The sequence below is a fragment of the Schistocerca nitens genome, chromosome 4 (genome assembly GCF_023898315.1).
Source record: "Schistocerca nitens isolate TAMUIC-IGC-003100 chromosome 4, iqSchNite1.1, whole genome shotgun sequence".
Lineage (NCBI taxonomy): Eukaryota > Metazoa > Arthropoda > Insecta > Orthoptera > Acrididae > Schistocerca > Schistocerca nitens.
Window position 1 is genome coordinate 930522747 of NC_064617.1, and position 144179 is coordinate 930666925.

The window sequence follows — 144179 nt, forward strand, 5'->3', positions numbered from 1 at the left end:
ACATGTACACAATGTGTATTTCCAAGTTCACTCTGACCCAAGTTCATTTTTTGTACCAATCTAGGAAAAACTGTTTTATATAGTTAATCCTATGAATACTGAACACTGGTTAGACAAAGACCAGACTGTGTCAACTTAATTTTGAATACAATCTCATCAAAGGTTATACAAGAAACAATAGAAAATGTGGTGGAATAGCTGTTTTTGTGAGAAATTACTTCAAACTTACAGCACTAGAAAACTATTAAAACTGTCTCAACTCAAAGACTATGTATTGTGTGCAGTTTATTTGGTAGATTTAAATATCTTAGTTGTAACACCTTATATATGTCCATCTGGAGAATGGAAAATGTTCATAGCATTTTTTCAAGGGCTGCTTAATTATATAAAATGTCACAGAAAGACAGTGGTAATCTGTGAAGATGTAAATGCAGCCTTCTTGAAACATTTATTTAATAATTTTGGGGTTTATGTCAACAGTCAACTCTTCAACTAAAATTACTGCTGAAAGTAAATTTGCAGTTGACCAAATATTTAGAAGACTGTGTGACCTAAACAACAACAGCAAAATAACAGAAATAGGCTAAAGTTGCCATGGCGATCTTGACCATTTAAACTAAACATAGAAAGAAAGTGGACACTGAAAACTACAAAATTCTTGAAGTGTTCAGTGACAGCAACATCACAATATTTAATTGTATGCTAACATAGAATGATGGAAAATGGAAATGAGCATTTGGCATCATTGGCCGGGAGGGCACTTACGGGGCAGGTCTGGCCGCCTTGGTGCAGGTCTTATTACATTCGACACCACATTGAGCAACTTGCATGCCAGATAGGGATGAAATGATGATGAAGACAACACAACACCCAGTCCTGAGGGGAGAAAACCCCAACGCAGCCGGGAATCGAACCTAGGCCCGTAGGACGGCAATCCGTCACGCTGACCACTCAGCTATCAGGGCAGACAACATGGAATGATATCTTCAGCAAACCTGAATTAAATAGCATTTTTGACAGCTTCACAATGCATATCTACATTACTTTTTTATAACATTTCCAATGAAAAGGAGGAGGATTAAGATAGTTAAAAATAAATGTTTCATAACAAAACATATTATAACTATCAGTAACAAAGAAAAAATTCTCCATTCATTAAAACCAATAAAACTACACTAGAATTAAAAAATTGTGGTAAAAAATATAACTAAACATTCAACAAGATAGAGAAAGTTGCCAAAATATGTAATAATGACAAGTAGGATGGATTAAGGAAATTAAAGAGGATAAGGGAGAACTAGATATAACCTTGGATGATCAGCAAAATAAGGCAGAAATTCTCAAGAAACTGGAAGACAAGAAAATAAGATTTAAACCAAAAGTAGACAAATGACACACACTGGAAAGGGTATTTACAGATGAGGAAAGAAAGGAAAGATCACAACAAATGAAAAGATACTGGGCAGTTAAGAAAGAATGAAACATGCACTTACTGAAGAAGAGGAACAGGAATGATTGACTAAAGTGGTGCAATGAGGCCGTAAAAGCAAATAATAATAATAATAATATAATGACAACTTAATATCACACAAAAAAAACCTATGCACCAAGTGGCAGCAGAAGAAAACACATCTAAAAGATAAAGGCTTTTGGGACCAGTGCTCCCTTCTTCTGGCAGAAGGGATGAAGAGAAAGGAAGAGGGGTAAAGGAAAAGGATGGGAAAGGTTTAGGAAAGGGGAGAGTTATGGAAAAGTTGCCCGGAACCCAGGTCAGGGGAAAGTTATTGAACAGGATGAGAAGGAAAGACTGAGTGTGTTGACTGTTTTATCTCTCCCTATTATATTACATTTTTAAGCAATTATTTGTTTTATCCATTCCTGTTATATTATATTTTCAAATGTTTATTATTTTTGTTGACAGTCATTGTAACTATATTTCAAACTCAAAAAATAAGACAAAAGCTGTCCAAAAGATTACCAGGTCAGACACTGGCACAGAATGGTCATGACTAAAAAGTATTTATGCAAATAGAAAACGATAGACTCTCAGATCCAACATAAATAGCTGACAACTTAAATGAGGTGTGACTTTCTGGCCTTCCTAGTGGATCTGTTGCAAACACAGTTCTCAGATTTATCACTGGATAACACTGAACAACTCCCACAATATTTGATCAAATCAACATGACATCAAAGTTTGGTAATAGCTGCTGTCATCACTGTTACAATATGCAGGTGGCAATACTCATGTTGTGGCACTAAAACTTATTGGGGCCATGAACAGGAATTACACATGCACAGAGAACTGCTCACATCTGGATAAGAGAATCACTTGTAGTGTCTTCTGCTGGGAGCTGAAGGAAAGCTTTCCATGTATGTGCAGATAGCAATGATGGTACAGTCAAGAGACCATACATGTCTGTACAGTCGACAGTCTTATCTTGAGGGACATGAGATTTCATCTAAGCATAGCCTGGAATCCTGCACTAGCTGTCATTAAATTAAAATGGGAGACACAAAAACATCCAGTTTCTGACCTGGCACAGTGCATTGCAGAGAATTAATTCAACTTTTAACCACAGCAGCATCTTACAGAACCATCACTGCCCCCTGTGCATGCATGGAAAGCCTTTCTTCAGCTCTCAACAGAGGGCCCTACTGAACTATTCTTTCATCCAGCTGTGAGTGGTTCTCCACACATAAGATTGTGGCCACAATGAATTTCAATGCTGTCATGTGGTGTCACCAGTCACATCTTGCGGCAGTGACAATAGCAACTACCAACAAATGATGATGTTGAACAGTTGCTTCATTGAAGTATTGTGGGACTTGCACAATGTTATCTGACAGCAAACCCTAGCAGCGTATTTGAAAATTTAATTTTTAACAACACAGCAAAACCAGTTAATCCTAAATTAGTATGCAGACTGATCTGTAAGTCTTGCAAATTATTAAATGCTATTCTTAAGTCTCTGTTCCTTTGACAAGTAACATACATGGAGATGAAGCTGATACTAATGTCACTCAAAAACAAATGTTTCGATGGACTGGGTGATGTAGAAGGTTATGTACTCAGAATGTCCTCTGATTATGCAATAAAAACACTAACGTATATAGTAAATACATTCTTCTCAACTGGGTGTTTCCCTGGTAGCTTAAAAACAGCTAAAACAACTCCTCTGTTCAAAAAAGGTGGCACAGGCAATGTAAACTCTGGTATCCCAGTCTGACAATTTTGACAGCCCACCAGAAAGTATGGACATGGCCAACAGGTGCTCATGGTGGTCCTATAAAGCCAGCAGTGCAGGGTCTCAGGTTGCAGTCAGGCTCCGACAGCACTTGTGATCATTTATCTATTCCATCATTGCTCTGGCTGTTAATAGTTGCTAAGTCTTAGTATCCAATTTGGTTTTGCTCTCTGGTCCTGGTATTTCACAATGTGGCATGTGTTGCTGCATTGTACTGGCGATTTCCCCTTGACACCGTCAGCCTGTTGATTGGTGCACCCCAGTCTCGGTCATTTCTGGTTACTAGAATTGGAAACGATGTAAAAGGTTAACAATGTATTATGGATGCAAAACTTGTACAGCTTGTGGAACAGCAGGCTGCCCTGGTCACTGGGAGCACTGCACTCATTATGGAGAGGATGGACATCTCCAAACTGTCTGTCATCAGGCATCAGGTCAGTCAAACCCCATTCCTAACTTGCATCATGGGACAGTGCATGAACTTCAGGCCATCATTCCCCAGGGCAATCCTTGCACCCCCAAATTGTTTATTGACCTAATGATGATCATCAAGATGTTTGTTTCCAAGTTGGCACGGGAGCGATGGTTTTCCTGTTTAATCTCCTGACATACACTCATCTGGGTTAACAGATGTTGGTCCCACCCTCTTCTAAGCTGGTTGCATATGGTGACAGCTCTTCTCTCCTCAGAGGTCAGTTCACCACTATGGCAACATACAAGATGGTTATGCAGCCACAAACACTGTATGTTGTCAACAGTCATTCAGCTGGCAATATTTTTGGCCTGGATGCTTCCTTAATGTTTGGGCTCTCCATCATGGAAAAAGTTCAGGTCATCTCAAACTCCAAGAAATTGATGACCTTTCTGCCTCTTTCATGTTTCTATTTGAGCCTCACCTAGGGTGCACCAACAATTTTGAAGCATACATTTCTTTATGTCCAGATGCGGTGCCCCATTTCTGTTGATCACGCCCTATTCCAGTCTCCTTACAGCTGGGCATTAAGCTCTAACTTGATCACCTTGATGATACTGGGGTCATAGAACCAGTCAAAACTAGTTCTTGGGCCAGAAGTCAAATGGCTCCCTCCAGCTTTGTGCAGATCTTAAGTCAACTATCAATGCCCAGGCTCTGGTGGAAACCTACCCCATGCTACATCAAGAGGACTTCCTTTCAGAGCTTGTTGGAGGTGAATCTTTTCCTAAAATAAACCTTGCTGATGCTTATTTATAGATTCCACTAGATGAGGAATCACAACACACAGTTTTCATCAATACACCAATTGGTATACACAAATACGAGCATTTGCCTTTTGGGGTCTCTTCTACTTCAGTGATCTTCCAGAGCTACCTGAAGCAGTTAACCATGTCCATCCCAGCTTGTACAAATTGCCTTGATGACTTAATTGTCATGGGTACTATGCTCCAAGACCACCTGCATAACCTATATACCCTTTTTACTATGTTGCATGATCCAGGACTCAAGTGCCATCAGCACAAATGCTAATTTTTTCAGGAACAAGTTCACTACTTAGGCGAATTGCTCACCAAAAGGGGGATTCAGCCCACTGACTGTAATGTTTCTGATAGTGACTCTCTCCCATGTCCCCAAAACCTCGAGGAGCTGCACGATTTTTTGGGGAAAGTGAATGATTGTATTCTATGTTTCTTCTGCAAGCATCACACATTATGCATCCCCTCAACCAGAAGCGAAAGAAAGGCATTCTATTTCACAGGTCGGCATCCTATGAGCTGGCCTTCACACAGCTGAAGCATATGCTATGTTCTGCTCCCTGCCTTACCTGTGTTCCCCGGCATGCCCCTAATTTTGACTGCGGATGCTTCTCTCTACAGCATTGGTGCAGTGCTGTCACACCGTATTGATGACATTACAGAGCAACTGATCACTTATGGATACAAAATGCTGGTGCCTGCCCAACGCAATTACTCCCAGATCAAGAAAGACGAGATAGGGATCATCTTTGGCATGATGAAATTCCATGTGTACCTATTTGGGACCTGGTTTACCATCGTTACAGACAATAAACTGTTAGTAGCACTCTTTTGGCCACACTCTCAGCTTTCAGAGTGGATGTCCCAAAGGCTCTTTTCCTTAATACCTACAATTACACCATCAAGTACAAGCCTACTGCACAACATGTAAATGCGGATGCTCTCTCGCATTTACCCTCAGGATCAGACCCAGCATTTGTCCAACTGGAGATCTCCTGTTTTCACATGAAAATGGAACAACAACACACCCTGGATGGATTTCCCATTACCACTACTCATACTACAGCGGACATGCACTGTAACCTTATCTTGTTGCGTGTCATACACTGTGTACTCCATGGGTGGCCCATCTATTTTTTGAAGTCAGCTGATCCCAAGCTCCGGACCTGGGCTCACCTCTCTTATCATTTGTCCATGTAGAGGCTATGGTTCATCACTTTTCTACATGTGCTCACCATCAGGCTGCTCCACTTCAGTGTTTCACCCCCTGGCTTACTCCCTGTCACCCTTAAGATCAAATTCACCTCCACTTTGCTGGCCCCTTCCTCGACTCTATGTGGCTCATTGTCATGTATGCTTATTCAAAATACCCCTATGTGGTCAGCATTGGTGTCTACCACCAAGGCTGCTACACTCAATGCCCTTCTGCAGATTGTCAGGAATGAAAGCTTTCCCCACACCATCATAACTGACAATGGGCCCCAATTCACAGCTATGGCCTTTGAATAGTTCTGCACTGCCAATGGCATCAAACACCTGTATAGCCCACCACTTCACCCCTCCTTCAATGATGAAGCGCAGTGGATGGTGCACACATTTAAGCAACAAATGTTGAAGGCTGTGGGTGCATGTAACATGACAGCGGCACTCATGATGTTCCTGAGCACCTACAGGTTCACCCCTGTCTGTGACTGCAGACCACCAGAACTCCTCTATGGTCACCTCCTCCATGTCCTGGCACATCAACCCAAGCAACACCAGACCTGTCTTGCTGGAAATGCCTTCCAGCTTCAGCTGCTTGGGCATGTTCCTATGGGACAAAACCCTCATGGATGCTGGCTACAGTAGTGACCATTCATGGGCACTACTATTGCGTTTGGAGCATTGGCACAAGAACCAACTCCAACGCTGCCTCCTGCCTACACCTACAGTGGTGGGTCACTTTGAGTTGGAGTCCTCACCCTCACACATTCCTCCACCTTATGAGTGTTATTTGTGCTCCAGGACACTGCTGGCATCTCGCTGGAGATTGGGAAATCACCACAACCTCCATCTTCTCCACAGTCATCCCCCACATTGCTGTTCCCCCATGCAGTGCCTGAAATCCCACATTCCTTCTAGTGGTGATCCTATAAAGCTGGCAGTGCAGAGGGTCAGACTGCAGTTCTGTAAGCACTCACGATCATTTACCTATTTATCGTTGCTCTGGTTGCTGATAGTTGCTACGTCTTGGTAGCTAATTTGGATTTGCTCACGGGTCTTGGTATTTTGCCATATGGTCTGTGTTGTCAGTCATCCCTGTTGTATATATCTGCATTGTACCAGTGATTCTCCATTGATGCTGTCAGCGTGCAGGCCGGTGCGCCCCAGTCCCACTAGATTCCAATTAAAGTAGGAAGGCGGCCCCTCCACTATTCACTGGCAGCCAATAATATTCATTCTGTTTCTGAGCGGCTTGCAGTGAGTTACAGCTAGGCAGCAAGAATCTCATTCCTACATGCTGCACTGCTGCTATACTTCACGACAACCGAATTATTCATTGCACTGTCAGTTTTTTCCCTTTTTTATTGTAGCAGTATAGCTGTGAATCGGTATCTGCGCATGTTATATTATGATTATAAAAAAGTCAGGCAATGACAATAAACATCAAGTGCTTCACAAGTAGGTGAGGGGTATTATTTACGGCATTCATAACTTTTTCAAATGTGAATTTGGAAGCAGGTCTCCTACTGTTGACATTTGAAGACACAAGGAAGGACTCCAGAACCATGTGGTGTCATCAAGAGAACTGCAAACAGAATTGTAAATGAAAGTATGAGAGCTGTAGGACCCATATAAAAAGTTGGATTCATGTTGCCTGGAAAGCATCAAAATTGCAAAAAACCTGTAACACAAAGGGATGGTTTTAACAATGAAGTTTTAAAGTGCTCCATGTGAATGATGAATGCCCAACATCACAAAAAGTGTTACAATTATGCAGGAGAAAATTGGCTTCAGTGGTAAATGCTTCATCAATGTTTTAAAAGATGCTAGTTCAAGATATGTTAAGAAGAGAATTTTTAGTTCAAAGAAGTGACATAGGTGCAGCACGAAATACATCCCATATAAAGATTCACGATAAAGAGAAGGAGGTAGTTGAACAGTGTATTACCTTGATGAAACATGTCAATTACAATCACTCCAGGAAGATCTATTGGAAAACGAGTGATGGTACCGGCAGTTTTAAAGTTCTCATAATAGTAGGTTCATGGAGAACTATTCTGTATGCTGACTCTTTTTCTGGTTTTGATTCTGAGAATAAACTTGTATTTAGGTGTAAGAAAAACAGCAGTAATTACTATTTGGAAATGAATGTTGTCAGTTTTGTGACATGATTTACAAGTCTTGTTATACATTGCTTTGAAGTCGGTCATTGCCACTTATAATTGAACTGTTACAGAGAAAACACCAAGTACGATCATCAGAAAAGTGAACATTTTTCCCTGGCTTAAAAATAAAAATATTAAGCACAGTACAAACCAGACTCATGCTGATCTCCTACAGCTCATTAATTTACACAAGTCATGTGACAGAACAAACAAACTTCCTTGCACGTTAATGGGGTCACACAGTTTTGCATTTGCCCACATGCCACTGTCATTGTAGCCCCATGGAATTAATTTGGGCAAAGGGTTAAGGCTATGTGGGAGAAAAAAATAAAACATTCATGATAACATACTCTGAATCTCTTGTGCATGAGGCAACAGAAAACATTCCACCTGTAGCATGGGCACAGCCTGTGCATCATACTGAAAAGCTTCAGAAAGAAGAATTTGACAGGGAAGTGATGATGGATATAAGCCTTGAACCTATCATCCTAAATTTACTATCAGATTGTTCAGAAACAGACTCGGATAGAAGTAATGATGGTATTACGATGTAGACTTTGGAACAAAGTAATAATAGTTCTTAGTTTTAAAGACTTGTGGTTTAAAAAATGTGTTTGTCAACATATCAGTTGCATACATAATACTGAGAACTTCCTAGGCTTTTTGATTAGGGCTTTGTATTCTTTGAATTATGCAGATTATAATGTTCAACATATTGCCCAAGGAGAAGTTAAGCTTCTTCCACCACATTGTATGCTCTTATAACATGCGAGAATGCAGCTGGATAAATTCGTTGGAAGTCTGATATTTCTACCTGTAAACCTCTCTTATTTTCAAGGCACAAACTGGGTAAGGCCCTAAAATGACTGTAACTGATACTTGTCGAGATACCGATGGTTTCTGATGTTATTGGTCAGCATTCCCTGGAGTTATTCACATATGGTTATCTGCTTGTTCAATGGATTATCAATGTGGCCTCTCATTGTAATGTCAAATGAGTTAGTTTACACTCATAATGCCCATTAACGGCAAAAAATTAGACAACTCACTGGTCATTTTTAGGATAGTATTTTACATTAGTCTTTTCTACCACAAATTCTTTTTTACGCACAGTGATTACACTTAATTATAGTCACACACATGTGCGCGTGCACACACACACACACACACACACACACACACACACACACACACACATCTTACACATTTTTAAAAATTCTATTAAGTTGGAGCAGTAGTCAAGCAAATATAATGATTTTGTTTTGTGCTTGAATTTAATTTTTTGTGTATTAAATTTTTTACTTATAATACAGTTCAAATTATAATAAATGATAATTATCTTGTTGTTAGACAATTGTCATTTTGAGAAAAATTGTACTTCATGTCTTCACAAAGCTTGTTGTTAGACAATTGTCATTTTGAGAAAAATTGTACTTCATGTCTTCACAAAGCTGTGTCAACTGTTCTTGCCTCCCGACATCATTCAGGGTAAATCTATGGAGCAGTGGACGCAAAATCATCAAGACGTAAATTAATATTTATCTCATGATGACTGATTGAAATTGGTTTAAATATTTACTATTCCCCTCATAGATCTGAACATATAATATGATGTTCTGAACATAAAATACAATGTACCATAGGGAAATGAGCCTGACAGTTGTCCGCAGCAATGCAGTTCATCAATATGGACTTTGCCTGCTCTCTACTGCTACACATGAGCAGTTCTTATCCCTCCATGCTTTGTTACCGCTCCATCTCTATGTGTGGAAGCACCGTACTACATGACACAAGCTATAGTGGAGAAATAACTATTGTGCAATATCACAAATCAGTTTTCCCACCAATAGTTACATGAATATTTTTTATACGAGGCTTTGAAGCTATGCTAATAAAAAATATTACCACAAAATTAGCATACATAAAAACACCAAGATGCATCACTGAAAAACTGAAGAAATTTTGTGACCTGTTAAAGATAATCATCCCCTAAGAGCACTGGAAATTTATAACATTTCTTGTGAGTGTGGCAAGAGATATGTGGGCCAGTCTATACAGACAGTTGCTGATCAGTGCACCAAGCACCACGGTTGTTGTTGTTGTTGTTGTTGTGGTCTTCAGTCCTGAGACTGGTTTGATGCAGCTCTCCATGCTACTCTATCCTGTGCAAGCCTCTTCATCTCCAAGTATCTACTGCAGCCTACATCCTTCTGAATCTGCTTAGTGTATTCATCTCTTGGTCTCCCTCTACAATTTTTACCCTCCACGCTGCCCTCCAGTACTAAATTGGTGATCCCTTGATGCCTCAGAACATGTCCTACCAACCGATCCCTTCTTCTAGTAAAGTTGTGCCACAAACTCCTCTTCTCCCCAATTCTATTCAATACCTCCTCTTTAGTTATGTGATCTACCCATATAATCTTCAGCATTCTTCTGTAGCACCACATTTTGAAAGCTTCTGTTCTCTTCTTGTCTAAACTATTTATCTTCCATGTTTCACTCCCATACATGGCTACACTCCATATAAATACTCTCAGAAATGACTTCCTGACACTTAAATCTATACTCGATGTTAACAAATTTCTCTTCTTCAGAAACGCTTTCCTTGCCATTGCCAGTCTACATTTTATATCCTCTCTACTTCGACCATCATCAGTTACTTTGCTCCCCAAATAACAAAACTCCTTTACTACTTTAAGTGTCTCATTTCCTAATCTAATTCCCGCAGCATCACCCGACTTAATTCGACTACATTCCATTATCCTCATTTTGCTTTTGTTGATGTTCATCTTATACCCTCCTTTCAAGACACTGTCCATTCCATTCAACTGCTCTATGAAGTCCTTTGCTGTCTCTGACAGAATTACAATGTCATCGACAAACCTCAAAGTTTTTATTTCTTCTCCATGGATTTTAATACCCACTCCAAACTTTTCTTTTGTTTCCTTTACTGCTTGCTCAATATACAGATTGAATAGCATTTGGGAGAGGCTACAATCCTGTCTCACTCCCTTCCCAACCACTGCTTCCCTTTCATGTCCCTCGACTCTTATAACTGCCATCTGCTTTCTGTACAAATTGTAAATAGCCTTTCACTCCCTGTATTTTACCCCTGCAAATGCTAGAAATGTAGGTTTGCCTTTCCTTAATCGATCTTCTAAGATAAGTCGTAAGGTCAGTATTACCTCACATGTTCCAACATTTCTATGAAATCCAAACTGATCTTCCCCGAGATCGACTTCTACCAGTTTTTCCATTCGTCTGTAAAGAATTCGCATTAGTATTTTGCAGCTGTGACTTTTTAAACTGATAGTTCAGTAAGTTTCGCATCTGTCAACACCTGTTTTCTTTGGGATTGGAATTATTATGTTCTTCTTGAAGCCTGAGGGAATTTCGCCTGTCTCATACATCTTGCTCACCAGATGGTAGAGTTTTGTCAGGACTGGCTCTCCCAAGACTGTCAGTAGTTCTAATGGAATGTTGTCTACTTCCGGGGCCTTGTTTCGACTTAGGTCTTTCAGTGCTCAAGCACCACTGTTACCTTAAATACAGGCATTTTGATAAACCAACAGTGGCATAGCACAGCCTGTTAAATAAGCACAAAAATATTTTGAACAAACAAGAATGCTTGCCCATGCTTCAAACAATTGGGCTCTGTGATCAGAGAAGCTACTTTGTGAAAATAACTTCAATAGAGACACACTTAGCAATGCATGGAAGTGTGCGCTTGACAAGGAAAAAACACAGAGGAATACTTCTCGCAGTTCACCACCTGATGCAATGGATGGCGCTGCAAACAACATTAGACAGCGAGCACTAGCAAAATCTATGGACATAGAGCTCACCATCTCTGTCTGTGCCATTCATAACAGAATCCAGCTAATAGGATGCCATTCTGTAGGTATAAAAGAAGGAACCTTGCCAGTTCATGACAGTCAGTTTTAGTCCCTGATGAAGATGAAAAGCTTGGTATCTTATCTGAATCTGACATGGCAAGTGACCCAAGAAATTCTTATGCAATGACTCCATTGTGAAAAACTTTGTAGCCAAAAAGTTAACATGATTTTAGCAAATCAAAGTCTACATCAAGTTCTATGTACAAGTATTTAGAAACTTTCTTTAAAGGATGAGTTTCATTCAGCAGAGACTAATGAGCCTGTCAAGCCTTTACACATATGAATCTGTCCTGTTTGCAAATGAACATCTTTTAAACATAATTGAGAACTATGACATAACAAATGTGTTCATAGCCACAATCCATGAAACTCCTGTAATATCTACATGTCTAAATCTACAACAGTATTTTATGAAACAATTATTTCACAATAACAGTTACATTTTTCAATAGCCTATCTTGTTATTTAAAACAGAAATACCTAAAAATTCCATTAAGCATAAAATTCAGTCATTGCTGATGGAATAGTGCTCTTTTACACAGCAACGGAAGACTTGAATTATAAAAAAAAGCATTTATAAATTAGATTTCTAGCAATGGATAGATTGTACCATTTAAGCTCAGTTGTTTGTTATTTATTTTATGTTTTTCATTTTTCTTTCCCCCCCCCCCTCCCCCCCTTAACCACCCCATGTAATGGATCAGAATGGACCAATAAACAATGTTGATGGTGATGACACTTTCCAACATTTTATCACTTTTCATCAGAAAACATCAGGAACTCTTACTAACATTGAAATTGATTCACTTATATTTCCCCATTATTTCCATGATATTGTGCAAGGCTTCACATTATTGAAATAGCATTTCCCCCATGCCTAAAACACACTGTTTCAGTCTGGGAATAAAAGACATGTTTGAAAGTTTTCTTTCTGGTGCACAGGTAGTACAAAATTCCATTCCTAGTTTTCTAGATTCAGAATGATAGTGCAAAGTGCTGGGATCCACAGGGCACTGGATGGGTCAATGGCAGTAAGAGGGTTTCTATTCAGTCTGCTTCATTTGCCAGCATGTCATGGAATTATAAGAAACAAGATCTTTCCATTGAAACCCATTCTTGCAACAATGAACCTGTTGTCATGATTAAGGATAGTCATTCATTGATTATGACTTATGTATATTCCAATATGAAAGAGGATTTTAAGGAATTTGGGATAAATCAAATATGTTCTGTACTTGCTTGCAAATTTTCTCCAGTTTAGGAATAAAAATGACTATCTAATGAGCTTCACATGTTAGGACAGCTGATTGTGTTGTAAAGAAGTTAAAAGAAGAATGGTGAGTATTCGAACATCTAACAACTTTAATGCAATCAGACTATTGATTTGCAATCTCCAAATCATTCTAGTTCTAAACATGCAGCCAATTTTCAATTGTCTAATTAGATATTACACAAATTTTGCTTTGCAATTCTGAGCCATCAGTGCAAGAACTCCTTGAACATGTTCAGAAAAATCCTTTGAAAACGTGTTTGAAATGTTGCTTCATGACATCATTTGTTACTATATGAGCACCAGCAATATTCATTTTATAAAAGAACTGGTAATGATAAATAATGACACAAACAAGCCATTTCTAGATATGAAAGATACATAAAGAAAAACTCCTAATAAATGCAAAACATATAACTGTAGATATAAGTCACTAAATACATCTTACTGGTGATAGTGTGTATTATTCATGAAGGTTTTAATTTTGGTTAATGTAAGAAAGCAGAAATTATTCTCACTTACCTCAGTAAAATCCTTTCAAATCTTAATTTTTTTTTAATATTATATTTCAACATTATATTTGCATGTTTATTTTTGATAATTCATTTCACTTTTTCAGAGACATGATTGTTTCACCAGTCTTACAAGGGAAACACAAACATCATTCAAATTCCTCCAGGGAAAAAATAATGAAACTAACTTATGAAATTATATGAGAAAATATTAGGTTTAGGTATGGACAGTAAAACTAATGAATTTCTTTCTTTCTTTTTTTTTTTTCAATCTGAATTTATTGGAGCATTATTTCTGTTTTCAAGCCCATATTAGAACTGAGACTCTACTATTACATAACACATTTACATACTAACTTTATCAATTTTTCACTTAATCTCAGGTAGTAATACTTTACAAATAACCACATGCCAAAAACTAACAATCAGTCATGTAACAAAAATTCCAATTAAGGCACTCCTTACACTTTTAAACATGCAACTGACACACAGTACTTTGTTCTGACATGTCTCATCACGTCAGATCTATGTCTTGACTAATGTTTTAAACATGGGCATTTTATTTGTGCTGGCATTCCCATTCAAACCTAATATGCCGTGTATGGTTCCTTTGTTAATGGTACACAATATGACATTGGTGGCATGCGAATAGCTGTGGTTGCTGAGATGACTGAATCTGAAGGATCATGCCTGAAATACATAGAAGTGAGTGAACCATAAAATTCTGCATAAATAGGGAATTGCCACATTAAGCAAACATTTTCTTCTCACATATCAATGCTCCTCACATAACAATGGCACAAATTATACATTAAATAATTATGAAGCTCACTATATTTTGATTAACAATTAGCAATACAAAATTCTTGACTATAACTAAATTACTATAAATGTTAAATATGTAAATGCCTTCAGTTTAAAACATTGTACACTTGTTATCATCCAAAGCAAGATGTCAAACATAACTGAAATAGCTAACATGTCTTGACATTTAATAGAAGCTGACAGGGCAATCAGAATTACATGACTGAGAGTGATGTACTGAGACCTCATTATTCTGTGATTTAGAATATTGTTTTGCCCTTGCTCAATAGGTTAAACTAATGTTATGTATTGTTGCTGACGAATTTCTTAATCATAAAAGTACCATGGAAATAAACAAATTTATTTGTTATCTCTGAGCTTTTAAAGGCCAGTTACAGAGACAATATAAATCTACATAGTGAACATGTGTATTAGCTGTGCTTACAAGACATTAACAGATATACATCTGAGAAAATATGAATAAATTTTTATGGTAAGAAACGTGCTGACAGAATGTAAAATTTTAAAGGATTCATTCATAATCTACCGAGTTTTCAAGGCATTTTTAATTCCTATCAATGATTCAATGCTTCTACCATTCTTTTGGTGTGTAGAATCCTTTACTCGTGTTATTAGTGACTAAATTATTAACTTTCTGAAGCACATATTCTGTTCTCTTGTAAAAGAGAACAAAGGGTTAGCCAGCTGGACTAGGTGAGACAAAAGGCAACAATGACTGTTCTCAAATGAGTTGTCTTTTCATGCTGAAAGTGGGATAGGAGTCAGAAAAGAAAGGCTGACAGTTTGGTCTTTTTTAACAACATACATAAATATAAATAACAATAACTTAGAGTTTCCATAGTCTGAAAAATATATGTAAATGTAATAATGAGACATTTTGAGCTCTTGCCAATTAAGATTATGATGTCATGATACAAGATACAAATCTTGATGTGATATGGATGGATTAAAAAAATTCCTTATCAAATGACAGCAGGAAAAAACACATAGAGGATGTGCAACTGCACAAGAGTTCTGAGCCAGTGGCTCCTCCTTCTTGCAAAAGGTTTTTTTCCCCTTCAAACCTTCTGCCAGAAAAAGGAGCCACAACTATTATACAACATATTGTGAAAATCTCATCTTCTTCAGTTCTAGAAGAAGAAATACCTGCCTCTAGGGATGAAAATGGCTACACACACAATCCTTTTCTTGTTGCTCTCTTCTCTATCTGTTCTCATGCCTCATGATCGTATCTTCTTTTGACAGTTATCATTTTATTTAATAATCCTGCCTCTTGACAATACCATTCTGATCAATTCATTGTTTATTAAGGAGCTCTTCCTTCAGATGCATATTTATTGCCTGTTATTTTTCTTCCGGTGCTTCACTCCTTGCTTATTTTCATTGGTTTGCTTCTTGAGTGGTGTCGAATATTGTTAAAATGGTAGCAGGGCAACCGAGGGCACAGGAAATCTGTATTTCTATCAAGCTCAATGTAAAGTTTTTTAACAAGAAGTCAGAAGTAGAAAACATTTTAACAACCATTTTTAATTGTTGTAGAGAAAATAGGATCCAGCTTTTCATTAGAAAATGCAAGGCAGTATATGGAAGAGGCAATACCTACGCAATTTGATGAAATTGAAATTCAACCGACCTTTCCTATTGAAACTAGGAAAATAATAAATTCACTCAAAAGTATAAGCTCACATGGAATTGATGGCATTTCCAACAGAGTACTAAAAAGCTTGTTCCCAACAAATAAATAGGATTCTCAGCCACATATGTAGTAGTTCACTGAAACAAGACATGTTTTTCAGATATTATTGTTAAACCATTTCATAAAAAAGGGGATAGGTCTGATGCTAACAACTACTGCCCAGTCTCACTTCTGACAGCTTTATCCAAAATTCTTGAAACAGTAATGTATTCAAGAGTAGCATCACATATTTGTGAAAATGAAGTACTAATAAAATGTCAATTTGGTTCTCAGAAAGGCTTTTAGACAGAAAATGCTATGTATTCTTTCACTGATCAAATATTGAATGCACTGAATAACCAAACACCACCCATTGGGATATTTTTTTATTTCTCAATGGCTTTTGATTGCATGAATCATGAGATTCTTCATGATAAGCTTAAGTATTGTGACATGAGTGGGACAGTGCACAAATGGTTGAATTCATATTTAAGTGGAAGAATGCAGAAGGTTGAAATCAACAGTACATATAGTCTGCAGAAACCATCAGAGTCCTCTAACTGGGGAGGTATCAAGAATGGCCCCTCATTGTTCCTAATATATATTTATGACTTGCCACTACATATTCATGAAGAGGCAAAGCTCGTTCTTTTTGCTGATGATACAACTACAGTAATCACACCCAACAAGCAAGAATCAGCTGTGGAAATTGTAAATAATGTCTTTCAGAAAATCATTAAGTGGTTCTCTGCAAACAGACTCTCACTAAATTTTGAGAAAACACAATTTATACAATTCTGTACAGTAAATGGCATAACACCATTGATAAATGTAGACTATGAACAGAGGTGTCCATTGCTAAGGCAGAATATTCAAAATTTCTGGTGCGTGCATTGATGAGAAATTGAACTGGAAGAAACACATTGATGATCTGCTGAAACGGTTAGGTTGGCTACTTATGCTATTAGAGTTACTGACAATTTTTCAGTAAATTAGCCTATTATGCCTATTTTCATTCACTGCTTTCAATGGCATCATATTTTGGGGCAATTTATCATTAAGAGAGAAAGTATTCATTGCACAAAAGTGTGTAATCAGAATAACAGCTGGAACCCACCCAAGATCACCTCGCGATATTTATTTAAGGAACTCAAGATATTCACAGTACCTTCGCAATACATATATTCACTTATGACATTTGTCATTAATAACCCATTCCAGTTTAACAATAACAGCAAAGTGCATAGCTGAAACACTAGAAGGAAGGATGATCATGACTATTCTGGATTGAATCTCACTTTGGCACAGAAAGAGGTGAACTATGTTGCCACAAAAATCTTTGGTCATTTGCCAAATAGCATTAAAAATTTGACAGATAGCGAACCAACATTTTAAAGCAAATTAAAAGAATTTTGAGTGACAACTCCTTCTACTCAATAGATGAATTTTTAGATATGAAGTAGTAACTGTAAAAAAATAAATAAATAAATAAAAATTAATTAATTAATTCATGTAAAGAATATTTATGTTAAAGTGACATGTCTCACAACATTACAAAATGTCGTATTCATGATCTATGGAACAAGGATTAATGTAATGTACCAATTTCACAGATGCAATACAGATGCCTCATCTGAAGGTTATTTCTTGTGGTTTGCATTTTTCTCCCCAGAAAATTTGGTATTAGCTTATTTATTCAACAAAATTCTGTTCACAAACTATTTGTATTCTACAGAGGTTCACAAATTTCAAACTTACAGTATTCTTGCTAGCAGAGGAAGAAACTACTTTTTTAAGTAAACCATAATTAATTAAAAATTCTGTTCTAGTTTTAAAATCAGTTATCTTAAAGAACAAAACTTGGAAGAAATATTTGATACACTACAGCAAGCAGTGGCAGCATGAGCATGGTATATTACATTACCACTAACACAAACGCAGATAACTATACATTAACAATGTATGAAAATAAACTGTCTGACTGCACTGGGCAAACAGTCTCCAAAGAACAATAAGTCAAACGTAGGAAGCTCAAAGTTATGCACCACTCTCTGCATGATAATAGGATAAGTATCTTCAAATATAATGTTTCTCAAGAGGTCTGGGTGTAAAACTTTCAATGGGAAAGGCAATGTGCACAATTTTACTTTCTTCATAAACAGAATTGGATATATTGTCAGGATTACCTGTCATAAGAAAATTAGCTTGTAAAAAAAGGGGGGAAATAAATAGAACACAAGAATCATCACTGAACCAACTAAAAGATAAAATACGCTGTTTAAAATTTAAATACTACCATAATTAATACAAATAAATGTAATATAGAATGGTAAAATATGCAAGGAAAGTGGCTCATGTTATTATCAATGCAGACAAAATCGGCATGGCATTGCGGCAAATCGCAAACATAGAAAGAGGACATTTTACAGTGCAAGCTAGGAAAAATAATACCCAATGTCTGATACCAAAATATTTTATACTGGGAACAGAGAGAGTTATATAAGTAACAGAACTGGCACTAATCAAACATTAAAAAATCACTATAATCAGTATTGCAAAATCAAAAAATCTTCAGAGTGATATCAAAATACTAAGTACAAAGCAAGTATAATTTGGAGCATCATCAGGCATGCAATGAATAAACTTGGAAAGGCAAATGATATTGAACTCCTGGATGACATTATTCACAGTGAGAAAAATAATATTGTTCTTGTTGTTGTCTTCAGTATAAATTTATTTATTTTTAATACTTTATTTCATGTTCTGTTGGTCTCAATTCATGAGCACATGATATGAGATGTGAAATGAGTCAAACAATCGTCATTTACATTATTAATTTCTGTTTTTTTTTAATTAAAAAACACTAGAGAAATTACATGTACCTTACGCTTTCTTAAAATATTTGCAAAAACAAGTGCAGTACTACAATTATAGATGTTATAATTAAGAACAGAGCAAAAATTGATATCCACAAGAAATTTACCTGAAGAAAAGAGTTCATCACAGAAAATAAAGACTCTGCACCTCTGTAAAAGACAACCATCTGATAATAAATGAAGTAAATCATCTATCAAAGTTGAATAACTTATTATAGGATTGTTTGATACAGCTCTCCTGCTACCCTATCATGTGCAAGACTCTTTATCAACTAACACCTACTGTAACCTACATCCATTTCAACCTGCTTACTGTATTCAGCCCTTGGTCAGCTTGTACAATTTTTATGCCTCTCACTTTTCTCCATCACCAAACTGATGATTCCTTGATGCCTCATGGAGTGTCTTATCAAACATCAAAGTATTATTTCCTTTCACTGAACTTCATTTCCTTCTCCAAATATCTCCTTGGTTTCTTTTACTGCTTGCTCAATTTATAGATTGAATAACATTGGGGACAGCCAACAAAACTGTCTCACTTCTCAGCCACTACTTTCCTTTTATGTCCTTCGACTCATATAACTTAGGTTTGGTTTTTGTACATGTTGATATAACCATTCACTGTTAGTATATAAGATTTTGTAAATTTTTGCTGTATCAGTTGTCTCTTCCAAATTGCATTGTTCAACACAATATCAATAATTACTATACATTAGAACACATAGTTTACCACTTTGAAGGCTACACTGTAAACCAACTGTGAAGATTCATGTTTTCATCATTTGTGAGCCATTTTGACAAGAAGTAACTGTACAGTTCAGATAGATTTTAAAACCAGAAGCTATGTCATTAATAGGAATCAAACATGTGAATTACCAAATGAATTAATAAACCTTTTGTAATATACACTGTTCAGCATGAATTAAAAGTCAAGGTTATATGTGAAAAGCTTAAAGTAAACAGACATAAAACTTACATACAACATTGTAGATATGTTTGTGACACGATGATGTACGTAAGATTAAGTAACTCACCAATTTGTAATTGTAAGACCATTTACTCATTCAAGTACATTATTGCTGGCTATATAAGCTGGAGCTGTGAAGCTACCCAGGTTACTGGTCCTGTATTATTTTTTGGTATATAAACTTGTCACCATTTACCCCATTATTTTGTTACATTTTGACATGCAAAACATTTTAATTTGTAATGTCAAGATATGAGGAAAGTTTTTAAATTAACAAATTTAAAACTTACATTCAGAAAATCTAGTCCTGCCATTTGACACTACTAATTATCCAGCCAAGCTATCAGCAGATCAACACCCCAGTTGTGTGGAGGATAGACAAATCTGGTATTATGTAGTCAATTTAAAAACAAATATTGATTAAAAATTTACATGACATACACTTGTTAAAAAAGTTTTTGTCACTTGAAGTACAATTTATATTTGCATTTGATTACTCAACCTCCAATAGCCACAGTATGTCACACTTGGTACTTTCAGTATTTCAAAGAGTGTTCCCCAGTAAATATCGGCTCTAAGTATACAAGCGCTATAAACATAGGTTTTTCTATCTTCAACCTACTGTCGAAGATAAGTCATAAGTTCTGCATTGCCTCACGTGTTTTCACATTTTGTCAGAACCCAAACTGATCTTCTGTGTGGTCTTCTGTTGTGTCAGTACACTGCAGGCATGACTTAATGAAGGAATAATTAAGTAACATTCACACCTGTCAGCACTCAGCACCTGCCTGTTGTGAAACTGGAATTATAACATTCTTTGCAAAGTCTGCGAAATTTCTTCTGTTCCATATATCTTATACACAGGAGGGAATAATTTTTCGTCGCTGGCTCTCCCAAGGTTTTCAATAATCCTGAGTGAATGCCATCTATTCCAGGGCCTTGTTTTCACTTAGACCTATATCTACATCTACACGTGTGCTTCAAAAATCATCTTATCCCACACTTCCCCACTTTCCTGTTCCAGTAACAAATGGTTCACAGGAACAGAGTTTGATAGTAAGCCTCCGTGTGAGCTCAAATCTCTCTAATTTTACCTTCATGGTCTTTTTGTGAGATATACATAGCATGAAGCAATACATAGTAGATTATTCTAGGAATGTATGTCCTCAGTACTTTAACAGTAAACTAAACTGTACTGCGAAAAGCATCTCTTGCACTGTTTGCCACTTGAGTTGGCTGAGCAGCTCTGTGAGGCGTTTGCAGTTACTAAATGAACCTATAATGAAACACACTGTTCTTTTTTGGTCTTCTCTATTTCCTATTTAAATCCTATCCAGTACAGAAGCCAGAGTGATGAGCAGTATTCAAACACTTGTCGAATGAGGATTTTGTAAGCCACCTCCTTTGTGGGTAGCATCTCCCCATTCCCCCCATTTGACATACAAATTCTGTACTACTGTGGTGCATGTTGGCCTCATATCTGTCTTCAGTACAATAAAGTGTTCACCATGGTATGCATGGAAGCTTAACCACATTACTATTTTCTTATTCAATATTAGATCTATTAACTCATTACCTCTACTTGATTTTGTATTTATAATTCTGCATTCACCGGAGTAGACATCCTGTTCTTGCAACCAACACACTTCACTAATGCTCACTATATTGAACTTCAGTGTATCCATTTTCTCTTTAAAACTCTAACATACCTACCCAATTACTCTCTAACAATTAAGTGATCTAACATTCCATGATTCGAGCTGTGGAATACCAGTTTTGTTTTTCCTGATGATGATATCCTCTTATGCAGTCCCCACCAGGAGATCCTAATGAGGGCCTGTTGTACCTCTGGAATATTTTCCTCAAGAGAATGAAATCACCATCCAAACAAGCAGTATAGCTTTGTTCCTACAGGAAAAATATTGGCTGTGTTGCTTTCAGCCACTCTCAATACCAGCTTATCAAGGCCATTTTGACAAGTTTTATAAGGCCAGATCAGTCAAACATCAAGACTGTTGCTCTTGCAACTACTGAAAAGGCTGCTTCCCTTCTTAGGAAAATAGGTTTGTATGTCCTCTCCACAGACATCACTCCATTGTGATTACACCTACAGTATGGCTATCTATATCATACAACCAAGCAAGCAAGCCACACCACCTCAACAAGGTCCTAGGTTCATCGGGGACACAAATGATATGAAATTGAAATCATTGGCTACTAAATTCAATGAATTCTTCCTAACAGTAGCTGACACATAGTGGCACAGACTGGTCCATGGAAAGCAGATCAAATAAACTTACTTGAGAAACTATGTATACTCCATCTCCAGACATCAGTTTTACCAACACAGCTTGTTAGAGCTATCACAAAAAATGATTAGGTGACTAAAAAGTAGTAATTCTTCTGTCCACGATAATCTCTCAGCTAAAGTATTAAAATTTGTTTTCACATTATACTGCCACTCTTAAACAGTACAGAAACAAAGTGAGCATCTGCATTCAAGGGCACTATATGACATAGTTTACTAGTGGCAGCTTAATATTTCGATTCACACTATTTAGATAACATACGTACATTTTTGATGGCTTAATCACACAATAGTTGACTTTTGATAAGTGAACACGAAACATCTGACTGACAATGAGTTGCATGGTCTAAGGTGCCTTTGCCATGGTGCATGCGGCTGCCCCCCCCCCCCCCCCCCCCCATCGCCCCATCAAAGGTCTGAGTCCTCCCTCAGCCATGGGTATGTGTTGTCCTTAGCGTAAGTTAGTTTAAGACAGATTAAGTATTGTGTCTAGGGACTGATGACCTCAGCAGTTTGGTCCCATAGGAACTTACCACAAATTTCCAATCTTCCAAACTGATAACAACAGATAAATGGACTGACTGACTACATGTTGATAATGAAATGATTGATACTCACTGACTACCACATAACACAAAGTTTACATCTTGACAATGAAACATAATCAATTTCTGAAAATAAGATATACTAAAAAATCTACTCAGGTGGTGGCAGGAGAAAAAAATGTAAAACGTACAGAAATTTGCAACATTACATTTCCATAACTTTTACATGTGTTTTCTTCTACTGTTGCATGGCGAATAGACATTTTATCTACCTGTTTACACTGTATCATAATGAATTTTACTGTGGACTGACTCATGGATGCACATATTTTAAAAATCAAAATTTGGTGTTACATTTTTAATACTAAATACAAGACGCAAAATCATATGACACAAAAATACAATAGTCAGAAGAGCAATTCTGTTTAACTCTAAGCCACATAACCAGAAAAAGACCAAAGTATAGGTACTATTATATGTAAATAATTTCTAATTCTGCAGGGATTTCCCAATGCCCACTATAAAGATTCTAGAAGGAAAAATTTTCCAAACTGAATAATAACCAACTAATAAGTTATTCTAGTGAGTGTAGGCATTTTTGGAATAAGAAAAATCTGCATTATGAAAAAGTGGTACTGATACTTTAAAATAATCACTGTTTAATATTTAAACATATAATTTTTCAATATTAATAACTTTTTACATATGAACTTTTTAGAAAAGTAAAACTTTTATTGAAAAGAGGAGACTGAGGGCTTTTAAATGAGCTATATCAGTGTAGAAGTAAAACGTTAGTTGGTCACTGAAAATTTCACTGCTGTATATTTTGTACAAACTATTACTATAATCTTAAATATACTTTTAAATAAAACATTTACAGATGAACTAACTAACAATAGTCTCATTAGCAATTGAGTATAATAAAGTTCAATGAAATAAAGTATGACTGAGAATATAGCAATTTTGTGTAACCATTGTATATCTGCTATCACCAAAATGAGATTAAATAAAGGAGAAATAAATACATTGATGTTAAGAGTGGTATAAGAACAAGTAGGATGACCCCACGATGTTCTGTTTCAAAGTGACTGCTAACTATATACTAAGCTCACTCCTTCCCATGTGCTCAAAAACTTTTTGAGAAAGTAGCTTACAACAATACTGAACCATCTTTCTGAGGAAAACCTTTGGACAACAGCTGAAATTAGCTTTTGTAAATGCTGCTCTGCTGAGAAGGCAATATATGATCTCACAAATTCTAGTACAATTAAACAATAAATGTTACCCTATTGGCATTTTCTGTGATCTTGTCAAGGTAGCTAATATTGTAGATGGTAAAATTCAGCTATGGCCTTTAGTGGATGAAGTCATGTATAATTGGCTTATTCACAGCCTGTGCAAATGTTTCCAGATTCTGCACAGCAGAGTGTAAGTTGATTTGAAATTTTACAAACTCCATAGCAGATTGAAAATTCATTCTGGAAACATTCCCTAAAGCTGTGACTGAGCCATTTCAGTGCAGTGTCCTTTCTTCCGTGCGTGCTACTCCTGAAAGGTATGCAGGATAATTTCTGTTAATTTTGGAAGGTAGGAGAGATGTATTGTTGGAAATAAAGCTGTGACAAGTCATGTGTCATGATGGGATAGCTCAATTGGTAGAGCACTAGCCCACTAAAGGCAAAGCACCCGCATTTGAGTCCTAGTCCAGCATACAGTTTTAACCTGCCAACAAGTTTCAAATCAGTGTACAGTCCACTGCAATCTGAAATTTCATTCTCGAAATAGAAATTACATACAAGTTCCAGAAATAGAGATAAATGATCATACACTGTCAAGGCTCCATGATCAATGTCCCTGGTTAACCATATGGATAATATCAGGTGGCACCAGAATGTGGATAAGCTATTCAAAAACTTAATTTCTATCTGATTTTCACTCAGAAATCTCTCCCACTGAGGTGGACTGCAGACTGGATTTTCAGCATACTTTTACTAAGTTCTGCCCTATGTCAAACTCTTCTGGTGCATTACAGCTAACATAAAAACACTTCTTGGAGTAAAGTGATAATCCATGCAAGGCTAAGCTTGAAATGAGCCTACAAGGCATGTTGGCAGGCTAAATAAAATACAGAAGGAGCATTGTTCGTTACACAAGTGGAGATACAGTTAACTTTAGTGAACTGCCCTGACAGTGCAGGTTTACTGTTATCATTGTTGCACAGATGATTACATGTTTCAACTGCCTGTGGTCAAAAGAGTTCTCAGGAAGGGGTTGCTGATCAAGAAAACTTATGCTAAGCAACTGATTAGTGTGGAGCAAAACTTTTTTTCCAGTAATTTAGTAGTGAATACTTCACATTCACACAAGTACACATGAAATTATCAGAGAACATTATCATTGTGTAGGAACAAAAGAATTTATTTTATTAAAAGCATTGTTCTGACTTGTCGGCTGGGATATGCTATAGAAGAATCCAGGTACTCACACAGCTACATTGTTTTGGGTTTGTAGTGCAACTGGCCACAAACCATTGCAGTGTTTGGACAAAGTAGCATGTATTCATATATGTATGTGTTTCGATTAGTCTGTTAGCTCTGAGGAAGGGCACTATCAAAATGCTTAAGGACATTTTCTATCTTGTTTATGAACCTGACTTCTAAGTGTCTCAACTTTATGGTGAATTGTTATCTTTATTCCTTCCCTTGCAAAAACAGAAAATATGTTATTTACTGGTGAGTAAGACATATTGGTGATGAAAGAAACCTGGTCAACCATATTTCATATTTCCTTCTTTCAAATAAAACTGAAGCTTACTTAAAGTCTCTTAACAGAAACAGTCAGTTTCCTACTGGAAGACTATGTCCACGACAATAATAATCATACACTGCTTACTATTTTCAAAAACTAAGCAGGAAAAAAAATCTCTATTATTTTGTTTAAATTATCAGAAAAATCATGTAATGAAAAATATTAAAAAGTCTTGTTTCAAAATTTCTTCTATCATTAGGTACAACACGAACTCTACAAACACTCAAAATACAGCATAAAAAAATGAATGAGATGCTGACAGTGATACATGGCTGAAGATGAACTAGACCTAACTGCAAGAAAAGCTACAAAGAGGGCTTACACTTTGTTTTTATTATTTTCTCTCCCTTCTGTTATTTCACTTTGAACTATTCCATGACTGAATTACAAATTCATTAGATTATCCAGTTGTGAGGAAGACTGTAGTGTGGATACTTGATGTTTGTTTCGAATATGCTTTATCATATCTGCTTTATGTTTGCACCTGTACTTGCATAGCGGACAAGCTATCTGTGCAGGTTTACCACATTCCAATCTGACATGACGAATAAGACTTCTTCTGTACTGATAGCATTTATGACACTGGGAACATAAGAATAGTGGTGGCTCCTGTACCTGAAATTCAGAAATTTAAATTAGTCTTAATCTTTTTTCCTCCAGAACAAGAACATGAATAGCAAACAATTTTGAAAGAAACACTATTCAGTACAAGCTTTTCTTAATGTATATCAAACTATAGGTTGATTATATTAACAAACACTTCTGAAATAATAGGGAACAAAAATGATCATCAATAATATACTGAATACATTTGGATAGTAACATCTACTTGCAAACAAGTTGACTGTCCAGTTGATGTTCTGTCTAAAATGGTGCCAACAAAGAAATTTGATGGTATGTTTTGAAATGAAATGTAGCAGGTCTCCCATATCCTTAGTGAAAAAACTGCACAGGTGGAAGTGTACAGTAAACTCATAACTTTGCTATAATAATAGTCAGAAATTAATATTTAATTGTTATTGATATAAACAACTGAGACCTTATAGAAATAACTTCATCTAGTTGTGACCATTCAAAAGTTATGTCTATCAGTCTCAGTGCATGGGTTACAATGTATCCATTGACACAACAGAATTCCAGGCTCAGTCTCATTTGGCCCCAGTGTTGGCACATGTTAATGATAGGGGGTAATTATTGCTCTATTAGCACACTCCACATTTCATTGTTAGAAGGGTTCATTACCTTGGCATGTTGATGGGCAGTTATTCATGAATCATCTCTCATATGATTGAAACCAATTTTCTCACAGTCAACTGTGTGAACAGTTATTTTTTGATAACTCTAACGAGCTTTGCCTGGCTCCAACAACTTAGTTTCTCATAAATTTCCATGGCAATAATTTTTTTTCATTTTAGATTATATCTGTTGTAACATATTCTCTGTAATTTGTTTGGTTTCTGCACACTATGCCCTTCTACATCATACCTTAAATGCATGTTTGCAATTAATTCAGTAAATCAGCAACCAATTGTGTACTGTGTACAGTGTCCTATGCACTCAACACTGATGATTGTGTAGTGCTTTCCACAGCAGCACCACTAATACTGTAGTGTCAGGTGGTTGTTTGTTGTAAAATATTACAAATTTACAAGCATGTACATCATACACATTGCCCTTTCAAGACGTCGTATTAACTGAAACATTAATATCTGACCACTGGTTTGGAATCTCCAAATACCCAGTTTAGGGTCCTCTACAGTCAGTATATTTTTGACCCCATAGTTTCAGATGCCCTGTATGCTATGACAAACACTATGTTGTAGCAGACAGTATTTTTTAAACAACCTGTGTACTAAGTATCCTTCAGGTTAAATTCACTGATACAGTGTGGGTGAAGAAAATGCAGAAATGACGATGTGTAAGCAGTTATTAGTCTAACACCAATATATGAAAAAAATTGAGATTTGAGCAGTGGTTAAGTATTTCATAAAGAAAGGTATAAAAGCAAAGGACATTTTGCCAATTTCCAGAATACACTGGGGGACTCTGCTCCTTCATATTCAACTGTTGCCAAGTGGACAAATGAATTCAAACTTGGCTGGGACAGCTTAGATGATGACCCATGCAGTGGTTGGGAAAGATGTTTCACTAATCCAGAAATCATTGCAAAAGTAAACAAAATGGTCATGGAGGTTCGCCGATTGAAAGTGTGTGAAATTGCTCATACCAGCCAGATGTCATCTAAAAGGGTATATCACATTTTAACTGAAGAATTAGAAATGAGAAAATTATCTGCAAGATGGGTGCTGTGATTCTTGATGCTGGATCAAAAACGCATGAGAATGGACATACCGGAACAATGTTTGGCCCATTTTAGGAGAAACAAACTAGATTTTTTGTGACGGTTTGTGATCATAGATGAAACTTGGGTGCACTGCTACACCCCAGAGACAAAACAACAGTCAAAGCAGTGGAAACATGCTGATTATCCGCCACCAAAGGAAGCAAAGGCAATTCCTTCAGTGGGAAAGGTCACAGCATCTGTGTTCTGGGATGCAAAGGGGATTCTGTTTGTAGGTTATCTCCCCATTGGGCATTAAATTACTGGAGAATACTATGCTAACCTCCTGGACAAACTGCAACAAAAGATATGAGAAAAACGGCAAGTTTAGCAAGGAAGAAAGTCATCTTCCATCAAGACAATGCGCACCCGCACACATGCACCATTGCCATGGCAAAATTACATGAACTAAAGGTATGAATTGTTGCCACACCTGCCTTATTCACCTGATATGGCTCTGTCAGACTTCCATCTCTTCCCAAAACTGAAAATTTTTCTCGGTGGACAAAGGTTCACTTCAAACAAAGAATTGACAGCCGGAGTTGACAGCTGTTTTGCATTTCATGTTTTTGGATTCTCCATAATTAACAAGTCAGTCTGGTGTCAGACACAACACGGTTTGACACTTTTGATAATCTGTGTGAGAAAAAATTGCAGAGCTTTTTCAATCTGAATCAAGTTAGAGAGTTGCATTTAAAGTTAACAGCAGTTTATAACCATCGACAGTGTATAATTTTTTCTGCTCCCAACACACCCTTTATATCACTGAGATATTGATGGTGGAATTGGACTGCTTGATATCTATTGGGATCATCAAGCTCATATTGTTCAGTTATTAGGAAACCAAAAAGGACCTTATGAATGTACAATGTACATAATTCATGGACAGTAATCAACTCTTTCCCATTCTGAAGTTAAAACCTGAAGTTGACAGCACTGAGATTTTTGGGGAAAATTTAAATGTATATCAAAAGAACACCATCTCTATTGAGCTCATCACTGATGGGACATTAAACACTAATCTCCTCCTCCTCCTCCCTCGAAAGGACAGGCTAGTGGGGCATGGAGGTGCTGTATTTGTCACAGTAGACAAGAAACTCAAATCCACTGAGATAGAAATTGAGGTTGCATGTGAGATTGTTTGGGCAAGACTCAATACCAGTAGTGAGCATAACGTTGTAATTGGATCCTTCTACTGACTACCAGACTCACCTCCTTGTGTGACTAAAAACTTTAGAGGAAACCTCAGTTCACTTGTGCTTATGTTCCCCACTCACACTGTAACCCCTGGCAGAGATTTTATTCATCCAACAATCAACTGAGAAAATTACAGTTTTGTAAGTGATATGTGTGAGAAGACATCATGTGAAACATTACTACATGCCTTCTCTGAAAACTACTCAGAACAGAAAGTTCAGAACCCCCTTCAGGGTAGAAACATATTATATCCGTTAGCAATAAATATACCTGACCTCTTTGAGGTTGTCCATATTGACACTAGTATCAGTGATCATGAGGCAGTTGTGTCAACAGCGATCACCAAAGTACACAAAGGGCAACCAAATAAAACAAATAGAAAGATATATATTTTCAATAAACTAGATAAAAAGCAATAGTGACATATCTCCGTGAGTCCTTGAAACTGTTAGCACAGGACCGGAGCATGCAGAGGAACTAATTATTATACCACTGCTTCTCAGTATATTTATTCCTTAATGAATTTTTTTGCAAGTTATATGTCTCTTTTCCAACCAAGGAATAAAAACAATCAACATAAAGACCTAAAATCACTTACTTTGTTCCAAAAAGGGGTCCAGTATTCACAACCACACATTTTCAATAAATTGCCAGCAACCACTAAAAACTCGCTTTCAGATAAAGCACAGTTTAAACAGAATTTGAAGAATATCTTACAGGGATCCTTAGAATATCTTAAATAAAAAGGTCTGTTAGATTTCAGTTTTGACATCACTTGGTCACAACAGTCAAGATTAGGTAATTTTTGTATGATAAATTTATTGAAAGAACTATGTTTCATTCTGACAGTGTATTCATTCTATAAATATTAGCAGTTCTGCTTCACTGTAATGTATTCACATGCTTTGACAACCTCCTGAAAAATGATCAGGGTAGTGAGTGTTTTATTCAAATGCAGTCATTTTAAAGAGACTTCTAAAGAAACACAGACAACTGCGAAATAGGTGTAAAACAAAGTATAGGGCCGTAGATAGAGAGATGTTCAATGAAAAGCATTTGGCTGTCAAGAGAGCATGAAGCCTTCAATGACTACCGTAGCACAATACTGTCAAATGATCTTTCATAAAACACAAAGAAATTTTGGTCGAACGAAAGGTTGTTAGTGTTACTGAAGTTAGCGTCCCATCACACAGGGAAGAGGCAGGAACTGAAACAGGAAGTAGCAAACCAAGAGCAGAAATGCTTAACTCTGTTTTCAAATATCGCTTTACAAAGGAAAACCCAGAAGAGTAAGTGTTAGTCAGTGGCATTGAGCAACAGCTGAAATCATTACCACAAATCTCCAGGGCCCAATTGGATACATTTTCGATTCTCTGCTGAATTTTTGGCTGAGTTAGCCCCTCTTTTAACCCTAATCTATCACAGATTCCACAAATGAAAAGTTGTGCCAAATAGCTGGAAGAAAGCACAGATCACACCCATTTAGGAGAAGGGTAGAAGAAGTGATCCACTAATTACCATTCAGTATCCTTGACACTGATTTGTTGTAGAATAATAGAACATATTCTGGGTTCAAACATAATGAGATGTCTCAAACAGAATGACTTTCTTCATGCCAATCAGAATGACTTTTAAAAACAATGATCACGTGAAACCCAACTCCCACTTTTCTCACTGAAAGCTTTGGATCAAGTGTACTAAAGCTTTAACTACACTATTTTATAAATATGGGTGGATATGATTATGAAATTATGGAAATTTATGCTTCAGCTAGCGTGAATTGTAATGGATGTAAAATAAGCTAAAGTATATTCATATATTTGTAATAATTCAGTAATTGAATATATATTTGATTATCAAGCAGAATTTCTTCAACTTAATGTATCCCCAATATTCTTGATGTTTTTTATTTTTAAATATGAGCATGAGATTGGTTATTTTTATTACTTAAATATCACACACAACTATTAGTACATGGATTAATTAGAGGTATCACTTCTAATCATGAACTAAAAGTAAATGAATTAAGTATTTCATACATGCCACTTTTTAGTTTATCCTACTCTTTTTTACCTTTTATTGCTTGAAGTGAAGGTCAGTAAACTAGTAACATGCTGAAAAGCATTTAATCTGTGTTTCTATAATCTCAAGGAAATTTCTAACTAGCTTCTCACCTCGCATGACATTCAGAATGATTTAATTTAATCTCATGAGTATCGCGTCGCCATGGTAAGAAAAAAATGTAATTTTAAAAAATTTACAATTTATAAATTCAGAATTTGTGATTGCTACTACAAAATGAAAATAGAAATGTTAAATTAAAAAATTATTGCTGTTGTTCTTGTGATCTTCAGTCCAGAGGATGGTTGATGCAGTTCTCCATCCTACTCTATCCTATGCAAGTTTCTTCATCTCCAAGTACCTACTGCTACTGCTTAGTGTATTCATCTCTTGGTCTGGTGATCCCTAGATGCCTCAGAATATGCCCTACCAACCAATCCCTTCTTCTAGTCAAGTTGTGCCATAAATTTCTCTTCTCTCCAATTCTATTCAGTACCTCCTCATTAGTTATGTGATCTACCCATTTAATCTTCAGCATTGTTCTGTAGCACCACATTTAGAAACCTTCTATTTTCTTCTTGTCTAAAGTATTTATCATCCACATTTCACTTCCGTACAAGGCTACACTCCATACAAATACTTCCAGAAACAACTTCCTGACAGTTATATCTATACTTGATGTTAACAAATTTCTGTTCTTCAGAAATGCTTTCCTTGCCATTCCCAGTCTACATTTTATATCCTCTCTACTTCAAACAGCATCAGTTATTTTGCTCCCCCAAATAGCAAAACTCCTTTACTACTTTAAGCGCATCATTTCCTAATCTAATCCCCGCAGCATCACCTGATTTAATTCGACTACATTCCATTATCCTCGTTTTGCTTTTGTTGATGTTCATCTTATATCTGCCTTTCAAGACACTGTTCATTCCATGCAGCTGCTCTTCCAGGTCCTTTGCTGTCTCTGACAGAATTACAATGTCATCGGCAAACCTCAAAGTTTTTATTTCTTCTCCATGTATTTTAATTCCTACTCCGAATTTTTCTTTTGTTTCCTTTACTGGTTGCTCAATATACAGACTAAATAACATCAGAGATAGCCTACAACCCTGTCTCACTCCCTTCCCAACCACTGCTTCCCTTTCATGCCCCTTGACTCTTATAACTGCCATCTGATTTCGGTACAAATTGTTAATAGCAGCCTTTCGCTCCCTGTATTTTACCCCTGCCACCTTCAGAATTTGAAAGAGAGTATTCCAATCAACGTTGTCAAAAACTTTCTCTAAGTCTACAAATGCTAGAAATGTAGGTTTGCCTTTCCTTAATCTATTTTCTAAGATAAGTCGTAGGGTCAGTATTGCCTCACGTGTTTCAACATTTCTACGGAATCCAAACTGATCTTTCCTGAGGTTGGCTTCTATTATTCTAAATTATTATTTAACATAATAAGTTTTTTGTACTGAAATCTAACATTTTGTGAATAATTCTCACAGTTTTGAACATAACAAAGAATTGTGCCATATTTTGGCGAAATACTTGGAAATTACAATAATCTTAGCTCAACTCTGGAGCGAAAGAATAAAGCATAAATAATAAGATCCTATCAGTAGTCGCAGTTGGTGATAATAATAGAATGATTAAATAAATTCCTAACAGGAATACAAGTTTAGTTCATTTTAACAAAATGGAAGAAAATAGGAGCCTGACAGTGTAAGATGCTGTCGGAAAGGCGCACGATTAAAGAAGAAGAGGAGAGAAAAAAGACGGGCACACATTCTTATATAGAACAAAACACAGATAATAATGATACACTGCTCACATTATTCTGGGTGTACATATTCGCTGACTTCCAGTGCAGTTCATTGACTTAGTGCTTAAATTATATCATTAAATCTTAATACTTTGACAGAAAAAGAAAATAGTATGTTATTATGTTTTGGGCAGGGCACAATATTATACAAGGCTGTCTTGAAGTTGCAATATTTCTTGATTTCAGAAGAGCATTTGACTAAGTACCACATCTATACTTATTATCGAAGGTTGGATCATATGGGGTATCAAGTGAAATCCACGCTTATTATTGAAGGTTGGATCGTATGAGGTTTCAAGTGAAATTTGTGACTGGATTGAGGACTTTTTGGTAGAGAAAATGTAGCAAGTTATCTTGGATGGGGAACCATAAATTCGTGTAGAAATAACTTCAGGTGTGCCCTTGGAATGTGTGCTGTTCATGGTGTATATTAATGACCATGCAGACAATATTAGTAGTAACCTCAGACATTTTTCAGATGATTCATTATCTGTAATGAAGAACTCTCTGAAAGAAGCAGCATAAATATTTAGTCAGATCCTGGTAAGATTTTAAAGTGGTCCAAAGATTGAAGACTTGCTTTAAATGTTCAGAAATGTGAAATTGTGCACTTTACAAAATGAAATAATGTAGTACACTATGACCATAATATTGGAATTAGTTTATGTATAAACATCATACCAATACCTGGGTGTAACACTTTGTAAGGATATGAAGTGGAACAAGAACAAAGGCTTAGTCAGGAGTAAAACAGTGTAAGACTTCAGTTTATTTATAGAATACTTGGGAAATGCAATCAGTCTACCAAGGGAATTGCTTACACGTCACTTGTGTGACCAATCATAGAATACTGATCAAATAAAACTAACAGGGAATGCTGAACACATACAGAGGTTTCTTGGATCCATGGTTGAGTGTCACAGAGATGCTGAAGAAACTGAACTGGCGGACTCTTGAAGATGGAAGTAAACTATCCTGAGAAAGCCTACTCACAATGTTTCAAGAACTGGCATTAAATGTCACTCCCACAGGTATTGTGATGACAAGATTGGATTAATTACAGCATGCTTGGAGGCATTCAAACAGTTGTTCTCCCCATGCTCCATACGTGAGTGGAACAGGGAAAATTCTAATAACTGTTACAATGGGACATATCCTTTTCCATGAACTTCACAGAGGTATGCAAAATATATATGAAGACATTGATGGAAAGTCTGATGAATTATTTGCCAGGCTACAGAAAGACAAGTGCTGTACTAAAATAGACTTACGAGATTTGAATCTCCAGCTTCATTCAAATGAGGAATCAAGTCACTGTGAGTGATACACCTTTTGGGCTGCATTTATATCAGTCATGCAAGTGTGCTTATGTGATGTTACTGAAACGCCTAACTTGGTCATGAGATTAAACAAGAGGAAAATAACCAAAATGCAGAAATTCCTTGCAGAAAAGGACTGAGCTGGGCAGCATTCTGAAAACTAAGATTTTTACTGACTGACAGTATGTCCCAAATAACCTGAAGCTTAAGATCTATAATATGTGCATTATACAAGTTCGAAGCTACAGTCCAAACCTATGACTCTGACAAAGGCATATGCTCCTACACTACAGAAAACATAACAAGCCGTGGAACAACAAACGCTAGGAATCAGCCTTAGGGATAGGATTCAATCAGGAATCAAAAGCAAAAGTAATGGACATCCTAGACAGAATTGCACGTGTGAAGTTGCAGTGTGTCAGACACATAGCCCATCAAAATTATGGAAGGTGGACCCCCATAATTGGTCACTGGAGACCATGGAACCATAACAGAGACTTTGGAAGACCCCAAAACTGATGTTCTGATGATGTGGTGCTGATGGCTGGAACACAATGGTACCAGTTGGCTCAAAAACGAAGAGGAGACAACAGCAATATATGGAGGAGGCTTATATCCTGCAGTGGACTAAGATTAAGCTAGATTAGATATTAGATTCTGTTTTCCTTCCATAGACCTAGCAATGAGATGATTCTTGTGGGTTCAGAACATGTCAGAAAGCATAACATGAAAAACATTGAACACTTAAATATAGTACTCACTTCTCTGATCATCTGCCAGGAGACTGTCAAGATATGTAAATGTATTACAGTGAAGTGGAACTGCTAATATTTACGGAATGAATATGCTGTCCAAATGAAACATGGTTATACACTTTTAATAAATTTATCACACCATATTTTTCCACTCCGATTGTGAAATGTATATTCAGATGGAGCGAATTTAAATGCTGAAGAAACATAGGTAGAGTATCAAGTCCATGTGGCCACACCACAAATGTATCATCCATGCACTCAAACCCTCTTTTTTTCTGTGTTACATTAGTTCATAGAGCGCGTATGGTATCTGATCCTGAAATCCTGTCGAGTGAATTATAACATTTGAAGACAGTGTTCCGACAAAATGTTTATTATGAGAGACAGATATGTAATGCATTCAGGCCCAAGTGAGTTCAATCTATGGATCAGAATGAAGATATATAGACACCCATCACTTTGACCTTTTTGCCACATCACTTTGACCTTTTTGCCATATTTTATTCCTTGTCATCAAGAACTGGAAGAGTTCTCAGAAGATATGACCAAGTGTATTTTTTGATCACCTGCAAAACTGAGGAACCTGTTGGCTTCAGTTAAGGATGATCTTGGCCTGAGGAAAGGTGGTGTGTACAAGATTCCTTATCAATGTGGGGCAGCATTTATAGGCCAGACATGTTGCACAGTACAAGAACGCTGCGATGAACATCAGCGTCATACACGCCTACACAACCAGAAAAGTCGACAACTGCAGAACACTGTCTGAATACAGGACATTGCATGATTTATGAAAAGATGGAAGTTTTATCCCTGGCATCATCTTTTTGGGATTGCATCATTAAGAAAACAATTCATATTCATAAGCCGATAATCTCATCAACAGGGATTTCAACTGACCACAGCCAGGAATCCTGCATTGGCTGATTTTAAATCACAATGAGAAAATTAAGATTTTTTCAATATCAGACCCATCATAACATTGGTGTAGTATAGTTTTTTAGTCACTGACATCTGGCCACATTGTTAGTAAATGTAGCGTACAGCATATGTGCAGGAGAACCGCTCTGTGATTTTTGGCAGAGGGCGTTTTAGTATGGCGTAATATATCTGCAAATCATTGTGCATGTGTGATTTCTGCATCTGTGCATTCTTCACATGCATGTTCTATATACAGGGCATTGGCATGCTGATACCATCAGTAACACCTAGCTACCAGCATGGTTGAACCACCTGAAGATGTTGGATAGTTTCTGTGAGGAAATATTACTTTATATACATAGTTCTCATTCCTAGTATTGATACTATGCTTTGAGCTACTGGTTGGAAATAGGAACACATTATTTGCAACAAATTTCATTAAGGAATAAGTATAATGACAGGTAGTGGTTAGAATACCCAGTTCCTTGCACAGGTTTCTATATAATATACTTGAATTTACACCATAAATGAGTCTTATTACACAGTTTTGCACACTAAAAACTTTTGCTCAATTCGACAAAGTTACTCCAGTATATGATCCCATATGAGATAATAGAATGAAAGTAAGCAAAGCATGCAAGTTTTTTTTATATTTATATCTCATACCTTTGACATCATTCACATAGCAGCACATAGCACACAGACTTGTTTAGGTGCTTCAGCAGTGCTGTGCTATGCCCTACCCAACTGAATTTGTTATTGAGTTGTAATCCCAGAAATTTAACACTGTCAACCTATACTGTCTGCACACCCTCATATGTTATTCAGGAAGGAAATTTCTTACAGGTTCTGAGCTACATATACTGAGTCTTTTCAAAGTTCAATGACAGTGAAACCCCAATTAGCAGCCATTTCTAAATCTGTACTTGACTTGCTATTTATTACAATTTTGTATCATATACAAACAAAGCAAATTTAGCATCTGGCAATGTAATAGACAAGAGGCATTAATGTATAGGCGGAAAAGCAACAGAACCAAGATGGAACCTTGTGGAACACCACATGTAATTAATTCCCAATCAGATGAAGATTGATTGTTTATTCTACAGGTATTTTGTGACACCCATTGTTCCCTGTTAGTAGGTAATATTCAAACCAGTTTGCAGCACTGCCAGTGTTGTTCTAATTTACTTAAAAGAATTCTGTGATTCCTACAGTCAAAGACTTTTGATAGGTCACAGAAAATGCCAGTAGCCTCTAATTTGTTATCCAATGAATTAAGTACATTCTCACTGGACATGTAAATAGCCTTCTATATATTAGAATCCTTACGGAAACCTGGCTGTGACTTGGACAATATATTATTTGCAGTCAGATGCTCAAGAAGACCATTGAATGCAAACTTTCCAAATATTTTTGAAGAAGCCAGAAGAAAGCAAAATTGGTCAATAGTTTGATACTATCGCTTATCCCTGGAAATGTTCTGCTGATAAGAAATTGATAACACAAATAATTTAAGATAGAACTCAACTCACATGAGCACTCTTAGATTAACTTCCTTGATACATTATATAACCACTAGAATACTTTGATTTTAAGGATTTCATGATGGATGCTACTTTTTTGGGAGAAGTGAATGTCATTTCCATTTTACTTAAGTCATCAGTAGAGATTGGTCTCAGATATCCCATTGCACTGTTTACTGAACCTGATAACACCAAGCTGTCAGTAACAAAGTACTTGTTTAAGAGGATTGCAACACTACATGCACTTGTTACCAATGTCTCATTTATTTTTAGAGCTATCTGTTCTTCTTTCTTTCTGGCACCACCTGTCTCTGTCTTCACTACATCCAATTCAGTTTTTATTTTGTTGCCTGATGTAATTTTCTGTTTCTCTCAATAAAGCTGCTTAGATTTATGGATTACTTGCTTCAGTATTTTATAGTTTTCCTTGTAATGCATTATAGTGCTAACATCAGAGCTGTTCCTAGATGGTAGATACAATTCCCTTTTTTTCCCACATGATACCTTCATTTATTGTATAATCCATTGTTTGATTCTGTCTGGTTTGAGCTACCTTTAGGGGGAAACAATTTTCAAATGAGGATGTAGCTTTATTAATGAAAGCTTTGTATTTTCCATTTGAGTCAGAAGTATTGTAAACATCTATCAAGCTCATGTCTTTGAGCAGTCTCCTAAAAGTCTCAATTTTTGACTGATTTATTACACTCCTGCACTCAGATTTGATAGATTTTATATCCTGACAAGTTTCAACATTTACCATTGCTGCATGTCATGATCAGGAAGTCCACTTACTATTGGTATTGTGATATGACTTTTTTCCCTAGGTTTATCTACAAAGATATTATCAATAACAGTCTCATAGTATTTACATACCCTAGTTTCAAAGTTTACAGTAGGAATTAAATTGAATGAAGACTGTTCGACACTTTCCTTGTCAACTCTTGTTAACTCAGACACTGCTCTGATTGTTAAACGGCGATCTTGTTGAACAAGTTTACCGATTTTTTCAATGTTTGCATCAGTTTTTGCTGACAATGGTCTGCCAGTGCGAGTGTCATCACTGGTGTCTTCGCGGCCATCTTTAAATCGTTTAAACCACTCAAACACTTGTGTTCGCGATAAACAATCATCGCCGTACACTTGTTGTAACATTACAAACGTTTCACTTGCAGATTTTCCTAGTTTGAAACAAAATTTGATGTTAACACGCTGTTCTTTCTGTACACTCAACATTTTCCGACGCACAGACAAAACATCAACTACTTAAAACAGACGCCACGGGCAGACTGAGTGCAGGAGGCAGATGAAACTTGAGCAGTAGGCGGAGCGAGAGTCACATGACAGGCCACGTGACTTTCAGCCTTCTTGCATTCGTTTTATTGTTTCACCAGTACTAGTCCGTTTTTTTTCTAGCCACACCTCGTATATCTTCATAGATTCCTGTCCTCACTGTTACATTCCACATATCAAAGTAAATGGCCCCTCTTACATAAAATGATATCAAACACATCTGGCTTGACATGTCCTCAGCCATCTGGAATTGGTTAGCACTAGTTAGCAGAGTCCTGTTACTTGGCATATAATGCACAGAAAATTGTGTAGTCAACCCTTTTCTCCCACATGCACAGATTCTGCTTCTACTTTATAACTCCTCGGGGTTGAACACGATTATAATCCTGGCCATAGAACAGGGCCGAGATTGAATGCAACACAGTTTGCAACATGGAAGATGAAGCTATACTTTCTTTCTCATTGTGGCCCATCCTGGCATACTAGGGAAGCACCTGAAAATAGACTACACATAGCTACTTTTCATTCTCAAGTGGCTTGTGAAATTGGATTCATTGCTGAAGTTTCACTTTATAATGCAAATAGCTTCATCCACAATGGAGGCTACTATCAGTGTACTGGCAACAAGCATCACGATCAAGGCATTTTCGTGTCTTGTCCAGTTTAGCAATCGGTTTGCACCAACAATGGTACTGTATTGTATGGCTCGCGACTACAGTCCAGCTACCACTCATACAGTCTTGTACAGTATGTGGTCACATTCCTCATCTGCTCACTATGCTACACAGGCTCTGTTGGTCACAGGCAATCAATCAGCCATACATATAAAAATGCAGGATTGTTTTCCCTCTGAGTCTCCAGGAAGTTCCTGGTGGCACAATTCTCGCCAAATGTGGCGCTGCCACTACTTGTACATTGATGACACAGCACATACCTCCATGTGCTGATCCTTATATCCATCTGTGAGCCAGCTATACAGGTCATAACTTGTCTGATCAATGGCACTGCACATCAGGAGATATTCCGTGGCCAAGCACCAACTATCTGTGGTCCCTCAACATGAAGCTCTCTTTACTGAGCACACTACTCACTCCAGGATTAATACCAGTGCACATCATGGTTCCTCTATTCAGAGACTACAACTGATTACTGGAAGAACACTGTACTGCATGTGTATTGAACTGCTGGGCCCTTGCCAAGTGCCTCCTGTACACTGTTTTGCAGGGCATCACCTACATCATAATTTCTGAGGTAGTGCTCATGGGACATCACCAGCTACAGACTTTGTCCACAGCCAAAGATCAAGGAGTGCATCAAAGGCTGGGTATCATAATACAGGGCTATCACTTTGAGTGTCTACTCCGCATTGCTCACAGGAATCCACCCGCATCATCACTTCCGAGCCACTGCCTCTCGGAACACCACCTACTACAGGTGTCATCTACAACAAAAGACCAAGGGGCATGTTGCAGGCTGCATATCAATCCATCTCATCATCACCAAGTGCCTCCTTCACATTGCCTTCTGGGAAATCACTTCCATCATCATCTCCAAGCTCTCTGCCCAGTGAGACTTTATTCTCCCACTGTCTGTGGTCACCTATAACTATTACTAGGAATTCCAATTTATAGTGACGGGCTCTAAGCCTGTGCCAAGTTATTCCCTAAAGACTATTGTTGTGTTGTTCATTGATTTAATAAAGTTCTATTGTTCTGGATACCAGGGCTTATACCTATTAGCATATCATTCCCAATCAGTCACAACCACTAAAAGTGTCATCTACTACGTGATTTAATCTTTCACACTTTCTTGGGTAAAATGATGATTTTGCAAAACCGTGAATTTGCAGCTGAAATAATGTTATAATTTTCTTTGCACAATATTTTGACTACTTCCTAATTGTCTCCATCAAGTATCACACACAGATTCCATCACTCGCAGGTTTGACTCCACTGAAGCTGTGAACATACACACCGCAATGCCCTAGCAATCATTTTCCCATGCTATCAAAAAATAAAATGGTCTCACAGAAATTCAGGATGAAAGAAAGGGCAAATCACAAGAAACGAGTGTGGAAAATTTTGTGGACAATACCCTTCACCACTCTTCTGTGTGCAAAGAGGGAAAGAGCATTAATATGTCTTCTGACATGAATTAAATAAAACATTGGATTTGGTGCTTTATTCAGTTTGATAATATTGGAATTCATAGATGAGTGTCTACTAGGTCATATTTTTGGTGAAGGGAGCTACCTTACCACATTCTCCTCCTGTATATCATTTTACAGTTTGGCATAGTTTTTCAGTTGGTTTTAAATTTCCATTGGACACTTGACTAAGACAACTGGGGAAGTTTCAACTCAAGCTAAATGTCTTCATCCACAATGAAGGCCACTATCAATATATTGACAAAAATCATCACGATTAAGGCCACAAAGTTATAGATAAGTCCCTACTAAGTCATATTCTTGGTGAAGGGCATTATCTTACAACACTCTCCTCAAGTATAACATTTTTACAGCTGATTTTAAATTTCCTTTAGACACTTGACTAAGACAACTGGGGAAGTTGTAAAATTATTGTTAAAACAAAATCACAAAATTAACTCATCTGCAAACCCAAAACCTTGGAAATCATATACTATATGACACTGAGCTCATTTCCCCCTCAGCTAATGAAATGGCAAATGAATAGTGCAAACCTTCAAGAACACATATGCAGGACCTACATGGGTAGATATCAGAGACCACCCTAACACTTTTTTAAGTACATATCAGATTAAAAAATGGAAAATCCACTTTGGAATATCAACAGTATCATGAAAAGGATAGAGTGCAACTCACTGTAAAGAGGACATGTTGAGTTACAGACAGGCACAATGAAAAGACTGTTAAGCATTTGAGCTTTTGTCAAAGCCTTCTTCAGAAATAAAAATACACACACATTCACACAAAGAAGCACATCTCTCACACACAAGACCACTCTATCTCTGGCCACTCCCACCAGAAAGCAACTGTGTCGAAGGGAAGCAGCAATCTGGAGTGAGCTGGGCAGGGGAAGGGACAGCAGGATAAGGAAGAAGGAAGAGGAGTCAGCACTGCCATTGGAATGTGCAGGGGGTAGATGATGGCAGAACAAGGCTCTCAGGTATAGTGCTGGGAGGCTGTGGGAGAGGGAGGTGGAGGAAATGGGGAGAAGGCAGGGAGAGTTGCTGAGGAAGGGAAAAGATGGGCGGGTGCATTGACAAAGGAATGGCGCACAATGAGTGTAAGGGGACATGAACTAGGGGAGAGGTGATAAGACAAGAGGGGCAGAAAGTGTTGGGCAAAGATTGTGGGTACAGTAGGTTACTGTTGGTTGAGGCCAGGATGATTTTGGGAATTGAGAAAACCTGGTGGTGGAGGGCAGGATTCTGATGGGTCATGTTGTGAAGCAGCCATTGAAATCAAGCATTTTATGTTCAGCTGCATGTTGTGCCACAGAGTGGTATACTTTGCTTTTGGCCACAATTTGGCAGTGGCCATTCATCACATAGGGCAACTTGTTGGTAATCCAATGTAAAAAGCTGCACAATGGTTGCTGTAGATCTGGTATATGGCATGTCTCCTTTCACAGGTCACCTTTGATTATGTAGGTTAAGCCTGTGACATGACGTGTCGGAAATGGTGGGTGAGTGGATTGGACAGGTCTTGCACATGGGTCTTCTACAGAGATATGATCCTTGTGGCAAGGTGTGGGACTGGGACTGGCATAGGGATGGATTAGGATGTTGTGCAGGTTGGGTGGATGATGTAACACCACTTCAAGAGGAGTGGAAAGGATCTTGGTAGGATGTTCCTTATTTCAGGGCATGGTGATAGATAATCAAAGCCCTAATGCAGGATGTAGTTCAGATGTACCAGTCTTTGGTGGTATAGCAGTTTTTGATACCAATATTATTTTTCTTCACATTTCAGACAGGTCAATATTATTTCAGTTGCTTTTCTGAAAACTTTCATATAATTTTATACACAGTATATTATATTTCAAGCTAAAATTTATGAAAAGGTATTACTTTATAAAATATTTTAGTTTTGATGTTACAATCAATAAGTACTACTTCTGAATGTATAGTTAAAATTTTTTTTAGAAACATTTGAAATTATCAATTATTCACACACTTAAAATTTCTGTTATTAATTATGCAATCCTGTACTGTTTACTATGTTTATTTCTGGAATCATTTATGAAATAATAGTTGAAATTAATAATGCAATGACAACTAGTAGGAATTCATTTGTTAAGTTGTTAAGAAAAATTGTAAATTCTTTGGAATTTTGTTATTTCCACAGAGTGAGAAAGTCATAAGCTTTCCTCTGATGTGATCAGATGTATGTTTGTATAATAGATGCGAACAATGTAATTTGGGCTTTGTTAATGTGAAAAATCAAAATACAGTATGATATACTAAAATGTGAGAAAATGAGGGGGAAATACATTTACATAAAAAAAAAAAACTTCTGCAACAACAATCTTCCAATTTATTTAGTTCAAACCAACTGTAGGGAAGCAGCCTACTCACGCTGTAGTAAATTCATATCAGTCTTTCCATTGTGTACCAGCCAGTCTGCTGTACCTCAGCAGTTGAGTCCCATAGTGCTCAGAGCCAGCCAGTCTGCTTTAACTAGCTCTGACGTCATAAATGTTGCGCAATACTTTAAAAATCAAGCAAATAACCTAAAACTTTTCTATAATGTCAGAAGTAATACTAAATTAATGTGTGTTGAATGTCAGTTCGATAACTTTAGCCATTTTCGAAATTTGGACGTTTTTCTGTAAAAATCATTGGCGCAACAGAAAAGAGCTAGAGACTTCAAAATTTATATTTAGATTCATCTTTCATAATAATTTAATAAAAACAGTACTTTGGATTTCACAAATTAAGATTTTAGTGGAAATTCATGATTTTCTGGTTTTCGTTTCAAAACTTAAGGAAGCAAGATAGATTAAGTAGGCTAATAAATAAGGCTAGGATGTTTATATTTAAGTAGGTTGGAGATCCGTTATAGCTATGAAGATGTGAAAAGATTCATTTGAATACCTATAAAATTATAGCGATAGCGTATCTCCAAAGAACCAGTTCAGAGCTCATCTACTGCGTGCAGTGTAATTAAATTAATTCTCTCGCCCAAAATATCTAACTTAGCCACGTCAAAATTTTATTATCAATACTTACCTGCGTGCTGAATGTACATTTAAATTAAGAGCTTCATCGGCCATCAGCCAGAGAAGCTATGATTTATTCGGTAACTTAATGTGGTGCATAACTAGCCCAGCGGCTAGTCGGGAGAGCCGATTTGATCAGGCGTTCCCTTAGCGTCCGCACCGCGGCTTTATATATAAGAACGCTGCGCGCCTAAAGAACATTGCGGCCTCTCTACAGGACGGGTCATTCCCATTCGAGCAACCGTACCCCCTCTACTCACCAGGTACTAGCCCACCCCCCCTCCCCCATCGCCCCCACCGCTTTAGCAAGTATGAGCTCCAGTGGCTAAATTTCATGACCAAGGAGGAGTTAACCCTAATTGACAAATACCCCATCTTTACGCCAGACGAATGGCAATTATTCGCAGGGCTAGCAGAAACACACGTGACGGGCCAGGTACCTTCCTACGTCTGGAACCTACGTAGCAAATCATGAAGAGAGCATCATCACAACTCGGCGGGAGTCATCCGAGCGTACCGGCCAGCCATTTAGGCCGTTCGTTTTCAGCGTCTCTTACTGTTCCTCTGACTATCCTTTCACCTTTCTTTCAAAAAAAAAAAAAAAAAAAAAAAAAAAAAAAAAAAAAAAAAAAAAAAAAAAGCACAAAGTGTCAAGCAGCACGATAAAGCCAAGTAATTTTCCTAGCCAAACCGTCATGAAAGAAGGTGAAGTGCCTTGTGCGCTAGTACTTCGCTCCCCAGTCGAGGATATCTTCCTCATTCAATTGTGCAGGTGCAGGAAGGAAGGCCCCAGTTCTCTCCAGACGCTGAATAACACGCCATCTGTGTCGGGAGTCGCGTCGCGCCGGTATCACTGCTACAAACAGCCTCGGATGCCGTATTCAGTTACTCGAGATGCGCGTAACCAGGAAATCATTTTCAAGTGAAGTGTTAATTCTAAGATGATTTTCATTATCTAGCTTCAGTTTGCGTATTGTCGTATTTTCACGTGCCGTCGCGGGACAGACATTCTACCAATTATTTAGCGTGGCGTTTGATGAAATATTTTCATCAAATTATGGCGAGCATTCATTTTAACATTTAATTCGGACATTTATAGTTGCATCAGCGCATTAGACTCTGAACTGCTCTGTTAGTTAGGTTGTATGGATACTTGTGTTTTTCATCTGTGACTTTCAGAATATACTCAACTATTTTGGAATATCGTTTTTGATTATAAATCCTGGACAATCTCCTAATTCCTCAGAGCTATAATCTGCAGCTATAATTGTATTCTCAGATGAAGTGGGCACTAGGAATTCTAATTACAGGCTTCACGTTTTGTTAAATCACTTTCTGGTTGCTAAAGTGTAATTAGAGAGCCAGTGTTGAGAACGGCGAAAGACAGCATAAATAACATTCTAAATAATAGGAACTGATTTTACATTCAAACATATATATAGCAATCATATAAATTATCCGCCGCCCCACACAACCATGAGGACCTGATGTTAGATTTTGAGCTTCAAGAATCAGACCCCTAGACAAGAAGAACTGGAGCCATTCTCAAAATGACAAGCTAAGTAAACTTGAAAGTTTATTGTAATCTTCGCTCCCCTCAAATCTTCATAAATGACTCTGCTTATTAATTAATTGGCCTGGGCATTGTTTAATGTGGATAATAGATGGAAGAAGGAAGGAGGGGGGAGATTACAGGGTGTTAGGTGGTGTGTGGGAATATGGTAATGTAAATCTGTTTGTGTATTAGGTCTGGGAAATAGTGCCTGTCTGTGAAGGCCTTGGTGAGATTGTCAGCATACTGTGTAAGGGAATTCTTGTCACTGCAGATATGCCATCCCATGGAGGCCAGACTGCATGGGAGGGATTTTTTGGTGGGTGGATTGGCAGCTGTCAAAATGCAGGCACTGTTGGTGGTTAGTCGGTTTAATGGGGACAGAGATGTGGGCAGAGGCAACAGAGAGGAAGAGGTCAATATCAAGGAAGGTGGCACACCGTGTTGAAGAGAAACAGGTGAATGGTGGTATGAACTGGGAGAGTCAGAGCTCAATGTTGGGAATAGGTTGGCTTTGATTGGAGGGACTGGTGGCAAATAAGTGTTTCCATTGCACAGATCAGGAGAAGGCGAGTAGGTCTTTGACAAGTCCAACATAGTTAAATTTGCATGTAGGGCTGAAGGGGAGGCCATTGTATAGGCCTGAAACTTCTATGCAGCTGAGGATTTTTGGTGGAAAGTTTAACAACAGTGTTCTGGGATGGTTTCAGCTCAGGGTTTAGAGGAGTCATGGTAGGGAGTTTGGCAAACATGACAAGTTGAAAAGATAAACTAAACTTGGTGTGGGTGCAGTAAGGGTTAACGAGGAGTAACACTGTGGTTAGGGTATTTGCTTGGTAGTGGTGCCATAAGGGGGCAGTAGGATGTCAGCAGGCTAGATAACTTATGGAAGTGGTGTCTGAAACACTCTTCCAGGTGCTGCAGAGCAAGGGATTCAATTTCAGAGATGGGGGGAGATTCCTTGGTTTAGGCAGCATTTAAGTAACAGGATGCAGGACTGGGTTTTAACCAGGGATTTTATTATTTTATTTTATTGCGAGTTCTGTTGATCCTGATAGCAATGGAGTTGCAAGGATATGGGACAAATCAGTATTTTTACAATGTTAACAGTTGTAGTGATTCAAGAATTTCGGTGTAAATTCTAGAACCACTAAGCCTTCTACCATCTCGAACACATGATATTTTAGAAGTGAGTGCGGGATGATAGAAACCTATCTACTGTGTGTCACATGTTTGTGTGTGCAGGTTTGAAATTCAATTGCAAGGAGAATGTAGTCGTGGCAGTCGAACGGCAACAACAAGTATTTGTTGGGCGATCCATGGAAGTTTTAGTGAAAGCATACAGAAGAACCATGGAGCTTCTATGTTATTCTGTGTTAACTGTGTCAGTGACCATTGTTATAATAACGAGAACAGTTGAGAAAAACTCTTGTCTTAGCCTGGTTGAAGGGAAGATATGTATTAAGATCCATGTTGAGAATGGACACGGTGCTTAAGCCAACTTTCTCTTATATGTAAATTGGTTTGTTTCTAATATTTGGAGAACATGAGAGGCTTATGAAGCAGTATATATATTTATATGAAGAGTGGGATTTGTAAAATGTCTGAAGTTCAAATATATGTCATTAGTTGAAGCAAATCTTAAGAAATTCATGTACCTAGCAACATACTTCAGAGAAGAAAGGAAAAGAGAGTTTGCAGCAGCAGGCTGACCAGCAAGGAAAGTCAGCTAAGCATGTCAAGTAAGTCATCTCATAAAAGAAATGGAAGTTATTATATTTACTTTGCACTTAAATTGTCGTTCAAAGCCATTAGACAATACAGCAGCACACAATATGGTTAATTCATGACAAGACTCATAGTAACAACATGGTACACTACAAGACGTAAAAACGTATTACATACATCAGAATTAACACTTATATATACACATTCAAATTAACAATATCGAAGTATTTGAGCAACAATATAACACTACAATAACAAGAAGTTTACATTTATGCTGTCATTGAATGGCTAACTTAGTTGTATAATAAAATCTTGCTCCCATGCACTAAAAAAATTCACTAACTGAATAAAATGACTTTTGTATTAGGTATTCCTTCTGTTTGCTATTGAACTTCAGTGATCAGGTACAAGACTTTTGATGACACTGGGCAGAATATTGTAAATTTTGATGCCCTTATAATTTACTCCTTTCTGTACAAGGGTATAGTTTGACTGGTTACTATGAAAGTCATCTTTTGACCTTGTGTTGTGACCATGATATTCACTATTGGTTTTGAAGAGATAGTGGTTTTTATTAATGAAACATACAAGGCAGTATATGTATTGAGATAGCATTGTAGTTTCCTAAACAGATTCCTGCATGAGTGACTTGGTTGCCCCAAAAGATGATTCAGTAAGACAAAAGTGCATGGAAATGTCCAAAGTATGCAGCTCTTATGGTCTCCTTATGTGTGGTTGATGGAATTATGCATAAGGCAAATGTTGAAAAATGTAGCCTTTTTTCTAGATGTAGGATATGGTTGGAACAATTTAGTTTGCAATCTATGTACACACCCAGGAACTTAGCTGAGTTGACTTGCTTTATTTGTTGTCAACTACATGCTGTATTAATATCCCCTGGTTCTTTATGTGCCATATGAAACAGTACATAATTAGTTTCTTTTATATTCAGAGAGAGTCCATTACAGTTAAACCATTTCAGAATGTCAACAAATGCATTGTTCGCAGATGTTTCCCATCAACTAGAAGAGAAGTATCGTCAGCAAATAGGGTGAATTTGCTCACTGACATGGTGTGGTGTGGCAGGTCATTTATAAATATAAGAAACCTTAAGGGTCCCAGTACCGAGCCTTGAGGCACTCCAGTGTTGACTATGCCCCACTTGGATAAAGCTGGGATTCCATTACTGTCGGTAATTATTACCCTTTGTTTCGCATGTGTAAGGTAGGATCTAATCCATGTTCCCATTATTCCACTTGACCCATAGTAGTCTGCTTTATTTAGGAGAATTTCATGGTTGACACAGTCAAAAGCTTTGGACAGGTCACATAGGATTCCAATTGGTACCAATTTTCTGTTAAGAGATTCAAGAATTTGATCAGTGAAAGAGAAAATAACATCATCAATTGATAGGCCTCGCTGGAAACCAAATTGACACTGACTGAGAATGCTATGGCTGTTCAGGTTCTCCTGTATACCATTTTCTCAAGGATCTTTGAAAAATTCATTAGCAGGGATATTGGGTGAAAGCACAAATACATACAAAAACATGGGAAAAAGGCTGGAACAGATGAGGTACGGAAGTATGTGTGTGTTGGGGTAAGGGAAGAGAAGGGGCAATTGTCTAGGTCTGGGTTCAAAAGTTTGTGTGGCACAAGTAGGTGTGAAAAATAACATGCGAAAATACGCGAAGATTAGGGATGAAGTATGATCAATAGGAATAATTGTAATTCTTGGAGAAAAGAATTTGGGGCATGAGATGCTGCTTCAAAAATTCGCACAATCATCTGGCTGTGTGTTTTGCATAGACGAGACTTTTGATACAGTGTAGCTCAGATGTAAGAGCATGTGTGGTTTGGAAGGTGATGAAAAAGCAATGGGAAACAGAGAAAGAATGGGCACTAAGTAGAGTAATGCTTTAGAGAATAGTAACAAAGGAAAATGTCACTAGGTTGTGGGATGGAAGAAAAGCTGTTAGCCAAAATCAAACAATGGAAAGTCCAGGTTCGAATATCAACATTATAATGAAAACATGACACATTGAGTTGCAGGCAGGCGAAATGAAAAGACAGTTACACATTTGAGTCCTCGGCCAAAATCTTCTTCAGAAAGGAGAACACACACAAATTCACACAAGCAACCACACCTCAGGCACACATGCCAGCTATCTGTGGCCAGAATGCAATTGTGTCAAACAGAGCCATCAATCTGGAGAGAGGTGGGGAAGGGGGGCATAGCAGAGTAGGGATGGGGAGGGGGCAGGAGGAGTCAGCACTGTCTGGCCGGCACTACGTGCAGGGACTAGATGATGGCAGGACTAGTCTGGAGTCGGCAGCAGGGGGGGGATCCCCGAGCAGAGGAGGGGAAAAGACCAGTGGTTGAGTTGGCTGAGAGTGGTGCACAGTTAAGGGTGTTCTGTCATCGTCTAGTTGCTGTACGCTCCACCAGGCTAGTACATACATAAACTATTCAAGGACAGTTTGATATGATTTGTACTTAGAGAAAGAGTTCTCACTGTGTTGACTTGTAGATAAGAATGCTAGAAGAGTTAGCTGGAGTTGCACATACTCATATCCTGTCTTCATATAGGATTTATTTTCTGGGGCTATCTCACTGAAGCAAAAAACTAGCTATTCAGCAAAAGTGAGTAACAAGGATATTGTGTGAGACAGAACCTCAGACAACTTTCAGAGGTGTTTTCAATGATTTTTTGGATTCTTCAGTCACTTCCTAAAACATTTACTTTTTAATGGTATTTATGGCTAATAACAAAATTCAGTTGCACCTTAACTGAAATTTACACAACAATAATTCAAGACAGATATAGAAAAACAGTTCAGAATAGTGCAACTACACATAATATCACAATGCAATCAAAGGAAAATCGTATTCTGTTGTGCAAGTCTTTCTTTTGGCGAGTGTTATGACTGGTTATTAGAGCTTCACTTGATGAAGCCATCATAATTTTCACAAGAAAGTGACTGCTACTGTCAAAAAAGACATCAGTCTGTGATTTACATACATGAGTCATTACTGTAGAAACCAGCACATAACTGAGAATGAAGTAAAATTTCTGGGGAAAGAGGATTGCAGCCCATTATAAGGACTAGCCCTACAGACGATGTTTTCCCAATTTCCAGAAAATTTATTTGCTTAACATGTGTTAGCTTTAAAATTGATTACCAGATTCCAAATGAAGGACAAAGGGAAACATGAACAGTGTCTGCAGAAGGCAGAAGCAGTAAGTGAGAGCTTCAGAAATGCAAAGAATGAAGCTTTTTTGAAACACTACTTTTCATATTCAATTTGAAGAAAGTATCACATTGCTCAGCAAATTTGGCAGTGTACTGCAGAAAAACATCTCAGAATACATGACTTTGGAAGACCTTTGGTGGCAGCCACTTGCTCACTGTGTTACCTGTTTCATAGGTACATGCAGTGCCTTTTCAGGTCTGACAGGCTGCATGCCAGTAACACTTTCCCATAACACTGCTACCTTTGAGTCACAAATTTACTTTAGTCAATATTCATATGCACACATGTTTGAAGGAACATTGCATAGTTCTTCTTAACATCACAAGCACTCCAATATCATATTCATCCACTGATACCAGGCAGTGACTTTCAGTTAAAATATCCTCCTCTGTAAGGGTACTACATAATGTGTGTACAAGTAGAGGTTGTGACATAGGAATGATGACATATAGAGGTTTGGGTCTGGCCACGAGTCATGCACTGATAGCCAAAGCAGTTACGGCAACTATTGACATAAAGTGGTAAATCTGGTTTCGATTCCCAGTTGGGCACAAATTTTCATCGTTATCATTCCCTTATACAGACAAAGGTTGTTTGTATTCACAACTCTGAATACATTTCAAATATTTCAATGCTTGTCACACATTCTTGAATGATTAGCCAAGCATTCTTCATTGATATTGTGACTGATCCACCAGAATTCATGGATGAGCGCACAGGCCGAGGCATTACTGAGGTGAAAAGTTATGGGGTGAGGTATCAGGTCATGTGGTGTATGAGAGTCAGTTGCTCGAGTTCTGACGAAAGATAAAAATACCGGAGAAAGTCAATCCCCAACACACACTGGGTCGCTTATGTTGCTGGCAAGGAAGGTCCATGGGCAGTGAAGATTTTTGTTGAGCTGTAACACATGATCAACCTTTCCATGTACCAAGATCACAGAGTCATTGGCAGTTTGGAGTTTTATTGATGGTGACTCATTACTTTGTGAACATGTCTTTGGGCACCATACTAACATCTTAACAAGTGTCCATGAGAAAGTATGCGCATGAGTTGTGATCAAGGATATAGTCTGCCAAGCGACTGATCTTGCTTTGCCAAAGATGTGCATCTTGTAGTGTATGTAAAGTGGGATACAAAATTGTTAAGGCTTTCGTGGCCACTTGTTGACAAACTGCCTATTGGCTTCTGTCTCGGGTTCTTCGGCCGACGTTCATGTAATGATCTTTCTGACGTTTCGCCAGCACGAGTGGCTGGCATTGTCAAAGCTTCACCCTCCATTGCCGGTGGTGAACTGGAGGCGAGCTCGCGGCCGCAGGCTATATGTACCTGGCGCGCCAACGTCCGAGGGCTTCTCCGCGGTCATTTCCGGTGCGGTTCTCCTCTTGCTACCTGCGACGGTCGTTCGCTGCAGTACGGGAAGCCAGGATCCGTTTACCTTAAGGCTTTCCTCTTTCTTGTTGAAACTGTTCGCGTGTTTTTGGATTTCTACAGCTTCTCTGAACAAGCGCGTGTGATAGTGCTTCTCTACAGCCAGAACTTCCGTGTCGGCGAATTTTATAACGTGGTCGGTCTCATTCAGTGCGTGCTCTGCCACGGCCGATTTCTCCACCTGCCCCAACCTGCAATGTCGCTTATGCTCTTTGATCCTGGTATTAATGGATCGTCCTCCTTCAATGTCGGGAATATACCGCATACCTTGCACTTGCGGAAAAGTTTATGTCGGAATGACTGGACGATCCATTAATACCAGGATCAAAGAGCATAAGCGACACTGCAGGTTGGGGCAGGTGGAGAAATTGGCCGTGGCAGAGCACGCACTGAATGAGACCGACCACGTTATAAAATTCGCCGACACGGAAGTTCTGGCTGTAGAGAAGCACTATCACACGCGCTTGTTCAGAGAAGCTGTAGAAATCCAAAAACACGCGAACAGTTTCAACAAGAAAGAGGAAAGCCTTAAGGTAAACGGATCCTGGCTTCCCGTACTGCAGCGAACGACCGTCGCAGGTAGCAAGAGGAGAACCGCACCGGAAATGACCGCGGAGAAGCCCTCGGACGTTGGCGCGCCAGGTACATATAGCCTGCGGCCGCGAGCTCGCCTCCAGTTCACCACCGGCAATGGAGGGTGAAGCTTTGACAATGCCAGCCACTCGTGCTGGCGAAACGTCAGAAAGATCATTACATGAACGTCGGCCGAAGAACCCGAGACAGAAGCCAATAGGCAGTTTGTAAAGTGGGATACCTGGAAGACCGTAATTTTTTTTTAATTTTTTCTCTCTCTCTCTCTATCATGATTTATTGGAAGATAAACCTAACAATATTATACTACATGTTGTATAGAATCAATGTTATCTCAGTAATTTCAGTTTTTGTAATGTTTATTTGTTAACAGTTTTCTTTTATTAATCACTTCTTTTGTTTCGGAAGCCTCCATGGTATGATGTTTTATGGAGATGCTCCATCTTTTGTGCGAAGCAAAAAGTGTAAATTTGTATCAAGAAGTTTTCAATAGAGTGTTTATTAAAAAGTTTGGAGTGGGGTTTTATTTAGTAGGAGGAAAAACCTACATGTGTTAAGATACCTTATACAAAAATTTTATATCACAAAGATGATGCCTTATCGATGGAGCATTGTCAAAATAAATTTATTTATCTAGTAAGAGGAAGGCCACAAAAGAAGAAGAAATGAGGGAAAATGATATCTTCTGCGGACATTATTCTACAAGACAGTAATGAGCATTGGTAGTGTTAAGATGTACTTAACAATTTCAGTTGTTTGGCCTGCTGCCCTTCCCACATATCTTCAGAGACTTACCATTATTTACACAAATTAAATTTAAAAAATTAATCACACTGCTCCCACTTCATCTGTCTACCAGTGACTGGGCACTACTGCTTGCACATATTAGTGAGTAGATAAAAGTGTTACATTGCATACATTGTCAATGTACTAATTGTACATTGTTTCTGTGTGTCATGTTTGCAACTATTGTGGATGAAAGATATGAGTAGCAAAAGCAAGGATGTAAAGAAAGCTACAGAGGAAAATTATCCTAATAATACACTCGAGGTAAACTGTGAAAAATATGCAGACAATCAGTTTGCAGCAAAGGTATGAACCATCCAATTATTAAGCTGGCATGAAATATAGCACGATGCGTAGCCAAATGACAAATGCTAATGAACCACAATATGTCGGATATCAGCAGAATAGTCATGAATTTTATTTAAACTCAACTCATATAGGGGAGGAAAATGTACTAATAGGTGACATAACATTATTCATAGTAGATGAAATCAACTCACAAACGACCCCAGCAAGCATTTTTTGCCAAGATAATAGCTGAAGATGTGCTAGCATTGATTCTGTTCAATGTCACATGAACAGAACCCGATTACAAGTGAACAAAATCTGAGAGATACACAAGGCACTAGCATGTCATCAATGTCTGAAATGCAAGAAATATTAAAAACTATTTGTGACCTAAATATGTACATGCACAGTTTGTGCACAGACTTTTACAATGACTTAACAGAGAAGTCTGACAATTTGAGCATGAAGTTACATGTGGACCTGTTCAGAGATTTTGTGAGAAATTTATGCACAGTCTTGTCCACAGACTTAAAGAAGCTATATCAGTAGTTCTTTTCCATGATTAAAGATCAGGCTCAACATGATACAAAGTTCAGAATCATTTACAAACTGCACTGACCGAAATTTCAGAAACCATGAAGTTTGTGCAAGACAATGTCATGGAATTGCAGTCAATTTGCAAAGATTTGCCAGATGAAGTACAAAATTACCAGGAGAGGTGGAGCATTTGAAACTAGGAAACAAATACATTTTTTAAAAAACACCAGGAATATATGTACAAGGATATGAAGAAACTAAATGAAAGAGCTAAGGTTGGTTTATTAGATAGTGACACTACACTTGCACAAAAGTTTGTGCAAGAGCATAAAACATATGTAGATGTCATGGAAGAATAATGACACAGAAGGAAAGAAAAATAATTGCTAAAATTGACTCAGATATTACAACAGCAGAAAAGCGAGTACATAAAGAGGTTGTGTATGGTAGCGGTAGCTCAAAGGAGCTGACCACAACCAACAATCAAAGTCAAATAGATATGTCACGAAGCAGGAACGCTTGCACACATAAACCTGTGTCTACACCTGGTGGTGAAGAAAGGTAATATAATTTGCAGCAACCAGTACCAAATACAGCTCTGTCATATGTTGTGTACAACTGAGTGCAGCTGGAGACAGTGCCACAGCCTGTGAGCACACCACCATGTTTGTCCTCTAATTTAGCAGTTGAAGGCCTAATCAGGTATAGCCAATTTCCAATATCTTCAAATGAGTGCATGAAATCAAACCCTGTCATATTCAAAAGGGCGTTCCAGATCATGCTGCCACATAATTGGATGGAAGCACAAGAGATCATAGTAGGCTATACGCAAGGTGAGGCTTTACTTTGGGCTACTGACATGGCTGAGTATTGCCACACATACAAACAATTTGAGCACATATTTGTAGATCAATTCTGGTCAACTGCTATACTACAGACATTGCATTGTGAGATGTTTCAACCTTCAGCCATTTAACAGTAAACAGGGAGGACTGTGTCAATATGTTCAAAAATATATTAATAAGAAGTGTTGCTGGACAAATCCAATCTCATCTGTTAACATCATAAAGATACCCAAGAGTCAGCTGCCACCACATATCAAGGAAAAATTGGTGACAATACCAGAGAATAATCTCGAGTGCTTCCTGTCTATTCTCGACTCGATTGATCTCATTTATGAAGAGGGCAACCTCCAGCTGAGAGCATGATTATAGACTCTGATATATTGTGTAATGGAAACCACTTTAACTATAACAATAACAGTGGAAACAACCAGCATGTTTGGCATTCTTATGTGCTTCAGCAAAGTAACGAAAGTAAGGACAATGGTAATAGAGGAAACTACGGGTACCAAAAAGAGATAGGAGAGAACATGATCCAGATTACCAGGACTCAATACCTATGGAACAACAAGGTCCACACACCGGATTTCAGGGTCCACTGCCAACACAAATAAAAATCAATACGGCAATTGGCCAGGACATACCAACAACAGGAGGCACCCTATCATAAGTAACAATAGTTGCAGACAAGGAAACAAGAGACATATACAGAAGAGAAGACAAGGAGTAAGGGAAACTGATTTGCAATCTGTGTAGGATACAAACTGGAGAAACTTTGATCATACTGTGCATATAGTATAGGAATGCAAAGTGACGAAATTACTCCATCACACCCCCACCCCCCTACCCCTCCACAGGAAAACAGGAGCTGGTTGCAATAAGCTCCCAGTTGCACAATGAAGAAAGGAGTGGGGCCCATGCACTTATTTACAAAATGTTTTATACACTATGACCAGGATAGTGATATTACGGAGGAATTATGTATGGAAGGCGAAAGTGATATTAAAAAAGCAGAATAAATAATGCAGGCCATGATAATGGCTAAAATAGGCATTGTCACAGTACCCATTGTACTATATACATGGGCATCAACTAACATTATTTCACAAAGTTTGTTCAATGAAATTAGAAAAGATATTGGTACACCAACTTTACCAGTACAAAACTGTTGTATATTGACTACAGCTGGGAACTGATCAAAGGGAATAAAATTATAGGCTTGTACACTCTTAATATTCAAAGACTCATTATAGAATGTACCTTTCTGATAGCAGGAAAAAGTGATTGTCAGTTGTTGAATGGGCATGGGTGCTTTCTGACCATTAAAAGTACAAACTGATGTAGGTAATGGTAAGTATTTTTCCATACTGGATGAGCATGAGAAATCAGTAGATTTTTTGAGGGACAACTCATAACAGCCGCAGAGGAGATGGTAATGTAAAAATTCAATTGTTGTATCCTGAGACATTATTACTTTATGAAAGAAAGAACATGAACACTTTAACAGAGAGAACATACATGTATTGGCAATATGGGCAAAGGTCAGTAAGTCTACTTGTTTATCTGGAGCACAAAGGAAGGAGTTAAGTGTACTCATCCAACAACATCCTCATGTGTTTGAGAAAAGACTATGACTACAAGATGGATGTCTGTCACCATGAAACATTTTGTTATTCGTCTTACCTCATACTGTGGTCAAAAGGGAATCAGTAAGGAAGGAAATAAAACTCATGATCAACTAGGGGGTAATGGAACCTTACAAAGCCAGATGGCAGCATTAGGTTAAGACCTAACAGAAGGAGCATAAGTAAAATTATCATCCCAGTGAATATATGACCAGAAACTTCAGAACAACCACTGCTGAAGTTTCATAGCATTTGATATCTTACCACAATCGACCTTAAAGTGTCCTACTGGCAAATAGTCTTGCACCAAGAGAGCAAAAAGTACACAGTATTTGTATGTGGGGGGAGGAGTTATGAATTTTGTGTGTTACCTTTTGGCTTAAACAAGACTGCTAGTATCTTTACTGGAACCCTGGATAAGGTATTCGGATTGGAGCTGTTTTGCCAAGTTACGGTATATGTAGGTGACCATTTGACTGCAAATTCCACCTGGGAAGAGCATCTACATATAACAGCACAGGTATTTACAAATTTTCTAAGTTTGGGGTAACTGCAAACTTGAAAAGTCCAAATTCAGAAAAGAAAGGATTAAATTACATTATTTTGCCTCAAACGATCTTGCCAGATTATGGGAAACTGGATGCCATTAGATACTTTCCACCTCCACAAAACAAGAAACAGCTCAAGGCATATCAATGACAATTGATAGTGTTACAGGTAAACATAACAATAGGAGCAGTTCGGTCTGCCACCCTCCCCACACAGCTTCAAAAATTCAATTATTACCTAAATTTTAAAAAATATATAATTATATCATGTCACATCCACTGACACGGTGCCTGTGAAGGCAGCTTGTCATCTGTGCATGGGCCATGGCACCTATACCAGTCTGCTTTTGGCATTTGGAAACGCACAGGAGTGCTGGCAGTTGAGTGTGGTATCACTGATTTGCACTTGGTACTGGCACAGCTGTGTTGTAGTGCCAATGGTGCAAGGTGTCGTAATGTTGTGTGCTGCAGAAATAGTGTCATGTGCAGCCCACTGGGCCACACCCTGGGTTGTGGCAGTCACATCCCTGTCACCTGTTCTCAGCACCATTTGGGGCAGCTCGGGTCACCGTACTTTGAAGTGCTATGATGGTATGGTGTCATTGAAGTTTATATGGTGCCAATGTTGTAGCACTGTGAACAATATATCCGCTAGGCTGAATTTTCAGTCTAGCAGTTCAGCTTCTTGTGCAGGTGTGGAGGAAGTTTAACAGTCCAGAGGGTCCAGAGTGGGTGTCCAACAAGAGGTCTGTATCTAGTTAAGTTCATAGTCAGCACCACCATTCGTCTTACCTCATACTGTGGTCAAGAGGGAATCAGTAAGGAAGGAAATAAAACTCATGATCAACTAGGGGGTAATGGAACTTTACAAAGCCAGATGACAGCATTAGGTTAAGACCTAACAGAAGGAGCATAAGTAAAATTATCATCCCAGTGAGTATATGACCAGAAACTTCAGAACAACCACTGCTGAAGATTTATCAAATAACTGTTTGTCATATATGACCTGTTGTAACTGTTGTTCTGGTGTGCAGGCCAGGTGTTGCAGTAAGGCAGGCTTATCTATTACGTATTTGTTATGCACAGGGGGCATGGCGATGACATCACAAATGAAGTCATCACGCTAAGCCAGGTGACACATCAATGTGGCAAATCTGCAGATGTTGTCCAGGATTCCAACGATAGAAACACAGATTCTGATGATGCAAACCGGTGGGCCAATTGTTCAACACACAATGAGTTCAGTTTAAGTAGGTTAGAAAGTCTTTGGAGGACAAGTGCAGTGTTTGCTTGCTAAAGTTCATAAAATGCGTAAAGCGGTATGGTAGCAGAAGTCTTCTGAAACACTTATGGTGCAGATGCTGAACACACAATGACACCTGGTAATGACTAGTGTCTTACATCATCTGGGGCAGCATTGTTGGCAGGTGGGATAATGGTGCAGCTGGCGCACTTGATGCAGTCGGCCCAAAGTCGGTCAGAAAAGCTGAACACGAAGTACTGAGGGTGCAACGTATATGATGCTGTCTCTTGTGCAAAGTTTAGTAATAAATCAGACAACGGCAACCATTATTGTGGGATGGCAGTTGCAATCTCGTCAGGCTGTGGTGCTTGCACACACAAACACAGCTCCAGTTTAATTGCTGTTTTTCAATTAAAGTGCTGATAGAACTCACAATGCATGTAGTGAGGCAGAATCCATATAGCATCATCAGTTGAAGCAGTCAACATGTCTGCCATAGCAAAGGATGGATGCACTGCTAATGCATAGTAGAACAAGGTGAGCTAAATTCTGCCCTACGTGTTTTTGCGTAGCTCACAAGTCACCAATTTTGTAGAACTCCACCATGTATGTGGGGAGACACACTAATAACATAGACAAATGAATTATGATTAATAATACTTTATTCTGATCAAATACAATACAGCAGTACTATGCAGCACAATGTTATAAACCAAACTGTCCTCCTATCTTAGTCTTGCAGATATCACACTTCACAGCTGAGGCTCTTTGGTCAGCGATATCAATGGCATTGGGATCCCCACAGAGTACTTGAGTTATGTGAGCCACACAAATGGTACCTATGTAAACATTCTGTACTGCTACAACTTGCCGTCTTTGCATGTGTCAACAAAGAGGTTAGTGCTGCAAATGAACAGCTTTCTACTATATTCCTTAACAAAAAATGGGGAAGCATCCAGAAGGAGAGGGGAAAATGAAATGAAACTTCATAGGTTAAGTGGGTATGTGAACTTGTTTCAGTTATTATGAAATCAAGGGGGAAAAATTTTCAGCATGTGTCCACTTAATAACCACGACACTGCACTCCTCTGGGCCTGGATGCATGCACTGATTTGGTTGGGATGGGTGTCATAAAGCATTCTGTCTTCTCCTGAAGCCATTTGGATAACCATTGTTGTAACTGATCGTTCATATCCTGGCTACTAGCACTCGGATGGAGCTGACATCTGAGGTGGTCACACACGTATTCTACTGGGGCAGACCTGAGGATCTTACTAGTCACAGAAGTACCCAGACCTCATCCACACAGTTCATAGTGACATGTACAAATGTGGACAAGTAATGTCCTGCAGAAAAATAGCAGCATGATACTGTCATGTAGGAAGTGAAACATGAGAATGCAGGATGTCCATAATGTAGCATTGTGACCTCACAGTTTCTTCAATCTACATCTACATCTACGTTTATACTCTGCGAGCCACTCAACGGTGTGTGGCGGAGGGCACTTTACGTACCAAGGGCATTCATTGCTTTACATCTATAGATTCCTGCACAGGAATACATTCACCATCATCTGCCGACAGTCATCAGATGATGGTTGAAGTGATCGCTATAGCAAGCAGAAATCTATTAAAACCAGTATTGCTGGCCTCTCTTTTGAACAGAACCGAGGTGGACTCTTCCTACACGTCTGTCAGGGGCCTGAAGATGGTTTAGTAAATAGCCGAAACTGGTAGCCAAATAAAATAAGTTTGGAAAATAGACGGCTGAAAGGTGTTTAATTTAACATCCTGTATCGAACAGCTGAGTCCTGCAACCATTGCTGAAAAGATGGACACACAGAGACTTGTTTCATGATTGTTCTGCTTGTGGGGATTATTCAGAACCGGACTCAAGCTGTGCACATGTCGTTCCACCTGTGGGTTACATGGAGGACTCTTAGGTCCGAAGAGGTTTCCTCAAACTATTATAGCAAAATTATTTAGTAGTGCATTGTTACAGGTATCTGTGGGTTGCTATACACGAACGATATTATTTGACAGTAGGTTCCTGTATATGTCTCCTATGGGGGCTGTGGGAAATAATGGAGAGCAAGAGCATTGCATTACAAATCACCATGAGCAGTTGCCAAACATCACTTATATTTGGTTTACAGCAAACTCGTACCTTACGATCAGTGTCCCCCCCCCCCCCCTCCCCCACCCACCTTTTTTTTTACTCATTCTTTTGAATGGTTTGAGGGCGCCCTCCACGAATTCTTTTCTGTGCCAACTTATTTGTCTCAAAGTAGCTCCCGTACCCAAAACCCTAAATTACATGTTGGAAATATTCTAATCGCTGTCTTTGCCTATCATTTTCATCTTCTACAGCTCCCATCGCCCTTCTTCTGGTCACTGTTTTCCATCTGTTCCTCTCCTTGGTGGTTCTGCGGAGAACATTCTCATTTCATATCTTACCATTCCACATAGTTCTGTAGCATCACATGGGAAATCCTTCGATTCTCTTCTTTTGTGACTTTCCCGCAATTCATGATGTGCTCACTGCCATGAATGCCCTGAAGTCATAACCGACAGTTCACCATGGGTGGCACATGGAGATGCACTGCTGCATCTCTCCAAAACTGTGTAAGAATGTGACCTCTCACCAGGTCACCGCCATACTCACCAACAACGGTCATCCAGGGTAATTTCAATCACTAAACATAATACGACAGCACTTATCGGCACTCCACGATTTCCCCGTCATGGAACCACTCCAAACACAGCTGTTTGTGTTGTGCTGTTAACAGCAGACATCACTTGAGATGGTAAATCCCTAGTCCAGCTGCTGTTAGTGTCTGACTAATGGTGCAGGATGACACAGAATGTTAGAGGGAGTCCATTACTTGTTCTCAGATGGAAATCGATGGGAATGTTTTACAATGTGCTCAGTGCAAAATACGGCAATCCTTGCTTTTAGTGGTCAGATGTGGTCAACTGGAATACTGATGATGCGTGCTCTCATGTTCCCATGCAGTGATCACCAAGCCACTGTTACACCCAAATCTAGATATTGTACGATTTGACCAGCTAGCCAAACGAAGGCACATAATAAGGCTCCTCCCAATATCTGTCAAGTGCTCACAACACTGCCCAACATGAGTATATGGCATCTCGGTGCTCTTCACAATGATCTGATGCTGTTCATGCCCCTTATATACCCTACCTGAAACTTCAGCCTAAGCACGGGACAGTATTTTCCTAGTCCAGCTCATGCTAGTATCCAACCAATGGTGCAGGATGACAAAGAATGTAGGACAGAGTCCATTCTTGGATTTGCAGTTGAGGATGTGAAGGGGTTACAATATGCTTGGTGCACAATATGGCAATCCTTCCTTGTATGTGTAAGAAGTAACAATTGCATCTGACCATGTCTTCTGGATGCTTCACTTTTTTTTGTCAGGCATTGTATATGCAAACAGTTTCCAAACATGAATGGTATGCATATCTGGATTCCACAGTAAGTAATGTCCTTGTCTAAATGGCCTTGTAAAAAGTTAATAACACAAAGCTATTCTAAATAATCAAATGGAAACGTACTGTGGCAACGGAAACGTATTGCGGCAAATACAGAATATATCACCAACTCTACATCTACATCTACATCTACATTTACACTCCGCAAGCCACCCAACGGTGTGTGGCGGAGGGCACTTTACATGCCACTGTCATTACCTCCCTTTCCTGTTCCAGTCGCATATGGTTCGCGGGAAGAACAACTGTCTGAAAGCCTCCGTGCGCGCTCTAATCTCTCTAATTTTACATTCGTGATCTCCTCGGGAGGTATAAGTAGGGGGAAGCAATATATTCGATACCTCATCCAGAAACGCACCCTCTCGAAACCTGGCGAGCAAGCTACACCGCGATGCAGAGCGCCTCTCTTGCAGAGTCTGCCACTTGAGTTTATTAAACATCTCCATAACGCTATCACGGTTACCAAATAACCCTGTGATGAAACACGCCGCTCTTCTTTGGATCTTCTCTATCTCCTCCGTCAACCCGATCTGGTACGGATCCCACATTGATGAGCAATACTCAAGTATAGGTCGAACGAGTGTTTTGTAAGCCACCTCCTTTGTTGATGGACTACATTTTCTAAGCACTCTCCCAATGAATCTCAACCTGGTACCCACCTTACCAACAATTAATTTTATATGATCATTCCACTTCAAATCGTTCCACACGCATACTCCCAGATATTTTACAGAAGTAACTGCTACCAGTGTTTGTTCCGCTATCATATAATCATACAATAAACGATCCTTCTTTCTATGTATTCGCAATACATTACATTTGTCTATGTTAAGGGACAGTTGCCACTCCCTGCACCAAGTGCCTATCCGCTGCAGATCTTCCTGCATTTCGCTACAATTTTCTAATGCTGCAACTTCTCTGTATACTACAGCATCATCCGCGAAAAGCCGCATGGAACTTCCGACACTATCTACTAGGTCATTTATATATATTGTGAAAATCAATGGTCCCATAACACTCCCCTGTGGCACGCCAGAGGTTACTTTAACGTCTGTAGACGTCTCTCCATTGATAACAACATGCTGTGTTCTGTTTGCTAAAAACTCTTCAATCCAGCCACACAGCTGGTCTGATATTCCGTAGGCTCATACTTTGTTTATCAGGCGACAGTGCGGAACTGTATCGAACGCCTTCCGGAAGTCAAGAAAAATAGCATCTACCTGGGAGCCTGTATCTAATATTTTCTGGGTCTCATGAACAAATAACGCGAGTTGGGTCTCACACGATCGCTGTTTCCGGAATCCATGTTGATTCCTACATAGTAGATTCTGGGTTTCCAAAAACGACATGATACTCGAGCAAAAAACATGTTCTAAAATTCTACAACAGATCGACGTCAGAGATATAGGTCTATAGTTTTGCGCATCTGCTCGACGACCCTTCTTGAAGACTGGGACTACCTGTGCTCTTTTCCAATCATTTGGAACCCTCCGTTCCTCTAGAGACTTGCGGTACATGGCTGTTAGAAGGGGGGCAAGTTCTTTCGCGTACTCTGTGTAGAATCGAATTGGTATCCCGTCAGGTCCAGTGGACTTTCCTCTGTTGAGTGATTCCAGTTGCTTTTCTATTCCTTGGACACTTATTTCGATGTCAGCCATTTTTTCGTTTGTGTGAGGATTTAGAGAAGGAACTGCAGTGCGGTCTTCCGCTGTGAAACAGCTTTGGAAAAAGGTGTTTAGTATTTCAGCTTTACGCGTATCATCCTCTGTTTCAATGCCATCATCATCCCGGAGTGTCTGGATATGCTGTTTCGAGCCACTTACTGATTTAACATAAGAGCAGAACTTCCTAGGATTTTCTGTCAAGTCGGTACATAGAATTTTACTTTCGAATTCACTGAACGCTTCTCGCATAGCCCTCCTTACGCTAACTTTGACATCGTTTAGCTTCTGTTTGTCTGAGAGGTTTTGGCTGCATTTAAACTTTGAGTGAAGCTCTCTTTGCTTTCGCAGTAGTTTCCTAACTTCGTTGTTGTACCACGGTGGGTTTTTCCCGTCCCTCACAGTTTTACTCGGCACGTGCCTGTCTAAAACGCATTTGACGATTGCCTTGAACTTTTTCCATAAACACTCAACATTGTCAGTGTCGGAACAGAAATTTTCGTTTTGATCTGTTAGGTAGTCTGAAATCTGCCTTCTATTACTCTTGCTAAACAGATAAACCTTCCTCCCTTTTTTTATATTCCTATTAACTTCCATATTCAGGGATGCTGCAACGGCCTTATGATCACTGATTCCCTGTTCTGCACTTACAGAGTGAAAAGTTCGGGTCTGTTTGTTATCAGTAGGTCCAAGATGTTATCTCCACGAGTCAGTTCTCTGTTAATTGCTCGAGGTAATTTTCGGATAGTGCACTCAGTATAATGTCACTCGATGCTCTGTCCCTACCACCCATCCTAAACATCTGAGTGTCCCAGTCTATATCTGGTAAATTGAAATCTCCACCTAAGACTATAACATGCTGAGGAAATTTATGTGAAATGTATTCCAAATTTTCTCTCAGTTGTTCTGCCACTAATGCTGCTGAGTCGGGATGTCGGTAAAAGGAGCCAATTATTAACCTAGCTCGGTTGTTGAGTGTAACCTCCACCCATAATAATTCACAGGAACTATCCACTTCTACTTCACTACAGGATAAACTACTACTAACAGCGACGAACACTCCGCCACCGGTTGCATGCAATCTATCCTTCCTAAACACCATCTGTACCTTTGTAAAAATTTCGGCAGAATTTATCTCTGGCTTAAGCCAGCTTTCTGTACCTATAACGATTTCAGCTTCGGTGCTTTCTATCAGCGCTTGAAGTTCCGGTACTTTACCAACGCAGCTTCGACGGTTGACAATTACAATACCGATTGCTGCTTGGTCCCCGCATGTCCTGACTTTGCCCCGCACCCGTTGAGGCTGTTGCCCTTTCTGTACTTGCCCAAGGCCATCTAACCTAAAAAACTGCCCAGCCCACGCCACACAACCCCTGCTACCCGTGTAGCCGCTTGTTGCGTGTAGTGGACTCCTGACCTATCCAGCGGAACCCGAAACCCCACCACCCTATGGCGCAAGTCGAGGAATCTGCAGCCCACATGGTCGCAGAACCATCTCAGCCTCTGATTCAGACCCTCCACTCGGCTCTGTACCAAAGGTCCGCAGTCAGTCCTGTCGACAATGCTGCAGATGGTGAGCTCTGCTTTCATCCCGCTAGCGAGACTGGCAGTCTTCACCAAATCAGATAGCCGCCGGAAGCCAGAGAGGATTTCCTCCGATCCATAGCGACACACATCATTGGTGCCGACATGAGTGACCACCTGCAGATGGGTGCACCCTGTACCCTTCATGGCATCCGGAAGGACCCTTTCCACATCTGGAATGACTCCCCCTGGTATGCACACAGAGTGCACATTGGTTTTCTTCCCCTCTTTTGCTGCCATTTCCCTAAGGGGCCCCATTACGTGCCTGACGTTGGAGCTCCCAACTACCAGTAAGCCCACCCTCTGCGACCGCCCGGATCTTGCAGACTGAGGGGCAACCTCTGGAACAGGACAAGCAGCCATGTCAGACCGAAGATCAGTATCAGCCTGAGACAGAGCCTGAAACCGGTTCGTCAGACAAACTGGAGAGGCCTTCTGTTCAGCCCTCCAGAATGTCTTTCGCCCCCTGCCACACCTTGAGACGACCTCCCACTCTACCACAGGTGAGGTATCAGCCTCAATGTGGGCAGTATCCCGGGCAACCACAGTCTTAGTCCGATCGGGGGATGCGTGGGACGAGCTGGCCGTCCCCGACAAACCCCCATCCGGGCCCCCACAGTGATGCCCATTGGCAACAGCCTCAAGCTGTGTGACCGAAGCCAACACTGCCTGAAGCTGGGAGCGAAGGGATGCCAACTCAGCCTGCATCCGAACACAGCAGTTGCAGTCCCTATCCATGCTAAAAACTGTTTTGCAAAGAACGTCTGAACTAATCTACAGAGAGCGCAAACCAATCGACAAAATTTAAACAGTTATTAAAATACAAGATTGCCTAGTAAATGCAGTAATGCTGCTACTTGCGCACTGCTGACACTGCTCGACAGCGGAAGGAGACTACGCGATTTTACACTGTTCAGGTACTAAAACGCGATGCTACAACTCTCAAATACAATAATACGCCGGAAATTTATGAATTAAACAATGCAAGTACCAAAAACATGCAAAGAAATTAATTAAACTATGTAACAAATGAGTGAGTTAGGAGTATACGACTTGCTGCTGCAGCTGCTTATCCAACGGCGGCAGGGAGCACACTGACTGTGACCAACCGACACTGGCCGTTCAAAACAAAAACAGAAGGCAAACGACTACGCGAATTTACACTATTCAGGTACTAAAACGCGATGCTACAACTCTCAAATACTATAATACGCCCGAAATTTATGTATCAAACAATGCAAGTACCAAAAACACGCAAAGAAATTAAGAATTAAACTATGTAAGAAATGAGTGAGCTAGGAGTATACGACTTGCTGCTGCAGCTGCTTATCCAACGGCGGCAGGGAACTATGCAGCTTCTGATGGCATTGACCAGCCCCGTAACTGCAAGAAAACCTTTTTAAAGAAAATAGGCCAGCAAAAACAGCTATAATTAATTAAAGATATCATCTGCAAATATGTGATGCACTGAGTTAAAACTATTACACCACACTGTATAGCACCTGGAAAACAAATTATCGCAGTTTGAATAAGTGAATCTTGAACTAAATATTAATAGTCTATTGTCTGTTTGTATAAATTTGACTAATTAGTGACAGAATTTTGATCTTTGTTCAGAAAGTCAACCTAGTTCAAGAATTTGCTGTATTGTATAACACTAAAATTGGATCAACTGAATGAAGTTCTGTGTTGATCTGAAATGGCACAAGACACAGTTGCCAACACTGTAAAATTAGCTATCAATAACATTATAATTCCTGGACCACAGAACTCAATCACAGATCATAGATACACAATATATATTACTGAAAATTATGCATTGTGAAGATGGAGGAAAATGAGTGGTAGAAACATCACAATTTTTTTCTAAAAACCACACCAGTCATCCAACTGGGGAAAGGGGATCTTCAGTATAATATTGAAGCAGAACCTAGTGTCATTTTTGGTGGATCTCCACATCACTAAGATATGAATGCTAGGTTCAAAGGCACACTGAAAAATCCTTTGTTTGGCTGGGATTCAATACAGTGACCTTTCAGTTTCTGCACATGCACTTTACACTAGACCACCTGGCCCAAAATAGATTCTGCTCAAACTTCACTGCTTTCTGGAGTTGTTAAGGCTACTTACTCAACTGCTATTGTTGCCAGAAACCACCCCCTCTGTAGCTGATCAACATGTTGTTCTCATCATTACCATGAGATTTTGCTCCAAATGCCAACTGAACATTAAACAGGTAAGAATATCTATACAGGGTCATTACAAAAGATTCATCAGGTTTTGACATCTTATAGCTTCAATACACAATGACCACCTGTTTGCACTAATAACCAATCGATAGACCATACTTCAAAGTTTTGTTTATGTCACTGCAGATTCCATTTGGGTTCACCAGGTGACAGGGTGATAACAATTTGCAAGATGGCAACTAATCAACAGAAAGCATTTTGTGTGTGTTGCAATATGAGAAGACAGACTCTGTCACTCCCCTGCAGTGCATGTTCTGAACACCACAGCCACCAACCCACCAAAGTGTTCTGCAATGGTATCAACAGTTCAAGGACACAGGCTGCCTCTGTAAAGGAAAAAACTCCAGATGATGACCTGTTACAGAGGAAACAGTGGAGAGCATCCGAGATGTGTTCCTTCATAGCCCAAAGTAATCCACACGTCGTGCAAGTTATGAATTGGGCATTCCTCAGACAACTGCGTGGAAGATTCTCTGGAAGCGATTATGTCAGAAGCCAAACAATGGAAAATCCTGGATGGACTGTAACAATATTGTGAAAAAGAAAGTTGCTACTCCCCACATAACAGAGATGCAGAGTCGCAGATAGGCACAACAAAAAGTCTGTCACAAATTTAGCTTTCAACAAGTAAGGCCTTCATCAAAATCAGACGACAAACACACACACATACATACTCATGCAAACACAACTCACACACATACCCTGTTTTTGCTCCTTACTTTTTCCCTGGGGAAACTGTGACAGGTTTGATGTACCTACATATGTTACAAAACTGGTTGTTTCTGAGACTGGCCTGATAACCCACACTTCATATTCCATCGTGACAGAGCTCCACCTTATTGGCAAGATAAGTGTATCACCATCTGAACAAGGAACTTCCAAACAGCTGTGCTGGGCAATTTGCGCAGGATGATTTGGCACTCTTCAGGTGACCCCCAAGGTTTCCAGGCCTTACAGTTTGTGACTTTTTCTAGGGACATGTTCAAACATGTAAGGGTTGAACTTGACTACCACGTAGATGTGTGTTGTGTAATATGAGGAGAGCACATACAACGTTTGTAATGATGTTTAAGAGACTTGAGAATATGCTTTATCATACATTGTAACTATTTTGTATGTATATATGACGGTAGTATCTGTTCCCGAAAGAACACATACCGTGGATGACCATGCAGCTTTGCTAGAAATGAAATGATAATTAAATAGACACCCTAGCTGCAAACAGGCATTGATATACTTCACTGGGGACATGTTGAAAATGTGTGCCCCGACCGGGACTCGAACCCGGGATCTCCTGCTTACATGCCACGAGTAATGAGTATGATGGGCAAACATCTATTAGGCGCACTACGAATGTAGTGGTGTGGACATGTTGGGAATGTGGATCCCACGGGGAGCGTGCAAGGGATAAGTCCCTGCAGACGCACTATCCTCTGTCCCCTCGGTGGCTCAGATGGATAGAGCATCTGCCATGTAAGCAGGAGATCCCGGGTTCGAGTCCCGGTCGGGGCACACATTTTCAACATGTCCCCAGTGAAGTATATCAACGCCTGTTTGCAGCTAGGGTGTCTATTTAATTATCATTTCATTTCTAGCAAAGCTGCATGGTCATCCACGGTATGTGTTCTTTCGGGAACAGATACTACCGTCATATATAGTTAAAATATGGCTTCCTGGCCATTGACCTTCTTGTGTGAACGCACATGCTATGCCCGAACTCGTACGGGACTTGGTAGATTAATCTGCCACGAGTAATGAGTATGATGGGCAAACATCTATTAGGCGCACTACAAATGTAGTGGTGTGGACATGTTGGGAATGTGGATTTCACAGGGAGCGTGCAAGGATAAGTCCCTGCAGACGCACTATCCTTTGTGCCCTCGGTGGCTCAGATGGATAGAGCGTCTGCCATGTAAGCAGGAGATCCCAGGTTCGAGTCCCGGTCGGGGCACACATTTTCAACATGTCCCCAGTGAAGTATATCAACACCTGTTTGCAGCTAGGGTGTCTATTTAATTATCATTTTATTTTGTATGTAATACTTCATGAAATACATTCATCCAAAACCAAATGAATCATTTGTAATCACCCTGTATTACACATTTGTCATAACTGTAATTATAAATTATATACATAAACAGGCATCATGAATCAGTCTATCTATTACTGAAAAACATATCAATATCCCTACAGAACATGACTTTATAATAAATATAGATACCATAAAGGTTACTTTGTTTGGGGACTAATAATTCATGGCCACCTCACATCAATTGTCAGGTCACTGATTTCACTGTGAATGCAAATTGTGGATGATATTTGCATCATGTCATGGTTTCAAGAGTTTGTGGAACATGAAGCAAACATACACATTACAGAGAATTGGTCATGGATTTAGGTGACTTTCTGTTTGGACAAAAGCCTCATTAGTTCATAGGTTCTACACTCAACACTCAAGAAATTATCGATGCTGAGAGTGGCAAAGGTACATACTTGTCTTTTCTGTTTAGGTTGAGTTGTCAACCCAAAGCTTGGTTTGACCACCACAATGATTTACTAAGCAAGGTTATTTTGGAGGCGCTGGACCCTCATCTTTCTAGACATTTGAACAGACTGACCCATTCACAAACTTGGAGATCAACATTTTAATGTGGATTCAAAAACACATGACAGTCCTGGGACAGATCTGGAATGGAAGACCAGAACTTGTAAACCATAGTCCATCATGTAACAACTGAGGCACTAAGAGACAACATCCGGTAGTAATACTTTCCTGATTGACTTATGTTCTTACAGTTTTCATTTATCAATGAGTATGCGGTTGTCATAGTACTTTTAGCACTTCTTTGGTGGTTTAAAATTTAATGTGAATTGTGTAGATACTGTTATTGAAGACTAGAGATCATTTTTGTAACAGATGTTTAACCATTATTGGTTACTATTGAACTGCATATAAGTAACTATTCACTTCTACTTGTTCATTTTTCCTTTCTGCTGCTAAGTATCTATGAAATATCTTTAAGTTTTTTCACAATAATTATGAGTTTCCTCTTTTTTACCTATAATCATTACTTACACCTTGGATAATCTTCTTAACATTAACCTGTATATTGAAAAAAATATATTAAGCGTCTGCACTGTGTGAATGTTAACAAAAACTTCTTTATTAGCTACCCACTTTTTAACAAGTATTTGTGCAACATGAAATCTGTTCTTCAGTAGTAACATTAGGTTGTGAACATATGAATGCAATTGAACCACTTGACTGTTAAAATTTTGTAGTCAACATTGATCTTAGAGCACGGCAAAATAATCTGAGATTTACTCAACATGGGTTTCTGAGTTCAGTTTGAACTGAGTTCCTTTTTTGTACTAATCTAAGATCAGCTGCTTTATGCAGTCAACCCTAAGTGTAACTGAATATTGATTAGTCAAAGAACAGATTATGTCAACTGGATAGTTAAAAAGTCTCCTCACCAAGTGGTGGCAGGGGGACATTTAACTTTTACCAGCTTCCAGAGCCAGTGGCTCCTTCTCCTGGCAGAAGTGCTGAAGGAGGAGGGGTGAAAGCAAAGGACTGGAGAGGTCACTCAGAACCCCAGGTCAGGGGAGACTTACTGGCCGGGATGAGAAGGAAAGACTGATTGTTGAGGACTGCACTGGACAAGATTTGAAAACCCGAGAGCTTAAAGTTGGAAGATTGTTATAGATTATGTCACCTGTAATTTCTGGATAAACCCTCACCAGTTGATATAGTAGAAACAATGTTAAATGTCATGGAACAACATTTTCATGGAAGATTATTTAGAATTTACGGTAGTAGAAAATTACTGATAAACTGCCTCAAATCAAACACTATGAATATGTGTAGTTGATAATTCGTGTTTTAATATCTTAGTTGTAACACTTTATAAATTTCTGTGGAGACTGGAAAAAGTTAACTGCATACTTTGAAAGACTGCTTAATGATATAAAATGTGATAGAAAGACAGCGATAATCAAATCTTCAACTAGAATGACTGCTAAATGTAAATTTGCAGTTGACGAAATTTTTAGAAGACTTTGTGACCTTGACTACAGCAGCAAAATAATAAATATGTGATACAGTGGCCATAGAGATTCAATTTAGTCATTTAAGCTACACACTGAAAGATGGTGGGTACTAAAAACTAAAATCACTGAACGTTGTTCAGTGATGATAACAACAGAATATTTAATTGTACGCTATTAAGGGAAACATAGTAGGAATCTTCAGCAAAACTAAAGTAAACAATATTCTTGACAGCACCACAATGCGTATCTACATCTCTTTAAAATAGAATTTCCAGTGAAAAACAGGACCATTCAAATAGATAATAATAAATATTTGATAACATAATATATCATAACTATAAGTAGAAACATAAAATTCTCCAGTCATTAAACACAATAACACAACACCAGAATTTAGAAATAACACAAAAAATATAACCAAGTATTCAACAAGACAGTGAATGTAGCTAAAATACATAATAATGATGATATAGTATGAGTAGACAAAAAATCTGCTCCCCCAAGAGCAGCTGAAGAAAACACATATAAAAGATATGAAGATGCGCAAACCTTTGGGGCAGCGGCTCCTTCTTCTGGCAGAAGCGTTGAAGGGAAAGAAAGAAGGCTGGTGAGATTTACGAAAAGAGAAAAGAGGCGGGGTGGGGGGGTTTATGGTGAAGTCACCCAAAACTGGGGACAAGGGAGACACTGTATGGGATGAGGTGAGTTGATTTTTTTATCAGACCATATTAAATTATATTTTCAAACATTGATTATTTTAGTTGATAATAATGATAACTATATTTCAAAGACAAAAAATATGTCAGAGGCACTACAAAAGTTTATCAGATAAGAAACTGGAACAGAGTGATTATCATCAAAACCATTTACCTATAAAAGAAAATAACAGTGTCTCAGATCCAAGAAAGGTAGCAGACAAATTTAATGAGGCATGCCCTCTAAGACTTCCCTGATGGATCTGATGCAAATGCGATTCTTGGTTGTGAAAGTTCCACAACATTTCATCGAACCATGTGTTTTTAATACTGCAAAGGTTACTAGTGATACTTGAGCAGTGGTACTGAAATTTCTTGGGACTATTAGCTGGAATTATTCAAGTACAGAGAACCACTCACTGCTAGCAGTCGTTCATAGTGGCCTCTTCTGGGAGCTGAAGGGAGGCCTTCTGCATATGCGCAGATGGCATTAACAGCACTGGATGCTGGTGTGGTTACAAACTGAGTTAACCTTCTGCAATGCACTTCATTGAGTCAGAAATCAATGGTTCTGGTTTCTTCCATTTTAATTTAATGGCAGCCAATGCTTGATTCAAAGGCATTGCCCAGGTCATGGTGTTCAGCACAGTGTTCTTGCACTGTATGGTGTTTTTGCTCATTGTAAGATTTCTCACACTGGCATGGGATCTTACATATGCCACATTTTCTAAAATGAAAGTTGTCTTTTACAGATGGTAACGAATTCATAAATTTCACCAGTGAAAACACACATGCATTATGACTAAACCAAGTTCAGTGTAGGAATGCAAACTAAGTGTGGAGCCACCCTTTGCATTGGCTTCTTACCATTACTTTGTGGCACATCTTCAAGAATCGAAAGGATCCTCAGCAGACATTACATTACATGCTTTCCTCATCCAGTTGCAAAATAGAGGAATTTGTTATGTTCAGTCAAAGATGATTGTGCTTGGCCTTAGGAAACATGGCACATGTAAGATCTCATGTCAGGTTGGGAAATCTTACATCGGGCAGACGAGTCGTGCTGTGCAAGAATGTTGCATCGAACACTGTCAACATATGTACCTGGCCCAACTGACCAAATCAGCAGTAGCAGAGCACTGCCTAAAATGAGGCATTTCCTGCCTTACAAGAAGACATGTGTTATCCTCAGCATCATCATCCAGTGACTGTATTATCTAGGTGGCCATATCTGTACAGCAGACAATCTTAGCAACATGGATGTGAGACTTCAGCTTAGCACTGTCTGGGATCCAGCACTGGCTGCCATTAAGTAAAATGGCAGAAACAAGAACCTTTGATTCCATACCCAATGAAGTGCATTGCAGAGATTTAATTCAGTTTTTAACCACTGAAGCAGTGTCAGTGCCACCTGTGCACAGACAGAAGGCCTCCATTCAGTTTGCGGAAATGGCCACTATGTACATACCTTTTGTCCAGCTGTGAGTAGTTCTTTGTGCGTGCATAATTCCTGCTCAAGGCCACAATACATGTCAATGCCATTGCACAATTATCACCAGTTGCATCTTGCAGCAGTGACAACAGCAATTGCCGACACCTGCTGATGTTGAACAGTTGGTTCAGTGGAACATTATGGAACCTGCACATTGTTATCTGTCAGCAAACATGAGAAGTGCATTTGCAAATTTAATTTTTAGCAACATAATGAAGTCAGTTAATCCAAAATCAGAATGCAGACAGATCTGTGTGACATATTTCAATTACACTCGTATGTTTATTTGAAGTAACTCCTTTCACTTTCTAAGACATGTGGTTGTTTGACCAATTTTACAAGTGAAACACAAAGCTCACTTAGATCCCTCTTGTGAGGAAAATTATAAGACAAATTTATAAAATTAACTGAGAAAATATTATATTTAACTAAGGACTTTAAAAATAATTAATTTTGTTTTTTGTTTTTAGTCTGAATTTATTGGAGCACAATTTCTATTTTCAAGATTATATTAAAATTGAGACATTAGTATCACATATCAGATTTGCATACAAACTATCAGTTTTTCACTGTAGTCTTAGCATTAATGTTTTATTACACAACATTTAATTATATGCCAACAACCAACCATGTAACAAAAATTCCAGTTAAGGCACTCCTTTCCCCTTGAAATGTGTAACTGGCACACAATGCCTTATTCTAACATGTCTCATCATGTCAGCTCTATGTTTTGACCTGTACTTGCAATACGGACATTCTATTTGTGCTGGCTTTCCACATTCAAGCCTAATATGCCGTGAAAGATTTCTTTGGTAATGGTAAACATTATGACACTGTTGGCATGGGAATAGCTGTGGTTGCTGATATGACTGACTCTGATGGCTCGTACCTGAAATACATAGAAGTAAGTGAACTATAGCTTGCTTCAAGCAATAATTAATGTAATTAAACATTTTCTGGTCATCATATCAATGAAACAAATTATATACTATAATAATTACGAAGTTCACTATATTTTGAATACCAATCAGCAGCACAAAATTCTTGAACATAAATAAATTGCTACAAATGGTAAATGTGTGGATGCCTTCAGTGTCAAACACTGAATGCTTGTTATCCCCCAAAGCCTGATGGCAAACATAACCAAAATAGGTAACACCTCTTGACATTAAACACAATTTGACAGTGTATCGGAATCACCTGAATGAGAGCAGTATCCAGTGGTCTCACTATTCTGTTATTTTAGGGCATAAGATAGGCTAGAAAAATTATTTCTTTTCCCTTGCTCCACAGGTTACATTAATCTTATGTATTGCTGCTAAAGAAATCCTTTATCATGAAAGTTTCATCAAGTAAATAAACAAATTTATCAGTTATGTCTGAGCTATCAAAGTTCTCAACTACTGAAATAATTAACGCAAATAATTCTACTATAGACTGATAAAATGTACAAGGGAAGTTGCAAATGTTTTTATCAACCCAGAAAATAAATGGCCAAAGCATTTGTGGCAAATTATAGACATACGAAACAGGACATTTTACAGTGGAAGCTACAAAAAATGGTGTCCAATGTCTGAGATCAAAGCATTATAGACTAGGAAGAGTGGGATTTATTTAATTGAAAGACTGGATCCAATCAAGAATTTAAAAAGTTATTATTCACAGAATTGCAAAATTGAAGAATTCTTCACTATGACATCAAAATACTAAGTATAAGGCAAGGATAATTTGGAGTGTTATTAGGCATGAAATGAATAAATTTGGTGAAACAAATAATATTGACCTCCCAGATGATGGTCACAGTGAGCCTGATGATATTGTTGTTGTGGTCTTCAGTCCAAAGGCTGGTTTGTGTAAGCCTCTTCATCTCCTAAAAACTACTGTAACCTACATCCATTTGAACCTGTTTTCTTTATTCAGCCCTTGGTCTCCCTGCATAACTTCTGTCCATTACCAAACTGACAATTCTTTGCTGTCCCAGAATCTGTCCTATCAATTGATCCCTTGTTTTACTCAAGTTGTGCCATGCATTTCTTATTTCCTCAATTAAATTCAGCACCTCATCAGTGATGACACAGTTTGCACATCTAGTCTTCAGCATAGTTCTGTAGCCCTACACTTCAAAATCTTGTTTCTCTTTTTGTCTGAAATGCATATCATTGACATTTCACTTCCATACAACACTACACTCCAAACAAATATCAATGGTAAACCCACCCTAAAACTTAACATATCATGTTATAGCCAGTCTCCATTTTATATCATCCCTGCTTTGGCCATCCTCTTTTATTTTGCTGCCCAAATAGCAAAGCTCATCTCTACTTTTAGTGTCTCATTTCTTAACAAAATTCCTTCAGTATCACCTGGTTTAACTCAACAATATTCCATTATCCTTGATTTGCTTTTTTTTTATGTTCATCTTATAACCTCTTTTCAAGATACTATCCATCCCATGCAGCTCCTCTTCCAAGTCATTTGCTGTGTCTGCTAGAATTACAATGTCACTGGACAGAATCCTGAACTTCATTTCCTTCTCCAAATTTCTCCTTGGTTCCCTTTACTGTGTGCTAAATATACATATTGTGTAACATCTACATCTACATCTACATCTACATCTACATGATTACTCTGCAATTCACATTTAAGTGCTCAGCAGAGGGTTCATCGAACCACAATCATACTATCTCTCTACCATTCCACTCCCGAACAGCGTGCGGGGAAAATGAACACCTAAACCTTTCTGTTCGAGCTCTGATTTCTCTTATTTTATTTTGATGATCATTCCTACCTATGTAGGTTGGGCTCAACAAAATATTTTCGCATTCGGAAGAGAAAGTTGGTGACTGAAATTTCGTAAATAGATCTCGCCGCGACGAAAAACGTCTTTGCTTTAATGACTTCCATCCCAACTTGTGTATCATATGTGCCACACTCTCTCCCCTATTACGTGATAATACAAAATGAGTTGACCTTTTTTGCACCCTTTCGATGTCCTCCATCAATCCCACCTGGTAAGGATCCCACACCGCGCAGAAATATTCTAACAGAGGACGAACAAGTGTAGTGTAAGCTGTCTCTTTAGTGGACTTGTTGAATCTTCTAAGTGTCCTGCCAATGAAACGCAACCTTTGGCTGGCCTTCCCCACAATATTATCTATGTGGTCTTTCCAACTGAAGTTGTTCATAATTTTAACACCCAGGTACTTAGTTGAATTGACAGCCTTGAGAATTGTACTATTTATCGAGTAATCAAATTCCAATGGATTTCTTTTGGAACTCATGTGGATCACCTCACACTTTTCATTATTTAGCATCAACTGCCACTTGCCACACCATACAGCAATCTTTTCTAAATCGCTTTGCAACTGATACTGATAGGCATAGTATACAAACCAGCCTCCCTTCTCACCCACTTCTTTCCTTCAACATTCTTAACTCATATAACTGCAGTTCCGTTTCTGTACATGTTGTGTATAACCACTCAGTCATATATTTTATCCCTGTGTAGCATGGTAGATCAACTTGGATTCTGAAGTCTGCAATGCCAGCCATTTATAACTAATGTGATACTGAATTTTATAAATTTTTGCAATACCAGTCACATGACTACCTTTTTCATATTATGTTATTCCATAAAACTTTGAATTTTAGAAAATGTGAAAATCAATGTTTTCATTGCTCATGAGTTATTTCAATGAAAACAAACTGCACATCTCAGAGATATCTTAAAACAGGAGGCCTTGTTGTTGATAGGAATAAAATACATTGATTACCAAATGAATTAAAAACCTTTTGTAATATACATTGTTAAACGTGAAATGAAAGTCTGTGTTCTCTTTGGAAAGCTTAAACTAAACAGGAACAAAACTCATGTATAACATTGCAGACATGTTTGTGACAAGATGCTGTACATGGGATTATGTAGCTCAAACAATGAAAAGTTCAGGATGGGATAAAGACAACATTATGAAACAGATAGAATCCTACTCACCTTTTAGAGGAGATGAGTTGCACACAGGCACAACATAAAGACTGCTGTACACATGAGCTTTGGGCAAAAGGTCTTCTTCTCATGCAGAAAATACACACTCATTCACGCAAGCACACCTCACGCACATCTGACCACTGTCTCTGACCACCAAGGCTGGACAGTGAGCAACTGCACCTGATGGTAGAGCAATCTAGGTGGTGGAAATAAGGAAGAGGCTGCGGTAAGGAGGAGGTGGGTGAGGGATAACATGGTAGGGGTAGTGGAGGGTAGTGCTGCCTGTGGGAACATGCAGGAAAATGATGGGACAGGGTAGGGCTGTCAGGTGAAGTCCAGTGGTTTGGTGGGAGGGGAGGGTGGTTACGGAGTGGTGAGCGGAGAAGAGAGGGGAAAAAGACTGGTGAGTACATTCATAGATTAGAAGGCTGTATAGTGCTAGAGCAGGAGCACGGCAGGGGATAGGTGGGTGAAGGCCAGGGACTAGCGAAGGTTGAGGTCTGGGGCGTTATGGGAATGTATGATATATTGCAGGAGAGTTCCTTGCTATGCAGTTTATAAAAGCTGGTGTTGGTAGGAACGATCCAGACGGCACAGGCTGTGAAGCAGAAGCTGAAGTGAAGCATGTTGTGCTGGTCAGCACGTTCAGCAACTCTGTAGTCGAGTTGTCTCTTTACCACAGTTTGCTGGTGGCCAGTCATGTGTGCAGACAACTTGTTAGTTGTCATGCTCATGTAGAATGCAGCACGGTAGTCGCAGCTTAGTTTGTCGATCGCATGACTACTATCACAGGTAGCCCTGCCTCTGTTGGGATAGGAGATGCCTGTGACTGGATTGGAGTCAGTGGTGGTGGGTGGATGTATGTATTGGACAGGTCTTGAATCTAAGTCTGTTGCAGAGATATGAGCCATGAGGCAATGGGTTGGGAGCAGGTGTGGAATAGGTATGACATGGATATTGTGTAGTGATGCTAGGTGTTGGAATACCCAAGGTTGCCACAAGTTTCCCCAACTGCAATTCTGTGATATTTCCCTGATTTTCAGACAAGTTTTAAATATTTCCCTGAAAAATTTTGAGATCTCAATGGTAAGTTAAGACATAAGTTTAAAATCTGTCTCTCTGGCTATGGTACAAGAAACAATAGTGCAAATGAAGAAATATTTAAAAAAGCTTACTATCAGATGACATTTCCTGATGTAAGCAAAAATCTTATGTACTGACATCAACATCTCTTGTAATAAACAGTTTTTAGATGGAGAGAACGAGCCAAATAGTATTTGTGTTTCATTACGACCACTGATGTTATTTTATTTCAATAAAACGAAACACATTTTGTGATAAAAATACACATTTCCTTCGATTCACAAGACAGATTTAAAAACCTTCACTGATTTCAGAAAAAACCTCAGAAGAAAGAAGGCCTCTTGAAACTAGCATATGGTGGGAAAGAATTCTGTAAACCAACACTGCAGGTGACCACCAATAAAATGTTGGTTCTACTATGTTCATTATTGTTGGTAATTACCTCTGAGTTATATCTATTATTTTACATGTACTGTGTGATTTTTATTTCGAGAAATACATGCCTGCATAGCGTATGAACTGCCAGTAACTGACACCATTTTCTTCCTCTTATTGTCCATACTTTGTAACATAAATTACTTTTGAAGTGCCAAAATGTACTAGAACAAATAAAATGTCTACAAAATGCCACACTGTACAACATACTTGTAGTGATACAGCCACAATTCCTAAAATCCATCGCCCGTGGCCTCTGGCCAGCTTAGGAGCACCACAGTCTTGGGTCAATGGATAAACTGTGAAAATCCACTGCATTACTACACACTCAAACAGACCTGGCCTGTGGGCAGATCTGTGCAGCTAGATACAACAGGCAGGGCCTGCACATTAGTGGGAATTAAATAGCTTCAGATTGCCAGGCCCGATCCATTACAGACACCCACAAAAATGGCTTGTGGTTTTGACCCATCACTGAGCTGTGGAGGCTTCTGCCACTGAATGTATCAGGATGACCAAATGTAGCGGGAAGACACCAAATGTAGTGGGTGAGTGCCAGGAGGTGCCATTTTAAAACTCAGTGAAAACTTTCAAAATGATTTATTTGCTTCCACTACAGTATTCCATTCACCTCAGTCTGCGTCACAGGACCCCACAATAGCAAGCTTTTTTAAATATTTCTTCATTTGCAATATTGTTTCTTGTACCATAGCCAGAGAGACAGATTTTAAACTTATGTCTTAACTTACCATTGAGATCTCAAAATTTTTCAGGGGAATATTTAAAACTTGTCTGAAAATCAGGGAAATATCACAGAATTGCAGTTGGGGAAACTTGTGGCAACCTTGGGTATTCCAACACCTAGCATCACTACACATCGTTATTTGCTGTTGCCTTTCCCTATACTGAGCGATATGTTGAACAAGCTGTTCAGCTGATAAGCGTCCCTCTTGCTCTAAAATGAACTGGTTTATGGATCTCAACAAACCTGGCTACAGAGTTTGATTTAAAAAGGTCAGATTCTACCTTGGAAAATCTCTAAAGTGGTTTATGGCCAGTACAGCTGTGGCTGCGTAACATTCAGTTGTGTGACTCCTGAAATTGACGCTACCAGATGGAAGGTTGGTCCTATTATGTTAATCTGTTGCTGTGTGTAGCTCGGCGGTGTGACATGCCTCACTGTCCCATAGAGCTACCCCACTTGAATTCCTCTCGTTAGAAAACAACACCTATTTATACTCACCTGTACGTCTCCGTTTTGCTAACACACCGCAATGCAAACTGTGTCGTGCCGGCCTTGGCCGGCCCCTGAGTTCTGATGATGTCAGGATGGCTGTGCTAGCAGCCAACTCAGCGGTCACCGTCCCCATTGACTCCGCACTGCTCTGCTGGGAGCTGTAGGCCAGCCCTGCTGTTGCTTCTTCCTAGCTGGCATAGCAGAGAATGCAACGGTAATGACCGCCCATGATCCGGTGTCCGAATCTGCGGGCCCTTGCCTCGGAAGTCTCCGGAGTGTGTCGGGAGCCAAGATGACTGCCCGCGGTAGCGAACCGAAGAGTGGCCCACCGCTGGCTGGCTGTGGATCCCGTGTCAGCCTCAGAGAGTTGAACCAATGACCAGCCATGGACAGGGACACTATCGCCCCATCTGTTGCTGCCTGCAGCCTGGCGGTGTGACATGCCTCACCGTCCCGGAGAGCTGCCACACCTGAATGCCTTTCGCTAGAAAACAACATCTATTTATACTCGTCTGCATGCCTCTGTTTCACTAACACACCGCTTCGCGTCACATACGCATAAGACTTGTGTTGGCCGGTGGCCCTCTTCTGACTGTGACTTGCACCATGGAAACTGCTGTGTGCTGCCTCTCTGGCAGTTCTACACCCCCGTGGCCTCTATTTGCCTTTGCAACTGCTGGTATGCATAACTTACTGCAGCCTGGCCCACACCTGGCTGTAACTCGTGCTCTGAATATCGCACAAAACTAACTTTCCCTATCCTAAACGGTGGCACCGCTACATTATTCCCCTGTTTGGAAAGGCCCGGTCCCTGGGTCGTCCTTTAACTAACTCTAAAACTTGTTTGGATTGGAGCTTACGACATGCCTACTTACTATTAGAAAACTTAGACATGGTCCAGTTCTCCTAAGCACATGACAAGAGGGGAAAAACATTTAAAAAAAATCCTTAATGGATGACCACTCCGCAGAACACTCGTTCATCCACTTACCTACGCCCTTGGTAGCCAGTCTACTGGGACTTGGACTACCCTCGGATCCCTCTGGGAATTGGCTCTCCGCCTGATAAGAAAGAAAACAACACATAACAAAGTTAAGGCTGTGATGACACTTGGCACAGAGGTGCTCAAAATGATCGTTATTTGCCGTTGCCTTTCCCTATACTGAGCGACATGTTGAACAAGCTGTTCGGCTGATAAGCGTCCCTCTTGCTCTAAAATGAACTGGTTTATGGATCTCAGCAAACCTGGCTACAGAGTTTGATTTAAAAAAAAGGTCAGATTCTACCTTGGAAAATCTCTAAAGTGGTTTATGGCCAGTACAGCTGTGGCTGCGTAACATTCAGTTGTGTGACTCCTGAAATTGACGCTACCAGATGGAAGGCTGGTCCTATTATGTTAATCTGTTGCTGTGTGTAGCTCGGCGGTGTGACATGCCTCACTGTCCCAGAGAGCTACCCCACTTGAATTCCTCTCGTTAGAAAACAACACCTATTTATACTCACCTGTACGTCTCCGTTTTGCTAACACACCGCTTGTTGTAGATAGTTGTCTGTCAGTGCCTTCACTGTGAAAACTATTGAAGGAGGCAAATTTTTGCAAATGGTAGGAGGAACAGCAAAGCCATTTCCATCTTACCTAATCAAACTTATGTCAAACTAAATTATTGCACCATCCTGATTCATCAAAAAATGTATTCATCAGATGGAAAGCAGAAATTACACCATGGATATTGAGGTGTACCAAATGTATGGAACAAATGGTCAAAAAGAACTTCCAACAACTGCATTAACAAATTGATTCTTATAGCTCTGGGAAAAGCAGTATACAGTTATCAAATGTGAAGCCTTCACAATTGTCTGAGGAATTCAAAAGTTTTGCTCTTGGAAGAAAAACCATTGTCTTGATAGATCACAAAGCTTTATCTCTTTTACCAAGCAGTCACTTCATACACAACTATCTGACACACTGAGTGTTAACTTTACAAGAAATTGACTATGAGATTTCCTATCTACCAGGCCAAGTTCCAAACACATCTCACAACTTACAAATGACAAGGAAGTGATGAAAACTGCACATTTATTGCAGCAAGATATGAGCATTAATTGAATCAATGTTGTTGCAGGATAGAAGTTTGTCAAGAAATTGTGATGCAATATTTGAGCAGAACAAGAGGCCGACAAAATATTAAAAGACACATATATATATCTGAACCTACTGGAGGAAATATTAATGATTATTATCTAAAACAGCACAATATTTTTATCAGTGAATGTACTGTATTGTATTGTATTTACTGGTCCTGTTGTCTACAAAGCAGAAGCAGCTTATGCATAAGGCACTGGACAAGTCTAGTTAAGGCTTAACTCCCCTGTGAAAAGTACCTTTTTGGCACAGATCTGTGCTGATTTGGGTTATATGTAAGTTTCTCTTTTGTCTGGTAAAGTGAATATGTATATCACAGGTAGTTTTTATGCATTCATTCCTGTTTTCTCACTACAGCAAGATTTTAGTGGGCATAGAAGGTAACATATTTTGCTCAGTTCTGCATTGAGATACTCAATATGCTTATTCCATTTTACGTTGCTCTGCAGCTAAAGTCCTAAGAAATTGATTTCAGTACTGTTACCGGCTAGTTGGTCATTGATAGAGACAGATGGGATAAACATGTCCTTGCCAGGAGCATTGTAGAATTTCACTGCAATGGTTCTTTTGCTGTCTATTACAAGCTGATTATTCTGTGCCCAGCTGCTAAGTTGTTTTATGGCCATGTTTACTGACTCCTGTAGCTGTTCACTGCTGTGTCCTTTTAGTAGAGTTGTGGTGGCATCTGCAGATATGATTGTTTCATGTGCGTCAACATTTAAGTTTAGATCATTTATGTACACAAGGAGCCCCATTACTGATACTTGGGATACTCCACATTTAATCTGTTTATAGTCAGATAAGTGTTCACCTTGATGCACACTGTCTACTTATGATTAGTCAGGAAGGAACTGATCCAATTGCTGGACAGACCTTGAATGCCACATCTTTCAAGCTTTCATAGCACAATTTTATGATCCACCATGTCAAGAGCTTTTGACACATCAATAAATACTCCTATTAATTCCTGTTTTTTGTCCATCAGGTTTGGGATGAAATTGATGTACTCGTAAACAGCAGTTGTTGTTGACCTCTTATTTCTTAATCCATGTTGTTCTTATTTATAAATTCATAAGTTTGTCATACATAACATTTTCTAACACTTTAAGGTTGCAGGAGGAAATTGTGATGGGTCTGTAGTTATTTACATTATCTTTCCCACCTTTTCCAAATACTGGAATAACTTTTGATGTTTTCAATACATCATGGCAAGTGCCTGCCTGAAGTGAGCAGTCACATTAGTGTGTGAGTATTTCAATTAGGTTTCATGCACTCTTCTTTAATATTGTTGCAGGTACACCAACAATGCCTGCAAAGTTGGAATTTTTTAGTCCTATACCAGTTTTTAATTCTGACCACTGGAATTATGTGTACCACAACATGCAGTAGATGATCTTGTTAAATATGTTCAAGAGATTTAAACAGAGTTACTAATATTTTGACCCAAGGAAATAATCTAAAACAATTGCCACATCATTGTATATTTAATACCATGGCAAATTGAGTTTGAATAATACTGAAAATGTGATGTGCATCAGCACAGGAAGGTTTCAGCTGAGCAGCATAAAGGATAAATGCATTGCATAATATGTGACAAGCCTGGCCAAATGCTTTTAGTTAATTTTTATGGATGTTGCCAAATGTAAAGGTAATATTACACTTATCATGACAAAAATCTAAGGGTCATGTAACACTCAAAAAATTAGTATTTTCTACATGTTATCAAACTAGAATGAATTCGCAGCAATAGCACCTCACAGTTTTGATCAAAATTATGAAAAAGTTTCTTGAGGAATCATAGCATAAAGCAAAGCTTAATTTCTAGTTATTGTCCAGCTCTGAATCCAGAATAACATATTATGCAAGAACTTCAAAGATTTTTTTTATGCATGCTGCGAAAAACTCCATAAAAACTGGTTTGAAAAATTCAAATACTTTGAAACAGTATTTTGCAAATTGAATCAAGGCAGCATCAGTATGCCACCAATACAGTTTTTTTATCAGAAGCCAGCCAATATTTTTGAACAGAATATGACATACCAACAGAAAGGTGAAATCTCTCAATACAAAACGTTGCAACTAATGTTAGGCCATATGAATAAAGCCAATCTTTGTAAGCAGAGACATGCATCTACATAGCATCTCAGTTGGTTTTCAAAGATGACAAATATTAATGTTTGATTTAAGAGTAAAATAACAGTAATTATTTCAGTAAAATGTGATATAAAACTATTTAATGCAGATACAATGTGAGACACATTAAATATTCATCTCACGACAAATTACAGCAAATGCTCTCAGAAGATAAATAAATTAAATAATATATAGTATATATGGTGGCAAGCTCCAAGTGGCTGACTGAACAAAATAAATGTGTTCTTAACAGGTTCATTGTTACAAACAGGTAAGATATTACAAGTGAAACTAAAGATTACACCAGCATCATGTGCTTTTTTTCATTCATAGCCAAAGGAACAATCTTTTAAAGCTATTAAGAAATAAAATCATTACCACATGGGCTCCTTCAGAATAAAATAAATAAATAAAAAGAATTGTACACCATAACTGTGATGAAGTGGAGTACATCAGTTCAGGAAAATTTTGCGGATTACAGCACATTGAAAATATTAAACTGCACCACAAAAATGACGATATGGAATCATGTGTGTAGAGTTTTTCATTTAAATAGACAATCATATTTAACAGTGATTGTTTCCCCTGTTAAGGATTTTCTGGATACAGGAAGAATATATAGGCAGAACATTTCTTGTGTGTGCTATGCTTTCATCTTACAGACCGTAATTGATGCAATGGAGACATCACAGCAGTGCGTTTTATATGAATAACATTCTCTGTGTGTATAGACTTCTTCAAACAAGTGCTTTAGCAGAAAAAATTATAAGAAAGAGCAACTACATTTGTTGTGTTTATAAATTACCACTGGTAACATTCATTTTCTTGTAAATGAGAGAAGCACATGACCAGAGCTGTCATCGCAAGTGTTTTCCAACTTTGGTATCCTCTTTAACAGCACCAACAATCAGATGAGCCATGACACCATGCATCCCTTGGCAGCATCAGCAATCAGGAGCTGTCATCATTCACCCACTTTTCTCCCTCCACTTTGCCAAGTCCACATACAGGTCAGCTGTCAATGTGTCATGTCATAAACCAACATGAATTATGCATTTGTCATTCACTTCAACATAAAGGTTGAACTGCATAAAAACAAATGTTGTGTTCAGAAAAAAAATATTTATTAGAAATCTAGTGCTCTGATTAAAACAAGTGTATCAGTTAACATGCACACTACCCTCCAAATATTGTAGTAAATCAGATGAACTGTTTACTAGTACACTGAGCACTTGCCACAAACATTTCTGGTATTTCATTTTGAGATAGGACTTTTAATCTCATAATTTTGTCAACTAATTTGTTCTTACTTAATTCTATTACAATTTAATATAGGATGTTTCTCATTTGTACAGTAGTTTTAAGAATTTCCTTACGTTTTCAGCTTATTTTGCAAATATTTTTCATGTTTACATTCACATGTGTGTTTTCAATTCACTTGATAGTTTAGGCCATATTGTAGTTTTGGACAATTCAACTATAAGTTTTGCCATTGTTGCTAATTAATGTTACATCAATCTGTAACAAAGTTAAATTGACTTCATCCTGTCTGATGATTTGATAGTCAGTTTTATGCATTATTCAATTATTTGTTTCTTGCTGTGTGATTGTCATGTGATAAACATGTCACTTAGGCTGCAACATATTCACACTGATTGCTTACTATAAACATTGACAACTACTTACATAGTTCTTTTGCACACTACCCTCCAAAACAAAGTTCCATTTACTTGATACTTTCATTTATATTTCAATAAGCATATACAATTTTACTTTTATGATAAATCTAAATTTTGTTGCCACTGTATATGCATGTTTTACTTCACATTAACATGATACTCCTAACATATTTTTTTTACATTTAATTGTAATGATCATAAACATGATACTATGACACATATGTAATAATTTTGCTTGGCTCACTGAATACCATGCATAAACAAAATTTTCCTTATATTTACTATTTTATGGCAATTTTTTCCCATCTGATTCCTTTCCCTCTCTTCTTTTACTTTTATGGTGTTTTGTCTCTCACCAAATGTAGTAACACTGTTCACGTTACGTCGCACTTCACTTAGCGTAGACCGGGACTGTGTCCTAGGCATGCCCGTTGTTAACTCACTGGGCACGGCCCATGCTGCCGGAGTTGTTGTTGTTGTTCTTGTTGTTACGCCGGCAGAGGTCGCGTCCGAATTCTCGCGTGCCCTCTGGTGGACGGGACTCTACTTGTGGCCACTACCGTCCGTGACGCGCCGTGCCAATGTGCACCTCCCGCGATCTTTCTGGTGGCTACTACACTCCTCCTCCTTCAGGGGGTGAAGCCACTGTGATCCACTGCGTCGGAAGGTGGAGCGTCGAACAGGAGCGATGACCTCCACATCCATTGGATGGCCGGAGTTGAGGGGATCTGCCAACCCTCGAGCCGGAACCTTCGAATACGGCTGGAAGTGACCCACACGAAGAGGCCCCCGTCATCCCACAAACGGAGCCTGGGACAGAACGGGCGACAAGCTGTCGAACTCCGGATCCTGTTCCACCTCGGGAGGGGCAAGATCCAGTGGTGGGGACGAAGGGGAAGGGACGACCACAGGTGAACTAGCCTCCTGAGAAACCGGGCCTGCTAGGGGGGAGGGCTCTCGCTGGGGCATCTCGAACGATGGCGATACTGGTGCTGGAGCTACTGGAGGCTGCCAAGGCTGAGAACCACCGCAGTGCGGCAGAGTCACAGTGGGGAGAGGAGGTAACGTTCCCTGTGAAACGAATACAGGTGCCGGCAATGGGGAAGCCTGTGTCCGAGAGGTCGGAGGGTGGGTGCCCGAACGTGGACGTAGCTGATTTTGGTGACGACGTACCACCCGGTCCCCCGCCTGCAAGTTATAGAGCCGGCGGCCATTTCGGCACAGGACCACCGCCGGTATCCAACGTGGATTGTGACCAAACCCACAGGCCCAGACCGACATACCCAGTGGAAAGCCAGGTACTCCATTTTGTGAAGACTGGTGAGGACCAGGCCGGAGGAGGTGCAGCAGAGTCCTAGGTTGACGCCCATGGAGGAGCTCTGCGGGGCTGCGTTCTCCCATTGGTGTGGTCCGGTATGCCATCAAGAAAAACGTCAATGCTTCCTCTGCAGGAAATTCGTGCACATACTTTTTCATCTGCGTCTTAAATGTGCGCACCATGCGCTCGGCTTCCCCATTCGATTGTGGATGGAAGGGGGGAGAGCAAACGTGCCGAATACCGAAGCGCCTACAAAAATCCTGGAAGGTCTGCGAAATAAACTGCGGTCCATTGTCCGAGACCAGGGTGATTGGCAGACCTTCCACAGAAAAGATTTTTGCTAGTGCCTGGATTGCAACTTCTGAAGTGGTTGAGGAGCAGCAAACCACATATGGGAATCGGGAATAAGCATCAATGACAATGAGCCAAAAGCCATTGAGACACGGGCCCGCAAAATCGATGTGAACACGTTCCCATGCTTGGGTTGCCGGCGGCCATGAAGAGAACGCTGCCCTGGGAGATGCTTGTTGGCTCACACACTGGGAACAGGCGGCCACCAAGTGCTCAATTTCTCTGTCAATACCGGGCCAGTACACATGTCTGCGAGCCAAGGTTTTAGTACGGGAAACACCCCAGTGCCCCGCATGTAATAACGTAAGGACGTCCCTTCGTAAACTTGCAGGAACAACCACGCAAGGAGCTGTATCATCAGTAGCCAGAAGGAGAACTCCTTCCAAGACCGAGAGGTGGTCTCATAGAAGAAAATAATTACGATGAGGGTCCGAGGCCCGGCCCGGAGTGCGGGATGACCACCCCTGCTGAATGAGGTGAACTACTTGCCGGAGAACCGGGTCAGCCGCCGTTTCCCTGGCGACTCGAGAACTAGTGATCGGGAAGCCATCAACCGCTTGGCGGGATGCCACATCCAAAAGAAAACACATAATCTCCTCTCGATCGAACATAGGATCCCGGCCCACCGGAAGACGGCAAAGAGCGTCGGCGTTGGCATGCTGTCCTGTAGGGCGAAAATGAATGTCATAATGGTACTTAGAGAGGAACAAGGCCCAGCGCTGTAGTCTGTGGGCCGCCCTATCCGGAATCTGAGAGGCGGGGCCAAATAACGATATTAACGGCTTATGGTCAGTGATTAACTGAAACTTCGTGCCATACAAGAAAGGGTGAAACTTGGTAACAGCGTAGACAATGGCCAAAGCCTCTTTTTCCACCTGGGAGTAATGGGCCTGCGCGGGACTAAGTGTTTTCGATGCAAACGCCAGTGGTTGCTCGGAACCATCTGCGTTGCGATGGGCCAGGACCGCCCCCACCCCATACTGCCAAGCATCTGTAGCCAGGACCAACGGCTTATGGGGATCAAAAGTAGCCAAACAAGGGGCTGACGTGAGGAGGCCCTTCAACGAGGTGAACGCTCGCTCGCATGCAGGCGACCAATCAACAGGAACACCCTTGTGCAGAAGGCAGTACAGGGGGTGGGCTATAGTGGAAGCCCTGGGAATGAACCGGTGGTAATAGGCTATCTTGCCTAAAAAAGCTTGTAACTCTTTCAGTGAAGCAGGCCGAGGAAGGTCGACGATACCTTGGACCAAACTTCCTAGTGGCTGGATGCCGTGCCGAGAGATGGTGTAGCCCACATACTCAATGGACGGTTGGAAGAAGTCTGACTTATGCAGATTGCAACGCAAGCCCACAGACCTGAATTTGAGAAAGAGGGTGGGAAGGTTGCGCAAGTGTTCCTTCGTGCTGCGGCCTGTGACAATTATGTCATACAGGTAATTAATACAATGAGGGATTGTCGACGTGACGTGCTCAAGATAACGCTGGAATATCGCCGGGGCACTGGATATTCCAAAGGCCAACCACTGGTATTGGTAAAGGCCAAACGGGGTGTTGACGACCGCAAGCCGTTTGGAGTCCTCATCAAGTGGTATCTGATGATAAGCCTCCGACAGACCGATTTTCGAAAAATATTGGCCTCCCGCCACGGCGGAGAACAATTCATCAGCACGAGGCAAAGGATAGGTGTCCACCACCAATTGGGAATTAATGGTGGCCTTGGAATCGCCACAAAGACGTAATTTTCCCGAGGGCTTCTTGACAATAATGAGGGGGCGAAGCCCACTCACTGGAAGAAATGGGAAGAACGACCCCTAGGGCTGTCAGCCGGTCTAGCTCTTCCTTTACCTGAGGGCGGAGAGTCAAGGGGATCTGCCTCGCGCATAGAAAACGCGGGCGAGCCGACACCTTGAATGTTAAGTGAGCTTCAAAATCAGAAACACGCCCCAGGCCCTCCTCAAAAATATCTGGAAAGTCTGAGATCAAAGATTCCAATGAGTGATAGGGAACGTCCTCGGAGACCAACTGTATGGTGTCAGCGATAGAAAAACCGAAAGCTTGAAAGGCATCCAGGCCAAAAAGGTTAGCGGAGCTCGCATCACTGACAACAATAAAAGTAATAGGCCGAGTGACTGATTTGTAAGTCACGTCGGTAGTGAATTGACCCAGTAGGGGAATGAACTGTTTACCATAACCGCGTAGACGACGGTAAACTGGTGCGAACTGGGGCGATCCAAGGTCAGAATAAGTTTGTGCATTCAACAACGAAACTGCCGCGCCCGTATCTACTTGCAGTTGTAACTGGCGCGACCGAACCGACACCTCGATAAAGAGTTTGCGTGCCGATGGGTCGGGAGCCTGGCCCGATGAAACCTCCTGAATGTCAACGCCCATGTCCTCTGTACTTGCTTTCTTCGATTCTTTTGAGGCTGAGCGGCAAACTTTAGCAATGTGACCTTTTTTATTACATTTGCGACAAACAGCCGAATGCTGGCGGCACGCTGACCGATCATGATGTATATAGCACGACGCACAGTACGGCAACAGGGGCCGGCGGCCGGAATTCTGTTTACACACCGTGCGGGAGCGGCCGTAATGGCCGGATTGTACCGCTCGCACGTCATCCACCCCGGACACAGTGGACGCGGCCGCGCCGCCCTCAACATCCGCGACGTCGCACCACGCTTCCAGCTGTTGACCTGCTGCATGAGAGAGTTCATACGATTGAGCAATGGACAGGACTTCCTCGAGGGAAGGGTCTTCTAACTGCAGGGCCCGTTGCCGGACCTCCCTATCAGGGGCCGAACGAACAATGATGTCGCGTACCATAACGTGGACATACGACTCTCACGACTGCTCCGTGACAAAATGACACTTGCGACTAAGACCGTGCAGGGTAGCGGCCCACGCCCGGTAAGACTGATGGGGCTGTTTCTTGCACTGATAGAACTCAACCCTAGCCGCCACAACATGCATGCGGCGGCGATAATATGAAGACAGCAATGAACACAATGCATCAAAAGACAAGGACGAGGGTTCCTGCAACGGCGCTAGCTGCCGCAAAACTTGATACAGCGAGGGAGATATCCAAGACAAGAAGAGAGCACGACATACCTCCGCATCGGCAACATGAAACGCCTGGAAATGCTGCCGAAGGCGATGTTCATATGCGTCCCAATCCTCCGCCATCTCGTCATATGGGGGAAAGGGAGGAGGGAACTGCGCCGGAGCAGACGGCGTGGAGAGCAACGCCGGAAGCAGTTGTTTCATGGTGGCCATGAGCTCCGTCTGCTGCGCAACCAAAACCCGCACCAAATCCTCCATGACGTGGAGAAACTGCGAAACCGGAACAACGAAGCAACATGCGAAAGAACGACCCTACTCGTCGCCAATTGTGTAGTAACACTGATCACGTTACGTCGCACTTCACTTAGCGTAGACCGGGACTGTGTCCTAGGCATGCCCGATGTTAACTCACTGGGCACGGCCCATGCTGCCGGAGTTGTTGTTGTTGTTCTTGTTGTTACGCCGGCAGAGGTCGCGTCCGAATTCTCGCGTGCCCTCTGGTGGACGGGACTCTACTTGCGGCCACTACCGTCCGTGACGCGCCGTGCCAATGTGCGCCTCCCGCGATCTTTCTGGTGGCTACTACACCAAATATGCTGTGATTTTTTTTCCAGATTCTGGAGATATGTGAGGTTTGTTATGTAACAATGTGCAGAGATGTAAAGGCTCTAAACCACATCATTTAGCCTGTGCAGAGAAGGAACTATCTAGTTCACTTCTGCATCAATAAGACATATTCTTGCTTGTGCATTCATCAAATGTATCAATGGATAAAAGGAAATGAAAATGGCAGAGGCCACTGCATTAATCACTTGTGGTGTATTTTTTTATAGAAGGAAACATTCCACGTGGGAAAAAATATATCTAAAAACAAAGATGATGTGACTTACCAAACGAAAGCACTGGCACGTCGATAGAAACACAAACATACACACAAAATTCAAGCTTTCGCAACAAACTGTTGCCTCATCAAGAAAGAGGGAAGGAGAGGGAAAGACGAAAGGATGTGGGTTTTAAGGGAGAGGGTAAGGAGTCATTCCAATCCCGGGAGCGGAAAGACTTACCTTAGGGGGAAAAAAGGACGGGTATATACTCGCACACACACACATATCCATCCACACATATACAGACACAAGCAAGCTTTGTCTTTAAATATGTCTGCTTGTGTCTGTATATGTGTGGATGGATATATGTGTGTGTGCGAGTGTATACCCGTCCTTTTTTCCCCCTAGGGTAAGTCTTTCCGCTCCCGGGATTGGAATGACTCCTTACCCTCTCCCTTAAAACCCACATCCTTTCGTCTTTCCCTCTCCTTCCCTCTTTCTTGATGAGGCAACAGTTTGTTGCGAAAGCTTGAATTTTGTATATATATATATATATCCTACGTGGAATGTTTCCCTCTATTATATATATATATATATATATATATATATATATATATATATATATATATATATATATATATATATATCTAAAAAGAAAGATGTGAGACTTACCAAACAAAAGCGCTGGCAGGTCGACAGACACAAAAACAAACACAAATATACACACAAAATTCAAGCTTTCGCAACAAACTGTTGCCTCATCAGGAAAGAGGGAAGGAGAGGGAAAGACGAAAGGATGTGGGTTTTAAGGGAGAGGGTAAGGAGTCATTCCAATCCCGGGAGCGGAAAGACTTACCTTAGGGGGAAAAAAGGACAGGTATACACTCGCACACACACACATATCCATCCACACATACAGACACAAGCAGAAATATGTCTGCTTGTGTCTGTATGTGTGGATGGATATGTGTGTGTGTGCGAGTGTATACCTGTCCTTTTTTCCCCCTAAGGTAAGTCTTTCCGCTCCCGGGATTGGAATGACTCCTTACCCTCTCCCTTAAAACCCACATCCTTTCGTCTTTCCCTCTCCTTCCCTCTTTCCTGATGAGGCAACAGTTTGTTGCGAAAGCTTGAATTTTGTGTGTATATTTGTGTTTGTTTTTGTGTCTGTCGACCTGCCAGCGCTTTTGTTTGGTAAGTCTCACATCTTTCTTTTTAGATATATTTTTTCCACGTGGAATGTTTCCCTCTGTTATATTTATATATATATATATATATGCGAAAATTTGTGGTGCTATATGAAAATAAATAATTTATTATTTGAAGTTCTATCAGCAATAATCATAAATTCTTGTAACTGGTGCCCATCCTCTAACCTTTCCAATCTGGATTATGATGATGAGGTCCCATACTCCGAGAAGCATAGGGGACAATGCAGGAGACCTGCACCGTCGACTAGGCAAGGTCCAAGTGGAGGTGGTTTGCCATTGCCTTCCTCTGACCATAATGGGGATGAATGATGATGATGAAGATGACAAAACAACACCCAGTCATCTCAAGGCAGGGAAAATGCCTGATCCCAACGGTAATCAAATCCAGGATCCCTTGCACGGGAAGCGAGAACACTACTGCAAGACCACCAGCTGCGGACTTATCTGGATTATATTAATTCTTAAACATGCAATTGTGAGGAACAGATGATTAGGCAGTAGTGGGAGCTTACATGATGCAGGCATTATCATCAAGCCTACTGGAGAAACTGCCAATGACCTTGCTGCAGTGGAACACTGGTTCCCCTCAGATCACCGAAGATAAGTACTCTCTGAGTTGGTTATCATTTGGAAGTGTGACTATCAAGATCTACTGAGCACTTTTGGCAAGCAGGGTGCACTAAGCCCTTGTGAGGCTAAATGACAAGCTACATGAGTAACAAGTAGAGGCTCCAGTCACAAAACTGACAAAGGCTGGGACAGCAGTGTGGTGACCACATGCCTCTCCACATCCACATACAGTGCACCTATCAGCTGAGGAAGAAACAATGGTCAGTCGGTACCACTGGGCCCTATAAGGCCTGTTCAAATGGAGTTTAGTTTTAATGGAGAAACTTATCACATTAAAATGCAAACAGTTTGGACTGGAACATTAATTATACATCTAAGGATAACATCAGGACTATTGTGGAATATTCTTTGTACTAATGTTAACAGGTTTCACACTTTGACCAGTATGATAAGCCCTGGAAAGGGGTGACCTGTGGAAAGTGTCAATACAGAGCTTGGAAAATCACTCAGGGAAGAGGGACATTTACATGGGCATGATTGATGTATCATCCCTCACTCATTACAAAACATAGGATTTAACAAAAATGTGTTTAGTGTCTTTCACCAAAACATCAGAGGCTTAATTAATAAAAAGGATGAACTTCCCATAACCCTTCAGGAAAAATGAAAGCATGGTTGGAATTATTGTGCTTGCCAGAACATTAATGAAATTGAGAGTTAACAATCTAATATTGCACAACTGTAGAACAAACAAAAAGAATAGGAGAGTGGTTACAAACGCAAAAAACAATGTTAAGTCTCAGACCCACTAGGTTATTGAATAATGTGTTGAATTACTCTTTGAATGCTGTGCCATAACAGTGAATTGGAAAATGCACAATTTTGTAGAACCAACATTTTACTGGCTACCAGAAGAAAATATCTGAAGCTTCATAAAGCAGCCAGAGACAGTTTTCATAAGATTATACCTATCTATCATGTAAATCACTACGTATGTCAGGTAGTGCAGTTTACAGAGATCTAGAATTGCTAGTGTCCAAATTTAGATTACTTTTCACAGTAAAATTCCTTGCAACAATAGAAGGACATAGTGGTGTGTGTGTTGGGGCTTATGGGCGCTCAACACCGAGGTCATCAGCGCCGACATAGTGGTAACAGCTATTGACAATTTACTCTTAGACCTATCAACATTCAATAATTTAGCTATTGAAACAATAGTTAATAGTTTAACTTACCGTGGCAGTCAAATATTAATAATAAATTGTAGGTCTCGTGACAAATTAGATACAGATCATAAAAAGCATTGTATTCAAGATCATCAACAATGACTCAATGACACTGTTAGGAGAAAAATTATGGGAGGTATGCTGGGTAGAGATTTGTAAAGCAAACAGTACATATAGAAAATTTAACTCTTTCTTAGATCTTTTTCCTATAGCACTTTGACTCTTGATACCCCCTGAACAAATGAGGATAAAATCGGAAAGAAGCAAGGATGGGGGATGAATAACACCTGGGAATAGTTAGTTAGTTGCAGTGATAAGAAGAATGATCTGGAAACTTTATATAGATCTTATGATTTGAACTCAATAATCAACTTCACAATGTGGGTAGATAAAGACAACAGACCCTCATTGAGAATGTGTTCTTTGTCGAAGCTCAAAGCAAGAAAACAACTGTATATCCAATGACCGAGGCTCTCTCTGGCAATGATGCACAGCTGGTTAGGCTAAATAAGATGTGCCTAACAGTATAAATCATGGTCGGCCACCATGTGCAAAACTTCACATGTGCACAGTGTGCTGCCCACATGCTGTCCTGGGCTTGGCCTGTCTCGGCATGACCCACTATGTCTCGACTTTTCTCTGTCCTTCTTGGTACAGTGAGGCATTTCATTTAGAAGTGCAATGCAACACTTTCATCCTGCATTTGATGCAGCTTATTTTGGTTGGAGTGAATTCTTCAGTTGTACAAAATCATGGTGTAAGCACTGTTTATCCATTGCTATTTGTTTATAGTATAACGCAAGTCCAAAGGTCCAGTGAATGTACAAAAAGAGGCAATCTGGCAATCTATCAGAGCAATCCTTTAAAAATGAATGAGAATCACAGAGGAAAAGGATGAGTACTCTCAGTTTTTACTGGGTGGTTATAATTAAGCTGGTAGCATTCTGAGTGACACAGTGTGGGCTGTATACATCACAGGATGCTAAAATATCATAGGTATATTCATGAATTGGTACACTCATGAAGTATGCTGAAAAATTAATAGTTCCATTTTCTGCCACCAGATGAAAATATAGCTCTTTAAGCACTCAGTCTGTCAAATGTTTCCTGTTTTGACATCAGTAAGCTGTTTGTCTCTTGGCTATGCATGTCAATTTCATTTGTGAAGGGATTGCTGGTGTAAAGGGTTAAGGCTGAGGTATTTCATTTAAAATGAAATGCTTACTGAGAAGAATGACTGTGCACTGCTGGTAAAGAAATCAGAATGGCAGCAACAACAGTGCTGCTTTGTGGGAATATTGCTGACAGAAACAGCTGTGAAGAGGCCTCATGGCAATAAATGAGCTAAAGAATATGTTCAAGAAATTTGAAGAAACTGTTGAACTAGGTGGTGCAGCAAGGAGGGGGAAGCATCCCATTCCCATGGCAGTTGCAGCACACAGCTCAAAGTCCGCTGCGTCATGGGAATTGTCTCTCCCTGGTCAACAATTTAAAATATTTTGCGGTCCATTTTACTCAGGTATCCCTACAAGTCTCAGAATGTGCATGAAACATAGACCCAAGATGGACTACAAAGCTGTGAATTTGCTGTTTTTCAGCACAAATGCAGATAGAAGACATGTGGCCAGGAAATATTCTTTGGATGGAAGGGGCACATTTTACTTTGCATGGCGTCCTGAATGCACAGAACTGTCACATATGGGGTTCTAGTCCACCACATGTGGTGGAGGGACATCCACTGCACTCAGCTTTTGTGACTGTGTGGTGTGATTTAACAGACTCCTTCATTCTCAGTGCATTTTTCTTCAAGGAACTGACATCTTGTGGGCTAGTTAGGTGTACAGAAACACCTGCAAGTTATAATGACCTCCTTATGCGACATGTGACTTCAGCTTTGCAAGAATGCAGCTTTATCCACACCACTATTTTCATGCCAGATGGAGCAACACCACATGTCACTAGCCAGGTGAAAGATTTACTTCAAGAAATCTTCAGTAGCGACTGCATCATCTCTAGGCAATTTCAAGATGTGTGGCCTTCCAGATCCCCTGACCTATATCCATGTGACTACTGGATGTGGGGATATCAGAAAAATCATTTCTATCACGGTGCATCCAAACTCTTCCTGATCTGAAGGACAGCATATGATGGCCTATCACTCTGATTGTACCAGAAATGGTGCAGGCAACTGTCAACCATGTTGTATTAAGGATGCAGCATGTTGCCAAGTTGGGAGACCATATTGAACACATATTGCAATTTGTGACTGTATCCTAATAAATGTGCCAGAGACAAAGTTATCATGTGTTTGATCATTCCTCCTCTTTTTCTATACCCACACCCATTCTAGCTGCTTACAGCACCACATTTTCAACTGTTGGCAGATAGTGGAACTATAATTTTTTTTTCAGCATACTCCACAAGCACACTGATAAATGAACACACCTATGACGCTTCAGTGTCCTGCAATGTACGTAGTCTGCACCGCAACACTTGGAACACTGTCAGTTTAATTATAACTGCCTTGTTTTATTTTTTGACAGGTACTGCACATTTGCTAAAAAAACAGCATTACAACAGCATGCAGAAATAATTTAAAGATTTAGTTGATGATGAAAGAACTAAAAATTATAACAATCAATAGACAATATGCATGGGATTAATTGTTCAGTACACAAAGCAGCACTATGTGTTAAATATGCATGCACAGAACATGTCATGAAGCTGGTGGTGTGACTAATAAATTTTCTAAAATCACATATATTATTACATCATCAATGGCAATTGCTTTTAATGTAACTAAATGAAGAGTATGGAGAAATTGTATATTACTACAAAACACAAAATGCCTTTTTCCTCATCATTTTCAGTTTCCTACAACATAGGGCAGTGAGGGCTCTAGAGGCATGGTAAAGCCAGTCTCCCTAAGGGAGTAAACCCGATACAAATCCAGGCCCTCCAGGTTGGGGATTGATCATGGGGCTAACAACCCCATATTGGAAAAAACATATTGTTATGAAAATCAAAGATAGGAACAGCCGGACTGATGATACTGATTAACGACCCATGCAAGGAAAAGGACACTGTGAAAGAAAAAATGATATATACTTTGCTGCTTTGAATGTAATAACTTGGAACAAACCAGGAGCTCTACATGGACTCAAACAAGAGATGGAGAAATACTGTATAGGAGTAGCAGCAATTCAAGAGATCAGATGGAAATGAAAGGGTATCGTAAGAAGTGGCAATTACACAACTATGTGTAGTGGAAGAGACAGTGGTATAGTAGGTGGTACTGGCTTTCTTGTAGACAATAAGTATAAAGCAGCAGTCATAAATTTTAACCCTATAAATGGAAGGATGTGTATTTGAGAATGAAGGCCCACTTCTTCAATATCACTCTAATATGTGTGAATGCACCCACAGAAGATAATGAGGATGAAGTGAAAGATGAGTTTTATGGTCAACTGAAACCACAAATAGAAGGCATACCAAGGAATGATGCAAAGATAGTGATGGGCAACTACAATGCAAAAGTGGGAAAAGAAGAAACTTTTAGAGAAACAGTAGGAAATGAGAGCCTGCATGAGGTGTCGAATTAAAATGGACAAAGACTTATAGACTTTGCCATGGGGAATGCAATGGTAGTGAAGAGCACATGGCTCCAGAGAAAGAACATAGGGAAAACCACATGGCACTCACGAGATGGCACTACTTTTAATCAAATTGGCCATGTGGTAATCAACAGCGGACATGCGTCTGACATCGTTGAAGTCGATAGCTGCAGGGGGGCTGACTGCGATTCAGATCATTATATGGTAAGACGGAAATACATACAACACATAGCCATCCATAGATTGAGAGGGAAGAGAAAAGCTCCACAGAGATACAAATTGAAAGAGAAGGGAGTATCCAAAAAGTATGAAACAGAACTGCAGAAGACGTGTGAGACTAAACAAAGCCAAGCTCTGGAAAGCATTGAAGGGAAGTGACATATGATTAAAGAGGCTCTACAAGAAACTGCAGAAGTAGTTTTAGGTTTAGAAGAAAGGGTGACTAGACGAAGTACTCAGAGACTGCCACTGTGGTTTTCGACACGGCAGATCAACAACTGACCAGATCTTCATTATAAGTAAAATAATGGAAAAGTGTTACGAATATAATGTGGGTGTACACCAGCTTTTTGCAGACTTTAAACAGGCCTATGATAAGGAAAAAGCTATATTACACTTTAATGAAGATGGAATTCCCAAGTAAACTTATCAGACTGGTACAAATGACCCTCACCAGCACAAAATGCCACATAAAAGTAGAAGGAAAACTTTCTAATGAATTTGAGGTCAACCAAGGGTTAAAACAGGGTGATGTATTACCCACACTACTCTTCAACATAGTGTTGGAGAGAGTGATGCAAAATGTGAAAGGTGGAGATTGATAACCAAGATGGCACTCTGTTGAACTGTATGCATCAAAATCTAGCTTATACCAATGATGTGTGTATGCCGTCTTGAAGTTTGAAAGAAATGGAAGAAGGCTTTGACAGACTGGAAAAGGAGGCAGAACATTTGGGACTTAGAGTAAACAACACAAAAACACAATATCTCTTTGCTTCCAGGAAAAATGCTGTTGTTAAAGAGAAATATATTTAGTTGAACAGGGGCAATTATGAGAGATGTGAGAAGTTCCAATAGCTGGGAGTGCTGGTTATGGAGGATAGCAGCATAAGAGAAGAAATAAAATCTAGGACTGCTGCAGGAAATAGATCTTACTGGGCCCTGATCAAGATCCTTCAGTCACGTAGCTTGAGCAGAAAATTGAAGGTGACTGTCTATCGAACAGTCATAAGACTGGTGGTAATGTATGGCTCTCAGAAACATGGACAATGACTGTAGCAGAAGAAGAGCTCTTGAAAAGATGGGAGAGCAAAATATTAAGAAAGGTTTTTGGAGCTGTGTATGAGATGGGACAATAGAGGATAAGGAGAGACAAGGAATTGGAAGAAATGTACAGAAATCCTGACTTTGTGACTGAAATTAAGTGTAACAGACTGAGATGGCTAGGCCATGTAGAGCGAATGTTGGAGTATCAAGCTGTCAAAAAGGTGTACACAGGAAATCCAGGTGGCAAAAGGAGCAATGGGAGACCTCGGAAATGACAGATGGAGGATGTGGAAAATGATTTGAGAAAGATTGGAGTCATGAGATGGAGGAAATAAGTAGAAAATCGTCAGGATTGGGCTATGATCATCAGAAAGGCCAAGACCCTACATGGGCTGCAGTGCCAAGGAGTAAGTAATTACGATGTACACCACAAGCCAGGTCACCTACAATAGAAAACTAATGGACTAAGCTGCAAAGTCAGGGTTGTTGAGACAGATGTTGTTTCAGTAGAAGAACTAAAAGATCCACAGCAAAGAGGTATAGAATGCCACCGGTATGCCTCCCACCTGGATTTCACTACAGAAGAAGGTATCTTGTACCATAAAACACCATGGATAATCGGGTAGTAATACCAAAAGAATTGCAACAGCACATTATGGCGCAGTGCCATGACAGTTTACAGGCCTGCCATAATGTGTGATGAAACACAAATGTTAGGATAGCCTCCTGCTTTTGGTGGAGAGGTGGGCAAACTGATGTTCATAAATATATACAGAATTGTATGATTTGTGCGCAGAGAGTGCCTCCACTGAGGACCAAAATTCCTTTACAAACTCTTCCAGTTGCTACAGTCCATTTCAATCTGTTGTCTTGGTTATTGTTGACCCATTTCCACTTCTTATGCAGAATAATAAGTACATCTTATCCATTACCTATCACTTTTCTAGGTACCTAATCCCGGTACCACTTGTGGACATGACTTCAGAAACTTTTGACTGTGCCTTTGTAAATCACTGTTGTGGTATCACCCAGAGACTGTGGTGCCACACCAATTTTGGCAAGCTGAATCAATATCACACATATTAGCAATGCATCGCTGCAGTAAAGCACTCATTAAGACCACACCTTCTGTTACATTCCATCCTGGATTTTCCATTGTTTGAACATTGTACCTCGAGAGAACAGTTTGTTACTTATTGCATCAAGTGATGCTTTCATGGTCAATGACAATTGGAAATTATCCAGTATTCCTGTGGCAAAGTTATGTATATATTTTACTCATTAATGTAATAAAATGAGCTAATATTTCATGTGTTCTAGTTCAATGAGTCTTCTCCCAGGGCAATCAAAGAATACACAGTTGTAGTTGGATGAAAGTATTTTCATTTGGTCACAACAAATGGTGATGACGTGTGGCATTTAACTAGCTCATAATGCAAGCCAGCTGCCTGCCTGTTGCATACATCTTTTTTTCTCAATTTTTATGTTAAGCTTCTAGTCAATTGTATTGTGTGTCCTACAACATTTCACCATATCTCAGACCTGACAGGAAATGTCTCTAACTGAAATTGCACAGTTTCAGGTGCAGCAGATTGAACAACTGCTCCTCACTGTCAGCCAATTGGCATCATTACTTACAGCATGCAGCACCACTGCCAGTAGTTGCTCCAAAATTTCACTCATACCATGCCCAAGATGAAGAATGGTTGGTCTACAGAATCAAATTAGTGGCACCCTTCGGTTCCTACAGAATAACAGGTACAGAGCGTAGTGCTTGCTTTTTGTCCACTGTTGGTCCCACAGTGTATCAACTTTGTATGAAACTGTGCACTGAAACTGTTCCTGAGAAAGTCACTTACAATGGCCCTGTGAAACTGCTAGATGAATATTATGACTATCAAATCCATATAGTAGCTGCTCAGTTGAAATGTTTTCAGCTGAAGCAGCAGCCTGCTCAGACAGTCAAACAGGGAACACCAGAACTCAGAGATCTCACCAGGCACTGTAACTTTAAATGTTCATGTAGAATTCAGTGCAGTGAAACCACATTGCATGATGCCATTACACAGAATGTACCAGATGCATGCATTTGTGCTGCAATCCTAAAACAGTCTTAACCTGATTTAAAAACAGTACTGTCTATAGTGGACTCTCAAACAAATATAGACTCAGCAGAGGCTAATTTTGAAGCTCCATGTATTTTATTTGCTCAACAGACAGTCAGTCTCATGTACAGAATAGTGTTTAAGTACTTAAGTACAGTGCTCAGACAAACAGTAAGAACAGAAGAAGTAAAAACTTACACTATCATAGTATAAGGGGCATAATTGCAGAAACCAGTACCTGTATGTTATCAGTATTGACCCTAGCCGTTGAGACACTTGTCCCTCAGTGACACAAGGCAGTGAATGGCTGTCTCATAAAATTCCCGGGCCTGCAATGCGAATCAGTTCCGCACGTACAGCTGGGCATCGTCATCCGAGATGAATTGTCTGCCCCTCAGAGCCTTTTTAAGGGGACCAAAAATGGCACAATCACAGGGAGAGAGGTCCGGACTGTATGGAGGCCATCTTGGTCAAAGAAGAATGTCAGCATAACCTTTCTTGCACTCATGTAGACGACGACGTCCAGCTGTACATACGGAAATGGTTCACATTGCAGTCCCGAGAATTTTATGAGACAGCCATTCACCACCTTGTGTCACAGTGGGACAAGTGTCTCAACAGCCAGGGTCAATACTTCTAACAAAGAGGTACTGGTTTCTGTAATTATCCCTCCAGCTTGTTTCTTTTTGAACACCCCTTATACATGGCTTGTGTTACAAAGCTCTGGGAAAAAATCATGTCCTCAATTACTTTCGAGGCATGATCAGAAAGACTGTCCTTGTTGTAATGCTAGTTGCTTTCAGCATGGACAGGAGGTCACCTTCAGACTGTATGTTTATGAGGCATGGAAGGCAAGAGTGACAGTCACTGTCGTGCTAGTGCCCGGTGACCACAGATTCATGTCAACAAGTGTTCACAGTACAGGAGAAACTACTCTCTCAGGTGTGAGCCAAACCAAGTACTTCCACATCATGGAAAGCTTCTGATGCAATACCCCAACAAGCAAACAAACATTCTGTTCAGTTAAAAATGGAATATGAGACAATTAAGTAGCAGTTGTAGACTAGTACTTCTCTTTTCCTGATTAATGAAAACACTTACACCCGGATCAGTAGCTCACCACTATAGCAGCATACTTCTATTTTGTTTGCCTACAATGGACAAGAAATCCCAGCCGTTGGCATGTGTAGTTTGACAGCAACTTGTCAGGGAGTGACAAAGTGTATTTCTTTACATGTATTCAATTCTCAAAACAATACAAACGTACCTGGATAGATTTATTTGTTGGTAACAAATTGATGTTGTAGCTGTATATGGAGGATGTGTGTAGTATTGCCATATTTACATCTTGTTTATACTTCATGGCAGAATTCCCATATGGTGATGCTGATTGTAAGCCAAGAAATTTTAAGAACAGCTACCGGATACTGTGCATACATCATATGAAAATAATTTCATTGTGTGTTTTCCTGGCATGAACTGAAATTGTTCACTTTCAAGAAGCAATTTTATGCAACCTGTTTCATTCAGCTACTTTGCATGATAAAGACAGATATAGAAATAATTCCTACAATTAACATTGTGAGTAGGTTAGTACTACTCACAAACTCTCAGTTAATCTGCCTCATTCCACAGTCCTGTAATCTCTTCAACTTGGTGGGATTTATTGACCACAATGTACATATAAATGAATGTGAATCCTGTATTAAGATGGTGCAGAGGGGAATAGAATGACAATAGCTACAAAACCAATGTAGATGGTGATGATAAGAAATTAACTGACTGAAAATTAATTTAAATTTTAGGAATGAAAACTGAGAGATGTGGGAAGCAAAGAGTATGTTTCTATGTAAGATCAGTTTTTGCTTTAAACTTATTTATTGTTAATTTGTAACTATTCCATTACTTTTTACACAATTAGTGTGAAAAAATGGTCTGAGTTATCAAAATAGTTTATCTGTAGAGGCATGAAGTTGTTTATTAATTACAATAACACTATAAAATCACCTTTTTTTTATTCAAAATTCTTTTTATTCAGGACTCTTTAAAACATTCAAAGAAAGACATTTTATAAAACTTTTCTTGCTATTGTAATATAACAGCCATGGATTTATAGGAATGACAGTTAACCTATGGGATTTAATAAAGAATTTAGCATTAAAAAAAAAAAATAAAGGAGAGTGGTGGAACCAGGACATCTGCAGTGAACAAACATGAACAACAAACACTACCTTCAAATTCTTCAGATAAATAATATTTCCTGCCATAAAATTTCTGCGATCAGCAAAACATCTCAATTAGGTGTTGAGGAAAATGGAATTTACAATCAGAAATTTAACTAAATTTTCACATCTCATTGGACAGTATGAACACAGATTCCTCATTAGGTTGTGCAGTTCATACTATTATCTATCAGTTTTTTTCCATTTTAAAAAGTGCTTAAGTCATTAAAAATATTAAACCAGTAAAAAGAAAGTATCAGATATACAGAAGTTTTAACAGTTTGACCTCTTCTTCAGGTATACGGTGCTTGAATCGAATATGCTTTGTCATGTCAGCTCTATACCTGGATCTATATGAGCAAAATGGGCACTGTATTTGTGCCACTTTGCCGCACTCAAATTTAATGTGGCGAGCAAGACTGCTTTGATAACAGTAGACATTATGGCATTGGTGGCATGGGAATCGCTGTGATTCCTGTGGTAACATAATGTCATGCCCAGTACCTGAAATCCAGAAAGTTAAATGAGGCATGTTTTTCAGTTGACAGATTGATAAAGTGGAATTAAATAATCTGATTCTCCATGAAATTACTATGCAATATATTCTCACTTGATCACCCAATGCTTACCTGGTACAGTCAACTGAAACACATAAAAAGATAACTGCTCTCCTAGCTTTTCTTGGGAGGAAAGACAAATTAGTTATTGCAACATAGATGAATAGTGAGGGAGGAGAGGACAGATTACTCATAACTCTAGTTCAGAGGGACCCATTTAAAAGGAGAGAGAGAGAGGGGGGGGGGGGAAGAAAGACATTTGGCACACATGCTACACAGCCATAACCTTATTAATAAGTAATCCTTCTGATGATTACAATATTTTGTGTGAAGAGGTACAGAGCACATAATAAAAGGTAAAGTTTTCATCAACCTCAAGAATGGATTCGAAAGTATAGTGCTACACTAGGCACGGCCCTATAGGTGTTAGGCCCTTGCATCCTTCCTACCTATAAATGACATACCCAAGTAGTTACATGAGGACATGCAGCTTAACATGAACTCTGAAACGTGATGCAACTAGACAGTTCTTTCTTTTCACATCAACAGATCATTGAACGGGGCTAAAGAAGCAACAGGTGACAGAAAAAGTCCTGGGATACAGAGGACACTGAACTCCAGACTTTTCTATTTGTAATGTGGCACTTATCCACTGAGCAACCAAGCACATAAAGGCTGATAGCAGATTGCAGTTACACACTTGGCACATCCCAACAAATTCAGTTCTTTTTGATTATCGATAGCAAATAACTAAATAACATTACTAGCGCAATAATTTGTTCTGAAATCAAATGTCTGATAATTTTAGAACCCTCATACACCATAGGATAAGTATTAAATAACATCTCCAAGTCATAATAATGCTGGACTCCATGGGCAGATATATTCAAATATGTATGCAGATTTATTATCTCTTAAAAAATTGGATTATTCAGTAAGTAGTTGCAATTTCTAATAGAAGGATAGTTGCAATACTAATGGGAAATTTATGTTCTAATTTATTGAATCACTTACAGAAAGTTACTTCCTGGTTGTGATACTGCACATTTGAAGATAATATGATTTTCATCACCTTTGCACATTGAGACACTAGCACATATTCAACCCTTAAACCATGAGCTTCTCAGGGGAATATATTATCTGAAAAAGAAAAATGTGGAGCACTCAGATGATATGGTCAAATGTCAGTGTAACTTTGTATGTGTACATGGTAGGGATCTAACTGATTAGGGTTGTAGTTTTGTGTGGCAGGTAGAATGGCCACCAGAGTGCATTAGTGTTCTTGATATTTAGTGTTGTTACCAGACCTGGTAGGGTACATAAGAGGCATGAACAGCATCAGATGTTAAGCAATTACCGTGAAGAACATGAAGACACCACATATTCATGTGAGACAGCATTATCAGCACCTGACAGAATTTGAAAGGGGCCTCATTATGGGTCTCTATTTGGATAGCTGGTCCAATTAGTATGCAATATCCAGATTTTTGGGTCATTTGGATGTGACAGTGGCCCAATTGTGGACTGCATGAGAACATGAGGGTAGGCATACTTGTCATCAAGGTTCCGGTCAACCACGTATGCCAACAACAAGAAAAGATTGCCACATTGAGCACCAAATGCATCACAACCTGTTCACATCTGTGCCTGCCATTTGAGAACACGTAATGAACTCCTTGCAAGATTCTGTGTCACCCCACACAATTGGTCAGAGACTAGCATCATCTGGACTAGGGAATTATGGTCCAGCACATAGGCTGCCGTTTACACCACAACACAAATGGCTGCATTGGAGTGGTGCCATGAGTGGGTAGTGTGGAGCACTGCCATGAGAGAGAAACATGGACTCCTGATAAGTGGCACAGCACTGTGTTCAGTGGTGAATGGCTGTTATCCACTAACCTTGATGACTATTATCGTGGTGGTCTAGGGGGAGGTTCCAGTCTCCCAATGTTTTGCAGAGGCACTGCAATGATACTCCCAGTGTTATGGCGTGGGTAGCCATCATGTCATGACTGGTAGTGATTGAGGGAACTCTGACAGCACTACAGTACATCACTGACATCTTGTGTCCTCATGTGACAGGCTTGTGGTGCCAGTTTTCAACAGGATAATGCTTGTACACACACAAACACAAGCACACACACACACATGCACATGCTCTATGAACTATCTGCATGACATAGGGGTACACCTGTGGCAAGTAAGAGCCCCAGCTCTGTCCCTGATAGAATATGTGTGAGACCAACTCAGACATCAACTTCATCCCAGTGCCTGTATCCAGGATATCACAGACCAGTTAGAACAGTTGTGGGTCAGCTTGCTTCAAGAGAGAACACAACAGCTATGTGACACCCTTCCCAACTGAACCACTCCATGCATCCAGGTCGAAGGGGATGCAATGTCTTACTGATAAGTGGGCACATACAGCCATGTTCTTTGTAAGCTTGACTTAATATTATAATTTCTGACATACCATCATATAACCTCTTAACCCATGAAGTTTCATTTTGTTTTCTCCTCCCCTTCTGTGTGCTTAACTTTGTATGTTATAACAGTGATGACCTCTGAGCTGTCATGCTTCTTCTCACTTTTCTTCCCTTGCTTTACACGCATTGTGTCTGGATTCACTGAAAAAGATTTTAAACAAGTGCCTTAGTGTGCTGGTATCCAGAGAAAGCTAACCCATCTTCTATATTATGTATTTCCTTATTGTTGGGATGCTGAGACCCAGCAGCACACTTAGCAAGTTAAATTTGATCAGAGTCTCATTTAGTCTGCTTTCATTACAAAACTTTTTTCACTTTTGGCCTTTGTCACCAACAGTTCTTCTTTTGGATCATTCATGAATGGAACAGGTAAAGGGGAAAAATATGTACTCAAAATAGTTTCTTTTACACATTGTAAGATGGCTTACAGAGCAGAGATGTAGATATACAACCCTTCTCTACCTTCCTCCAAACCATTTTCCTTGTGATCTATTTCAACTGGTTTGACATATAATCCTATCAATTATCATATGTAACAAGAAATCAGTCTACCTGTATCTGGTAAAATTCACTCTGCCCCATATTATGATCATCTTACCCTACTGTCTGGCTCTCTCCCTACCCATCAGCTCATCCACATTCACCCAACCACTTTATTCGTTTCCTAGTTTATGTGCACTTCTACAGCTCAACACTTCATGCATTTGGTGAGTGGCATTGAGTCACAGACAGTCACAATGAAAAAGAATACTTAAAAATACTGACAGCTTTTGGACAGTCCTCAAGAAGCAGAGCTTTCACACTTTCACACAACTCACAATACAAGGCCATTGTCATCGGGCACTAGGGCCCAGCTGTGGCTGTGACTACGTCTGACATGAAAAGTAGTCAACAAGGGGTAGGTGGGGGCAGGGAGAGGGGTTAAGAAAGAGGCATGGGGCAGGGAGGGGGAGGGGTAACTGGGTAGTGGTAGGAAAATACGCTATTGCTGCCTGTAGGAGCATGCACAGATTGGATGCAGTGCAGACACGATAGGTCTGGCAGGTGGAGCATTGGGTGGCTGTATTGGAGGGGGAAGGGGGGAAGGGGGGGGGAGAAGAGAAGTAGAGAAGAGGAAAGGACTTGTAAATGTTTTGGTGGAATAAAAGGCATGCATGTGCCGGAGTGGGTGCAGGGAAGGGGATATGGAAACGGAGGACAAGGGCTAGTGACAGTTGAGGCTAGGGGCTTATGGGAATGAAGGGTATGTTGTAAGCAGAGTACCCACCTGCACTATTTAGAAAACTGGTGTTGGTGGGAAGAATGGATGGCACAGGCTGTGAAGCAGTTATTAAAGTGAAGCATAACATGTTTGGCAGCATGTTCACTAACTGGATGTCCAGCTGTCTCTTGGCAACAGTTTGGCCCATGGCCTTGGCATCATTGGACACTACCTTTCCCTATGCCTGACTGACTCCAGACCCATAATTTCTTCTCCTTTGAAGGTATCACTTGCAAATAAATCTGCAGTGCAACAATGGGCACCCTCATACCAACATCTTATGCTGACCTATTCATGAACCACCAAGAGGAATCCTACCTAACCATACAGAAACCCAAGCCCCTCATCACCTGGTTCAGATTCACTGATGACATCTTCAAGATCCTGACCGAGGGTGAGGACACTCTATCCACACTGCTCCAGAATCTCAACACCTTCTCCTCCATTTGTTTTACCTGGTCCACCTCAGTCCAACAAGCCAACTTTCTTGATATCGACCTTCACTCCAGAGATGGCTACATTAGTACCTCTTTTTGCATCAAACCTATGAACTACCATCAATACTTCCTCTTTGACAGGTGCCACCTACACAAGTCACTGGGCATATTATTAAACCTACCCAATTTTTAACAGTTCCTTTATTTTTGGAGTTTGGTTTTGTGAACTGGGTCATCTATCACTGTTTTGATAAGCTGCATATTGTTAAAGAGTTGTTATTGCATGAAAGTCCAGATTCACAAAGAAGTAAGCCCCAACCTGATATTAAGCTTTTCATTGTGGTTTCTGGTATGCAGATTTTCTAGGAGTACCAGTGCTACATTACCTCATGTTTGGTTCTTTATTATGGCACAACATCATATGTGCAGGAAATGAAAACAGGCACTTGCAATTCAGCAAACAGTTGGCACTAGGTGATACTGTGGAATGAAACACTTCCTTTCAAATAAACTGACTGCCTCTGTGGAAAAGATTAATAAAACCCAAATTTCTTCAGCAAATCGACAAAAATACTTGAGTGTTTTGCAAGGCAATTAATGCTTGACTGCCAAAAACTCGGAAATAAAATAAAACCAGAAAACTAAAACTAATAACATATTTTAGCCTTCCATAAGCATGTGAATGTATTTTAATTCATTTGCTAGCTCTCGGCCACAGAAATCCATTTTGTTTTCATTTGACATGAGAGTTGTTAACGAAGAAGAAACAGCAAAATCACTAAACCTAAACACGTGGCACATGACTGCTCTGCAAATGCACAAATCTGGCTTGCCAGAAGAATTTTTCCGACTAGTGTCTTGCTGGTAACTGCTACTGTTGATACAGCTAACAGCCGTACTTCAAGTAGCCATAACTGTAAGCAAGTACCAGTACTGTTCATACGCGGCTCAACTGCACATGTGCACAAGCTTGCTAGCAACTGCTCAAATGAACCTAATGTAAACCGTTGTGACATCACAGGCATTGGAATCAATTTGTTGTTATAAAGTATTGCAGAGCCCTTGTCCTAAAGCCTTTGACACATTTTCGTGTTGGCAGACAATTGTGTGTGCACCGTGTTTTGTTGTTGGACATGGCACATTTACTTTGCAACTTAAGTTTATTTTGGTTTTCTTTCTCTCATTTATGTTTTGTTGTTGCAGTATTATTTTGCATTTGCAGGCTAAAGTAAAATTCTTCATTAAAGTATCAGTTCTTACCAGCCAAAAGTACAAAAATTTAACTGAAAACTAACACAATGAAAAATTCATGGAATTCTAAAAAATTTCTAGGTTTTTTCCAATTTTCACCCACATGAAAAAATTTCAGGGGTTTTCCCCGCATTTCCCGGTTGTCCCAGGGCGTACACACCCTTCTCACCCGTCACCTACGATCCCCAAAATACCCACAGTCTAGGCCCCTGTGACTCGGTACCACCCAGAACAAGAGCAACTGAATCACATTCTCTGCCAGGGTTTCAAGTATCTCTCACTGAGCCCAGAAATGAGAAACATCCTCCCCACCCCTCCCACAGTCATATTCTGCTGCCCAGGTAACCTAAGCGATACCCTTGTCTGGCCGTATTCCACCCCTGTTCCCAAACCCTTACATCATTGTACATATTCCTGCAATAGACCCACATGAAAGACCTGTCTCATACATACTGCCACTACCCCCCTAATCCAGTCCTTTCACTGGCATCTCATACTGCATCATAGGCAGGGCCACCTATGAAAGCAGCCATGTGATCTACAAACTTAAGTACAACCACTGCGCTGAATTCTATGTGGGCAGGACAACTAACAAGCTGTCCATTTGGCTATACACAAACTGTAGCCAAGAGATAGCTGGACCAGCCAGATACTGAACATGCCACCTAGCACGATGTGTTTCACTTTAATAACTGCTTCACATCCTGTGCCACACATTGTTCCCACCAACACCAGCATTTCTGAACTGTGTAGGTGGGAACTCTCCTTACAACATATTCTTCATTCCCGTAGCATTTGCGAATCACTGTCCTACACCTCCTTATCTCCTTCCCTATCCCAGCTCCTGTAAACACACACTTTCTATCCCTCAATTGCACCTTCAAGTCCTTTCCTCTTCTATACTTCTCTCTTCTTCATATCCCCTCCCCCAATACAGCCACCTAACACTGCACCTAGCAGCTCTATCCTGAGCCCACCAAATACTGGCATGTTCTCACAGGCAGCACTAGTATCTTCCCGACCCCTATCTAGCTATGCCTTGCCCTCCCTGCCCCATGTTTCCTTCTTACCCCAGCTAAACATCTTAGGTTCACAAAAGCTGTCAGTACATCTACATCTACATACATACTCCACAATCCAATTATTAGTGTTCTTTCTTATTGTGCCTGGCTGTGACTCAGGGACTCCTAAATGTGGTAACAGTCTATCCTTTCCATATTGTTGTCAAGAAAGAGCCTAGATTAGATACTCTTGTTTCTTCCATATAATCTCAGAAATAATATCTTCCACAGGTTCTAAGTGAAATGGCCCTCAATGTTGTGGACAAGCACAACACTTCTATTTACAGAGTAACGCAAAACATACTTGTAAAAATTAGTATAATCATGTAAAAGTATTAAAAAAGTGAATGGATAAAGATAGCCACACACCATACAACTGAACTGTTGAGCAGTCAATAATCATATAAACAAGGTTGGAAAGATTGATAAAATTTCAAGCAAAGTTCTTCTTTCGAGATAGAGAATACACAAAACACATATGACCACACTGTTCCGTGGATAATGCAGATAGAGCTGTAATGCAGAGTGGGTGAGAGGAGAAAAGTGATGGAAAAAAAGACTGAGACCAAGCAAGGTGGCACGGTGGTCAGCACACTGGACTCACATTCGGGAGGATTCCGTATCCGGAATTCCTGGTTTAGGTTCTCCATGATTTCCCTAAATCACTTCAGGCAAATGCCGGAATGGTTCCTTTGAAAGGGCACGGCTGTCTTCCTTTCCCATCCCTCCCTAATCCAATGTGGCCGATGACCTAGCTGTTTGGTCCCTTCCCCCAAATCAACCAACAAGAAGCCTGAGGGCTGGGTGTGAAAGGTAATAAGAAAACAGGAGAAAAATCTGGCACTGAGTAGTCTGCCTTGGAACAGGAAAGGAGAATTGTATGATGCACACAATGAAGTAGAGAAATGGAATGGGAGAAGTGAACAGAATGGAGAAAGAGAGAGCTCAAGATTTCTTGAGTGAAGTGAGAAAGTGGGGTTGGGATGGACATAAAGACAGTTGTGACAAGAGGCTAGTGGAGATTGAGCCTAGGAGGATTGCAGGATCAAATGACATGTTGTAAGAAAAGCTGCCAGCTAAGCAATTCAGAGAAAAGGGTGGATGGGACGGGGAGGGGGTGGTCAGACATCCAGATAGCGCAGGTTGTGAAGCAGCCTTTGAAGTCAAGCGTGTTGTGTTCAGCAGCATAATCTGCCTCTGGGTGATCAACTCTCCTCCTGGCCACAGCTGGATACTCGCCGTCCATTGGGCAGCCAGTTATGTGGTGGTCTATGCACAAGTTATGGCAAAAGTAGTGAATAACATGACTCTTTTCACGCAAAGACCTGCCTCTGATAGGGTGGGAAGTGTCTATAACAGGACTGGAATAGTATGTCCTGTGTGGTTTCGTAAGACATATCCAGAGGGATAAGACTCTCGTGGCAAAAGGTTGAGACTATGTGCGTGTAAGGACGGATCAGGGTACTTCATCTATTGCGTAGGTGACACAATGATTTAGTATGCATTGACACTACAAGACATCAATTTCTTTCCTTTTAATGTTTTATGACTATGTCTGTCAATTTTAAACTTATGGGGACCGTTGACAACAAATTTTGTTGGAGAATAAATATCAAGAAGTTATGGTAATGAAATGGGAGACCTCTTCCTTCCACTCCTTCTCCTATATCTCAAAACAGTAAAGAAGAGTGTTTTCAAAAATTTAGAATCCAATAATTGATTTTGATAGTTAGGATCTCGCTCAGTTTTAGTATTATACAAGAACAACCTTCAGTAATCAGCAAATAAATCAGTTATTTGAATCTATAATTAACTGCAGCAAACCCCAAATCAAATATCACCAGTTATTTGCATTGCCAGATTGTTGTGTTGTACATGGAATATCAGAGTCAAGGGTCAAACTTTATGCAACATTTCACTAGCAGCATGGGCGGTGGGGTTACTCATATACTTCCCTAGCAAATTGATATTTGGAAGGTCTGTTTTATAAAGAATTGCACAAAAAGCTCATGTTCGGCATGCTGCATATCGAGGTTGCAGACCCCTGCGCTGCAGTGTATAGCAAAAAGCTTTTCCTTGAGACAAGAATGTAAAATTTGTACAAGAAATCCTTGCTACCATCTGACGATGGTGTCATGCTGGCGAACATTTACAGCAAAATAAATCAGTCATCCAAAAATGTGGCTGTTACAGTTTTTTGTGATAAGGTTTTATATTTGTTACGTAATCTCTCCATCCTTTTTTTTTTTTTTGGTCAAATATAATTTTTTACTTCTGGCAATGACTTTTATGTGGGAAAAATGCCCAAGTTGCACTGTAATTCAGAGACCCTGTTAAACTGACTGGCTGATTAAGTCCGTTCAAAGATCAAAGGAAAGCAGGTACACACTACCTGCAATAGATCCATGCATAGTAAAATACTGTGGTGTTCAAACTCTCCTTCACTTTGAAAACAGCTCTAATATCAGATTAAGCAATCCAGGCAAACAAATTCATAACTTTTTGGTTTCATCCTGCATGTAATCATCCATCATTTCACCAACTTTCATTAAAAAATTACGGGTCGAATCTGTAGAATTTCTTCATACCATGACCATCAAATAAAATTTCTGTGTTTTGTAACCACATCAGCACGTAGTCAATGCACTGAGAACCAATAATCTTGAACTTTTAATTTTTCATCATGTTTCATTACTAGAGACCAGATTATATGTATTTGCGTGTTGCATATGCATTTGCATATTTGGCTCCTTTCCACTGGTTATTGCATATTTTAAGTAGAAACTAGTGACGATACATAGTTTCACTCTGTTTACAATATTTTAAAAATTTAGACGAGCGGTTTCTAGGTCAATCTAGTTTTGTTTCTCACAGATTGGCTGTAACCTAGAACTGCCTGCAATGGCTAACCGAGAGGCCACTGCCTAGCGAAATCATTGCAGAAGAGGAACAGAACAAGCAGACGGAGTCAACGCTCCTGCGCCCGCGCCCCCAGTTAATCTCCTCGCTGTCATACCGTATCCAACAGCAACAATTAAAACTACACAAGCTTTTAGTCGCACGTCCATTGTTTCAGCTTTGCGTTCTACTTACTTGTGCACAGTTGAACATGTTTACGACGTGTAGTGTGTTAACGTGTTGTAAGCCCTGCCGCCCGAAAAAAGAAATGTCATTTCGTGGATAGCTGACCATCGTGGAACATTTACATGTGATGGAATTGTTTTAAATTGTAGAGTTTGTGAGAAAAACATATCGTGCAAAAAAAAAAAAAAAAGTTTCAAATAGACCAGCTTGTCAAGACAAGCCTTCAGTATCACAGGAATGCAAAAGAAATGACCACGACAACAACTTCTGACCACAGCAAGTTGCAGTAGCAGCGATTTGTCCAAAGGTAACCAAAAATGTTGGTTTAACACTGGTCTATGTGAAGGATTCGTTGCAAGCAATATTCCTCTTCGCAAACTTACGAACCCTATCCTCGAAGGCTCCCTGCCAAATATTGCTTAAATCAAAATATACCGGTTGAATCAACATTGTGTAAAAATTACATACCGATAATTTACATAAATGTTCCGGACGAAATACGCAATGAACTCACAGTCAGCATTAGCTGGATTTCAACTGGCGAAACTACAGAATCTTGTGCCCATTACATTGCAATTTTAATTGTTGATGCTTTAAAAGTAGAGCCTTCTTCTTCCTATTAGTGGCCTACAAAAAACTTGAAAAAGAAAATCGTTCTACGATCACCAGGTTTATGAATGAGGGTATTAGAAAAATATTTCCAGAATCTTCTGTGGTTGAAACTGTGTTTGTACTTATTTCAGATGCTGCTCCTTGTATGATCAAAGCAGGGAAAGCCATCCGAGTATTTTATCCCAAATTTGATTCATGTGACGTGCCTTGCTCATGGACTACATCACATTGCTGAAGAAGTACTTTCCATATTTGTGAATATAAATAAATTGATTTCATCCATAAAGAAAGTGTTTCGAAGGGTTCCTTCTTGCATCAAGACCTACAAATGTGCCATACCTCCCGAACCAGTGGCAACTCGTTGGGATATGTGGGTCAAAGCTGTGTTTGTTTTACAATAAACGTTTAAAGGCCATTAAAGGCATAGTAAACGACTTCGATAGTGCAGAGGATTTGGCAGTTTGCCATTGCAAGGAAGCTTTTAATGATTCCAATATTAAAAAAGATATTGCTGAGATTAGCACTCATTTTTCCCATATACCTGTAAGTGTTAAAGGGCTTGAAACTCAAGAATTGGTGTTGAATGAATCTATTCAGTTAATCAATAAAATTATTCTAGTAACTCCTCAATGCTGGAGGTAGTCTCAAGAAAACTTAAGGAAAAGTTTTAAAACATTTTAAACAATAACCCAGGCTTTGAACCATTGTGCCAAATTGATAGTTTTATTAATGGGACGGGTGAACCTTACCAGAAGCAATAAGTGCCAACATAGTACCCAAATTCAAATACTGTCCAGTTACCTTAGTTGTAGAAAGGTCCTTTTCTGCTAATAAAAATGTTTCGAGTGATCGAAGACACAATCTTACTACCGAGCATTTGGAACAATATTTGGGCGTTTACGTTTACAGTAGTAGAAAAATGTAAAATTAATTGTAAATGATGCTTCCCAATCTGTATTAGGCAGATTAAAGTCGCCTCCTACTACTGCTGAATGATCCAGGTATTTACATGCTATTGACCATAAACTTTCTTCGAATGAATGTAAAGCTGTCACAGCAGAATCAGGTGGCTGGTAAAAACAAGCAACAATTAATGTGTCATTTTAAGTTGACATGGCGTAAAGCCACAAGAATCTGCACTTGATAATGGCCTAAGACCGAAACTGCAATCGTGAAATAAAGAAACTGTTACAGTCAATGGCGTAAATATGGTGTCTTTTATAAAGTTCTACATGTCTGTGAATCCCAGATATAAAAAGTTAATTAACTTGGTTTCACCTACACCTGTTATACGAGACCAGATAACTTCACTGCAGTGAACACTTCGCCTGCTATGACCGCTAATCTGACTTTCCTATATATGTTACACAACTCGTAAAATATCTCAGAGCCTTCCATTTCAGGTTTCAGCTAGCTCTCGTTCCCAACAATAATTTCAGCGTGAGAACTTCCCTGGAGGCAGGTAAATTCAGGAGCTGTACTACAAATTCTTCAACAGTTTGCTTAAAATGGTTGAAGTGTCGTTATTCTGAACGCCGTTTGACTTCCCTTGGCCGGCCGGAGTGGCCGAGCGGTTCTAGGCGCTTCAGTCTGGAACCGCGCTTGGATGTGTGTGATGTCCTTAGGTTAGTTAGGTTTAAGTAGTTCTAAGTTCTAGGGGACTGATGACCTCAGATGTTAAGTCCCATAGTGCTCAGAGCCATTTTGAACTTCCCTTGCTGCATATCAACATCTACATCTACATGGTTACTCTGCAATTCACACTTAAATGCCTGGCAAAGGGTTCATCTAACCATTTTCATGTTACTTCTCTACCATTCTACTCTAGAAAGGCGCATGGGAAAAAGGAACACCTAAATCTTTCCGTTCGAGCTCTGATTTCTCTTATTTTATTATGATGGTCATTTCTCCCTACGTAGGTGGGTGTCAACGAAATATTTTCGCATTCAGAGAAGAAAGTTGGTGATTGAAATTTCGTAAATAGATCTCGCCGCAAAAAAAAAAAAAAAAGCCTTTGTTTCACTGACTGCCACCTCAACCCGCGTATCATATCAGTGACATCCTCACCCCTATTGAGCGATAACACGAAACGAGCTTCCCTTCTTTGCACTTTTTCCACGTCCTCCATCAATCCCACCTGGTAAGGATCCCACAGCGTGCAGCAATATTCCAGCAGAGGATGGACACATGTAATATAGGCTGTCTCTTTAGTGGGTTTGTCGCATATTCTAAGTGTTCTGCCAACAAAGTGCAGTCTTTGTTTCACCTTCCCCACAATATTATCTATGTGGTCTTTCCAATTTAAGTTGCTCGTAATTATAATTCCTAGGTATTTAATCGAATTGGCAGCCCTTATATCTGTGCAATTTGTCGTATACCCAAAATTTATCGGATTTCGTTTAGTACCCATGTGGATGACCTCGCACTTTTCTTTGTTTAGTGCCAATTGCCACTTTTCGCACCATACAGGAATTCTCTCTAGATCGTTTTGTAATTGGAATTGATCGTCTGATGATTTTACTAGACGGTAAACTACAGCGTCATCTGCAAACAGTCTAAGGGGCCTGCTCAGATTATCGCCTAGATCATGTATGTAAATCAGGAACAGCAGAGGGCCTATGACACTACCTTGCGGAACGCCAGATATCACTTTGTTTTACTCGATGATTTACCGTCTTACGAACTGTGAGCTCTCTGAGAGGAAATCACGAATCCAGTCATGTAACTCGGACAATAATCCATATGCACACAATTTGATGAATAGTCGCTTGTGAGGAACGGTATCAAAAGCCTTCTGGAAATCTAGGAATATGGAATCGATCTGAGATCCCTTGTCGACAGCACTCATTACTTCATGGGAATAAAGAGCTAGTTGCATTACACAAGAACAATATTTTCTGAATCCGTGTTGGTTATGCATCAATAAGTCATTTTCTTCCAGGTGATTCATAATGTCCGAGAACAGTACATGCTCCAAAATCCTACTGCAAATTGAGGTCAGTGATACGGGTTTGTAATTCAATGGATTACTTCTATTTCCATTCTTGAACATTGGTGTGACCTGTGCTACTTTCCAGTCTTTAGGAACAGACCTTTAGTCAAGTGAGTGGTTGTATATGATTGCTAAGAAAGGTGTTATTGTGTGTCTATACTCAGAAAGGAACATCATTGGTATACCATCTGGACTGGAAGACTTGCCTTTCTTAAGTCATTTGTGTTGTTTCGTGACACGTAAGATATCTACTTTTATGTCACTCATACTAACAACTGTTATGGTTTCGAATTCTGGAATATTTACTTCGTCTCCTTTCGTGAAGGAATTACGGAAAACTGTATTTAGTAACTCCGCTTTAGTGGCACCCATCATCGGTAACATTTCCATCGCTATCACGCACTGACAGTATTAACTGTTTTTTGCCACTGGTGTACTTTACATACGCCCAGAATCTCTTTGGGTTTTCTACCATATTTTGAGACAATGTTTCATTGTGGAAACTACTACACTACTGGCCATTAAAATTGCTACACCATGAAGATTACGTGCTACAGACGCAAAATTTAAGCGACAGAAAGATGATGCTGTGATATGCAAATGATTAGCTTTTCAGAGCATTCACACAAGGTTGGTGCCGGTGGCGACACCTATAATGTGCTGACATGAGGAAACTTTCCAACTGATTTCTCATACACAAACAGCAGTTGACTGGCGTTGCCTGGTGAAACGTTATTGTGTTGCCTCGTGTAAGGAGGAGAAATGCGTACCATCATGTTTCCGACTTTGATAAAGGTCAGACAAAGTCGGATTGTAGCCTATCGCGATTGCGGTTTATTGTATCGCGACATTGCTGCTCGCGTTGGTTGAGATCCAATGACTGTTAGCAGAATATGGAATCAGTGGGTTCAAGAAGGTAATACGGAACGCCATGCTGGATCCCAACGGCCTCGTATCACTAGCAGTCGAGATGATAGGCATCTTATCCGCATGGCTGTAACGGATCGTGCAGCCACGTATCGATCCCTGAGTCAACAGTTGGGGACGTTCGCAAGACAACAACCATCTGCACAAACAGTTCGACGACGTTTGCAGCAGCATGGACTATCAGCTCGGAGACCATGGCTGTTGTTACTCTTGACGCTGCATCACAGACAGGAGCGCCTGCGATGGTGTACTCAATGACGAACCTGGTGCACGAATGGCAAAACGTCATTTTTTCAGATGAATCCAAGTTTTGTTTACAGCATCATGATGGTCACATCCGTGTTTGGCTAATCCCGCGTGGCACTATAAATAATGTAATAGACAGCAGAGCACATCTAAAGAACGAGTCCTAACAGAAAGACAAGGAAGCATGTACAACACTTTCAAAAATTTAAAGGTAAACCCAACTGGTTTGGAAAAGTACATGATCTAGAACAGTGATTCTCAAACTTTTTGAGTTTCGGGCGCATTTAAAAGGCTGTGAATAATGGTGGGCGCACTATATACACATTTCTGAGGAATATTCTATGACAGTCAATACAGAAAATAATTACCGTGATAAAATAACAGTTAAGTCATGTTATTTCGAATTTCGCGTCCATACTAGAGAAAATACAACTTACAATAATAAAAAAGCATACATTATCACAATGTGAACAAATAATTTTTGTATAAAAAATGTGATTCACGAAGCACGATTGTCACCCAAATGCGACGGCCGAGCGCCGCATCACCTTCTACCTGCCAAGACGAATGGCAAGAGAACTAGTAAGTGAAACATTATGAAATGAAATAATGCAATAAAACTACAGATTAATTCAAGTTATAGAGAAAAGTAATAATACAATACAAATCAAACGTACCTTACGTCTACTCTTTCTAGTGTTTAACAAGAAACAGGAGCCTGATGTGTCCTCGCGATTTCTTCAATGTTTGGACATAAATTTGAAAGACAAATTCTCATTTCCCCATCAATACATAAAAGAGTTCCTCTTTTTTTACATCTAATTGGGATGAGGACAGAAAATCCTAATTCACTTAGATATGACGTCGAAAACTGAAGAAAAAAATGGTCAAAGCCTTTTTAGATATCGACACATATTCTTCTTTTATAGAAATTCAAAAGCCTTCAAGAGACAATTTCTTGTACTTAATCATCAGTCCATGATCAGTAGATATAGCTGTCAGTTCTTCTTCTTCTGTTAACCACCTGACTCCTGTGTGTAAATGCAAGCGTCTGTGTTCTGACTCCATATCGATACAACGTTTTTCGAATAAACGGGTTTTGACAGGTGCTGTTTTAGTAAAATTACCATATGAAAAACTTACTCTAAGACTTCTCTCAATTTTTCTATCAATGTTTTTGCTATTAATGCCTCCTTATGAAGAAAGCAGTGAGTTATGATAACATCCTCATTTTGTGTTTCTACAAAAGGAATTAGGCCTTTAACATAGCCACCTGTACAAATGCCTACACATGACTTACGTGTTAACTACCACTTATTAAGATAATCATTTAAAATGTTGAAAACTTCCTCGCCTTTAGTAGACACACGTACTTCTTTGCATAAAAGGAACTGATTTACTATCTGATCTAGATTAATGATAGGGCTAATACTAAGAGTTGCGTTTGGTTGGTAATATCTGTTGATTCACCGACTTGCAGTGTAAAGTTTGAGTGCTTGAGTTTATTACTGCATTTATTTTTCTCAGTATCAGTAGACATTTCTGTAATACACCTGTGAACTGTATCATTCGATAAAGGAGTCTTGCTTATTTTCATAGGATAGGAAGCAATCAGATCTTTATCAGAAACAGACATTACACTTTTAAAAGAATTTGCTGCCTTGTCTGCTGTTCAGAGTTTCCTGAAATAGCTTACAGGTTTATCTTGCAAATGTGAATGCATTATTTTAAAAAGTTTGCTCGGTTTACTAGGAACTAGGGATTCATTTGCCATTTTATACCCATATACATAGTGGGAAAAGACAATCTCTACTTCCAGTCCAAGTGAAACCATAGCTTACGTAGCTCTCATTGTGCTTACGAGTAGCACGCCATTTTGCTTTTTTACTTGAACTTAGTGTTTGTTCACTTCCAGAATCGGATTCTCCGATGGCATGCTTGTTTTTCAGAAATTTGTCCATTTTATTCTATTGTATTCTACATATAAGATTCACTTCTAGCGCTTTGAAAATAAGCAGTATGCTGTACACAAAAAATGAGCCCCCATGCGCTAACACCACCTCACTGACATGTCACCTGAGAGCACTGCGATAACGTCAAGCGCAGAACAATGGAAACGTGTTTTCCTTCTGGGCCTGGATTGTTGTGCTTCCATGGGTTAACAGTGTTGCCAATGATAATTTTCAAGTTCCATTAACCTTGCTGGAAGATTCTGTCACCAATCAGCTGGATCACTAAATTGCAGTGGTAATGACGCTCAAAAGTAGCAAGGCTTCATGAACAATGGCGATCATGTTCCCATGTGCTACTCATCTGTAGCAAAGAACATGAAATGAAATTCCTTTAGTCACGGACAGCACGAGGTCAAACAATAAGCAGCTATCACAGATAATTTCCTCTCTCAGTGTCTCTTTTCAATAATATTTTATTGACAATAGAAGGGTACACATTTTCAATAAAATATTATTATAGTATGACTGGTTGCGGATGTTATTTATAATTTTTTGATACAATGTCGTGGTACCTAAATAGGTCATAATGGCCAATAATAATAATATGCAATTCACTTCCTAAGTGCTGCTGCAGCACCACTCGGAGTTAGGTGGAATAGGTTCACAATCACTGGGAAGTATGCGAAACCTTCCGAATTCTACGGACAAGTTGTGATCACATGCATAGCGCACAAGGCTCAATTTCAGCTCGGCTACCATCATTAAAGAAAAACGTCCATAGGCAAATCAACATTGAAACAAAAGCACGACACGATCTGTAAGAGTTCCCGTCGGAAAAATCTGTCAGTCATCAAATATTTTTTCACCGTTTTCTCCTGATTCTGAACGTTTGGATCTGACCATAAATCCATTAACGCTTGACAACATTGTGGATTAACTCAATATTTATTTACAAACTATAAGAGCAATGCAAATGTTGTACCGTTAGGTTATGGAGAGAGTTCGTGGTATGAGATGTGCAAAAATAATTTGCAGGGCACCTATAGGGCGATGGGTGCAGAGAGGGGGGATGGTTAGGAAATTTCACGACCACTGCTTGTCATCCAAGGATGCCTGTTGGCCTGGTACCAATCAGCGACTAAGACAGTTATATTTTACACACAAAGTAGAAAGGGTTTGCTAAAAGCGGGTTCTTTCTATCAAAACTTGTGAAATTAAGGTAAGACTTTTGTAATGCAGTTCTAGTGCAAGGATATGGCATTTGAGGCATTGAATGACCATGAAGCATTATGTTGTAAGAAACTTGCAGTCCATGGTTGCAGTCTTGGACAGCAAGTTTTTTACAATATATCAAATAAGTTACTATGTTGGCAACACCAAACTTTACCACGGATAAGTGTTACATTTATAAATACAGTTACATTCATTATTAAATGAATTAATCACTCCCACCACTACATATTATTATGATTGTAGCAATGTGACAATTATCTGACTATTCTGTTTCTCCAAACCCCAGAATTCTGCCATCTGAATAATTACTTTTCTCACCCCACTGTGAATTACATTTTCCCTATAATTCCTTACACTTCTCAGTGGTGTGAAGCATGACCTTGATGGGCCAGCAATGGCTTTATCATCACTCATTATTCTGAAATACCTTTGCCCAGTTCCCAAACAGCTGCTACTAATAGATAGCTAAGATTAGTAGCAATGGAAGAGAGAAGACAGTTGGCATGAAATGTTTCAAATACTGTTGATACTACAAGGAGAATAAGCCACCTTATTTCCTAAACCAAACTGAACTATTCGACAAAACTTAAGGACTCATTCTGTATTATCCCTGTTGTGAAATGGATAATTTTGAGTAGCTATATGTTCACTTATATTTGGCCATATGTTTTCCTAAAATATTACAGGGCACACCCATAAATGTTCTAGGGTGCACCACTGCACCCTGGCACACACTTTGAGAACCACTGATCTAGAAGAAATTGATGTAAACAAGCAATAAAATGAGACTAGCACAATATGTTTAAAAAAAATGAAGATGCCGTAAGCTTACCAAGGTAAAAAAGTTCCAAAGGTAGAAGGAAAAAGATTGAGAGCAGAAGAGAAGGAAAAGTTGTGGATAGGTGTTGGAATGTTCGAGACAGCATTAAGCAAATCCAATGACTTAAATGTGGACTGCAACAAAACAAGAAGTGGTTTATTTTGGAACCTTATATAACCGTAAAAATAAATGAATAAATGTGACAGCTTGAGTGAAAATACTGTAAAAAAATGAAGATGCATTTCGAGGAAATAGATAATGCATTACTTCCTCAAAAACTTTTAGAGTGACTGTCAAATGTTTTCAGTCTGGTTGGCATCACATACACAAGTTTCAATTTGGCAATTGTTTCCCTCATTATCTTCTAAGAAAAAAATCCTTTCTGAACTTAAAGTTTATTTTTTGAAATTTTGAGTTTACTGGAACTGTAAATTTTTCAAATCTTTATTTTTCAAATCACGATTTTAGCCAACTGGTTTAAGATGTGTGTTGGATGCCAGAATTACTATGCATAATTCAGAGTCAAAATGTCTTGATACTACTGCTCCCCATTACATCAGCAATTTAAAACTGTGTACTGAACTGGAATTACGACCTGCAAGCCCACCCTTTGCAAGCAACTCTCTTACTGGCTGAGCAACCCAGGCCATCTCAGCTGCACAGCTTCAACTCTGCTAGTATCTTTGTTTAACTTTCTAAACTCCACAGAACTTCCCTTGCGTATGTCACTGGACTAACACTGCTGGAAGGAAGGGTACTATGGAGAAATTTCCTAGCAACAGCCTACTAGTTGTTTCCCAAATGAATATTTCACTCCACAGAAGAATGTGTGGAGGTTTGAAACTTCATAAAAGACAGGATTCCAGGTTTGCGTCCAAAGTGTGGCACACAGTTTTAAAGTGTCCAGAATTTTCAAAATAGTGCACACTCTGCTGCAGACTGAAAAAGTTGTTTCTTGAGACACAAATAGTGACTGCAGTGTAGTACCTATTCTCTGCTTTAAAACAATAAACTATTGCATTTACTTTGCTTCACAATTTGCCTCCCTGCCTACAGCTGCAAAACCATAGGAAAGTGAAGGTTGGCCACCAAGTGGTGCCCATTTCAAAGCGCTTTTTCCTGTTCTTTTAATTCCCTTTAGTCAGCTGTAGTGCCAGTACTGCCAGTGTTGTCGTAACTGCCATATGCTTCACATCTCCTGTGCAGCAAGCTACGTAAATTTGAGTATTAACTATGTTTTTCTTACTTTTTACTTCTTTTTCCATGTGTTTTTCCTTTTAGGAAGCTTTAATTTTCGAGTTCTAGTAATAGTGTTCCATAGATTTCGTGTTTGTTTTGAATACAGTCCAGAGACAGTTAGCGCTTATTTTCATTGTTTCCAACAAGAAGTGTCTAGTAACCACACTTTTGACAGCTATTAGCCACCGTTAGTGAATTAGCAGTCTAGTTAAAAGTTGATTTCTTATCTCTCTACAGTATTTTGTTGACTTCTCATGATGGATAGGATGTGTGACTGCTGTGTACAGATGGAGGAGGAGCTGGCCACTGTTCGCGAACAGCTGAACATGCTGATGGCCGCGGTCAGCTGTCTTCAGGCTGCTGCCTCGGAGTGAGCGGCAGTGGGGAGTATGGTGCGTCGCATGGTACACGCCAGGCATTACATGCTTCACCCACAGTCCCTGCTGTCGAGACATCTTCGTGGGTACCGGGCGCGGTTGGATCACCCTCTTCCCAAGGGGAGTGACGGGATCAACGGCATTCGTGTCGCACGAGGCGGAGGGTCAATGTGGAGGCTGGCCGTGTGGCATCACCCGCTCTACCTGTGAGTGGACATGTGGCCGCTCCTTCAGCAACGTCCGAGCAGTCACACAGGGGGAGGGGTTTATTAGTGATTCGAAGCTCCAATGTTAGGCGGGTGATGGAGCCCCTTAGGGAAATAGCAGAAAGGTTGGGGAAGAAGGCCAGTGTTCACTCTGTCTGCTTGCTGGGGAGTCTCATCCGAGATGTGGAGGAGGCCCTGCCGGCGGCAATAGAGAGCACTGGGTGCACTCGACTGCAGATTGTTGCTCATGTTGGCACCAATGACTCCTGCCGTCTGGGTTCATAGGTCATCCTCAGTTCATACATGTGGTTGGCCGAGTTTTTGAAGAAGGAAAGCCTGACTCGCAGGCTGGAATCTGAGCTATTTGTAGTGTCTTTCCCAGAACCGATCGTGGTCCTCTGGTTTGGAGCCGAGTGGAAGGCTTAAACCAGAGGCTCAAGCAATTCTGCACATCTGGGGTGCAAATTTCTCGACCTCTGCTATCGGATGGAGATATGTAGGGTCCCCATGAATACGTCAGGCATGTATTATACGCAGGAAGTGGCTACAAGGGTAGCGGAGTACGTGTGGAGTGCACATGTGGGTTTTTTAGGTTATAGAATTCCCTCCCTAGGCCAGACAAGATGCCTCCTGAGATGCGACAAGGTAGCAGTAGGCTACAGGGAATGACAATATTAATGTGGTAATAGTAAACTGCAGGAGCGTCTATATAAAAGTCCCAGAACTGGTCTCATTAATAAACGGTCACAATGCCCACATAGTACTAGGGAGTGAAAGTTGGCTGAAACCAAATGTAAACAGTAATGAAATTCTAAACTCAGATTGGAATGTATACCGCAGAGACAGGCCGGACAGTGAAGGGGGAGGTGTGTTTATAGCGATAAAAAGTGCAATAGTATTGAAGGAAATTGCCGGAGATCCGAAATGTGAAATAATTTGGGTGAAGGTCACGGTTAAAGCAGGCTCAAACATGGTAATTGGATGTCACTATAGGCCCCCTGGTTCAGCAGCTGTTGTGGCAGAACACCTGAAGGAAAATTTTGAGTAGATTTCCCGACCATGTTATAGTTTTGGGTAGAGATTTTAATTTACCAGATATAGACTGGGAGACTGAAACATTTATAGTGGGTGGCAGGGACAAAGAATCCAGTGAAATTTTAAGTGCACTATCTTAAAACTACCTTGAGCAATTAAACAGAGAACCGACTCGTGGTGATAACATATTAGACCTTCTGGTGACAAACAGACTCGAACTATTTGAAACAGTTAATGCAGAACAGGGAATCAGCGATCATAAAGCAGTTACAGCATCGGTGATTTCATCCATAAATACAAATATTAAAAAAGGTAGGAAGATTTTTCTCTTTAGCAAAAGTGACAAAAATCAGATTTCAGAGTACTTGACAGCTCAACACAAAAGTTTTATCTCAAGTACAGATAGTGTTGAGGATCAGTGGACAAAGTTCAAAACCATCATACAATATGCATTAGATGAGTATGTGCCAAACAAGATCATAAGAGATGGAAAGGAGCCACCATGGTACAACAATCGAGTTAGAAAACTGCTGCGGAAGCAAAGGGAACTTCACAGCAAACATAAACATAGCCAAAGCCTTGCAGACAGACAAAAATTACATGAAGCAAAATGTAGTGTGAGGAGGGCTATGCAAGAGGCATCCAACGAATTCGAAAGTAAAGTTCTATGTACTGGCTTGGCAGAAAATCCTAAGAAATTTTGGTCTTATGTCAAAGCGGTAGGTGGATCAAAACAATATGTCCAGACACTCTGTGACCAAAATGGTACTGAAACAGAGGATGACAGACTAAAGGCTGAAATACTAAATGTCTTTTTACAAAGCTGTTTCACAGAGGAAGACTGCACTGTAGTTCCTTCTCTAGATTGTCGCACAGATGACAGAGGGATAGAAAAACAATTAAAATCACTCAAAAGAGGAAAGGCCACTGGACCTGATGGGATACCAGTTCGATTTTACACAGAGTACGTGAAGGAACTTGCCCCCTTCTTGGAGCGGTGTACCGTAGGTCTCTAGAAGAGTGTAGCGTTCCAAAAGATTGGAAAAGGGCAGAGGTCATCCCCATTTTCAAGAAGGGACTTCGAATAGATGTGCAGGACTATATACCTATATCTCTAATGTTGATCAGTTGTAGAATTTTGGAACACTTACTATGTTCGAGTATAATGACTTTTGTGGAGACTAGAAATCTACTCTGTAGGAATCAGCATGGGTTTCGAAAAAGACGATCGTGTGAAACCGATAGAGTTTCCCACAGTCGTTTAATGAACAAAGTAAGAGCATATGGACCATCAGACCAATTTTGTGATTGGATTGAAGAGTTCCTAGATAACAGAACGTGGCATGTCATTCTCAATGGAGAGAAGTCTTTCGAAGTAAGAGTGATTTCAGGTGTGCCGCAGGAGAGTGTCGTAGGACCGTTGCTATTCACAGTATATATAAATGACCTTGTGGAGAACATCAGAAGTTCACTGAGGCTTTTTGCGGATGATGCTGCAGTATATCAAGAGGTTGTAACAATGGAAAATTGTACTGAAATGCAGGAGAATCTGCAATGAATTGACGCATGGTGCAGGGAATGGCAATTGAATCTCAATATAGATGAGTGTAATGTGCTGCAAATACATAAAAAGAAGATCCTTCACCATTTAGCTACATTATAGCAGGTCAGCAACTGGAAGCAGTTAATTCCATAAATTATCTGGGAGTAGGCATTAGGAGTGATTTAAAATGGAATAACCATATAAAATTAATCATCAGTAAAGCAGATGCCATACTGAGGTTCAGTGGAAGAATCCTAAGGAATTGCAGTCCAAAAACAAAGGAAGTAGGTTACAGTACACTTGTTTGCCCACTGCTTGAATACTGCTCACCAATGTGGGATCTGTACCAGATAGGGTTGATAGAAGAGATAGAGAAGATCCAACAGAGAGTAGCATGCTTCGTTACAGGATCATTTAGTAATCGCGAAAGCATTACAGAGATGATAGATAAACTCCAGTGGAAGACTCTGCAAGAGCTCAATACCGGCTTTTGTTGAAGTTTCAAGAACATACCTTCACCGAAGAGACAAGCAGTATATTTCTCCCTCCTACACATATTTCGCGAAGAGACCATGAGGATAAAATCAGAGAGATTAGAGCCCACACAGAGGCATACCGACAATCTTTCTTTCCATGAACAACACGAGACTTGAATAGAAGGGAGAACCGATAGAGTTACTCAAGGTAACCTCCGCCACACACCGTCAAGTGGCTTGCAGAGTGTAGATGTAGATGTAAATTGTGGTACCAGTGAAATCAGTACAATTATCTAAAGAATACAATTACTCACATGACATTGTATATGTGGAATGCAGTGACAAACTATTTCCACCATGACTGTGCATAGGATAACAATGTGAGGTAGTTAAATTGTTCTCAATAAATGCATACTTAACAATGGGAATCCTCTTTACTTCTTTATTTTACACTGACTTAGCAAATGCCACGGAATAGGCACCTAATATCGCTTGGGGCCTCCTCTGGCTCTGCAGACTGCAGTGAGATGCCATGGAATTGAGCCTACAGGCCCTGGTTCTCCACTGGTAGCAGCTGACACCAAATTGCTTGCAGTGCGGCAGGCAGTTCTGGTCTGTTTGTGGGTGCAGGATCCCTAGCATGGAGTCTGTGTTCCATGACATTTCAGATACTCTTGGTAGGGTTCAAATCTGGGCTCCAAGATGGCCGTCTCAATCTTTGGACCTCCCTGCATGTCCCTGGAACCATTCCTGGGTGAGATGGGAGGGATGTGGTAACACTTTATATTCTTGAATCACTGCAGAACTGTCAGGGTGTTGGAAGCCCAAAAATGGGTGGAGATGGTTCCCTAGCAGCTTGACATATTGCAAAGAGTTCAAATTACCTTCCAGAACAACTAGGGGGCCCTTTACATACCAGGAAAATTCAGCCCAGACCACAACAGACACACCACCACCACCTTGGACCATACCTTCTCGGCAGGTGGGATCCATCGATTCATGCGGTCTGCGATGGTACCTACCATCGGTATAGTGCAGTTGAAATTGTGATTCATCTGACCACATCACATTACACCATTGTTCCAGTGTCCATCTCTGGTGATTGGTGGCAAATGCACATGGCATATCAATTCAGGCAGACTAAGAAAAAAATTTACCTTCATAGTCTCAGATGTTACTGAACGTAGCATACGTTAAAATGAAGGACTAAGTAAGGAACCCATATTTTTTTGTTTTCTCCAAAAAAATTTCTGCTACGAGATACAGCCCTCCAACTATGACACTGCGCCTACCGTTTTGAAGATGCGAATTTTGGGATAAATTTTTAAATGCTGTATCTCTGGAACAGTTCTATATACTTTGTTGTTTTTTTTTTTTTTGTTTTTTTTTTTTTTTTTTTTTTTATTTGAAAGATAATTGCTTTATGATTACAAAGAAATCCTCCATTTGGACTTATCTGCCAAAGTTCTTTTACTGTAATGTTTTGAATGTTTCTTATAATTTATGGAGGAGGAGGAGATTAGTGTTTAACGTCCCGTCGACAACGAGGTCATTAGAGACGGAGCGCAAGCTCGGGTTAGGGAAGGATGGGGAAGGAAATCGGCCGTGCCCTTTCAAAGGATCCATCCCGGCATTTGCCTGAAGCGATTTAGGGAAATCACGGAAAACCTAAATCAGGATGGCCGGAGACGGGATTGAACCGTCATCCTCCCGAATGCGAGTCCAGTGTGCTAACCACTGCGCCACCTCGCTCGGTATAATTTATGGAATTTTTTTTTTTCCAAAAATGCCAATCCATAAAATTTTGATTTTTTTTTTTTTTTCTGTGATTAGCTCTACATTCCCTGAAAAGGAGAACTTCCACTTTTAGGTTGAACAGGTTTTATAAACAATTGAAATTTTTGCCATACATAAAACCTGTTTTATTGCCACATTATCACATAACAGGCTCATAAAAATCAAAATCTGACCTTATTTAACATAATTTTAGTTCTGAAAGAAGAGTAGGAGACTCATTTTTCAAGCATTTTAAATGGTTCCAAAATGTATGTCAAAGGTCAAAAGACTTAAAGGTTTCAATTTAAACAACTCCTGTGCACTCTGTTTTGTGCTGAAATTAGCCAGTCAATGAACTAAAAATGTGTTCCACTGCTTCAGTATCTTCCTTTGATATAGGGTGATGCCTTCCCATTGAACCAATGGGAACTGGAGCACTAACAATCTTCAAAACATTGTGAACAGGAAGTGAGCACTGATGACGTTGTTGCTGTCCTTCAGCTGGAAACCTATACCCAGCAGCTGGTCCATGTGGTACCATAAAGTTCACTACAATTCCGTTTAGTTCATAACTGGTATTTATAATCTCTGCAATCCACCAGTCACAGTCAAACACACATGCCACAAACATCCCCCTTATCAGGTTGTGAATCTGAATATTATCCTGCTGTTTCTGACGTGTTGGCCAAACTAATGAAATTTCTTCTTTCTTGCTCTTTAAAGTGCGTGCAATAAGAGTTTGCCTGTGACTTTGAGTACAAAAATGTCTTCTGAATTCCTTTCACAGGAGTAATTTGTTTGGACCATTCTTCTCTTTTCTGCTCAGCATTCTGAATCACAACTGTATTTGGTCTGGAAAGATTATGTTTTATAGCATGGTCCTTCAGCAGGCCTCCTTACATCATCACAAGGCCCCTTTCTGAGACCAGTAGCACAGTATACCCAGTCAGCTGGCACAAGCGACTTACTGAATTCAAACAGCTGGTAACGATTTTTAAAATGACTAGGAGCACCGTCAAAAATAATGATGATCTTCTCTGTCCCTGTTTGCAGGTGAAGAATTTTGAGAATTTTGTGCATTGCTAGCAAAGCATGTGCTGATTCATGTCCTGTGTCGTCACTTATAACTGCAAAATTTGTGGTCTTGTTTTGAAAATATGTCACTCCCCTGAAAACTGAAACCTGGTCATTACTCCAATGATACCATTGTACTTCTTGCGCGAGAATTGGAGACCAGTTCTCAGCAAAATCACAGTGAAGCACTAAACATAGTTCTTCAGCCTGTACACACCCTTTCACTTGTGCAATGTGCTGTTGCAATTTCTTCAGATGCTGGTGTGTTACTGCTTTCACCAACCATTTACAAAGTTCATCAAGGAAACTGTCAAAGGCAACAGTTTTCTTAATTCTTTTTTTTTTTTTCTCCCATGTCTCATATGTCATTTCTGTAGAGTTATCTGCTACTTCTTCCAGGCCAAGTGTCTGTAAGGACAGTCCTCCTTTTCCATGGCAGTCACCATATTCTTGAAACAAACAAGTCTCTCACTTTATGTTACAGACTACTAATGACTTCACACACCCAACCAAGGTGTCATATGTCACATGCTACAGCAAGTTCTTTAAAATTACCACAAAAAGTTCAAAATTCACGCTGTACACATGTAAACAGACATCTCTAGGTGGGTGTGGAACTACCCAATTAGGTCATAAAATTTTGATCTTCCAATATGTGAAGTTGCACAGTTGCTATTATAAACTACAAAATCTTCTTTAATACAGTGTGTCATGTACCTCTTCTCTTTCACAATGTTTTGACCTTCAACTATTACAGTTACAGTGTCTTTTTTGTTGGCACTTGGCGAGAACAGTCCCGTTTATCTTTCAGATAAAATGACTGCACTATTTGAACTTGAGCTGCTTCTACAGGATGACCATAATAGAGGTCTGGTCTTCCAAATACTCCTTCTACAGACCTCACATTTCTTGATTTGTCTACCATGAACTTTGATACTGATGCAATATGGTTCAAAATTGTTTTCTTTGAAAATGTCTCTGGGATAATAGTAAAATCTTGCGTCTTTTCACTGAATGATGCACAATATTCAACAGCTGAATTGATATTTGTGAAAAATTCCTGGCAAGAGGTGCAAGAGTACTTTGGTTCATTTTCTTCTGAAGATGGAATTTCTACTTTGAAGAGTGTGGTCAGTTTTTCTTTAGTGTATTTATCCATAGCTTTAGTAATTTCTCTGCACTTTATTGATGCGTAGAGCTTATGATTCGACTTGACTGACCACAGTTTCTTATCAGGACTAACACCTACCTCTGTACTTGACTGATCAGGGCATTTAATTCTTCCTCTATTGATGCAAAATCTGCACCATCTTCACCAAGGGCGGCTTCACCTTATTCAGATACCATCATTTTGTTATTCCATCAAAATATTTAGAACACAAAAAGTCATCACTGGAAACATCTTCACTTTGAAATAGAGTCTTCAAATGAGAACACTTATTCCCAACCTGAATAAAGTCTGTTTTTTGTTTATCTTATCACTCTTTTATGGATATGCAAATAGTAAGCACACTTCACTCTCCTGTGGCCCCAGTCAGAAGACATTTCAAACAGTCCTTTTCACAAAACACACTGCAACTGTATCAACTGACAAATTCCTCACGAAAACACAGAACTCACTGGATGGTCTCAGATTTTTAGAAACCATTTTAGTAAATAAATTAGTGCTGAACAACTACAATACAGAAACCTGCAAACCCTGACAAAGAAACTGATAGGAAACTACAACCAAGTGTAAGAAATAGCTGCAACAATGAAAGTGAAAGGAAATAACTGCAACAAAGAAAGTAATAAGAAGTAACTGCAACAGAGACAATAGAAATAAACATTGTAACAAAGTAATTAGTAAGAAACAACTTCAGTGAAGACATACGTCGCCCTTGGAAAAAAAAAAAAAAATTTAAAATAAAACATGTCCAACTTAAAAGCAGAAGGTCTCCTTTAAAGAGAATATAGTACTACATGGTACTAATCAACAAAAAATTAACTTTTCTGGATTGGCATTAGTGAAAAAAATTTTTTTCTGTAAATTGTAAAAAAAAAAAAAATCAAAAGGCGACAGTAAAAGAACTTTTACAGATATGTCCAAATGGAGGATACCATCATAATCATAAATCAATTGTCTTTCAAATAAAAAAAACTGTAACAAAATATCGAGAACTGTTGCAGAGATACAGCATTTTAAAAAAAATTTCCAAAATTTGCATCTTCAAAATGTTGTTCGCAGTGTCGTCTTCAGAGGCCTGTATCTCAGGGCAGGAACTGTTTTGGAGAAAACAAAAAAATATGTGCTTCTTACTTACTCTTGAATTTTAACATATGCTAAATTCAATAACATTTGAGACTATGAAAGTAACCCCCCTGTCTGAAGTCATATGGATTATGCCAAGTCACTGTGTCCAATGGCGTTGGGTTAACTGTGGCACCCGCATGCGGCACTGGCTCAATAAGCTGTGTAACCCCTATTCCTGCTGATTATCTACTGGGAGATGTGTCTAGCATGTCCTGCATTGAGTTGAGCCATTATTTGTTGCATTGTTGCCCTTTAGTCAGTATTGACAATCTGTCTCAGATGTCGCTGGACATATTCATAGAAGGTGGCTGGATAGTGGGTAGTTTATCAGTTGTGGACCACAACGAGTTCATTCAGCCATGGACTGTGACAGTCTCATTCAGCCATTCAAGATACACCATGAACACAGTTGAACGTGTGAAGCCAAATTCCTGCACCACTGCCGAAATCAGAATTCAGATCTGTCAGGCACCAACCACCATACCCTTTTTAAATGGTGTCAGCTCACGATGATGCCGCATGTTACACAAATCACTTTCACAACCACTTTTCAGGAGGTCTTCTGTACAACTGTAGCTGGCACACAAGGCGTGTAATGTGCATACAACACACCTGCACCATCTGTGCCCCACTATCCCATGACATTTGCTAAGTCAGTGTAATATGTCCATCTCAGAAATAAATTTTTGAATTTATTTATTTTTTTATTTTTGTGAATGCTGATATCATCATAAAAATCACTGTTTTCTGGTCCCAGCACCTGCATGAATGTACTTTCCAATACTGCTTACAAAATTTTTAATGTTCATCAACTGAGGCATAAAGTATGTCACACGTCACAGTTTTTAAGATTTCCTCAAAGTTATGGTGTAATTTTCCTGCAGGGACAAAAACACTGAAAGAAATGGGTAGCTTCACCTTTCTGTGTGTTTGAGGAGTCTCCATTCTGCTTCTTCATGAGATGTATAAACACAATGAATGAATAGAGGAATGAATTAGTCCTATGTCGTTAATTAGTTTGCAACTGGTAGACATCTATTTGAATTTAAAGTTGCATAGTTATCTTTTTAACTCTCCAATAAAATACATTATATAATTAGGACTACTGCAAATATTTACGTCACCAAATGTGGTTAATTTCAGTGCATGCTTCAGTATACTATTTTTCCCCCTTTCATACAAAAAAATTTAAAAATCAGTTCACAAAAGTACAATATGGCAAAGCAGTGAATGCTTCAGTATACTATTTTTTCCTCTTTCATACAAAAAAATTTAAAAATCACACACAAAAGCACAATATGGCAAAGAATAAAGAAAACTGCTAAGAAGTGTTCTTTATTTACATGCCACTTTGCTAAATGTTTGTGGTATTTAAGTTGATACCATCCTTCTTGTTTCACTGGAAATTGAGAGAAAATTTTGTTTCCTATAAAGAAACAAAACAAAATCTTGCAGCAAGTAACATGTGAACATTTAACTGGAGCATCACAGCCCCAGAATATCCATTTTCACTGCTATGAAATGAAGTCTTGCTTGACTTCAGTGGTGCTTGTGTGTCTAGATTGTTCACTAGAAAACACCTCATCTCAAAATTTTAGCTGAAAAATAACAGCCAGTCTCAGTTTCTGAAAAGTTTGCAATCATCCTGAATTCAAGTGACCAGGAACAATTAAATTCTCTAATTAGGTGAGCAAATATAAACTGAAAATTTCATCTTCCTCCATAATAGTTTTGTATTGTAACTTTAAGAACGAAACAAACTCTTAACTCACAGTTTTATTTCAGTATTATATATTTATTAACTCTATGCAAGGAAGTAAATATTACATAAACATAAAAAAATCACATGTAAACAACTTTTTTTTTTTTTTTTTTGCCAAACAATCGATAAACACAGAATATGCACACATTTAACAAAATACATGGCAGATCCCACTTCATTTGAGAATAGGAACCATGATAAAAGAAGAGTTCCAAGTTTACCATCTGCACAGCATCAGAAGTTCTCATTTGGTGCTGTTAACTCACTATAGTGTCTAGCTAAGAAGTGTTGTTTAAGGCTGCTTCTCCGCTTTGATTTGTATGGGCATCTGGGGCAGGCAAATCGTGGTTCTTTACCACACTCAAATGTAGTGTGTCGATAAAAATTACTGTAATAGCTGTATGATTTACCACACAGTTGACATGGGTAGAAACCACGCTCTGTCCAATGGTTTTTTGAAGCTGAAGAACCTGAAATTGTACAATTGTGCTGTTACTTAGCTCATTATACTTTTCCTTTCACACAGTCAAAAGCAAGGAAAGCAAGAAACATGAAAATCATTGCAAAAGTGATGCACACAGTGTAAATACAGGTAACACAATTTAAGAAAAGTGATTTACTTTAACATTCCATAATTCCTATACCTAAATTTTGCATTATGAGTATACATTATTGTGAAAGGCACTCTACTTACAATAATTACTTTCAATAAGCTAAGGAAATTAACAATGGCATGTAAATTGAATAAAAGGTCTGAAAAAATAGAACCAACATTGTACAATAATGGCCAATTCAAAGTCTTGATGTTGAAAAGATTGCAGTTACAGCCTTAAATATACATATTTAATTACATACATTTCATTAAACAGTTTCAGCAATGATGTAAGGATGTTGATTTAATAAAAAGAAGACTCATAACTAAACACATATGAAGCAGAAAGTTTTGAGTACAAGATGCACAGAGGAAATAAAGAACAACATGGTAGATATATATGCACATTACAAAACAATATAGATACAAAGTAAAGCAGACACTGATTTGATGAGTAATTCTCTTATCAATATACAAAAATGAAAGCAGAAAGTTTTGAGTAAAGTATGCATAAATCTAACAAAGAATAACATGATAGTTGTATACGTGTACAGTAAAATACAGCTTGCACACATCACACAATACATTATTTATATGAGAGTTATTCAAGCTTCCAGTAATTGCACATTTACAGCACAAAATATTTCTGTTGTTTCCTTGCATAACAAATGTTTCATTCAAGCATTGAAATGAGTGTGTAGAAAAATGACCTAAGCATAGCTTTCGCATTATCTGCACAATCCAACAATCTGTTTCCATATCTGGGACTTCCATTATTAAATAGAAATGAACGTTTTTTATCTTATTAGTAATTAAAAAATCATCTCACCTTATTTGATCAAAAGTTGATAAAGCATGATTACAACAAGTAATGCACAATGAGAAAATATCAACTACTACCCTCTGGAATGAGTGGCACTTTTACAACCATAAATAAATATTAATTTGAGTTGTTCTTGCTATTATTCTTGCATCTGGGTTTTCTTTGGATGTTTTGTGGTACATGGCAGTAATTCCAGGCTTTTTACAATTTTTACCTATTCTGGTTGACTTTACAGTATTATGAGAAGGAAAGTTGCTGCTCACCATATAGCGGAGATGCTGAGTCACAGATAGGCACAACAAAAATACTGTCACAATTAAAGCTTTCAGCCATTAAGGCCTTCATCAATGATAGACACACACACACACACACACACACACATGTGCACGAGCACGCAAACGCAACTTATACACACAACTGTAGTCTCAGGCAACTGAACCCCGTGTGTGTGTGTGTGTGTGTGTGTGTGTGTGTGTGTGTGTGTTTATGCTTGTCTATCATTGACAAAGGCTTTAACAGCTGAAAGTTTTAATTGTGACAGTCTTTTTGTTGTGCCTATCTGTGACTCAGCATCTCCGCTATATGGTGAGTAGAAATTTTCCTTCCATAACATTCTTGCATTCCATCCTAGATTTTCCATTGTCTGATTAACTTTACAGAAGACTTAATTTCTTTGTTTTTCATATTGCTGCAATTTGTAGAGTTTCATTGATGGATCATTGTTCTACACTATGTCTGTGTGTATTACTACATACAAGCAAGACTGTGTTATCCTGGTCTTTTAGTGTACATCACAATGTGAATATTTGGTTTAGTGGTGTACTTCTACTGTGATATACACAGCCTTATCCATAACTATGGCATAAGGGTGGTCAGTAATGTAACTGCATTTTAATATGACAATTATTCTATTCTGCAAAATGTTAAGCTTTGTTCATTATTACTGAGTGAGGTGTTACACTGAGTAAGGTTCTGGACTCATTTTTGGGGAGGCGAGAATTTAAATCTCCATCTAGTTCAGTCTGATTTAGGGTTTCCAAGGTTTCCAAAAGTAAATATTGTAGAGATGGTTCTTTCACCAAGACTGTAGATGATTCCTTCCTTCATACCCGTCCAATCCACACAAACAGTGCCTCTAATAAGCACGATCTTATTCATTCATTCACTCATCATACCATGTTCCCTAAACTCCATCATGAAGCAGAGCTTTCAAGTTCATGAATCAAGTCAAGTTATGTATTAATTAGCAGAAGTTAGCCACAGCAGGCAGCTTATGTAGGCTATATTAACAATAAAATCAGACTAGTGTCAATCTACATCTATTGATAAATTGATAATTATGAGAATTGCTACAGATTAATGTATATTTCACATTAAATTGCTTTTGACTCATTAAGTTGATATTTGTAATCCCTTTTCATCTAAATGAACAGTAAACAACATACAAGGAAAAACGACTCTCATTTTCACAACTTCATCAATTCCTAAGATACAGGCATCAGCTTTGTTTTTTTAAGTGGAATTATGCTATTTTTTTCCCACCAGAATAGTAGGTCTGTACAAAGTAAATTCAGTGATATAAACAATTTATGAAAATATAGATAACTACATACCATAAAGAAGACATGTTAAATTGCAGACAGACACAATTAAAAGACGCTTCCAAAAAGATTTGGGCCACAGCCTTCATCAGTAAAAGAGGAACATAGAGACACACACCATTCATACATACAAGCAATCATTGCCTCTATAAATGACACAAATCTAGGGTGAGGTGTACCTGCTTTTGTGTATAAATGGTGTGTGTGTCCCTCTGCTTCTCTTTTACTGATGAAGGCTGTAGCCACGAGCTTTGTGTAAGTGTCTTTCAGCTGTGCCAAACTGCGACTTAACATGTCTTCTTTATGGTAAGTAGCAATCTATTTTTCATACATCAATGATATGCCTATGTGGAGTTTCCACTGTTTGAAATCCAGTGATGTAAGTTTTATTATAGACCTGGCAAGAAATTATGTAATAAAACTTCTAGTGCTGTAGTTGCAGGTGTTTGAATGGCATCCAGAAGTTTATGCCACTCTCCGCAGACACGACTAGTGTCAATGCAACCAATATATGATGTTTACATCATTCTTGATGGATAGTTTCCTTGGAGAATAACATAAACCTCTGGGGGGCATATCATTTTGTTGGAGCTACAAAACTAATAAGAATGGGCATATATGTACATACAAGAGGGCATCTGCATGCGTAGGCACCCACAAATGAACACATGCATGTCCATATATATACACACACACACACACACACACACACACACATGGTTCTATTAATAGTACTAATATTACTACTATTACTTACATTGTTTGTATTCCAACCCATAAATCCAATTTTATTCTGTTTTTCCAAAAAAACAGTTAGTTTTAAGTACCAGCAAACAGTAACATCACAAAGTGTAACACAGATGAAATTGTAATGCCGCATTTCTCAGGTCTCATTCCTCTTTATTCAACTGTTGTGACATTTAATAAATATAGTGTCTTTTCATTGGTTTTACCAGGATAAGACAATAAAATATAGAACAAACACAAAATATCAACTAACAATAAGAAGCTAAAGAATATATCACTGGAACATCACAATATAAGAATGTCCATTTACACATCAGTACAGAAAAGTCTTGTTTACTTCTTTTGCTTCTTCTTTTACTAGTTAGATCTCTGGGGGCAAAAAACACATTCCAAAAAGTTAAGCTAAGTGATACATGTCGGTTTCTGTTTCCAAAAACAGTGGATGGTCATCCTGACTTCAACTGAGTGGGACCAATTTAACTGTCTCTATAAATGACACAAATCTAGATTAGAAATCTAATTTTCTCCATTAAATTCTAGTTGTAACGTTAAGAGCAATATAACAATTTCTCAATCCACAGTTTTTTGTGATATAATATTTGAAATCCTCTGTGTCAAAGATATATATATGTATTTCAAACAAAAAAATTCTTTACTAGAGGACTATGTGCAATAACACATATTTTCCATAAAATTCAACATTTTTACACGAATTGCATACATTTTTAACAAAATATTTATCAATCATTTTTCAGGTTTTTTGGGTTCTTGAACAACACACAAACATGAAATTTCTGTTCCATACATGCAGTCACACTCCAGTAGTCAACAGCATATGATCAGCAATAATCGTTTGGGTATGTTAACTCATTACTATGTCTAGACAACATATGATTTTTCAGATTGTTTTTCTGCTTTGATTTAAATGGGCACCTGCTGCAGGCAAATCGTGGTTCTTTGCCACACTCAAATTCTGTGTGTCGATATAAATTGCTATAATAGGTATATGATTTACCACACACCTGACATGGGTAAGAACCACGGTCGGTCCAATACGGTCTTGAGTAAGTGGAACCTGGAATTGTAGAATTATATTTACTATTATTTAACATATTATAACATAATATAAAAATGGGACAAATATGTTATGTGTAGTGCAAACAAAAATAACAAAAATCTTGGAAATATTTTTCACTAATTGTATATGCTGCGTGTATCAAATACTTACATCACAAGTATAAATTATTTTTAAGGTCATATACAGTGCTGCAACTGCATATTATCCCCTACTGGTACCTGAAGTTACAGCAACAAGCAAAATGGAGAATTAAATGATGGAAGGAGATTTTGACTGCATGGTAACACAAAAACATTGACAAATCATAATAACTGGTGCTGAATAAATATACTGTATACTGTAGTTATCACATACACATATGCATGTTTGGGGTCACAAGTTCTGAAAAGCTTTTTATTATTTAAATCTGTAAAGTAACGTTAATATGCAACTAACTAGGTGATGGTCATATAATGTGCTCAACTAATAGGAGGAGTTCTTATGCATACACTTCAACTATAAAGAAGGCTCAGAAAAGAAACATGTATTATTGTCTACAGGGTGGTCCATTGATCGTGACCAGGCCAAATATCTCACGAAATAAGCGTCAAACACAAAAACTACAAAGAACGAAACTTGTCTAGCTTGCAGGGGGGTTGGCCCGCTAGATGGCACTGCCATAGTTCAAACGGATATCTACTGCATTTTTTAAAAATAGGAACCTTAATGCATTTGGCAATACATGTAACAACATTCCTCTCAACAGCGAGTACTTCGCCTTCCTTAATGTTCGCACATGCATTGACAATGCACTGACGCATGTTGTCAGGCGTTGTCGGTGGATCACGATAGCAAATATCCTTCAACTTTCCCCACAGAAAGAAATCTGGGATGTTAGATCCAGTGAACGTGCGGGCCATGGTATGGTGCTTCGACGACCAATCCACCTGTCATGAAATATGCTATTCAATTCCACTTCAACCGCACTCGAACTATGTGCCAGACATTCATCGTGTTGGAAGTGCATCGCCATTCTGTCATGCAGTGAAACATCTTGTAGTAACATCGGTACAACATTACGTAGGAAATCAGAATACATTGCACTATTTAGATTGCCATCAATGAAACGGGGGCAAATTATCCTTCCTCCCATAATGCTGCACCATACATTAACCTGCCCAGGTTGCTGATGTTCCACTTGTCGCAGCCATCATGGATTTTCCATTGCTCAATAGTGCATGTTATGCCTGTTTAAGTTACAGCTGTTGGTGAATGACACTTCGCCGCTAAATAGTATGCGTGCAAAAAATCTGTCATCGTCCCGTAATTTCTCTCGTGCCCAGTGGCAGAACTGTACTCACATGTTCAAAGTCGTCGCCATGCAATTCCTGGTGCACAGAAATATGGTACAGGTTCAATCAATGTTGATGTAGCATTCTCAACACCGACGATTTTGAGATTCCCGATTCTCACGCAATTTGTCTGCTACTGATGTGCGGATTAGCTGCAACAGCAGCTAAAACACCTACTTGGGCATCATTATTTGTTGCAGGTTGTGGTTGATGTTTCACATGTGGCTGAACACTTCCTGTTTCCTTAAATAACGTAACTATCCAGCGAACGGTCCGGACACTTGGATGTTCCGGACACTTGGACGAAGTCATCCAAGATACTGAGCAGCATACATAGCACACACCCATTAGGCATTTTGATCATAATAGCCATACATCAACACAATATTGACCTTTTTCACAATTGGTAAATGGTCTGTTTTAACACGGGTAATGTATCAAGAAGCAAATGTCTGCATTGGCGGAATGTTACGTGATACCACGTACTTATACATTTGTGACTATTACAGCTCCATATATCACAAAGCGAAAAAAGTGGTCCAACTAAAACATTCATATTTCTCTAGGTACTACACGAATGTAATAAAAACTGGGGGTTCCTATTTAAAAAACGCAGTTGATATCCGTTTGAACTATGGCAGTGCCATCTAGTGGGCCAACCACAGTGCCATCTGGTTTCCCCCTTCAAGCTAGATGAGTTTTGTTCATTGTAGTTTTTTCGTTTGATGCTTATTTCATGAGATATTTTGCCTGGTCACTACCAATGGACCACCCTGTATATGTGAACAGAAATACCATTTCAAAATTCATGTTATACATTTTTCGCAAAATAATAACACCGTAATTTTTTCATAATTATAGCTAACTTTAGAGACCCAAAAACTGTTTGTTATGATGTGAACTAGGATACATTACTGTATATGGTCATGACATTCTAGAACACAAGTAGAATTGTTCAAAAGAAAAGTTCAAAATTGGTCTTATACAACTCTTTTACTATCGCTGGACACCACTGCTAAAATGGACAATAAGAGCTCACCATCTATCTGCAATAAGTTTACCATTCCATTCATAAATTTCACTCTCAAGACTGTTTATTCACAAAATCTGAAAACATGAAATAAACACAGAAAAATTACACAATCACAGCATATGAGGAATTCTACAAGGTAAAGTTCTCCTTGCTGGTAACAACAACATCATAGTCACTGATAAAATGCCAGATCTCCTGTTAGAGAAAGCAAATGAAACCCTCAAGGATGTTCACAACTGGGCAGTATGTAATAAATTAATGTTGAACATAAAGAAAACAAACAGTCTTCTTCTTCACGCGATCAGGCCCAGAGGACCGCGCGCCACCACTGTTAGAGCTCTCCATCCGTCTCTGTCTTCTGCTATCTGTCTCCAGTTTTCCGTGACTCCCAGCTGCAACAGGTCTTCTCTCACTCCATCGATCCACCTCTTTCTAGGTCTTCCCACTGGTCTGCTGCCTGACGGGATCCATTCCATTGTGATTTTGGGCCATCTTGTTGCCTCCATTCTAACAACATGTCCAGCCCATTGCAGTCTTTTGCTTCTCATCACTCCCAAGATGTTAGGCTCCTTGTACAGCTCTTCTAATTCAGTGTAATGGCGTCTTCTCCATTCTCCAGTAGTCTGATCTCTGACTGGTCCAAATATTTTCCTGAGGACTTTCCTTTCAAATGTTAGCAGTCGCTTAAGGTCTTGTTTTCGAGTGCTCCAGGTTTGAGAACCATAAAGTACTACTGGCATTATTAATGTCTTATACAACCGTAGCTTTAGTTGTTGCAAGACACTTCTACATTTTAATATAGGGTCTAGAGAGTGATAGTATCTGTTTCTCGCCTGCAGTCATGCTTTTATCTCTGCTTCAGTTGATGTTACTTCTGTAAAAAATGATCCAAGGTATTTGAACTCTTTCACATGTTTATACCTGGTGTTGTTCACAATTAAATCTTGAGAGTTCTGGATCTTTCTTCCTATGGTCATATACTCTGTCTTTTCAGAGCTAATTTGTAGACCGATCCTAGCCGCCAATAACTCCAAGGTCTGGATACTTCTCTTCAGATCTTCTTGTGTGCATGCTAATAGTGCAATGTCGTCTGCATAGGCCAGATATGTAATGTGTTCATTACCAATTTGAATGCCCTTGATGTTTTCTTTGTTGAAATCCCGCATTACCTTCTCAAGTGCCAGGTTGAAGAGGACAGGTGATAGCCCATCTCCTTGGCGTAATCCTGTTACAACTTGGAAGCTTTCTGTCATTTGATTGCCTACCTTAACCTTAAGTTTTGTGTCATTTAGGCATACCTCTACCAGTTTGACCAACTTCTTTGGTATACCAAACTCTGTCATAGTTCTAATCAGGCTAGGTCTATGTATACTGTCGTAAGCCTTCTTGAAGTCTACAAACAGGAGATGTATCTCTCGTCCGTATTCGTACATTATTTCACAGACCTGTTTTAGGACAAAAATCTGGTCCATGGTTGATCGCCCTGCCTGTAAACCTCCTTGGTATTCTCCAATTATGTCTGTTGCTATAGGTTTTATTCGTTCTAATAGGCAGTTGGAGAAGATCTTATAACAGGTGTTGAGTAGCGCTATGCCCCTGTAGTTGTCACATACGGATTTGTCTTTCTTTTTATATATGGGGCATATCACAGCTACCTTCCATTCCTCTGGTATTTCATGTTTTTCCCAAATTTGCTCGATTAGCTTGTGGATTTTGAAACAGAGGATTTCGTCTCCAGCCTTGAGAAGTTCAGCAGGAAAGAAAACAAACAGTACGCACTTTAATGTAAAGACGGGAAATGACTCTGTCAGATTAAGCATAGATGATACATCCATGGAGTGTGTAACAAATAAAAATATTTTAGGTATTAGCATTGATTGTCTTACCATGGAATGAACACACAAAGATACTGGAAAAATAATGTCATCAGTACATTATGCTCCTCGCATTTTAGCATCGGTCTGTAACAGCCAGTGTCTTGTGGTTACATACTGTGCCTACATACACTCATATCTTAGTTATGGGATTCTTTTCTGGCAGATGGAGACAGTTTTTAAACAGCAAAAAAGGGAAATAAGAATAATAACTAGAAGTTGTAATCGAGCTCATTGTAAGGAACTACTTAAAAATTAGGCGTCCTTACTATACCAAATGATTTCATCTACCAGTTTATGGTGCATAT